The sequence below is a fragment of the Serinus canaria genome, chromosome 4, assembly GCF_022539315.1.
Source record: "Serinus canaria isolate serCan28SL12 chromosome 4, serCan2020, whole genome shotgun sequence".
Taxonomy (NCBI): domain Eukaryota; kingdom Metazoa; phylum Chordata; class Aves; order Passeriformes; family Fringillidae; genus Serinus; species Serinus canaria.
Genome location: NC_066317.1, coordinates 35,886,779 through 36,003,178, shown reverse-complemented (window position 1 = coordinate 36,003,178; position 116,400 = coordinate 35,886,779). Strand labels below are relative to the sequence as shown.

General features: G+C 37.3%; 3 protein-coding genes across 8 annotated transcripts; 2 read left to right on the top strand and 1 right to left on the bottom strand.

Annotated features, from left to right (window-relative positions):
- Positions 1 to 33,697: 33,697 nt before the first annotated feature.
- On the bottom strand, positions 33,698 to 46,511 carry CEP44 (centrosomal protein 44). 5 transcript variants are annotated; one of them, XM_030238806.2, is made up of 11 exons: positions 46,380 to 46,511; positions 44,690 to 44,832; positions 43,946 to 44,093; positions 42,848 to 42,994; positions 41,847 to 41,954; positions 40,257 to 40,400; positions 39,685 to 39,894; positions 36,964 to 37,033; positions 34,979 to 35,106; positions 34,689 to 34,726; positions 33,698 to 33,898 (listed from the first exon to the last, which is right to left on the bottom strand). In XM_030238806.2, the coding sequence occupies exons 2-11, from the start codon at positions 44,776 to 44,778 to the stop codon at positions 33,790 to 33,792; spliced, it is 1,191 nt and encodes a 396-aa protein (XP_030094666.1). In that variant the 5' UTR covers positions 44,779 to 44,832; positions 46,380 to 46,511; the 3' UTR covers positions 33,698 to 33,789. The 5 variants fall into 5 exon arrangements, with proteins under 5 accessions (XP_030094666.1, XP_030094667.1, XP_030094669.1 ...); XM_030238807.2 differs by having other exon boundaries at positions 44,690 to 44,797; positions 46,380 to 46,496; XM_030238809.2 differs by having other exon boundaries at positions 44,690 to 44,794; positions 46,380 to 46,490.
- FBXO8 (F-box protein 8) lies at positions 46,505 to 64,371 on the top strand. 2 transcript variants are annotated; one of them, XM_030238812.2, is made up of 6 exons: positions 46,505 to 46,732; positions 48,516 to 48,849; positions 50,999 to 51,125; positions 57,950 to 58,068; positions 59,517 to 59,713; positions 60,445 to 64,371. In XM_030238812.2, exons 2-6 carry the CDS (start codon positions 48,527 to 48,529, stop codon positions 60,630 to 60,632), a joined length of 954 nt encoding a protein of 317 aa, XP_030094672.1. In that variant the 5' UTR covers positions 46,505 to 46,732; positions 48,516 to 48,526; the 3' UTR covers positions 60,633 to 64,371. The 2 variants fall into 2 exon arrangements, with proteins under 2 accessions (XP_030094672.1, XP_030094671.1); XM_030238811.2 differs by having other exon boundaries at positions 46,590 to 46,732; positions 48,519 to 48,849.
- A 9,600-nt stretch (positions 64,372 to 73,971) lies between these two features.
- LOC127059576 (cbp/p300-interacting transactivator 4-like) lies at positions 73,972 to 101,324 on the top strand. The gene is made up of 3 exons (XM_050974071.1): positions 73,972 to 74,226; positions 74,288 to 74,488; positions 101,205 to 101,324. The coding sequence occupies exons 1-3, from the start codon at positions 73,972 to 73,974 to the stop codon at positions 101,322 to 101,324; spliced, it is 576 nt and encodes a 191-aa protein (XP_050830028.1).
- Positions 101,325 to 116,400: the final 15,076 nt, after the last annotated feature.

Below are 116,400 nucleotides of genomic sequence, written 5' to 3'. Positions count from 1 at the left end.
ATTGTTTTGAAATCACTGAAATTGAGACAGCAGAGTTTTTGTGTTCCATCCTCTTACAGGGTGAGGAAAGAAAAAAATTAGTAAAGAAGTTACATATCTGAAATGCATGCAACTTCTCCTGCACGTTTAATGAAGCTCTTTTCTGGCACACAGGCTTTTCATGTAGTCTCTTTGGATCTTTTCTCCATTAAAACTACAAGGAAGGCAGAGTGAAAGTATTTCCCCCTGATTTACGCAAACAGTGGATGTATGAGAGTACACAGGAATTGTCAAACTTCCATATCCTGTTTCTGATAGCAGTCACTATCACTGTCAGAAGAAGGCAGGCGCCGGTAACAAGATATCCCTATCAACATGGACAGCTGTTCCCACCCTCTGAAACTGGTTCATGTCTAGAAGATAACCAACATCAAAACAACTGTAAAAAAAATACAAATAGTCTTGTTACCTCTACAAAGCAGCAGCCTGTTCTTTAGTCCTTTGGCTTTGATGTTACATGAAAATTCTTGGCCTCCTAGTGTATTTCCAAGAGAACATCTCATTTCTCCATCACATCACAAGATCCCATCTCTTACTCAATTTTATTGCCTAACAATACAAGACCGTTCTTTTTCCCAGGCAGAAGACACACTTCTAGTGCAGTATTGCCAGTGGCAGCATACAGAAACAAATTTAACCAGGTTTCTACTCTACAATCACCCTCAAGATATACCAGTGATGTTCAAATTATGTATTTGGCAATGTATTTGGCCATCATAAAAATTCAGAATTTATTAGATATTATTACTCAACTTTCTATGGAAATGTGCTATCAATATCAAAGTAGATTCCCTCACACTCTCTACTTTATTATTGAACCTGTTGCTGCCTCCTAGCATCAGACAACACAACTTGGAAGTCATGGAGACCTTCCAAAAATGTATATAATTTTTAAGGCATGATGTGAAACCAACCAAAATAACAATTTAATTTTTTTTCCAGCCCTAGTATTCTTCTTACCTGTAAGAAGTCATGATGTCTTCAAAGTAATCTCAAATGTGATTTGAAAAAGAAAATTGGAAAAGAACCTTTTTCAATGTGAATGTTGAGCATTTCCACTCAGAAAACTGAAAAGAAAATTAAGCATTAAATAAATTTAAATAATTTTTATAATAACATGAATCTCTGTAAACTCGTAACTTTCTCCATCAAAAGCTTAAAAAATATTATTCATCAATATCTGATGTCAAGTGAATAAAATTTTATAGAATCATAATTTTCAAAAAAGGTTAGGAAAAGTTAGGGTGGAAAAGTGTTCTTGTATTGAGTGAGAAATAAGCAACCTAGTAGAAGGATTTAGGTGAAACTTTGGAGAGAGTTTTAATTTAGCAGTTCACCTTAATAGCAGGTTATGTTCCTCTTGTTGCTGGGTATTTTCATATCAGATGATTAGCACAGTAATATAGGATTTAATAATTAACTTTTCTCCTTATCATTTGCATCCAGTCCTTCTATGGCATTTCATAAAAAACTTAGACCCTGCTGGGTTAGATCATACAGCATATCTGCACACAGACAGGTTTCCAGGCAAGATTGTTTGTTCTACAAAAATCTACCATGTTGGGACTTCCACAACTCCTACCAAATGTCCCTTTCTTCATAGATTTCACTCTCGAGAAGATTTCATATATTCAAATCTGAGTTTTATTTTACAGACTCCATCCTGTTGTACTGGATTCCAGCTCAGTGGATTATACTAAATAATTCCTCATTGTTGCACCTGAAATAATAGTTTTGGGACAGAGATGCAGGCCATGTCACAGCTGAGTGTCAAAAAAAACAGAGATAGAAAAGAGAGAGGCCACCAAGTGCTCTAAAAGTGAAGGAAAATTTCCCACAGTTAGTGTGAGATACTCTGGGAACCAGCACAGCAATGCAAACTTCCAAAATAACTGACAATGCCAACTCTTCTGTTTAATAAATAATTAGTAACTGACTAATGTACTTTAAATTTCCAAACTAACAGCACTGTGAAGACTTATTTCACAACAGGAGGAGGGGGTGAATCACTTTTACATCCCTTTCACGTGGCAGTAGCATTTTATGCACAACTAGATGAAGAAAAATAGACCATATGAAAAGAATTTGAGCAGCACTGTTCAGTCTTACAGGATGCTGGCTGTCTACATTATTTTCTCTCTAAGTAGGTTGATTAACTCGGGATTCCCACAAAGGAGAGCCTTACTATGAATCACCTCAAGTCTGGCTTTCACAAGGCCACAGGAATGTTCCCACTCTGAAATGCACATTTAATTGGGAGGCATTAGTCTACAATTTAGAGTAAAAGAACACAATAGACTCCATCTGCCTGAGAGCTCAGTATTAAATTGTCTTGCAATTTTCTGATCCTTTCCCTGCCTTACCAGGAATCTGATATATCTTCAGCATAAAATACCTGGGTTCTCATTTCTCTCACCTGTTCTTCTTCTCCTTATTTCTCGCTCCATGTTCAACAATGTGAACTTTGTTGTGTGTATATAGATGTTGTTAATTATTGTCTGAGAACTATTTATCCAGAAATCCTAAAATGGTTACAGTTTTTCCCATTAAATTATTCAAGATGCAACCTTTCCACAAAGGCAGGTTTCCACCCCTACACAGAAGTGTAGTGGGACCTGGCAAACCCCGTTATTTCCAGAACATGAATGGGTTAAACTTTAATTTGTTATGATCATGGCCATTAGTGCAGAGTCATCCCACAATGAAAAGAAACACCACATTGCAACACAAAGGTCTCTGAACACACTGTACAATCATCACTGCATATCACGTCAATGCTAATTAAATAGAGTTGAGTTCTTTTGTAAGAAGGTATGGAGAAAGATGCCTCAACCTGGGAAAACTGTCTAGCTTCCCTGAGTAACAAAAACTTTTAGGAAGTATCTGATTTATATAATACTTGCCAGTTCTACCTGGGGAAAAGAGAAGTGTTACGTGTGTGCATTCCAATCTGAAAGGGAAACAAAGTTAATCTGCTTGTATGCCACTCAAGTAACATGTAATAACTAGATAGTGTGAGAAATAAAAATAAAGTACTTGTACAAAGTAGTTCATCCTCTAAGGTAGAAGGATTTCTACCTGTGCCTGTGGTGGATAGAAAGTCGCTAATATTGCATGTCAATACAACAATGCAACTCTCTTTTCTGAAGAGTTGTTAGACAGGACAAAACTATTGATTTCATAAAACATGCAGCGCAATAAAAAGGTAGTAATCACTCCACTGATCACACAAGCATTGTTTTACATTTCTTTTTAAAAAAATAATATTTACATGTTCTTAATTCCATCTGTCTTACAGATAATTGTACTGTGTTATCTTGCGGCAGCTACTCAAATGCTGTCTGAATATTTTCCGTGCAAACAGATTATTCATTGAAGCCAAGGAACACCCACTTTTGAATGGGTAAGAAGGGCAGATCAATAAACTCTTCACGTGCAGCACAATACTCTCAAGTCCATTAGGACAGAAATAGAACAGACCTTGACTCTGTGTAAGCACTGCTCAGCAATAATAAAAACAGCCCCGTGTTATCAACACTGTTTTGGTCACAAGTACTAAGCATAGCACTATGCAAGCTGCTGTGAACATTAACTTCATCCCAGCCAAAACCAGTACACTCACAAACATCAAGAAAGAAGTAATCACAACATATAAAAATTTTTAACAATATATAGGTCAAATATGCGACAGTCAGCTCAAATCCATTTATAAATAAGGTGGCTATAAGCCATGAAAAGGGAAAAAAATTTAAGAGGAGGGGTAGAGGCTCTGAAAACACTGTTTATTCAATGTTTTTCACTTAAAGAAAGTAAAACATCAAATTCTAAAGGCAAACCTGTACTTTGCAGTAATTTTTAATGAATTTTTCATGTGAAAACAGGCACATACAGACACAACCCAAACAGCTATCCCAAGGTTTTAAGTCAATCTTTTTTTTGAGAGAAGAGAACTAATGAACATTTAACAGCGCACATGTTGAATTTGAGATATTTGAGGGCTGAAAGAAACGACAAATTGCAAAATTATTTCTGAGTATTTTCACCTTTGTACAGGAGAATTTTGTTCAAGAAGACATGTAGGAAAACTTAGAAAAATTTGGACATTTTTGTGTGCGAATGGTACTCTCAAAGGAGGTACAAGGTCAGTGAGAAACCAATAATGCAGAAGAGGAATTGGAATGAAAATTATAGGGTTTTTTTCCTCTTGATTAAAAAAAACCAAAACCATAGCTTAAGAGCATGTATTGAAGATTAATTTTACAGACACTTAGATGACAGGAGTGTATTTTTGTTAAGGAAAGTGCCTGTTGTATCTTTTTTTTGTGCAGTAGGTATGGGACAACTTAAATGCCTGATACTAAAAAAAAAATCAATAAATAATTTTCAAAAAATCAAGGACATGAACTAGCATGGCCAGTAAAAGTATCATCTATGTTTTCTGTCCTGTTTCTGTTTCTAAAATAAAGATAAGTCATTAGTGGCCACCATGGTCTGAGGCACTGCACAGGCAACAAAAGCAGCAGTGGTACACTCATTAAATATAACAGGAAAAGATGACAGTGTGTGACACATCAGAAGAGCTCACACTCTGAGCAAGGCGTTGGGAGGAACGGAATTCCCGAGGGCAGAAAGCTCGGATCACACTGGATACCAATGGGAGTTTATCACTCTCCAGTGATACTCTCGAGTCTGACTCCAACCTGGGTCTTTCCTTTGACCAGACAGAACCAGTCCAAGCACTTGCAGTGACTAGAAAATGTAAATGCTCTCTTGCAAGTGGCAGAAAGCACAGCAGCAAGGAAGTCAGAGACATTGCATGACAGCTGTGAAAAGCAAGCAGCACACTGTTTTTCACCTGAAGCAAGCAAGCTCTCCATGAGCTGGGAGCACATGGTCAATAGTTGGGTACAGTTCTGAATTTTAGTGTGATGGCTTCAGGGAAGGATGGGGTTCAAAAGTGACTGTCACAACAAGGAAGTAGGGGGTTCAGAGTGACTGTCACAGAAGGCAGAGTAGCATGATGTCCCAATTAAAATAATCTGGCAGAGATGAAAGAGCAAGCACATCCACTCTATGGAGAACAAATTCATTCCACGGTCCAGCAAATCTACATCAGAGTGACTTTCATGTTGTCTGAGTCATTTGCCACTTTAAATACTATAAATTAATGTACCTGTTATTGATATGCACTTGGCATTCAGAAATTCGAGGAAATACCCAGCAAATCTCAAGTGCAAAAGATCAGCACTAAGGACTGTGATAAAAATCTGCTACAGCAGCAAAAACAGTGAGGAATTTTTGCTGTATCATGACAGTAGACAGTGCCAATATCTACAGCAGTGACAAATCAACATGCATAAGTCAGTGATTATAAAACTGCTGCTGGTATGACAGTCTCAGTTCCTCACATTGCTTCCTCAGTATCTACAGAGAGTGCTGGTATGCTGCAAACAAAACTGAAAATGTCTATTAATGTTTATTAGCAGCTTCTCTTTATTTCAAAGGATGAATCATCTCTTGGCTCCCTGAAACTCTGAGTTAATCTTAGCCACTCCTGCACTGACTCATACTCACTACTATTATTATTATTATTATTATTATTATTATTATTATTATTATTATTATTATTATTATTATTGGGAGTGCAGTGAGATATTCCAGTCCATATTACTACTGCCATAACATGTGTGATTCATCCCAAAGGGCATATTGCTAGTGAACACAGTATGATGCCAGGATGTACAGGAAAATGGAAAAGAAAAATCTGAAATACGAAATACATTTGTTAAAGGATTAACAATCAGACAAGACACTTGATAGCCTTCAACAATATATTGCTGTTGAGTCATTGAGATTGAATTAGAAAATATGGGTGCTACAAAGTTCTAAAGAAACAGGGAAGGAAATCATTCACTTGCAAGCAGGACGTCATCAGCCAGGAGCTTCCTCATTTGATCTCTTTCTTTAAGACAAACAAGGGGAAATGCACTGTGACCTTTAGAGATCATTTTCATCATTCTATTTTCTCCAGAATTTTGAAGGACCTATTCTAACTGTGTGCATACCTGGTAATAAAGAATGATGCTATGAGCCTACCCTACCATATATGAGAGGTGCTTATAAGATCCAGAGCAAGCCAAGACTGCCAGGGCTCCACAGAAGTCTTCACAACTCCAGAGCTACCTTACTAGCAACACATAAAATAAAAGGTGCTATTGCTTAGACCTATTAGTTAAACACCCATTGGTTTATGATTTCAGGAACCACAGAAGCAGAAAATGCAGTAGCATGATCCCTTAATGGACTGTTTAGCTTCAGGTTACAAATCTCCTGCTGTGACTCCCATCAAAGTACAGCACTCTCAACAGGTACAAAATATCCATAGCACGGATAACACAGCCACAACTCCCACCCAGCTCTAATGATTTCACAGTCTACTGCCTCTGCTCTAAACTAACATCCCACTCCTGCAGAGATGGTTTCTTGGGTTTGCTGATATTTTTTGTGTTGGGATTTTTTCTTTGTTTTGTTTGTTTGGTTTTTGATAATTCGAGTGCCATTTAAATTTCCTGTTCCTCACGCTAAATTTTACCACTAGAAAACTGAAAAGAGAATAATACATGGGTCCATCAATCCACAAGCAGGGGAAGCCATCTGAATTAAAACATACTCCTGAGCTTGCTTAGACTGCAATGCACAAACCCTTTGGAAGCCTTATTCTAATTGAAATGACCTGGATATGAAAAATAATTACATAAAATAACATAATTATATTCTATTGGACCTGGAGCTGGAAAGGATAAGAAAAAGTAAAGAAATAACTTATTCCTAATTCTGAAAAAAAAAAAAAAAGAAGATACTTTTCACTGCTTCTCCTTTAGTAGATGAAAAGTCAAAAATTTGCTAGTGAATTTAACATCAAGTGTGATTACCAGACCTGATGGTTTGCCTGCATTATATACATTCAACATTCACAAACACAACTATTGTAGAGGATGAATTTCTAGTAGCTATCCCTCTGCCCTCTCATGGTGAAAAGCAGACTTTATTTTACTCCAAGTAACTACTTTTATTAAGGTAGTTGTGCAAGGACCGTATGCATATTCTCTCACGCTCTAGATCACTCAATAATCATGGAATCATTTAGGTTGGGAAGGACCTTTAAGAGCATCTATTCCAATCTTTAACCCAGTGCTTCCAAGTCCACCACTAAGCCACGACCCTGAGCACCACATCTACATCTCTTTTAAATATCTCTGGCCATGGTGATTCAACCATTTCCCTGGGCAGCCTGTTCCAATGGTTTTGGTGAGGAAATTTTTCCTCATATCCAGCCTACACTTCCCCTGGCACAACCTGAGGTCATTTCCTCTTGTTCTATAGCTTGTTACCTGGGAGAAGAGAGTGATCCCCACCTGGCTACAGCCTTCCTTTGGGTAATTGAAGAGAGTGATGTATTTTTTCTCTACCCATACACCATGTCCCCTTTTCCAAAAGGCTCTCTAAGCCTCTCCTTACCATTTTGTTCCAGTGCCTACTTATTTAAACTATTCTGATGGCTCTTCCTTCTACTTACCATTGTTTAAAAGTGGTTTGTTTTTGTCCTTTGAAATTCATGTCATCAAAGCTCCTGGAGCTACTTGTCTGGGTTTTGTAATCCAAAATTCCTTTTACAAGTTCTTGTAAAGAACTGAAAAGATTCTTTCTTTAGAGCACACAGCTTTCCCCTTCAGATTTTTTCTCTCATCTGATGAAGCTTTTGTCATTTGAACAAATGAGAACCTTTGAAGATGAATGAGGTAAATCTGGATTTACTCAATTTATCTGCTCTACTAATCTTTAAATTTGAAAATAAAACACATTTCTTGTGTTTCCTTTATCTTTTCCATCTAACTGCACAAAGCCAATATAAACCTGTTCAGTCAAACTGAGCAAGGATTGAGGTGACCTTGACAATGGATCTGTAACAATTTATTTACATAGATAACAATGGTTTTACTGACAAGACATTCAATTTATGTGCAGTAATTCTCTGTAAGTGATAAAATACATCACTATCAGTGTTGGATGAGATATGAAACGACAGCTTTAAGTCTAATTAAAATTCAGTGGCCTATTTTAGCACACATAACTATGCAGGACTTGCACTTGAATGCTCTGTGAAGTACTGACACTGATGTGATGAAGTGGTGTGTTCTCAAACAGAGAAAACTGAGAATCAAGCAGGCTAGCATCGAGCTTGCCAAGAAATTGGCACTCTTTGTGACTCAGTTCCAGGTTGGGGCCTCATTGACCCAATAAGCTAAATGAGACAAATTGCTTTCAGGAATAAAAGTCTGTTCTGAAGGCAATCAAAAAAAGTAATTTCCCATTCAAAGTTTATATCAGCTCTTTCATCAAAATGCTGAGGAATAACTGAAAATCTCCTAGTATTAAACATTCATTCTCTCATCCTGACTTCTATGCACAATACTGAAACTCAACCCTTTCTGGGCCGTTTCTCTATGTAAACAGTTTGCTCTGAATAATAAATAATCCTCTCTCCAGCTTTCATATCATTTTTGAATATAAAAATCTTCTCTTTTTAAAGCTTTCACTGGGCAATGAAAGCTACCTCATTTTCCACAGTATTCCTCCAGTCTTAATTCAAATTTAATTTTTCCTGTATTTAATTTATAAATTTGAATTATTTTCACTGGCTCACTGACACTGGAATGCAAGGTATATGCTATCTATCATGCTTGATGTGTCATGTTTGGTTTGGCTAACAATTTTCACCAAGTAAACTCAGTGTGGGTTTCTTATCTTTACGTATCTTCGATTGTAAATTCCTCAGGGCAGTGAGTGAGACCTCAACACGGTACTGAAATCTGTTAAACAAACACCAGTACTTAACCTGTACAGTAAATTTCCATGACTTCACCGACAAACATATTACCAACTACTTTTCAGTACAATAACTGTCAGTCAACTAGTGAAATTCCTGAACATCAGAAGTTGATATCAATGAAAGAAGCATATTGAAACCGTATGATAACCTAGGTAACATAACACAGATCCTACTGGCCACAAAATAATAAACATTTTTGCACAAAATCACTGGTTGTTGGGATTAATCAAACATATTCCATCTTCCATATGCTGTCAAGTTGTTTTTTTCATCCTCACTACAGTTGTGGAGATATACAATACACAATCCATCTGTACTGCTAATCAGTAACATACCTGTATAAAGCACTAAAAGCCCCAACACTTCCCCGAAACCCACACAGATTTGATTGTGCCAGCCAGATAAGAAATAAGCCAAAAGGACAAAGATAAACTTGTTAGGCCTCCAAGACTGTAGAAGAGATTTTGTGCACAGCTACAACACAGCAAGGTACTGAACAGAGATAAACACCATCACATTTTACATGGTGATGAAAGATGGTTCCTTCTTACTGAAGAACCTCTCCATTTTTTCCACTTTCCCGTGGCTGTAATCAAATCAAGTTGTAGGAAGCCTAAGTCTTCACATTCTGGGTTTTCATTATTGCTACCCTCAACTTGGAGCAAACTTGGAGCTTAACAGCAAATTAATGGGATTTTAAAACACAATTGAGTTTGTCAGATTGCACTGTGTAGCAATCATCTGGTTTGAATCTGGTTTGAATGCAATACAGTCCTCAAAAAAAAAATCCAAGAAACTTTCTATCACTTCTACTTCCATGATAATTTTACAAAATGAAATCAAAAGAAACTGTTCCCTAGAGATTCAATACACTCTTAATGCCATGGTTTGACCTTTTTTCTTTTCCAGCCTTTTCAAGTACTTGGGAAAACAGGTGGGAGAAGCTTATTTTATTTAAATTCCAGAAAATTAAATAACTTAGATTTTACAAATCAGGTCACTTAACAGCAAATGCTTTGAGCATTTTGCACTGTGTGCAAAAGCCACCTGGAGCATTTATGAGCAAAAAAAAATTATTATACTGAATAGAGAAAGATCTCATCAAGTTTACTCCATGCATTTAGTGAAAAATACCAAAAAACCCCAAGCACCATGCAGAGAAGAGTTTCAAATCACAATTTCTATTATTTAAGAGCATCCTACCTTTTTTTTAAGCTTGCAACATAGATAGCAGTTAATACCAAGTAGAGGACTGAATGCATGATGAGACCTTTAAGAATTCACACACAGAGAAATGGGTATCCAAGGAAAGAACCACAGGTCTCCCCACAGAAATTCTGACCACACAATAATTCACAGAACTCTGTTTTCAAATATTTGGTGAAAGAAATACAGCCAAAAAGTAATATTAACTCTCCAGCTTACAAGATTCAACTTTATCAGATGTTTTCAATATATAATATGCTCATTTCTTAGAGTGGTTATGTTTTCTAACCACAAAGCAAACGGCAAGAAAACAGTTAAATGTATTTTAAATAAATTATACTAAAACCCAGTAGTAATGGAAGTTACTGAAATTCTGTATCACCCAGAATCTGAAACATGACTAATAACTACACTAATACAACATTTAGTAATTATTTTGTAGTCATAAATGGCTAATTTACCACTAATCCTCTCCTGGGTTTTTCAGAACTATTTCTCTTAACTCAGGAAAGTTTAAAAAAATGCACCTACACTGCCATCTTGTGGAAAGTATCCATTTTCTATTGATTAGCTTTCCTGAATAAAACACCCCCTCAAAAGGAAATTTCCTTTTCTTTTAGTACACTGCTCTTACCTATCAGACAGATAAACATTTTGGTTTTTTTAATAGGTCAGTATCAGTTTAACTTCAACTATTTTTTTTTATATAACATAAAAATGATGAGACAGATTATGCACCAAATTAGTACTTCAAAGATCAACTCAGATAAACAGCAACTCAGAGAGAAAAAAAATCATAGTACAGTGAATGCAGCTGTGACCAAATGGAATTGGTCCAGAATTCTCATTCTCCAGAACCATATTTGTAAAATCCCCCTTTCAAACATATCCTCTCACCTAAAATGTAAACAGCCCCTGCTCAGCATCTCAAATGATGTCCCCAATAACACCTGTACAACATTTCTCAGCCTTGGAGGAGCTGTCACTGAGCAGAATTCATGGTCAGAGTGAGAATAGCTCCCCTGCAAACATGAATGAAGCACTTCATCACCCTATACAGGTTAAAAGCCACTTCCATTCCACTGTAGGCTGTAAGAACCACAAGGCATGTATTTTTCACTCAGGGGTGGTAAATAAACATTAATCAGTTCCAAATGGTGTTATATCCATGTTCTCACCAAAGAACAACTTGCTAAATTTTTATTTTCTTTTTTTTTTTATATTGAGATTGATGATCTTGAAGGGTTCATCCATAAAAGTTTAAAAAAAGCAAAATACCATAACACAGGATACAAAAGTGTGCAGCATGAACACTAACTGCAGTGAAACTACAGCTGGGATCAAGTCTGAAGTTTTGCAAATGTGCTCTGATGCTTTTTTGGGGGGGGCTGTGAGTTTGATATATTTTAAAAATACATATTCCAGTCTTCCACATGTTTATCTGGACCTTCTCCATCTTCAAGCCATCTTCCTAAATATGCTCCCTTATCCCTCTCTACCACACTTCCACGGGCCACTATGAATATGTCTTGGTGTACATTATACTCTCCAAACAGCCATAAATAAATATATTGGCATTCTTGGGCTCATGAAATTATATATTGTTTTATTAAGAGAGTGTTCCTCCATTGTCCTCAGCAGGAAGACTATTGAATTCTAAGATCCTGAATGCCACAAAAGAGACAATTTTGGTCCTGCTTGCCCCCAAGACACAAACAAGCCAACTTTTGTCCATCATGTATGGGGAAGATTACTGCCCAAAGTGGGCTGGGAGACATGGAAGATGTTTTACCTGAGGGAAAATTGCAACAACCAATAAGACCCTCCTTAGTTATGATGAACCATAAGAGAGTCATTCAATAGGCCTGCCCAGACCAGGGATAATATTTCCTACAGGAAGAGCAAAGAGATCTTCTGTGTCAGTAAGCAGAAAGTTCAAGTATGTGGCATAACAATTACCTGCTATGACAAAGTATTTGACATTAACAGTGATAAAGAGACCTTAAAATCTTCATAAAATTCTGCCCACCTCAGTGTGGTAGACTTCAGAATGAGGAAAACAACAATAAATTTTCTGACTGAAAGCTGTCAAGGCTTTTCCAGTCAGAGTTGGATGTAAAATTTAAGTTAGAATCATCTTCATGACATATAGAAGGTCCACAGGCCTGGACAGAGGTGAAATTCCCAATCACAAAAATCCAGCTGTTTTTTATTTCAAACACACCTTTGGAAACCAAAAACAAAACCCAAGAAACACCCAAGTAGTTCTCTATACACAGTTGCTGGTTCAATAGGGAACTTCAATGAATTAATTTCTTTTGCAGCAGCTAAGCTGAGCTGGAGCTTGTCTTAGCAACAAGCAAAATTCTACCAAAAATTCCTGGTTTTATCCTGCAAATATAAGATCATCTTCTGCATAGCCTATTAAGATGGCCTGCCTGTTAAATTTGCAAGTCTGTTAAAATGGAGAAGTTGATGTGCTTTGAAACCAAAGGGAAAGGTAAAACCTCTGTTTCCAAAGACAAGAATTACATTACAGTTTTTAAAAACTATAAAGCTGCCTAATTTATTTTATTATAAGAAATAACTCCAAATGGTTTCTTATCTAAGGATGTGAATTATTCTGTGCACATCCTGGTCCTCTTCCCTCCTCTGTCCTCAGGCTCTTCTACAAAGGCAGCTGCAGCACCACATTCTGGCCCAAGTCAGAAATCCTCATCCCCTCTGCAGCAGTTCCAGTTGTGAGAAATAATAACGAAATCATAGGAAGGTTTTATGCAATATGTTTACTTATTTAAATTATTATTCATATTCATCATTCAATAAATGTTATTCCTATATTAATGATATGTGAATATTGTATAGCATGAAGTTACTTTTTCAGAGACACTTTGGGGAATGTACTGTCGCCCAAGATAGGTCAATACCCAAAACAGCCTGGGATTTTTGGCACAAGAGAAGAAAGTGAAAAGGAACTAGATTAGGGGTGAGTTTCAAGTGAAGATAGAATAAATCCAGGTAGAAATGGGAGAAATTCTGAACCCATCTTTTATTAAATTTCAGTAAATGGTAACAAGGATAAAAATAATTAATTAATAGAAACATCCATTCTTTTGAAACCATGTATACCCATAAATGTGCATCTGTTCATTTGGTCTAAGACCAAATACACTTTCTGTACCTTTACATGCCAGCTCTCTCTGTCTTGACCAATGTGTAGCATGCTTTAATAGTGTTCACAGAAAAAAAACCTTCATCAAATAATTTCCACTTCAAACTATATAAGTAAGAAACATATGTGCAGCATACCACCACAGAAAATGGTAGGTCTGCAAAACTGCAGCATCCCCCTGATGGCCATTTTTATTGTATAAGCCCAGTATTCATACATAAATATTTGAAGATCTATTTTTATTGCCTTAAAGCTGAACATCAGAAATCACTTTAATATTTTAGAGCCCTCAACTCAGTGTGTTTGAAAGGACCATGTCTCCATGAGCTGTTCAATAAGGATTTGATGTTAGTTCACAATTTCTCTGTATTATTTAAACATCCACCTTTAGGGGATTTTGTGCCCCTTTCCCCCAGAGTATACTTGCATAATTTCTCACAGATTCTTGGGAACTCATAAAAGTTTTATATATGCATTTCAAGATAAAAACCACTTTCAGGTAAGTGAAAGTAGTGCCAGCTCTGAAAAGCTGTAGACATTGAGAGCTAAGCATTTCTGGGCTGTTTAAGGGCCTTGATTTTGCATTTATTTATATATGTATCTCAGGAAAATTCCTACATGTTGCTTATATTAATGGAAAAATTATGCATTCAATATCTTCAGTGCTATACTCTTGGACATTGAACTGTTTTTCAGAATGCAGAAACCAGAAATCTTCTTTAAAAGATTTATTTTTTAAGCATTCCTCCTAAAAGTTGACTTTTTTTCTGAGGAGGTTGATAAATATATCTTGAGCCTTCCAATTCTCTTAAATGACTGTGGTGCCTTTTTAAAGGGAAATGGTACAGTTTATCCAGAGTCAGTGATTAGTGAACAATATCAGCCCAGACTTCAGTGGTGCAGTGCCAGGACTAATAACAGCAGTCATTTCTGCCTTTTCTGTGACTTCTAAATTAAAATTTTTTTATTGGAAATTTTCTCACAAAAAGTTTCATTTGTGCACATTAAAAAATGCTTAAAATGTTCAAAACACTTATCAGTAATATAATTAACTATACCCCACAATGTTAATTTATTTAGACACCATTCAAAAGACATAAGTATTTTGTGCTCATTAAATATTTAAAATAACCAGGACAAAAGTTTTTAGACTGAAGTGTTTATTCTTCAAATATATTATTCTTTATTCTTTCTACATATGCAAATTTATTTATCGGTTTATCTCTCCTCTTTACAGTACAGCCTGAAAAAATACAGATATCTGTGAAGGAAAAGAGAAGAAGAGACCAAGCAGCAGTGATAATTCTGAGTCACAATCAATACTCCTGTAAAAAGTTTTTCTTGTGCCTCTCTCCCTTTTGAATGTTGGTTAAAATTTTTTGAGGTGTCCAGAAAATGTGTCAATACACATTTATGTGTCTGTACCCCTAAAAGAAATTACAAACATTCACTGTCTTGCTAATGATCCTCTTTTGAGCCAAGCATATGCTCATGCAATAGTGATACATGTCAGACAAAAACATTGCATAAAAACAATAAACTAGTTGAATTAAGGATTGCACAAGAGCTCTGAAACTTTAAAGAAAATCCAACAAGTAATTTCCTGAAATAACAGGACTTTTAATTAATATACCCTTACATACCATTCACTTACTATGCAAGGAATGACCTATCTTAGAATTTCTTACACATAATAAAAGAAGGAGTTAAATCTGTTGAGTATTGGTACTTAAACACCCCTATAAACTTGTGCAAGGCTGAGACAGCTATAAAAACTCCGTTCATCACTAATAAATCACTCCCTTTCTTTATCTTAATAGCACCAGCATAAAACCAAATGATAACAGTTCCTGTCCAGATTTACAATGATGTAACTGAGGTCAGCACTTGGATCCATATGTTTTAGCGTGTGCTTATTTCTATGTATACTTTAAACTATCAACCACATGGACCTAAAGAGGCTGCAAACAAAAGAGAATAAAGTTCCATGTACAATTTGTCTGTATGCCCAATACAAAGCATCTGTGAACAAACAGAGGGAGAGGTCTCCCCATTTCAGAGCTCATTTAGAGTTTATATTTAAAGGCATATACTGAGCAGGGGGAAAAGAAGTGCAGAGCATAACACAAAATGACAAACTGACTTTCACAGCTGTCCTGCTCTGCCTCTGAACAGGCAAGCGACACTGGACTGCAAAACAAAGAGAGAAGTGTGATTTCAAGAGGTCTGTGGAACAGAAAGCAGAAGACCCTGTAGCTCAGTTCTAGAAAGAAAGTCAAACAGTCATATTGAACACAGATCAACTCACTAAACACCACAAAACACAAAACTCCTTTGAACATGCACCAATCAATTGCAGAAATGCCATTGTTTAATTTAGCTGGGGAAAAAAAAGCTGTAATTTTTTTTAGGAGCACTGCATTTCATTTCACATGGGATAATGGAAAGAGGAGAGAGAAAGGGAAGGAGACCAGAACGATTTTTCTCTGTACTCTCTGGTAGGGAACTGGGGATGTGTTCTCTGTGCTACCAACAGAGATGGTCAGGTCACACGTCCTCTATAAAGATATTTTTTTCTATAGCTTATTTCACACTCCTGCATTGTACTGCTGAGTACCACAGGACACATAAGCAGAATTTAAATGAAATCAAATTGACAACCTTTTAAGTGTTCTGGTTTAACACAAGAGAATTGTTCTGGTATGCCACCAAGAAGGTCCTTCTTCCATAACTTTACTGTACAACCACATTACTACAACCAGCAAATGGAGATAAGGTTCACAATGAAAAATGTGACTGACTGTATTACTACATATCAGCTGTTAGATTCTAAGCTTGTTTTAATAGCCTCTACTTTCTTTTTTTTTTTAAATCCAAAAAGAACGTAAGACAACAAAGCCTGGTGTGGAATCTGAAAACACTCCTGGAAGGAAAGGAATGCACAAGAAATTACAATTTCTGGAGTACTGATTTTGGATACAAATCAAAGTTTCTCAGCATCTTGTTTAAAGACATCTTGCCCAAAACTTTCTTCACACATCTAGAAAAAAAATCTACAAATACATCTTTCACGTGTGCATAGAGAACAGCAAACTTCAATTGCTTTCAAAAAAATTTTGAAGAAAGATAAATTTTCTTTTGCTCTCAAGTTTACACACAGAACCAAGGTATTTTCAATAGGTCTTGTATGTCTACCATGACTAGGCCACAGACTCCAAATACTGCATAAAATTGCCATATGGCAATTCCATATTTCTTCCCAAAATGCATTTTGTTTATAAAGAAAAATAGTCAAAAGATCTCCTAGCCCTCCAAGGGTGTCCTCACCAAGCTGACATACACCCTTCCACACCAGTTTCTCTAAAGCTGGAAGGATTCCAGAAAGTCTCCAAGGACAGATTTTAGAAGGAGGTCCTAGTTAAAATACTGGCAGCACATATATTTGTCTTTTTAATGGCCTCCACTTTACATTGTTTAGCACATTTAGCAGGATTTAAAGATGAATTTAATATACTCACAAACTTTCAGAAAAAGCCTGTGAGGTGGAGGGGGGAAAATGGTGAGAGATGAAACGTAGTCACTGCCAACAGGTCTTGAGCAAGCACTGCATGAGCAGGTGAAAAAAAATCTAGTGAGTATGAGGAGCTTGATGACAGCTCTGGGTCTGCTCCCCTTATTCAACTGTTTCCACTTATATACACTTCTGCATCTGTTATATATTATGGGGTGTTTTTATTAGCAGCTTTGGATCCTCTAAAGCAGGTGAGCATGTGTTCAAAAGACAACTGAAAAAAAAATAAGACATTAGAAAGAAAACATGAAACAGTTCAGAGAAAAGCAGAACAAAATGTGATCTTTGCAAATAAAGTCAACTTCATTGTAATTGTTTTTAGCCATCTGAATGGAGACAAAATTAGTAAATTTAAATTAAATCATGGAAAGCAGTTGATGCATATAATCTCTCTTGGCAAGGACTGCTCAAGAAGAACAGCAAATATACACACCACCTGCAAGCATCTATCATGAAATGATATTCCCTAAGCAATTTTCCCCATTTTCCCAACCTTCTTCTTTAAGTAATTATTTACAACTCACTTGCTAATCTTGCCTGTTTTCCTCTGTACTTATGTGTTGACAGAGGTCCCAAATCAGAAAAGCATTTGAGATCCAAGTGCATTGTGGCAGGGAGAAGAGTTCATTCCCCACAAAATGTCTTCCCTGAATATGAACTCTTTGGCCAAGGGTGATAAATTTATGTTTTTGTTTTAAACTGTTCTTGGAGGGAAACAAAAGAAAAAAGTAACCCACCGACTGCATCCAACGTACTTATCTCTTGGGTTACATGCAAACTGGGTTTTGTAGAAGTTGTTTGTTTGTTTGTTTGTTTGGGGTTTTTTATCTATCTTACCTATTTAATAACTTAATTGCTGGTTATGAAAATATGCAGCTTTACATTTGGGACTATATGCAAAGGTGTTGATTTTTTTTTTCTTTGTACTGCTGAGAGTGCATAATTCTGATAGGGATTGGGAAGCACTCCACAGTCCAATAAATTGTCATTTCACATCTAAAAAGTTTAGAGGTGCTGCAGAACTACTTAAGCACTTGACCAGCTCCTCCCTCAAAGGAATACAAACATCTGTATTAGAGTGTAGTTACATGATTCATTGTCTTGTCTTCAGACAGTAAAGCCAGTTTAAGATGTTCCCATGCATTTCCTCCCTGACCCCAGCCATTCCTTGCTTCCTTTAAGCTGCTCCCTGAAATAAACCAATAATAGAAAACTCTCACCAAAAAAAAAAAAAAAAAAAAAATCTTTGGTGGTTAGGTGTTTTACCTCCAGTTAAATGTCTCTCTCTATTTGTGATCACAAAAGAAAACACGAAGTTACAAGTACTTACTTACTATTGGAAGGAAGATATTTTTTTCTTAAAACACATGTGGTGATGACATCTATAAAGTAATCCAGAGGAAACTGTCTGGGCCACAATGACAAAAAAATCCATGAAATTCTGGTCTAGTCATCAGGAAGCTCTGAGAGAGACAGTTTACATTCCATTTGCTATTCCCAAGACTGCTCACCTTGTAGCTCTACATATAATGGAATAAGAAGTGAAAAGTTTTGTGAAGCAGGAAAAAAACCACCAAACCACATTTCTTATAAGAACTGCTCTACAGACTGGTGGTTAAGACAATTCCTGAAAGTAGAGACACATATTCTCATTCCCACCACTGAGAAAACTACTGCATGTCCTAAGCCATAACACAAAAGGCAAGTCCCAGAATCAGGACCATTTAAATTGCAAATGACCTCCAGGACCACCAAGTTTAACCTTCCACCAATCACCACCTTGTCAACTAGACTTGAGCACTAAGTGCCACATCCAGTTACTTGAACACTCACCACCACCCTGGTGGTGTTATGTTCCAACACCTAACAACCTTTTCCATGAAAAAAATTCCTTCTGATGCCTCACCCTCTGCTTATGCAGTTTGAGGTCATTTCCTCCTGTCCTGTCATGTTTCCTTGGGAGAAGAGGCCAACTCCCACCTGGCAACACCCTCCTTTCAGGGAGATGTAGAGAGCCACAAGGTCTCTCCTGAGCCTCCTTTTGTCCAGGCTAAACAACTTCACCTCCCTCAGCCAGTCCTTACAAGTCCTCCCAAGCCAGTCCTCCCTAACCCTAACCTTCAGCCAGTCCTTACAACACTTCTCCTCCAGCCCCTTCACCAGCTCCATTGCCCTTCTCTGGACACGCTCCAGGTCCCCAATGTCCCTTGTGTTGTGAGGGGACCAGAGCTGCACACAGTACATGAGCTGCAGCCTCACCCATCCTCCCCAGCACATGGGGACAATCCCTACCCAGGTCCTGCTGGCCACACTGCTGCTGATACAGGCCAGGATGCCATTGCCTTCTTGGCCACCTGGACACAGCTGGCTCATGTTCAGATGTTGCCAACCAGCACTTCCAGGTTCTTTTCCTCTGGGCAGCTCCTCAGCCAGTCTGCCCCAGCCTGTAGTGCTGCATGGGGTCATTGTGACCCGAGAGCAAAACCTGGCACTTGGCCTTGTAGAACTTCAAGCAACTGGCCTTGGCCCAGGACCCAGCCTGCTCAGATGCCGCTGAATAACCTGTCTGCCCCCTGGCAGATCAATATTCCCTCAGAAATCAGAGTCACCCAATCCCCTCTTCCACAGAGATACCAAACAGGACTGGCCTTGGGGGAGAACACCACTGGTGACTGCTTGAAAACTGGATGGAGCACCATTCACCACCACTCTCCTCCCTACCATCCAGCCAGTTTTTAACCCAGAGAACTGTGCATCTGTCCAGTCTGTGGTATGCCAGCTTTTTCCCAGCAGAAGGCTGTGGAAGACAATATCAAAGGCTTTGCTGAAGTCCAGGTAGACAGGATCCACAGCCTTCCCCCCATGTAATCCTGCCACCAGCCTTGCATGATCAGGGCAGTAAGTGGGCTCCAAGGACATCCATCAGACCAATCCCCAGGAAATACATGTAAATGAGCTGGTTGGTTTTGGATAATGACCATGTGAGAAGCTTCTCAGCACTGGTTAGAACTGGACAAAAAGAGATGTTCAAGTTTATCAAGCTCTAGATTATATGAATTTTTATTTTAGTATTTCTTTTGAATCCTGGTGGCTCTTAAGGGACAGTTTTTTAGGTGTCCTTATTTAAGTTGACCATCATTTTGTTCAAGCTACAGTCAGTGTAAAATTAAAAGTACAAACAATTACAGCATTATAATGTATACTATCAAATTAATTTTGCACTAACTGCATGCCAGCAGAAGTGCTAGCATGCAGCCAGTGCAAAAGTTTTCAAGTGAAATTAGAATTTTTTTTTCATTTTTTGTCACTTATTTGGCAAATTTACATATACCTCTGATTAAATTTAAATGGGTCAGATTTAACAACAACAGTTTGCCAGCTGCAGGATGTGGGGGAGCTAAAACATTCAAACTACTGACAGGTATTCAGTCTGTTTGGACAGATTGGGTCTAACCCAAATCAGAGCATGCAGACTGTCACCACCATAGGGTCACATTGCTGCACAGGAGTAAAACCTGTCCAGAGCACAAGGTAGGATAGGGGCAGAAAGAACACAGGCTGAGGAGACAAGATAATGTATGAATGAGTCATGGGGATTTAGGCAAGAAACGAAGAGTGTATAGTCTGTTTAGATAAGATTTGTCAACTTTTGTTAGGTCACCCTAATACCTGAAAAAATTTGCTTTTCTCCAGAACATATTTATTGGGGCAGACAAAAAATAATGCATCACAACACTGTCATAAAAATAAATGAAAATTCAAATACATAATTTTTCATTTATTTTGTGGTGATTTTTAACAGCAAAATTTTTATCATTTTCAAGGAAGTTACAAAAGCAACTTTTGCTGACTGTGTTAATAGAATTTGCTTGCCCCTTTTGTGCAACCATAATTCATCACCTTCATTTTGAGGTGCAAAACGTTTCACACAGCTGCAGAAATACTGGAAACACTTGTTGCTTTTAAGTTCCTGAAGGTATTTTAAACAAGTATATCTCAAAATCTCTTTTCATAGAGAAAAGATCTTGAATAAAAGAGATTATCCCAAGACGTTTCTGTTTCTTATTCAGAAAGTAACCCATCTCGCTTAGGCAAAATATTCAAATCCATGAATGGACACTCCTAAATGGTGCTGTGGTGATTAAATCTACATTCTGCTGCATAGAAAGACAAGCACTATATTCTTAACAGATGTAGTTTTGGAATGGTTTTATATTCTTGAGAGAAATTGCAGAGTGTGATTTATCACCCTGACTCAAGTGAAATGATACTGAATGGAGTGCTGTCAGTGATGAACAACAATTCCAGCTGATTGAAATTTTCTAAAGAAAGCAAAAGATGGTATCATTTCACTGTTTAACAGTCTGGGAAAGCAGGCTGGAGTGCTGAAACCTGCCAGAACTTCTATAACCCCTGGCCTTCTACTACCTACTTTAAGCAAGGGAGTTTGTAATTTTCATCAACTCTGAGAGAGGATTTAAATATGTGTACAACATTATGCAGACACAAATTTTCTAAATGATATAGCATTACTATACAGAAGCACTCAAAGCTAGATGATTTCAAATCCTTGCAGGTTGAAATCTAGATTTCTAACATACTGGGTCTGAATCTCTCTGGCACAAGAAAAAGCTAACCAAAGAGTAATTTTCAATGAGATAGTTCAATTGAGAAATGCATCAAAGTCTGTGATTGGTGTACATAACCTCTTGGGCTTTAAAATATTCACATGCTTATTCCAGTGAAATAACTGCTATGGGGACTTGAGGTCTTTTCATACCAGATGAGCAGCAGATAAAGAAGCAAATCTTGTTCACATTCCTATAATGTCTCCCAAAAGTTTTAAAACTTGACTACTTCTTAACTAAAGGAGAAAAAGTAATTTCCCAAGAACAAATATTTAAACTTATTGCCTCTCCCCCCTCATTTTTTTTTTTTTTTTACATTTTAACATTAATATTTGAGGGGGTTAAGTTCTAGTCAGCATTGCATTAACTGTGGCTCTAACAAGTGTTAATGCAGTTCCTGCCTTTCCTCTAAAGAGCTATAAAAACACAGTACTTTCAAAATTTAGGTAAAGACATAAATCTTGTTTCCAGGTGTTCCTGTATCACTCCATAATCTGAAATGAAACTAGTCTTGACCAACTCTGAATAAAGTTCGAATGCAGTACAGATTTGTACCAAGCTGACCTACCTGAAGAATGAGTATGTAAAACCAACCAAAACTTACTGACATATTTACTTTCTGGAAGGCATGTTAAATGAACTTTAATACCAGATTTGAAAATCCAGCTGTAAAATGGGTATGCAAACATGATTAATGAGTGCTGAACACCATCCAGATCACATACATGTAAGAACCACAGCAAGCAAGAAAAATTTCCACCCTTAAGTAACAATTCAATTTAAATTAGAATTGCAGTTACTCTTCCATTTTAAGCCAGTAGTTATTCCACAGTTGCCATATATCAGAAAAACCTGCTTTGTCAGAGAATAAAACAGTTTAGTACAACAAACATAAGCAACAACCTTTTCAAATATCATTTCTGAGTCCAGAGTGCACAACTTCTTCCTTGCCAAACCTAACACAAATCCTTCTGAGTCTGTACCCACTAATTATGTTTCTACTTTCAAGGAATTTCTGAATGTCTCCCCTACCCCCCAGCCACCACTACCACTCACTAGAAAATCCTCCCTCATTATCTTGACTGATTGCTTCAATTAGTGAGCAACTCAGTCACTTCCATTATGTTCTATGTTTCAATTCCTGGAAAGTAAACCTTCACTGATATACTTCAGGTTTACTTAATTAGAAGGAAAATTAACTTAAATGCTCTACAGACAGGGTGCTGGGTTGGACTGCCTGAACAGTGCTGATAAAGTGTTTGCCAAGACCTTCCTTGATCACAGATGGCTTTCTCTGGTTGACAAGAAGCTCAACATGACCCAGACACGTGCACTTGCCGCCCAGAAACCAAGCACAGCCTGGCTGCGTGAAAAGAACTGTGACCAGCAAGATGAGGGAGGGGACTGTGCCCCTCTGCTCTGCTATGGTGACACCCCACCTAGAATGCTACATCCAGCTATGGGATCCCAGAACAAGGACATGGGCCTGTTGGAGCAAGTACAGTGGAGATTACAAGGAGCACCTCTCCTATGGAGACAGGCTGAGAGAGTTAGGGTTGGTCAGCCCGGAGAAGAGGAGGCTCTGAGGAGACCTCCAAGCAGCCCTCCAGTACCTCAAGGGGGCCTGCAGGAGAGATGGAGAGGGACTTTTTACAAGGACATGTAGTGACAGGACAAGGTGGAATGGTTTCAAATTCAAAAAAGTTAGGTTTAGATTAGATATCAGGAAGAAATTCTTCACTCTGAGGGTGGTGAGACACTGGCACAAGTTTCCCAGAGAAGCTGTGGATGCCCCATCCCTGGAAGGTCAGGCTTGAGGGGGTTTTGAGCATCCTGGTCTAGAGGAAGGTGCCCCAGTCCATGGCAGGTGGGCTGGATCTTTAAGGTCCCTCAGGATTTCCATCTATATGGTTGAGAAATTAAGGATTCTCATTGTATATACTCACTTTTTAAAAAAATATCCTCCATTATGATACCATAAGAGAGATCCACTCCTTAAGTAATTGGCAATTTAAATTGTTCTCAAGAGTTTCTAGATGGTTCTTGAAACAAAGAAGCAAGGATCCCTACAAACAGGCTACAAGTGAAAACACAGGGCTTTTGCAATATACAAAACACATAAAATTCAAATTTGAAAAACAAAATGAACAACAGTGTAAAACATTTTTAGGTTCAGCAATAGTTTAAACTAGGTATTTACTTCAAAGCTTTTTAACAGTAGCACCACTTAAGAGAAGAGGAAAAAAAATGAGACAAAGATCATGTTTACTGTCGGACTTTTTTATTTCCCAAGACAACTCTAAGATTCATGTTACTCTCAGTAGAATATCAGTAATTGTAAGGTGATGTCCATCATGCTCTATAAACAACTGTTAATGGTCTTTCTTATGCTTTTTCCAAGTAAATGAACTATCCCATCTCAAGTCAAGAGCAGCAGTTAGATTCCCTGTTGAGGTGACAATGATTATCCACTGTTTTGTTAAAAACAGCCCTTCACCTTCCCCCTTTTGCTCTATTTGGAAATGCAATGTTAAGTCTTATTTCTTAGCTCTCAGCTTTCAGACAAACCTGAGCTTTGAAAAACTTCTAGAAGCACCTGAGTACTTAAAAAGGTTGCGAATCTAAACGAAATAAACCCACCCTGTGTCAAAGATTGAATTAGCAAACATGCACACTAAAGCAGAGGAAGAAGTCACAGGGAATATAATGGATAAATAGTGGAGTATTGACCATTTTAGAAAAGGAAGGAAGTAGGTTCTGCTGGCTTGTTATAGTACATAAGTATGGAAAGGAGATTAGAAAGCTTCTGCTTATCTAAGAATTATTAAATGCTTAATTGCTGTACAAGTGAAAGCTAGCACTTTAAATTTGAAGTTTTAAAGAAAGGCACAATACATTTAGATGCAGAATTTTTTTTTAATATGAAGAAAAACAGCAGGACCTAATGAAGAGGAGTTAATCAGACTGCATAAATTAGGTTGGACAGATTATTTCTATTGTCACAAGTGTGGCCTACCAATATATCAAAGAAGTGCTGAAGCTTTGTCTAAGCAAAAGCAGTTTGGACCAGGTGTCCCTCATTATGGGTTTCTAGCTTAGCTGAGGGTTAGACCTCAAGTCTCTGCTGACAGATGTTTGAGTAATATTTTATTTGGTTGCTTTGCAAGAAAGGGCTTAAATGATTGCCTTTGCTGACAGGAATCTTAACATTAACTGGAATTTGCAATGATACCTGTTTCTCACAGGTCACCTGATGCACCTTTAGCAATGTAAGGAGCTTTGAATCTTCCTCAATTTGATCAGAGGTTCCTGTGCAGCCCTAAGGGCTCAGGCAGACAAGTTGTTAAAGAAAGGGCCAGAAAGGGCCTCAGAAACCCAAAGAAAGAGGAAAAAAATTCATGAAATCTTTTATATGAAACAGACACCATGGTTAAGTGATCTGAGTGGTCAGTTTAAGGTGTTTATCTTTTTAATGGGAGTCTACATGTAAAATCATTACCTCCAAGTTAAAGTTGTTATTAAGCACCAAGTAATAAGTTATGTTACACTACTGACAGTATGAAATTCAATTCCCTTTGAAGGATGCTGCACTCAAAGTTGTGCTGCAATTATGTGATAACTATGCCCATTTCCTAGAATCCATCCATTTTTTTCTGTGACAAATGCCTAATTTTCTTCATGTCATATAAACATTAGGTATACAATACCCTCAAAGGACTCAAAAGGAGAAGCAGAACCCTTCTTCAACATCTTCATTTGAATGGGATTTTTAGGTGAGAACTTCTTTTTAATACTATGCTTCCAATATTCTCCATTACAGGTCACATTTCATATAGACCTAACATGCCAAAAAGAACCCATTGTTTCACCTAAGGAAGGGAAAAAATAAAAGGAAAAGATAAAACTGTTTTGTTTGGATAAATCAGGAGGAACAAGTAAAGAAAGAGAAATATAAGGATAAAGAAGTCAGTAATTTCAAAGAGGTTCAGATGATTCCTGAATTTGGGGACATTTTCTTTCAGACAATTCTCTGAAATTTCTAGAATGAAGTTTTGTTAAGGGTCAGACAACAAAAAGCTGAAGAAAACTTAAAAGAGGCTGTTAGGACAAAGATTTAATGTGTATTCCTCCTACTAGAAATATCAAATCCAAATCTAATAATAAATGTTCTGGAAAGGGGTGGTTATCTTGTGGTATGATCATTTTGGCTGATAATATTCAGGATGTTAAGATCAGAAATGATGAAAAAATATTTACTGAAAATACTGAGTGAAAAAGCAATTTGCTGAAACAGTTCAATGCTGACAAACATTAAACAAGATATATGACAAGTCTAATTTTGCAATGAGTTTTAAGTTAATGCTCCCTATGCAAAAATGAGACACTGGATGTACAGTATCTCACTGCACAGAGGCAAAATAGCCCCTTTGGAAAATATCAGAGACACTGCATTTTGCTTTGAAGAATCCAGGTTTCAAACAGAATACAGAAGACAGGAATGTATTTGTATGATTATACAGAATCTCAAGCTAACATCTACCTATCCAAATAACACTGGAAATCCTCAGGTTCCTTTCCTATTGACCTGTTTGTGTTCTGCAAACATTGTTTTCATCCTTGATGTTTGCTGTTCATGTATTTTGTTTCTATAATTTAACATCTTTATCTAAAGTTCAAATTTCTAAGTGATTGAGAAATTTTATGTGGGGAAAAAAAGGCTGATTGTTAGATTATTGGGAAGTTTGTTGTTTAATCTTTCTCAAACACAAGGACCTTGTGGAGCACCATTACTCCATTATTCAAAGTTGTTTTTATCTTCTCCATGACTCACAGAACTGCAGCTAATCCGTTTCCTGATAAGACAACATTGGCTACTGTTATCTGGAAAAAGCAGCAAATGTCAATCTCTAATGAAAAAAATGTAGCTTAAAGACTAAATTGTTTACATTATAATAGACAAGTCTGTCTACATTTTCCAGTAAAATACACCAAAATAGAAAATACATTTCCTACTTTACATGTTTTATTTAGGATCTCTTTGGTAAGAGTCAACTTTTAATTTTGTGCAACAACTAGCACTGGAGGAACAAAAAAGAATGACCCTTTACCAAACTGTCTGACTTAATGTTCAGATTTAAAAACATTTAACTCTTGGGAACAGTCCTTCAAAGGGCCAGGATGATGATCTTTGTGGGCCCCTTCCAACCTGGAATATTCTGTGATAATCTTTCCTTGAACTACAGGCTTACTTTACATGAAAACAGGATATTATTTCTCAAATCACTCCAAATAATACTTCAATTTTTAACAGGAAAGCATTGAGCCCATTTAAAAACAGAAATCTTGAGTTCAGGTTATCCTTACTTGATTTTACCATTTCTGTTAAAAACTAGTATTAATTATGTTTTGAATATTTTATTGATATTTATAAACATATCAGTCCCTTCAGTTCCCATAGGTAGACAGAAAAGCACACATACAACAGTCATGGTGGGATGCATGAGATAATTCAACTGCATAACACGAGCACCATTTACCTTCAGATCTCACATTCAGTTTGTGATGTATGTGCTGCTGTCCAAGATGTTAAGACTGGAGTCACCAAACCAGCCCGGTTATCAGCAAGAGCGCAGTTATTGCAACAGAGATTGGCGTGTTCTGACTCACAAACTTCCTGGGTCCTGCTGCCTCTGCTGACCCCAACATTAGCCCCAGCAACAAGTCAGGACCTGAGCTCCTCAAGTTACTGATAACTTAGGAATGCTCCCACTGGCTACAGTTAACAATTCTATTTACATGGCCTTAAGAGTGATTACCTGAGCTACCATATGCTTCTGAGTACAGAGGAGTTTTAAGTGTTCACATTAAACCTCACTCAGGTAGACAGAAAAAACCACACCAGTCATTCTTCGCTCTCCTCCCCCCAAACATTAAATATGTAAGCATAACATAAAAAAACACTTAGCATGTCTGATGGGACTCAAATGGTGATAAAAATGCAAGACACTGTAAATGAGGAGCTGAGTAATCAAGACAGCTTAACTTAGGCAGACATTTTAAAATTAGCTTCGTGCTAAAGTGTGCTACTGAGGTCAGTCAGCACAGGTCTCGAAGGTCTACTACCAAAAGCTCAAAAAACCTCCCTGACACCTGTGCAGTTTTAGATAACCTGTCAAATTTAGTTTTCACCTCTTATTTAAATAAAAATAAAAATCTGTGACTTGTACAAAATTCAAGGTACTGTCACATTCCACCTCCTTTTATTGATTAATTTATGAAATTATTTGCTAATGTTGCTGTCTATCCAGGTTCCAGTCAGGACAGGGTTAATTTTTTGCAGTAGCAGAGAGAGGGTGTGATTAGGACACAGAGGTTATTCTATATCACCTCACCTCATTCCTGAGGGCAGGGAAAGGGACACTCTTGTCCAGGAGTAGGAGTTCCTTCTAGGCTCAGTGAGTATTTTACATGGAATCACTCTCTCTTTTGAGCCCTTTGGTTATTAATCGTGTTGCTATTGCTGTTTTTCTGATCTCATTGTTGTTTCTAGTAAATTGTTCTTGTCCCAGTCATGATCTTTGCTTTTTTTGCCTCAAATTCTCAACTCCATCCCACCCAGCAGGAAAGGGGAGGGCAAAATGGGAAGAACGAGCAGCAGTGTGGTTTCGGAGTCTCAGTGGAGGCACTGAATTGGGGAATACCATACCTAAACCAGGACAGCCTTAATTGCTGCCCAGTGTAGGGCATGAAGAGCTGAGATAAAACAAATCTGTCCAGAGGAGGTTGGAAACAATTTTGATCTAAACATTTGTGTATTAGGTATGGAGCCACAGGTCCCAGGGTTGCTTGGTCTGTTCACATGGGTATGGTACCTAACCCTGTCGTATGCAGATGACCTCCATACTACAGTGCATTTTTCCTACTCATTTGAGCTGTTTTAATTTCAAATGGTTCTCGACATGAGGATACTTTTAATTAAATGCACCTCATTGGTATTTTGTGCTGCTTGGTTGTCACAACATTACATTCTGAAGGTAACTTTTAAAGCACGACTTATCCTGCTGATACCCAGTTTTGGATCATCCAGACCCTCTTCCTGCTTCCCTTGTAGATCCATTTCTATCTCCTCCAGAGGAATTTCCACAGACCTTACTTTAATAACCAGGAAAGTCCTCTGTATTCTGGGTTTTGATATTTCAAGGCTTCACCTCTATGAGGACTTCAGTTTACTGTTTACTCAAGACAACTTCTCTCCTGAAGCAAGAAGGGATTCACAGATAACTTATCTTTATGTCTTGCTAAGGTGAAACCACACCTGTACAGCAAAGCTCACAAACCTTACCAGAACACCTACAGATCATTGCTGCTGCTTGTACTAGAGCCATATTAACACATATTTATGTCAATCTTTAAAATGAGGGCAAAACCATCAGAAAACTCACTAAAAATCCAAACACTTGTCAAAGTCATTCCTGCAACAAAAATATTTCAAGTCAAGGCTGAAGCCTTTAAAACAACAATGAAATAACATTAATCTCAGTGCCTTCTCAATCACTAGAAAAATTACATTTTGTTCTTTCCAAGCTAAAGTAATGTAACTATTGTATCCCTCCCCTCAGTACATTTTATATCCAAGACAACTTATGGTCAGTGAATCAACACAGCCCAAGTCAGTTTTAAACAAAAATATTTACATTTTGAGTATGACATCCAACCACAAAATACTTAAAAGCAATATATTGTTTGCTGGTATATCTTCATGAAAAAGGCTATATAAAATAAAACGAATACAGAAATGTTCCAACAGCAATACAAGAAAAAACCTACAAAAAAAATTTGAGTCACTGATCTTAAATTGTTATATCTCAGCTTAAAATGGAACTTGATAAAGCATTCAGGCTAGTAATCTTCTACCATATCAGCACCTATTTTTCTGTAGTTGACACAAAAGCACAACTACTTGTACTGAAATTATCACAGCTGTCAACCACTTTAATAACTACAAGAAGCTGGACTTGAAGTTACCACTAATACATAAGCTCAAGTAAGTTCATGAACTTACCCTTAGTTCCTTCAATAGGTTCCAATGGGATGGTTTCAATTACAAGGAAAAAACAGACTACATTTTCTTCCATTGGCTTTTTTCCTAAGTAATTCTCAAAGTGGGCAAAAACAATGAACCAAACCACATCATACTCGAGAGAAAAACAAGGGGAATCTCTTCATTTTGCAGTCAGAGCAAGCAGGCAAAGAAATCACTATCAGTGTCTTATGCAATAATACAGGGACACAATCTATGCAATGCCAGACCACTAGTCAGGAAAGGCATAGTGCATTCTACTTGATCACCTATGGAGCAAATGAACACACACTGCTAGAAATTAATGAGAAGTCTTCCTGCATATTGAAATTTGCTTATATTGATAGCAATGAAATGCTTCAAAATCCATGAACTATATTGCCTAGTTTATCACTACAGTTAAACAAAGGTTGTAAAGAGAATATGCTTCTTATTTTTATAATACAGTGATTGCCTACGTGAAATATTTTAAATGTGTTACATATTCATACATATTTATTACACAACACAAAAGATTACAAAGAATATTCCCCAAGGATTGGGTCTGCATTTGCCTGTATATTTTATGGTCATTTTACACAGCAAAGAACAGGTTGAGTTTTTAAGGTATTTTTGAACATATGAAAAATATGCCTCTAAATCCAAGAGAACAGGCCAAGGAAAAAAAAGGAACAAAAACCAAAAATGCACATGTAATAAACAGAACTATTTCAGCTCCTGAGAACTGACCCAATTCCAAATTGCAGGTTTAGATTTCCTTTAATCCTGTTTTCCATGTTTTCTCAGACACATGTTTGCCCTTTCATTCAATCAATTCAAAAATACACTAAACAAGCTTTCATGAATATGCACACTGGGAGTTTGCATAGGAACTTCTTCACTTCTAGCACTCTGCAGACTCAGAGAAAGGTATCTTTCAGCAATAAAACACCAACTTGATCCATTTTCTCTCCTCTTGCACAGTTACTTGTTGACAGCATAGCAGGCTACTCCAACTGAAAGTTCAGGCACAAACATTTGGATGCAATGTTTTAACCTGATCACAGAGCTAATGTGAATGAGGAAAAAACCCCAAAAAACAAGACCACCCAAAAAATACAACTAATATCCCTCACTATTTATTTTCAGAAGGGTATATTTAAGTCACATCAGTTACAAAACACAGTTGATAACACAGACAGATGGGAATGATCAGCATTGGGAGGAAATCCCTTAAGCTGCCAAAAACTTCAGCTTTGTGAAACTATTCTCAGCATTCGTGGAAAGTATTCAAGGCTCTCTAACTCTTAATCCCAGCTCATATTTCAACATGCACTCAATGCAGTGCAGCAACACCAGGTAAGAGAACAGACACGCAAGTGTGAAAGTTTATGAAGACCTATCAGTATGTTTTAGAAATAGAATTTCACCTTTGATTAAAACACCCTGAGGCATAATATTCTTTGACATTGCTTATGCTAAAAATTTATCATTATAAACCTAACAATGGAAAAATTATATTTCTCTTGATTTTGAGTCTATTATCAAGTGATTTTGATTTATAGCATAAGTTTTCTTTAAAATAACTGCATAGGGAAAAGGGAGAGGAAAACCAACACACAATGCTCCATTAGAACATCAGTGCTCCACACTACCGCTAATTGTTGTGAACCTGTAACTAATGCAGTTTGCTCCTAGAGAGTAAAAAGCTTCACCTCTTCCAAATCAAGCATCTGCTCTAGATTGTCTAAACAGAATGAGTTTTGCAATGACTGATACAGCATTTTTCTATCAGATAAGGTCACATTGCCTAAACACAAATACTAACTTTACTACTTCTCATTAAATAAGCCATAGGATGCTCAGGGGAAGGAATATCACAGTTTTGGAAACACTTCTTTTCCTCATTTGGATCACTCAAGTTAAAAGTGTTTTAACCACTATCCTTGTATTGACTGTTCATCTGGCACAAGTGACAAGAGTGCATCATCCCCAGTATCTCCTACAAAGTCCACCACAAAGATCTCTAACACACAGAAATCTGCCTACAGATGAAAGAAGCAAAATACTATCATTAAACCATTTTTGCAAATATAATACTTTTCCTGAGGAAGCATAATTTGCTGTCTGAGGATTATAAATTATTTTCACCACACAGAGTTAAAAAAGACCCTAAAAAAATAAATAAATGGAAACTACATATGGCATGAAGTGTTTGAAAAGATAACTGTAAATAATTAACAAATAAATAATTTTAAAGTAGAATATATTACGACTGCAACTGTTTGCAATGATGCTAACATGTCAAAACTAGTAGTTGATAGAAAAAGGCTATTTCAAGCCCTGTTCACTAGTGACTGGTAAAGATTTTTAAGCATCAGTAATACAAAGTAACTAAATAATTTCCACAATCAGTAGCTTCTAATATACATTGATCATCTTACTTTCCCCTTTCTCCAGAAAAATTAACCTTTGCAAGACCATAATGCACTGCTCAAACTTCAGCTTGTCCGCATCCTTGATTTTAGCTTTTCAGTACTATATATGTTGCTGGAAGAAGTAAATAATTGAACAACTTGGGATTTTCAATTTTACAGCACTAAATAGAGATGATATTGAATTGCACACACAGAGAAAGAACTTTTTCTAACACTTGTTGCATTCCCCAGATGCATTCAATGATAAGTCTCTGTAATTTGAATCAAGTATATTAAGACTTCTCATTTTTGCCATGACTTCAATAAACTGCCATTCCTCTCTTTCCTGCCACAAACTTAAACAAATATCACAGAAAATATATATCTTACTGAACATAAAAGCATCTCTGACTTCAAGGCAAAGAGGAAAAATAGGAGAGAGATAATTCAAAATATTTGATCATAGCAACTTAAAGCAGACAGAAACATTAATTTTTACTTCTTTGATGACTTTATAAAGATTTCCACAAGATGGTGCTGTAGTCATATTTTAAGACATTAATTGTTCTTACATTTAGAAGGAAACCTCATTTCATTTCACTGTTAGAATAATGAACAGTGATTTGCAAGGCCTATTTTCAATTAAAGAGCAAAACACATTCCTATGATCCAATCTTTATAGGTTCTTTTAAACAACTGAAAAATTAAAGAAGTCACAGAAGTCTAAAAAACCCAGAACTAGTTTATATAACATAACAGATCACCATAAGCTCTTCTGTTTCTGTGTAAAATAAAGTTAATTTATATACAATAGGGTTATAGAAAAAAAATCATAATTATTGTTAAAACATAGAAATCACTTTTTAGAGCATGTTAAACAGCTGGTTTTGCCTTCATCTGCAAACTCAGCTCCCCCAAAAAATTCTAACTGGTCTGTAATAATAAACTCCAAAAATCTTTTAAAGTGAAGTATTAAAACAGAAAGGAATCTTGATATGATAGGCTACCAATTTCCAAAAAGTAATAAACAATTAAATTAATCTAATCAAGCCTCACACATCTTTGATTTGATCATATGTTTATGGAAGTCTTACATCTACTTATGTAAGAAATCTTAATATGGCTTCAAATAATGAAAATGTTGTGTTTCTTTGTATACTGACTGGTCTCCATCTGTGCTGCTGGTCTTAAAATGTGTTGGGTAAGAGCACTAAAACACTCAACACATCTCTTGCAGTCAAAGTCTGTGGACTGACTTGCACATTTTTGTGTTTAGGATCAAACTGACCCCCACTTTGTCAGTGTTAATGGAAGCCATAAAGTGTTGGTGCTCTCCAGCTCAGCATGAAAACTTACATTTAAAAATAAAAAAAAAAAAGAAACAGCAAAAAAAGGTACATATTTGAAACAGTGTATGTAAGTTTTTTATTAAGACTTATTCAAGAGTACAGATGGTAAGATGGTATGTAAGAATGCCTCTTGGGTGCAATATGCAAGTTCCAGCTGGAATGTTTCCAACAGGATGTAAACCACAGTCCTCAAGCCCACACTTTAAAAAACATATTACTTAGCACACTGCTAACAAATGTCAACACAAGAATACACTGCTGTAATGACTTCAATTTACAAAAGTGCAAGGAGAGGGAAAGAAGTTATTTGAACAGTCTTTAAAATCAAAAATTGTGGTTGTGGGGAGGGAAATCAATACACAGATGCATGAGCAAAATATTTATTCAAAGCAATAAAAGCACTGGTGATCATTACAAATTTGATATATTAAAAATTTAACGCTGTACAAACATACAAATTATTTCTGGTATCCGTAAGTCTGCAGAGACCAGGTCTGAAGACCTGTGCTTGCAGGTATTGCCAGAGGTGGGCTTGGTGTTTTGAACAATTTGAAGGTTTCTTCAATTCTGAAAAAAAAATTTAGTTTACATACACTTAATAAAATAGGGTACAAAATAACTGACTTGCTAACTTCCTAATTATCCAAAATACTAATAAGCAGCATGACCCCATACATTTTCTCTCATCCTTCCCTTTTCCCCCGCAGTTGGTTTCTATTTTAAATGCCTACCATATATCAATAAACCTCAAGTACACAAAAAAAAAAGTAACCCACACAATAAAATTAAAATTACAGAAAAGGCTAAATAAAGCTTTTTATAGGCCACACACTTACAGAAGAGAAACCTCTTGCTAGAGAAACATGGTAAAGCAACACATTTCTCTTCCAAGCATAATAAAAATATAACAAAAATTTTATTCTAGATCTCAGAATTAATATCAAATACATCTTAATATAGTTATTACAATGCCTAGGCTGAAATGAGTTTTACTTTTCCTTTAATAATAAAAAAGTTAAGATAACAGGTATTTTTCAGGAAGAAAAATTGCAAGCACCAGGGAATTTCAATCAGGAAATAAATAATATTCCTATTTCTTATCAACCAAATTCTAAAGCACTCTTAGTTAATACTACTAAGAGTGCTTTCTACTGCTTTTTAGAAACCAAAACAGTGACTCATCCCACAAATACAAAACTGTAAGTGGATTTATTATCCAGTAGAGCCATAAGGAAATGCCACACCTGATGTACAGACCTTTGAGGTTTGGAACACATATGTACATTCTCTGTGTGCCTTAGTCCAGCACAACTCCCTCCTGGGAAATAAATTCCTGCTGCCCTTTCCTATTACTTACATTTTACTTATCTTTTCCATTCTTTGTCTTATTGTCTCCTACAATTTAAAAGCAACATAGTTAGTGAACTCTTCAAAGCTTACATTCCTCAGATGGACTTTTAATTTAAATTCAGAGAAAATGTGACTTTAAGCACTGTTTACATATGAAAAGTATTTTTATGAGACAGACCTAGATGTAGTTTTGCATAGTTTCCTTGTTTTTCTATCAGTATATACAACTAAAACCAATGCTTACTTGTTCTCTTGACCTCAAAGGAAATCAACTGAGCATTCACCAGCTTTACTTACCTTTGAAATGTCTGACAGATCATGAGAATTAATGGTCATGTCTTTGGGAGACTGGTCTGTGGATAACAGTGAACTGCATCCAGACAACTGAAGATGACTCTCTGGCATATCCTCATTCCTCTCTGCATCTATAGAGAAACGCTCAGTTTTACGTCACCTTTGCCTTTTTGCTCTCTTTTGCAAGGTCAGCTATCAAATAACGTGATTTACAGTAGGCAATAACAGAAGAGAATGCATTGTTTAGAGAGGGGAAGGAAAAAGCTACTATGAGAGTCCAAAACAGGTTTCTCAGTTTTTTAAAACAAGTGCAATATGACACTATGTATAATATATATAAAATACAAAAAGCAAATTCTAAAGATTACTAAGATTATTTTCTCCTGATTAGAGTAAAACCAAAGCTTATGAACAGAGCCAAACATTTAATAGTAATTTCATATATTTTACATTATTTTTATTGTAAACTGCCTGCTCAAACATGTCTATAATTTGTGCTAAGTAACCTGCCTTATAAGTAGCAGAATTTTTGTCTTCTTTTTTCTTTTCCTTTTTCATTTGGAAGCTGTGATATTCTTTGTAATTTTACATTACTATTGTCAGGGAAGAGAATTTAGTATCTTGAAAAAACACATGTTCCCATACCCATTTTTAATAAAGTCACCATCTATACATCATACCTTTGGAACAAACACAGCTACACTATTTTGTATCTAAAATTCATAGTAAACTGTCTTTTAATAAAAATTTTTTATTTGGTACAGCTGTGATTTCTGAAGAGTACTACAACCAAAAAGAGCCAGAAAGGATCCCAAGTACTACACTCTCAGATAAAAGAGTTAAGACTGTCCTCATAACTTTTATGCTTAAAATTTCCTGAATTTTAGAAAAACAGGAATAACAAATTCAGAATCTGGGGAGTTTGAAAATTCTCTTTCAAAAACCCATCTGCCTGTTTACTTTCTACAAAGTCCTCCAGTGTCAGTAAGACACCACTAAACTTATCACAGGAAGTAAACATGTTGGAAGTTTTCTGAGTCCTGTAAAATGAAGGTCCCATTTCTGAGACTCCATGATAAAAACAAGCTTCAACATAACCAAGAACTGCCTTCCTAATTTCCATGGAAACTGGATTACTGAGACTCCTTTTTATTTACAATTCAAAAGCCCAACACTGGACAAAAAAGCCTTATATGTGACAATGGAAAATAGAATATCCTCCTTACCACTGGTGGTAGGAATGCCACAGCTGCCACAAGGGAAACAGGCCAAATCAAGGAAGAGAACAGAGGGAGCTAATAGAGCTAAAGGCTAAAGAGCTACCATTGAGGAAGACAGAAGAATTACTCATGGCCTGAGCAGTGCTTTTAACTTCTTTCCCACTAAGTCTGCTTTGTTTTCTTGTAGGTTATCAAAATTAAACGGAAGTTGGAAACAGAAAAAAAAGATTTTGACTTTCTCTTCAAAACAAAAAAGTTTATCAAAAATGCCAGTCAGACAGCTGCTAACTGCTTCAGAGATGAAATACAGAAAACATTTAGTAGTGAGTTGAAAACCAACAAAGATTATGAATCATGACTTGTCTGAGCCCCATTAAAGAAGAAAACAGCAACCTAAAAGTTATTAGTGGCAGCAAAAATAACTCCATTTGTGCTTGAGAACAGCACTTTTTTAGAACATGATGATAACTGCTTTGAAATCCAAATGACAGTATTATTATTAACAGCTTTAGTACAGAACCTTAATTTGCATCTTTGATATTTTTAGTAGCTATTTTAAACTATTACTTACTATGCAATAGCAACTAAATCATCTAAAGAATAAGTTAGAAACATGAAATGATGAGGAGGTAAACTTCTAATCTGCAGGATGGTTTTAAATTCAGAGGTCACTAAATTGTAGTTACCTACTTATATTATTTTAGTCAAGGTCAGCAAGAAATGTTTAGCATATTCACATTAATTAAAAGGAAAATCATTCATACTCACCAAGGGAAACTGGAATGCTACTAGAAGTTCTTTTTTGATTTATATTGCTGAAGTCTTTAGGAAAGTCTCTCTGAAATACAAGTTTACTACATTTTAGCCAAACACCTTGTTTAAATCATCTTCTGACTGAACAAAACTACATTTAAGTACCAGGTATGTGTGTACTTGCTTGCTACGCCATGCAGATGTGTCGGCACTGCACAAATATCTTCACAAGACTAAAAAAATTCAACATTTCCATAAATGCACTTCATCAATTTGACAGGTCTTTTTAAAATATCAATATTGCTGTTCATGATGAGGTCAAAATACAGTGCATATACTTATGAGTAGATTGGACAATCAGAATAATCTTAGCCTGTACTAATAATTTCATCTCAACATTGGTTGTCATTAGCTTAAAGTGCCTTCTTCTACTGCTGGTTGATATTCAAAAATATCCTAAAAAAATAGCCTATAGATTAACTGAAATTCATTGCACCTAAATGCTTAGAACCCAGAAGGCTATTTTAAGCTGGTTTCCCAGGCTCCTAAATGAGAGAGGGCTCTTTTAAGAAACATTCTCAGTTTAATTCAATGTAACTTTAAAAAGGTTGTTCATAAGCAAGGAAACAATAGTATTTTTGAGTTCAACTTTCTAAATTCAAAGTAAAAAAATGAAACACTCAAACAACATCTAGATTTTTTTTTTACCAATGAGTAAACATTATGATTTGATATCTCAGCCTTTAAAATATGTCACTTTATATACTGGAGTAAGTACATCAGCTAACAGGAGAATACTACACCCAAATAAATTAATGAAGGAGAAATAGTAGGTATTGTATGGGAAAACACTGGAAAAAAACCTGTAATAATGTCTATCTCTTAAAAAACACAAAAACAGAATCTGCAGAGACTTCATCTGTTCAATTCCTTTCATTGAAATGGACTTGGTAGCTTTCAGACTTTCCCAGAACTTAAATGCACAGCTGCTGCTACTTTGGCAACAGCAAAAGACAGAGCCTGCTATGTTGGCTAGATGCCAAAAATTCTCTGTAAAGTGCAAGAGTAGGAGAGGAGTAATTCTGAATTGTTTCTGTATGTGTGAAGCACAACTTGGATGTAATTTCATCAAACAAAAAAGCAGCAATTCTGTGGCCCAAAGGATTATTTCTTAGCAGTTTTTAAATGTCTACTGCAAAACAGTTAGCTTTGAAGACTATGCATAGATATATATACATATATATAGTCTTATATTTTTGTATATAGAATGCCATACAGAAATTATAACTGAACTTGTTTCTGCAGGTGAATTCTTTCAGTAACATGCAGTACAGAAATATAATTATCACTGGAAATCTGAGTACTTTTTGAGAGTATTTTCCAAATGCTATTCCAACCATATGAACAACTGCAATAAACATGTTAGTGAAGCAGTAATAAACCAAATTTACAAAAACAAAAGAACAAGTCTAGTCTGAAATGAGCTTTCCCACGTGCTACAGTAATTTCTTGAAAATAATACATTTGAAACAGGAGAAAAAGTGTCTGTGGCTGTACATCTGAAGGTCTCTTGAGACTGCTGCCAGAAAAAAAAAAATTATCATTGGTGGCATTACTTGGACAGATGTCTATTGATCCACAGGAATCTGATTTCAGATGGTAAAATCACATGAGCTACTATTGACCTAAAACTTTTTTTTTCCAAGTGATTGAGAATATCTATCCTTACTAACTGAGCTACAGCTTTTAGAAATAACATACTGATCAGTCTGAACACCTGTCTATTTCAAGACTTTGCATAACCACCATACTTGCAAGGCACACAGTAAAACATGTCTTGTATACTAGTATCAGCAACATTTTCAAATTTGTGGGGTCAGCAAAATGCACAGAGCTCCTGGTTGTGAATAAATTCAACAGTTTAACAGCTGCAAAGAAAAATACAACACCAATCAACTATTTTCCACAAGGATTTTCAACTTCTGGAAAGCATCTGACAGTGTCTGAAGGATACACGAGATGCATGAGAGAACAAAATTTTTGGATTACATTATTGATTTAACAAAGCGATGTTATGGTTCACTGCAACTCAAAATATTTACATGTGTGCATATATCAAAGTACATAATGTGCACACAAGGACCTTTCAACAGCATGAAAAATAACCCAGTCTTAATGCAACAGGAGCCTTTATTTGCTATGCCAAATGTAGCCACATCACAACTGTAGTCCTTTCACACATTCAAAAATGCAATGAACATCACTGACAAAAAATAGGAAGTGGGGGAAGAGAGTGGGAATAGGAGAAAAAACCCCATTGATTAGACCAGATATTTCAAGGACCCATAAATTACACATATGACTAAAATAAGAAATAACTTTTTGATTAACCCTGTATTTTCCACTGCGCATGCCATCCATTTTTGTCACCATCTGTTGTAGAGAATGACGACTCTATATTCAAACACTTTCTTCTGTAACTTTAGTAGTAAATAAAATGACACTGAATCATTACTAATGAGAACAGATGGCGAGCTTTGGTTCATAGAGTCTCGGAGAATAGAATTTAACAGTTAAGGAAAAAAACCCATCAACTTCATAAACAGCACTTGCATTCAGACTGTACCTTTAAAACCAGTGACAAAAACACATCAGGAGGCAGGGAGGGCAGAAACAGACCAACAAGATTATGTTTGGGCAATTTTTGTTATAGAATTAAAAGAGAACTTAACACACCTTTCTGGATTGTAACAACAATTCTGTTTCGAGAAGTAAAACTCGATTCAGTAAGTTATTCCAGTCCTTCTCATCTATGATCACCTTTCCTTGCAGTTTCTCCTCTAAAACTTGTAGCTTATCTTCCATCCAATCTAGCTTATGAAGCTTTTCCTGGAAATCTGAAAGCTGATTCTTTAAAAACTCAATTTGTGAATTTTCTTCTATGACCTGAAAATACCGATAAGAACACATCCTCAAATTTCAAAACAGAAACAATTCATTGCTTGATCAAATGGATTAGGTACAAATCTTCAAGTTCAGTAACCACATCCTGCTACATTAGAAAATTACTTTTCTTCCAGAATTATCAAAATATACCTACTCAGGGAACACATCTTCGAAAAGAAGCTGTTGACAGAACTGTGTCTTGAGAGACAGTACAATTTAACTGACTTTTCCTTCTTCCAATTTTTCCAATACATTTATTAAATATCCACTGCATGCTCCTGAAGTATAGATATAATGTAAAAACTTTTATCCCTTTAGACAAATCCCGTAATAAAAAGACATCTTAAAATAGAAGTTCTTACTTGTTCACATTTAACTTCCACAATATCATAATCTGGGCACAATTCTTCCTCAGTCCCTCCCTGTTCTGGAAGGGGTAGTGGACAAAGATCACCTCTAACTTCATTTCCCGAGTGCCGTTCGACTAGAGGCTTCTTTTGAGTATGCTAAAAAACAAACAAACAAACCCAACTAACTGCTGGTGTTATTCATAACAAGAATATTTCAATTCATTAGTCAAGTAGTAACACATAAGACCTATTATTTCAAAATTTACTTAAATCTAACTGGTTACAAAATACAGAAAGCAAGAGCAGGCAGTTTAATTTTTTTAAAAAATCATACAGACTTGAAAGTGCTGTAAAACAAACATGCATTGTATTTTACCACATATACCGTGTACCTTGTTTCCTTTCCATAAACAGTAATGAAGACATAAATGTCCTCTCTTAATTTAAAGGTTGTTAGATTTCTAAGTGTGGACTGGAAAATATGTTATTATCTACAGTGAAAATCATATGTATAGACAGTTTCAACACCAAAACCATGACTAAAACATTAGGAACAAAAAAGGCTTAACTAGGAAGATTAGAATTCTTCCTTTTTCTTGACAACTGTCAGCAAAATAGCTCTGTGAGATATACATTAGTTTCCTTTGAAGGCTTTCCTTAGAGAAAACAAAGGAAAAATTTTGCAATTCCTTCAAGGTGGATTAAATCTTATGATACTATCACAAAATGAAATACTTAAAGATTAAGAATGCACAATTACTAGTTCTGTGCAGCATCTTAACTAAAACATTGAGGAATCTGTACATGTTAAGCTGAAACTCTCCTCTACTATAGAATTCGTAAAACACATGTATCTATCCCATTCAGTGCTACTATTAAACAACTAGAAGAGAGAGAGAAGCCATTCCAAATACTTTCCTCAAAGTTTTTCTTGATAAAAGCAGTATTTTCCTTACAAGTAGAAACCACCAGCTATTAACAGGCAGTCATATTCCTAAAAGTTTTCTATAATTTTATTTTGTACCCTTTTAGCAGATAATATCAGGAAAGCTGCCTCCTTCACATGTCGAGTGTGGCATAATGTATAGACATTCTTACTTGATGCATAATCATTTCACCTTTGTAAAACCAAAGCCAAAAGGAATGCTACATTATGAAAACTTGCTGAACAGATTCAGAGAAAACACCAAACAGTGTTTTGAAAGCTGTGTTGAAAACACATGCAAGGCCAAGCACACTTCACTCTTCAAACACCATACAGCTTCTTTGTCCCATTGTATCTTTTTCCATTGAAAAAATACATCTTTGTCCCATTCCATCTTTTTCCCTTACACTTGATATAATTCAAATATAGCACAAACAACACTAGGTCATTACCAGCAAGACTTTGAGATCAACTATTCAAGAGAGGCAACATCCTCTGAATTTCAGTTATTAGTTCAGCCAACCACACTTTGGAGTAAAACAAACAAAAAACCACCAGCCCACATGAAAACTGGTTTGATTAAATATTAAAACCAAAACAAAAGCAAAAAATTCCAGCAAGAGCCTGACTTACAACAAACAAGATTAACCTTTAGACATAAAAAATTATTTTCATACCTGCTTGGAATTCACAGCACCACGACTTGGATCAGCAACACCTTTACCACAATTTGACCATACTTCATTTTTAAGAGGTCTGATTTTTTTTCTTGTTTGGGATTTAACCTCCAAAGTGAACAGAAGAAAACACAGGAAAATTTTCAGAATTCCACACCCCACTTTAACACCATTACTGACTGACAGGAATATTTCACGGCAGCCCCCCACAACCCATTTAAACCACTGTAGTACAATAATGTCTAAAAAAAAGACCCAAATTTATAGAGAACACGGATCCAGAAGTAAATGCCATACTTTTACACTCATTAATACCTAGGCTAGGTGGCATCAATAGATGTTTTTCTTTCAACTCTGGTGCAAGTTGTCTTGCATCTGGTGCAAGACAACTTGCACCAGAGTTGAAAGAAAAACAAATACAAAAAATGTAGTTATGTCTTCAAAACTGACAAACTAAGTACGCAGAAGTTCTGAAGACTAGTTAAATACTCAAAGGAAACAAAATACTGTGAAATATAAAGACTGGAAATTCCTTTCATTAAAGCAGAGACCAATATATCACACACACTGATAAAAAATAATGCCATTACAAGTATCACTGATGAAATAATCAGATTTGAGAAACAAATACAAGTGTCATTTTTGAATTGTTAAAGAAATTCAACATGAGAGATGATTTCATTTTGCCTTTAAATTTATCTGAGAAGTTTATTAATACACATGTTCACTGTATCAAGAAGTGTAAAAGAAAATATATAATCTACTGTAAAAACAACAATTAGATTTATCTTCATTCTAATTTTTTTATGCTACAAAGTATTGGCAGCTTCATGTCTTGAATGAAAGCATTCAAGCATCTTACAATGAGACTTCATCCTAACTTTCCATTATTTGGTCCATGAGCAATGCTGCATCTTCAAACAGAAGCTGAAGACCAATTTATCTGCAACATCAAACATGTCAAAAGAAACTTATAAAAAAGGCCACCATTTCATCAGTACCTTACTAGAGTTACTCAACTCCTTATGTTTCTTCACCACACAGTTGATAACATCACAAACAATTTGCATTTTCCTTTCCGCAAAGCCAACCTGAAGAAACTGCTCTTTTGTTAAAATCGGTTTATACTGAAATTGATCTCGAAGAAACTGCAACAAAATAAGAGTTTACTTCACTTTCAAACTCATCTCACAATTTGCTGCAGGAATGGCATCTCCATATTCTTATTTTACTACAGTCTTGTCTTTCATTCTGCACTTCAGCAGTTCAGCCTTTTCTCATTCAATTATTTTTATATAAATCAATAAATATATAGCTGTTTCTTTTAACTAGGTCTTAAAAATATCTCCTCTTTCATTCACATCACTCTTGTAAACTTCAACTCACAGTCTTAAGATTCAAGAAATAACCAACTATACAAATTAATACTAAAAAAACTTAAAACTAAGAGCTTTTAAAGTGAATTTACAGTAAAAAGTTATATTAATCCCAGAAAATACATGAGAGGGCTACTTAAGGCTCCCAAAGAAGTCTTTCCTCTCAGATGAAAAACTAGCCTGAATAAGCCACTATTATTCAATTCATCAATCCACCTTTCATAAAAACGTGTTTTTGTATATTTTAAGGATAGTTCAAAGTTATTTTCAATCAGTTAAGAATTTGATTCTGATTTATAAAAGGTTAACATTAACTTTATGTATTAAAATGGCATAGTGTTTCAAAATAGCTGTATTTTTAAACTGTGCTTATAATTTTTTGAGTTCCTTGTGATTTTTTTTTTTTGGTGGTTAAGATTTTTGCCAAGGTCACTTCTATAAATCTTTTTGTCCAATAAAAATTTCTGTGTTCTTCAAAACTAATATCTAACAATATTACCATTTCTGCAAATGTCTCAAAACTGAGATTTGGCTACAACCACCCACCCTTATTTTCATTAAAATCTAACAGTGACTTACTACTCATCTTAAATCCCAACAGAACTAAAATTCATGTTTGTTTCCAAAAGCTTTCACTTTGTAGTAAAGCTCATAGTAAATGTTTAATTTCTGTGAAGTTGTACACAAACCCCTGTTTCTTTAGCAAAGAACAAGAAGGGATACCTTATAAACAGCTTCAATAAAACGCAAGTCGCTCTTGGCTGTCAGTTCCACCTCACACTTAACCAAAAGCTCTGCTATACAAGTTGAAAAAGATGTAAAACAATAGCTGATGATGGGTAAAAACGCAGCTGGATCACCCTTTACTAACCTATAAAGAAACAACAGTATTTTACACAGCAGAAGGTAACAAAAGTTTTTCATTACATTAATTCCAACATTTAACTTGAAAGAAATAAATGCACAGCAGGTTCTATCTAAATATCTTTCATTCTAAGGTTTCATTGTCCAGGCATCTCTCATTCAGTCATCTTTGCTTTTATCTGTAAAATGGTAAAAAAAAATGTTTTTGAGATCAACATAGAATTTAAACACTGTCAAGTCTAAAGCCCACCAGCATTTCCAGCTCAACATTCAGACAATTTTTTTGTTTCTAATCTTTACAGGATGAAATTTCCTGAAGGAAGTTTTGCAAGCACTTCAGAAGAATCCGAAAGGTGAGATTAACTAAAATAAAGACAAGAAGGGCAGAAGAGGAGCAAGGCAGTAATACAGCCCAGGATTGCTCCAAGGATTGCTTAGAAGAGCAAAACTGCACACTTTTATATTCCAGTTCACACAGACCACACCCCCAGTTCCCAGTTATATTCTGCTTATCACTGGGTGCAATGCTAATCCTTATACATATCTTGTTAACACATCTTGCTGTCATCATGTATTAGCATAAGTTTGCACACTGCCACTTACACTGTATAATCCACATCTCGTGGATAATTTAACAAGCGAAGTCCTTGTTCTATTTTTCTTAAACTTCCATTTAGGTCTCCTGTTGCCATTATTCCAAACACTATTCTTCTTTCAGATTATGAAATAAACATAAAAAAGTGTGTCTGTTAAAAAGAATTATGTACACAAAAATTACAAAAAGCAATAATCACTTAAATTCAACTCTCTGCTAGAACCTGGGAAATAACTACCTGCCACTATCTTCACTAAATTTCTTTTCTTGCAACAAAACAAGTATTTTGAAGCCTACCAATGGAAGCAGTGAAGAGGCACAGTCACTCAGCTGATAAACGAAGCAATAGTCTCAAGAAACAGTTAAAACTTCCAGTTACAGTGGGCTGGGTTTGTTGTGGGTGTTTTTCTTCTTGTGCTTCTGCGATGTTTATTCAGCAATCCTCAAGATTAGGCTCTTCCCATGTGTTCTACCCTTGCTAAAAGGATTTTCTTCCTACATAATCATGAGGTTCCTTTATTTTAATCATTAGGTTCTGGGTTATTAGTTGCACTAAACATAAGTACACAATACTTTTCAAAGCTTGAAAGAATTTAACCAAGTATTTGGAAATTGAGGCAGCTATTCTTCGTGCACTATATTAAAATGTGATCCCTTCTACAGTTTTGCAAATATAACTAGCTAGCAAGACAAATCTCAAAGAATACGACATAAAACTGAAGCTCTAATCTGCAACGCAAATATTCACAGAAGACACTCTTATATAGGCTGTTTCCCAAAAGTATCAACAATCCTTTCTTTTTACACCAGGCCTCTGGATGTAAAAACTGGTAACTACTGTCACTACAAAATAGCCTAAGAGATCATAAAAGTTACAGTCAAGTTGGTAGCAAATCTTGGGAAGGTGAACCCAGTGAGATACACAAAATGAGATACACAGCTTTCGTCTGTAGAAATCTGTAAAATTTACAGACCACTGGCTATGAAGAATAAAAGCGAGTATAACAAAGTTTCAAGGTATGATAATATAGAGCTTTGAGGAAGTGGCTCAAAGAACAGCTGTCAAAAATGTGTATGATAGATATTCAAAGGATCAATGTAAAAAACTAAAGCAAAAGACCAAAACAAACAAGCAAAAACTAAAAAAAACGATCCCATGCAAGTTACCAAGTATGTTAACACTGTAAACGCTGTCTTTGAATTGCCCAACAATTAGACTTTTGATTTTTTCCAGCCGAATCCAGACTCTCCAGTTGCACAGGACGGGGAGCTGGGGGAAATCGCACCATTAACGCAGAGCTGCAAAAACATCACCGACAAATACGGGACTTCTCCGCCGTGCCAGCTGCGACACCCTTCGCGCAGAGGCCACTTGCACACCAGCGAGCGGCACAAGGGACTGCGCGTCCTCGGCTGGTCGCCCTGGGCACCAGCGGAAAAACAACGCGTCCTAGCCAGGACACGGCAAGGCGGGCTGCGGTCCCGGAACCAGCACCTTGCGTCAAACTCGCCAGAGTGGGACCGGGGCCACTAACCTAACCCTAACCCTAACCCCACCCGCCTTTCCTCGCCCCTACAAAAGCGGAGACCAGGCCCTCCCCAGAGCTCGCCGTCTCCGCAGAGAGGGAGAGCCCCGGGCCAGGAGGCGGCCCAGGCGGCGGGGACAGACCCCGCCCCGAGAGCGATGCTGACGCTCACCCGCGCGGCGGGAGCGCCGCCGTTCCCCAGCAGCGTGGCGGGCCCCGCGGCCGTTCCCGGAGGCGGCGGGCGCAGACCGAATCTGCCGCCGCCGAACCCGACCGGCACTTCCGCTCCCCGCGCGCCCCTCCCTGTGGACGTCACTTCCAGCAACAACAGCAGACGTCAGAGCTGCCCGGGCAGGAGTCAGGGCGGCGGCGGCGGCGGGCTCGGACTGCCTGCCGAGGCTCCTTCCCTGGGCCTGTACGCCTCTCCCTGCCGCCAGGCCCGTGCAGCCCCTCCCGCCCGGCGCGGCCCTCGCACGCAGGCGGGCCGGGCTCGTCGCGGCGGCGGTTGGAGCGGAGCTGGCACAGGTAGGGCCCGCGGGGGCCCCTCGGCGGCGCGGACGGGCGGGCGGCGCGGCCAATCGGCAGCGGGGGCTCCGGGAGCGGCCCAATGGGGCCGGGGGGCGGCACCCGCCGGGCCGCGACCGCCGGTGCCGCGAGCGGGGCGGCCGTGCCCGGGCAGGGTCCCGGTGCCGCTTTGCGCAAGGACCAGCGGCTCAGGCGGCGGCTCGGCTGCGGAGCTTCTCGGGGCACGGTGCGGCCTTGGGCGGCTTCGGGCCTCGGCTCCCTGGGGCGGCTCTGGGCCTGCGGGACGGGCTGTGTCTCCGCCCGCCAGCCTGGTTGCCCGGAGTCGGGATTGTAGGGTTTTCACGTTCTGGGGGAAACCAGCAGTCCTCGGTTGCAATGCAGCTGCTATGAAGGAAGCTTTAGCTTCGATGGGCTTGCGTCGAAGGATGGAACGTTTTCCTGTTGGGATAGTCGTGGCTGCAAATCAGCAACTGTAGGGCTCAGTTACTATGAAGTGAAGAGTGTTTATATCTAGAGTGCATGTTGGTTTTTATTTAATCAAGTAGAATCCAATACTGATGCAGCATTAATCTAGATTACTTTTAGCATCCTATCATGCTTGTCAACACTCCAAAAGAATTTATTATGCAGTAAGTAGCAAAGTAACATGAGGAAGACGCAATTAGAATTTAAATCAGACTTTGATAGATAGCAGACAGAGCTAGAGAAGATCAGCGATTTATAAACAAGCTCGATGTTATTTTTACTGTGGTAGCTACTCTTGATAGCCAAGCTATCAAGTGGTTTAAATTACTAGATAAGATTACATTATTAGAAGTTTGTTAACATGCATTTAAATGGTCTGAATCTGAAGATTGGAAATACAGGTTGAAAATTATTTCAAAATATAGTCTTTGACATCATTACTTAAAAGGCTCCGTAACAATAGGTTTGCTCATCTTTTATTATGAAAGCATTCATCCTGGATTATTACAATGCTGAAAGTAATTACATGATTGGGAAAATTATATGTGTTCTAACAAATGACATATAAGCTGCTGAATAGCAACACAAATAGTAGAGCTTGTGGATTTTCAGCAGCTGGTTCTAGACTGGTTTAAATTGTGTCTCATTTTGTTTCTTCTGTGAAATTTCCTCAGTTCGTCCTTGAAATGGCAAATATGTTTTTAATTTTTTTTTATTACAAAAAGGCTTTTTATACTATTTCTGCAGTGATATTCTCTGTATAAGTACGTGAGTATCTTATTATCAAGGCTCTATGTTATGCTACTAAGTAAGAAAGCTTGAAAAGAGACTTATTCTCTTGTTTCTGAGCACTCAAAATCCTTACTGCATTATCACTGAAGTCATTAAGCTTTGTTTCTGTGTCAGTCACTGTGTTATCCAATTGTTGTCTCTAAAGAGTCCTTCATTGACTCTAGAATGAATTTTCTTTTTATGAAATTTTGAAGGAAGTTCGAAGATTCCAAATGTTCTGAAGCCTAAGGTTTCTTAACTTGCATGAGACATGGATAATATTTGGTACTCTTTGAAGAAGCTTATTGTTAATTTTGTAGCTATTCAAGCATGGAAACTTTTGAAAAAAATCTAGGTGTTTTAAGTAGGTTTTGTTTTCAGTATTTTTTCAGTTGCCCTATAAAGACCAATTACCTGGTCAACATAACTTTGCCAGTACTCACTTTCTGCCTATTCAGATCAGTCCCAAAATTTGACTCATGTGCTAAGTCTGTCTTACAAATGTTTACAAATAGCTGTCAACATCTAATTTGGATTTTATGTCCAGCAGGCTCGCAGATGGGTCAGGGACTCTGGAGAATTGCTAGGAACCAGCAATTGCAAGGATACAGTGGACAAAGCTATCTTACCAGGGAGCATGGTAGGAGGATACCTGCTAACAATGTTTCCAATACAAGCCACCGCAAACAAGCTCAAGGAGGCATTGACATCTACCACCTGCTGAAGACAAGAAAATCTAAAGAACAAGAAGGATTCATTAACTTGGAAATGTTGCCACCAGAGCTCAGTTTTACCATTTTGTCATACTTGAATGCAACTGATCTCTGTCTAGCATCATGTGTCTGGCAGGATCTTGCTAATGATGAGCTCCTCTGGCAAGGGTAAGCACAAAAAGAGAAATATCACCTGGACATAGTAAAAAAAATTAGATTTTAAATTTGCCTCAGTAAGTGCTTTTTGCCTTTCTATCCTAGCAAAGGTTTCCTAAGTTAAATGAGATTTATATAGAGGAAACAGATATAGTTTAAAAATGTGTTATTCTGGATTTCTAATTAGCATGGGGTATTACTGGAGGTTGCTACATACACAAGTGTGCTTGGCACAAGTATACACGTGTATTATTAAATACCTGGTGCTTGAGATAGCATGACTTGTCTTCACTTTTGTATTATCTCGAAGCACATCTCAGGTGTTTGTATCATTACTTCTCTGAACAGTTGTCTAGCTTAAGCAAGCAAACCTATTCAGCCAGACTTCCAGAGGAAGAGAAGTGAGAACTCATCTACTACACTTGAAGCAAATTAAGTGTATCTTTTTTGGAAGATGGCTCTGGAGGGAGGAAAGAAAAGTTTTTTTTCTCAAGTGAAATCTCTTCAGCCTAACATTTGAAACACATTTATGTATAATATATGCAGAATTTGTATGTTTGGGAAATAAATAAAGGAACATTTTTAAGATAAAGTAGTGTAACATCAAAATGTCATTAACGTATTCTTTGGTATTTTATGTTTTACAGCACTAGGAAGCACTCATGAAATCATACTTATCTTTAGAGTAGATGGTTAGCAGAACTTGTAACTTCTTTCACAACATTTTCTTCTCCCTTAACAGACAGTATTACTACTGTAGCAGTTGGGTTGCTGTTCAGGTTGTTTATTTACCTTTCATTATGCTCCACATCTCTTCCTCCCCTCATGTGTTTCCTTGCCTGGCAAGGAATTAAGCAGCTTCCCTTCCTATCATGCTTTTGAACCTAGCAAAAGGATGATGCAGTGTAACTTCTTAGTCACAATTGTTCTGCTGTTGGGAACTATTCTATTGCCAGGAAAGAGGAATTCTAGTGAAGGATACCAGTAAGCTTCTAAGTTTATCAATGTGCATTGTACTGTGCTCAGTTCTTAATATCAAACCCAACCTAAATACAAATAAATCCCCCAGACCAAAGCTTGAAGATAGTAGAGCTTCTTAATTACATGCCGTATATATTCTTAACATGTGGGATGGAAATACATATTTTCCTTGAAGTTCATTCTAGGAAACAACTCAACTATTTTTTGTGAAGTCTTCCCAAATAATACTCACATTCATACCACATTTCTTTTGGTAATGAAAATGCATCCTGATTTAGCAATAAATAAAAATTACAATTTGCATAATCTCTATAAAAATCTTCAGTATTCCACATGTATAAGGGTGTGTTTTAGCTTTGGCAAGTACTGTGGTTGCAGTTCCAAACTCAGTCCAAATAAGACCCAGGTTCCAGATTTGAAAATAGAATCTTTGCCATGTCTCCAGTGACTACCTGGGTCCTAAACATTGTTCCTAATTAGTTACAGGGCAGGTTTGTTGAAGCAGAACTACCAGTTCAATAAGGAATCTAGAGTGTGTAGAACGGGAATTGCAGATGGTACCATCAAAGAAACTGAGATGAGGGACAGAAACTGATGAAACTGATATGGAGTCAGGGTGGAATAAAAAGGAAAGAAGGTCAAAAGTTATAGAAGATAAAGGGGGATGGGACTGGATCTAGTCATTAGGACTGGCCAATTAGGACAAGAGGAAGAAGAGTTGGGTGAAGAAGGAAGATGAGGAAAGTGCTGAATTAATGGCATAATTGTGTGCAGATACAGTGTCCAATTCACTGCACAACTGGGGCACAGGAAAAGAAACGGAATGTTTTAATCTGTCATAGTACCCCAGGAGAACAACTTGTTGCTGTTCGCCAGTGTTGAGGTTCTAGGAGTGCCAGAGGTGTCTGCTGTCTGGTTGTCATTATGATGCCACCTACTGGGATATGTTTTGATGTTGCATTCAAATACACCAAAACCTCTATGAGAAGAAAATGTTAATCATATAATTGAAGATTTTAGAAAAACATGGCAAAAAGACTAAATAACTATTACAACAACCTACTTCTGACTTTTCCTATAGCTCGAGTATTAGCTTTGCAGTGTTGATTACATTTTGCTTCTGTAAAATCCATGAAATTTGGAAAGGAATTTTTATAATAGATTAATTCTATTTTCATAGGTTGTGCAAATCCACTTGGGGTCACTGTTCTATATACAATAAGAATCCGCCTCTAGGATTTTCTTTTAGAAAATTGTATATGCAGCTAGATGAGGGCAGTCTCACCTTTAATGCCAACCCTGATGAGGTAAGTGAACTGTTGCTGACAGTAATAAAAGTTACAATAATTGTGATTGTTTTTTAATAATTATAGCCATATAAAAACAAAGTTTTAATCAGTGTTTGTTTTACTGTAGGGGTGGCTAATACTGAGCTACAGCAGTATTCTGGTGGTTTTTTTGAGTATTGTACCTGTGTACATCATTTACATGACTTGCCTCTTAAGTGCTCTGTACACTTCTGTGGATGCCAGAAATTCATAACCACGTATTAACTTAGAAACGAGGCAGATATCCTAACTGAAGAGACAGTGGTGAATTGGAAGAGCATAGCAATGAGCTGACATAAATAAAAACGTTAAAATGCAGAGTTTGAGTTTGGTTCACTTTAGACAAAGCAGGATGAGGTATAAAGTCTGATTACTTCTATTGCAATCACGTTTTCTTGTAGGAGATTTTCACCTATTCCCACTATCAAGGAGCAAATCTTGAAATATGAAAAAGATCTAGTGCTGAACTATCTTGAAGATCAGTTTGATTTAGTTTCTGTAGGTGTTTGTTGTGCATAATCTTTTCTTATAGAACAGCATAAATTTATTTTCAAAAAAAAACCATCCCTTGTCAGACTGAAAGGTTTCCATTTTTAAGTTCATGTAACTAACTGGAAAAGTCAGTTTCTGCTTTCAGTCTATCACCTTTCAAAGAAGAAAACAGTTTGAGAGTAGACAGCTTTTGCCTGGGAGATAGACAGTTAATGCCCAATTGGCAGAGAGAGTCTTTTGTGTAGAAAACCAGACTCCTGTTTCATGTTTCCTTGGAAAAGAGTGTACACAGTACTGAACAAAAATGCTGTCAACTTCCTGCATATAGTTACACATATACGTGGAAGTAGTAATTGAATAAATCCCAAGTAGAAAAAGGATTGAGATATGAAAAGAAACACTTCTAGAAGCAAATTTCACTCAACTGATATGATACAGAACGTGTGAACTTGTGACCATGGGGGAAAATAAATAAAGCAGTTCTGTGAATCATTGCAATAATGTAATTTTGTTTAAGTTCTTGCTTTATCTCATATTCTGCTTGATTTAGAGACCATTATTTTTATCAGTCACAAATAGAGTATTTTGTAATTTTTCTGGTAGAACTCTGCCTTGAACTCTGATGCACAGCATCAAGACATCATCACCTGGCCACTTGAGTGATTAGTATTGTTTTTCTGCAGAATTCTCACAAATTTAGTAATAAATGTGAAAGCTTTCAAAAAAGATGCAATATTTAGGTAACTTACATGTTTTCAGTAATACATTCAGTATATTACCAGTAGCATTGTACGTCCAAATTTTTCTTTGTATTTCAACTTTTTAACACAGTTTTTTAACCTAACTATCTCTGTTTATAATGTGCCATTATATTTCAACCTAATTTAAAGTAATCTTGGTATCTTTAAAGTATTTGGAGCCTTCAGAAAAGGCACTTAATAGATGATTCATTATTTTTAAAGGCAATTTAAATCTGCAAATTAGAGCTAACTTACGGCATACATAAATTAGGTATTAACTTTATTTTGCTACTCTTGCTTCTTCATTGTGGTTATATTTTACAATAGAAGTACAAATACTCTGCTTCAATGAGAGATGAGAACCTCAGGGTATCTCCTAAGGGCTCTGTTCCTCTCTCCCTCTGGAGCACCGTAGCCTGGTAGGAATCATTCAGGGCCTGCGTTTCAGGAGAATTCACAAATACTGTTGCTTTTAGTGTTTACAACTGTGATATTGGCAGAATTATTATTATTATAAGGACACTGTGACTGGAACGAATGATATGACATTCCACTATTACAAATTGTGTCTCCGAATTTCCTGCCAAACTCTGCTTTACATTTGATAACAGACCTGATCAAATTACTATAAAAATAGGAATACTTACAGCCACAGGAGCAAGATTCTCCAAAGGACACCGCCCATGTCATGAAAATGGGTAACCAGGCTCCACAGCAACAGCTCCAGAGCTAGCGGTGGCTCACGGGGTAGGGAAGAGCATCTGCACACTTTGTGGTAGGATTCTCTGGTTAGCCATTGTTGTGTGCATGGTGTTGTGATATCTGCTGTAATTTAACGTGTTGATTGTGTGCATGAGCTTGCATAATTCATAGCAGGTGCTCACATTCTGCTAAAAGGATGTGCATAAACTCATGACATGTAATCTGAAAAAAAAAAAAAACTCCAGTGCATGTTTGGGTTGGGTTTTTTGTTTTGTTTTGGTTTTGTTCTTTTGGTTTTGGGTTTGGGATTTTTTTGTTGGTTGGTTTTGTTGGGCTTTTTTCACATGGCACCACCATTATAGTCAATATTTTGGAATCTGGTTTTTGTTTTTTCTTTGGAGAAAGGGGATAGTTTAGTGTTAGTATTAGCACTTGAATATAAATATGGTGTTTAATCTGCCTACCTGATTTCTGCTATATTTTATTTTAAAGAGTGTATGGTGTATGTGAAATGTTTCTCATGCAGTGCTCATTTCATCTTGTGTGCTTATGACTAGGAATTTGTAAGCAACCAGAAGTTATTTCCCATTGTTTTATATCCAGTTTCTAACTCCCTACAAAATATTTTGTCAATGCTATGTAGCTAAAATTGAAACTGAAGGTGCAAACAAGAATCTTTTGGTCAGCAAAGATCTATTTTTTTGTTTCATCATTAATGGTTCTAGCTGATCTATTAAATAGCATTTATTTTTATGTACCTTGTGGAATCTGTACTATACCAAAACTGTCTTTAGTGAGGTCAGGATTTCCTTTGCATAGCATAATAATGAAGTACAGTAACACAGTGCTTACTCTAAACCTGTCTTTCCACTATTCTGGTTGTCTCATTCTGCAAGCTGCCCTTAGTTTTTGACTAAGTGAGGCTAGGTTTTTCTGACCTTTTCCTGGTTATAAATTGTTAGCCACTTGTGTAAAGCTATCTCACCTGACTTTTAATTATAGATAGTCTGTAGATGATGGATTGTTTGCTGTGCTGTATTTCTAAGCAAGGTTTTTGAAACTTACCCTATTTCATAGTGATCTACTAAGCAAGCCAGTTTTGAGATGATTTATCAGTCTGAAGAATATTATAAGTACATGTATGTTGTTGAGGAAAGAAATTCTTTTATCTGACTTACCAAAAAAAGTTGGAAAGGAACATTGAGCTGAAACCTTTTGATATTTCTACATTAAAATCAGAATGGTTTAATCTTGTAAATTATTAGTTATAGATTCTGTGTAACGTGAAGAATATTTCCGCAATCTATTTGCAATTTCTGCTATCCTGTTTGAATCACTGAGACTGTATTTTAAAGGCATACAGTGAGAGACACTGTTTGAAATGTATCTTACATATTGTGTCCACATTTGTCACCAAATGACTTGATTCATAACTTAGTAAAACAGTCATGAAAATTTGTATTATACAGTATCTCATCAATACTCTGCATTGTTCCAGAAGATGCACCATTAGAAACCATTAGATATATTAAGGTAGTGTACTTCCCTAGAAAAATGGGAACAATGATACCATATGTGTCTAATTATTATTTATTAATAATGTTAGTGTTACCTAGAATCACCAGCAGAAGTTGAGACCCTACTATACTGGATACTGATTCCAAAATTTCTGTGCCATTAACTTAGAATATGTCTGGTTTGTTTTGTATGCATATCTAAATAGAGGCCTCAAAGGCAACTACAAAAGTTTTAATGTTGACTGCTGTACTGAAGTGCTCTGAAAGTACTCTTAGCAAAGAAGACAGTCAATGCAGAAATGGAATCAACACTGAAAAGGAAAAGTTTTCCATTTTAGAGATCCTGTATGGATATAAACAAATCCAAAGACTATTGGAAACAGGTGGAAAACAAGCAAGGAGTGTCAGTGCTGTAATAGAATTGGCTGGCAAAACAAGCATTGTGTGTGAGGGGAAAAAAACAACTGTAAAAAATAGCATACTGAAATATAACAAATGGCTTTTGTTGTTACTGTTAGTCTATATTTAAAGTTGTTGTTTGCATGTGTAATTTAAATCAACACTTCCATACATTAATATTTTATCCAGAGCTGTCTGAAATTCAGAGATAACATGCTTGCCACGGAGGGGGGGTTTAAGGCATCCTTCCTAATTCTCTAATGCTAAGAATATTACCTGAATTGGAATTTTTAAAATTCCAATTCAATCCTCTGAATTGGAATTTTTAAAAAAAATACTGTATATGTTTATTCTGCAATGTTTCCCAAGTGTTAAAAAGGCCTCTTCCGAGCTGATAGATCATGGCACAGAATAGCCTACCTGACTGCAGTCAAATGTTTCCTAAGAGAATCAGCAGCTGACTGATAAATAATCCTAGCATAGGTTTTAATAGTGTGTAGGGCTACCTACTTCAGCTAGTATATATGCCACAAGTGACCATTTTAGCTACCAAACATGATTTATTGGAAGCAAGGGTTCTGAGAGGTTTTCAAGGTAGTATTTATGGTGTTATGAAAAACAGATTCAATGACATGCTGTAAATCTTGTAAATAAATTTCATTTGCTGTGAGACAAAATTTAAGAACTTAAAAGAGAAATCAGGCTTCTGCTGTTGCAAAGTATTTTTGATAGCTTAGGATGAAATAAAAAGCAACTAAAAATCATGGCATGTGGTGAACTATATTTTATTTATACCCTGTTTACTTGTGAAGGAGCGGAGGAAAATGCATTCACAGGGAAAGATATTGTCTAGCATTACATGTGGTAGGGGAGAGGAATTAGTGAGAGAGACTAATAATGCAAAGACTTTGTAGCCTGACTTGTAGTCAGATGGATATCCTACATTTAGTTGCGAGTTAGTGCATGAGAAAGAAACTGCAGCATTTACTGTCTCAGAGAAAGAAACCCACTACCTTAAAGAAGGTGTTGTTGTCATCCTGCCTCTGCTATGTCATGTTAGGCATTTTCTGGATGTGTTGCAGAAGTGTTTATTAATTGCAGCAGGAATGCTATTCAAGACATCCCCACCAGGCTTCAGTTTGTATTACCTTAAACTAATGCTTCTTACTGAAGCAAACACATAAATCTCATTAACTTGGGATATATGTAAAGGAGATATTCTGCTGCTCATCTTACATAAATTGCCCAAATCCTTGTTGCTATCTCCCATTTCTAATTTCTTATTTAGCTCTGGCTCAAGAAAGTACTTAATATCATGTATGGACAAACTTAAATATGATCTAATTTGGACTAATTTTGGACTGAAATGCAAGCTGATAAAGCAACACATATTACATTGTCATCTAAGTATGGATTTTTCTTAAAACTGGGGCATAGCACTACTAGCTTTTTTGGTTTATCTATCTAAAAACCTTTACATTTTTATTTATTTTTATAAACCATTTTTTTTAAAAAATAAATGTATCTTGATTAACTGCTGTTTTCTATAAATATATAAGCAAAACTATGGACTGGTAAAAATAGCTAGTTAATACTACACGTGTTTTTTGGCTTCTAATTTGTGTTCTTAAACATATATTCTAACTATTTTCCTGCTTTATGCAACTAAGACTTTGCTTTACTAAGACACTTCACAAAATGTTCCAAACCTGCACTCAGCTCTTTATTTCTTTTTCACACAAAATTCAAGAGCACTGGGAAGTTTAGTTTATACACTGAATGACAGGTTGCCCTTACAGCTTTGTAGCTGTAATGTAAACTTAGAGGGCAGACTTAAAAAATATTGTGAAGTTTGATATCAGAAGATTAATGAAAAAAATATTTCAGACGTATTTTAAGGGTGATTTAGGTTGTGGCCTTGGTACATTATTCTATGCAGAAATGCACTGTCCTACTTATTTTACATTTCATCCTTCTGCTGTAGTCAAGATCTATTGTACTTAAGTGTTGCAACACTTCTTGGTAACAAATGCTGAGAACTGCTCCCAGCCCCTGCGAAACTGAATCAGAAGAACTTGGTTAGTTATTCTCAGGTTTAGATTTTTGCTGCTGAAAAGTGTGAACATTTTTTAAATCCATTAGTTGGGGTTTGATTTCTGAGATTGTAAGGAAAATAGTTTTATGCTTTGGGATATTTCAATGACCAGAGAGAATCCAGAATATCACTAAAATACTTTAAATTTGCTGTGTTTATTCTATAAGAAATGTGTGTTTGGTCAAAGTGTAAAATTCTGGAAATCATTAGTATAAATTATATGCAATTCTGTATTTTTAAACCATTTTTATGTTAGGTATAGTGTTCTTATTTTTGTGTATGCATATTTGTATATGTTGATACTTACCTATGCTTTGAAATCAGCGTGCTTGTGTTTATTTGCATTATTACACATTTAAACAAATGCATTCAATGCATCTATTTGAATGTGATACATTGTATACATGTGAGAACATTACTGTTTTAATGAAAGATTTTGAAGACTAAACACATTATGGCTAAGATTTTCTTATTTGCAAAAGTTATTAAGTTTCTGGTTATGGTCCCTGCAACATTTTAAATACTATTACAATAGTATGAAAAGCAAAATACTGATATGCACTGTAAAGATATTATTAAAGAACCATCATGCTCATTGTGGAGTTCATAATTTAAAATTTTCTACTATGACTATATGTAAAATCTCAACCATAACATTAAATTGTTTCTTTGCATTTGATTTATAATTTTAGAGTGTATTATGCATGTTGAAATGTGATTTAGAGGAGGAGGAATCAATCTGAAAAAACAAACCAGTTAATTTGTAGGATTACAGTCCTACATTGTAAAGTACAGTACTTGTTCCTAAATACATTATGAAGATTAAACATATTTATATGTACATTTATTTTATCTCAGGGTGTCAACTACTTTATGTCCAAAGGCATACTAGATGATTCACCGAAAGAAATAGCTAAGTTTATCTTTTGCACAAGAACACTGAATTGGAAGAAGCTGAGAATCTACCTTGATGAAAGGTAATTAAAATTTCTCTTAAGACATTTTCTATTGATTTTCAATGTTCAGCCCCATTTAACAATATTTTGAATGTAGCGATGCCACTTCAATGATGTAAAAAGGCAAAAAAATGCAGCTAGGTAATGGTTCTTCTAAATCTGAACAATTACTTCATTCAAGTATTTATATGACTGTAGCACTTAATAAGAATCCTCAAAAATATCATCTATCAATGATAAATCTCATATCTTCACAAAATCTTATATGGTTATTTCGCTGCTTTTTTTGACTTGACAAGTTTTGTTCCCTTTCTTGTGGGTTTTATTCAGAAAAGTATCACTTTACTAAGAGTTGATAGCTTTTTAACTAATGTTGAATCATCTGACCATTAATTGGTTGTCTGATAGTTCTTGATTGGAAGTTGCATACACCTCCTGACAGGGAAGGGAGCAGCCTCTTGGAGACATCAGGAGCTGCAGAAGGGAGCTCTCTCCCTGCTGTAGCCTGGTGTTCTGTCTCCACAGTGCTTACTCCTGCCATCAGGTTGGGGGAGAGCAGTACCATGAAGGAGAATAGGAACTGCACCTGAATAGGAAGAGCAGAGGGCCAACAGCACTTCAGCAGGAATCCTCTCCTGCTTCTCATCTTCAGCCTGTGCTACTAAAGGAATAAAAAGAATCTGTAATGTTATCACCACTGGCAGTCCTGTGCAGTAAAACTTCAGATTTATAAATCTTTTAGACAATAACAAAAATACAAAACCATTTAACGGATGAGATTGCTAGTTAATGTTAATGACTCCTACTGCCATTTATCTTCCTTTCATAAACAGAGTATGATCAGACACTAAAAATAAAAACTACTTTTTTAAATGTTGAAACTCACAAGCAAGGTTAAAATCAGGTTAAACAGGAAAATATTCTTAGGTTCACTTCAAATTTGCTTCCAAATTTTTTTTCTACTGTCTTTTGCACATCTGGTAATAGAGGTGTGGTCAGAATCATTTATATGTGTATGTGTTCAGTGCAAAACACTTGGGAACATCACATTCTGATGGACTCCCATGAGCAAATTTTGCCAGATGAAGCCTGGTTTTAACAAGACAATCCTGTAACAGCTTTTACTTAGACATCAAAATGTGTGGCACTCATCAATCTATTCCCTTTACTGTCTTTTTAAATGGTTTGCCACAGATTAAAGGAATCAAAGCCTCTGTGTAGACCTTGATTGAATATACATAAAACCTTTGAGTTCTGATTCATGTATGTTTTTGCAGTATTTGGCTGCAAATAGGCAAAGAACATGTGTTTATGTTATCTTTGGGCTGTTAGTGATAATTTTGCCTTTTAGCAAAAACAAAAGCTCATGCTATTCTAAAGCTTTAATTTTTACTTTTAACATCTACACATTTTCATATTGAAACAGTTAAAAGAAACTTTTCTAATGATACGGGTTTTCGTTCTTCCAGGAGAGATGTTTTGGATGACCTTGTGACGCTGCACAACTTCAGAAATCAGTTCTTGCCAAATGCACTGAGAGAGTTCTTCAGACACATTCACGCTCCTGAGGAGCGTGGGGAGTACCTTGAAACTCTCATAACAAAGTTCTCTCACAGATTCTGTGCTTGTAATCCTGATTTGATGAGAGAGCTTGGCCTTAGCCCTGGTAAGCAAAAATGAGCTGTGGATCAGTCTTTATACTTCTGGATGATGCTGCTGTTTTTGATAGTTTTAAAAGCAGCACCTAAACATGTATATCTGAAAGTACAAAGTTACTCAATTGGAAAAAAAGCCCAAAAAACACAGATTCTTTTTTTAGCTGATTAGTTGGGTTTATTTCCATGGTATCTTTCTTCCATTTTTTTCTTCCACTTTGAGCTTTTTTCTTTTCTGAGGTTACTCTTGCTGAGTCTTACACGCTTAACATTTTACCTTGTGGATAGTCTCACAGAAATGGAAGGGAATATAGGGCCACATTCAAGTTAACAAGCATTTCTAATTGGTTGGAGGAGGCAGTTTTCAGCAGTGGAACTGCTTACATATTTAAAAGATAAGCTTTTGCAGGATGTTGGCTTTAGTTTATACAAACTTCAAGAATCTGTTTAAATGAAAATGTTTTTAAAATGTTTTAAAGCCCTTAGTGGCTTTTAGATTATGTAGAAATATTAAGAGATTTGTAAATTCTCATTTGGCAGTGTGCTGAAATTATTACTTTGAAAGTTGCTGTATTAAATTTTATTTCCATGGATACCCTTCTGAGTAGTTGTATATATATGTGTATGTATATATATGTAAAATTATGAGCCTAGATGATAATGACCATAAGTTTCTTAGGGAAAAATACTTTTAATGATCACAGTTTCTTTTTTAAACTTTTTTTTATTCTCTCTTGTCTAGATGCAGTTTATGTACTGTGTTACTCTTTGATTCTCCTTTCGATTGATCTAACAAGCCCTCACGTGAAGAACAAAATGTCAAAGAGGGAATTCATCCGGAACACGCGACGAGCTGCACAGAATATTAGTGAAGATTTTGTAGGGCACCTTTATGACAACATCTACCTTATTGGCCACGTGGCTGCCTAAAAGCACAATTTGCTAGCACTTAAAATTTGTAATTTTCAAAAACTACATCAATTCAAGATATTAATTATTTTGTAGAGATGGGGGTTATTTTAGTGCTGGTCATTCTAACCTCTGTATGCAATCAAAGTTTGTGTGTGTAAGTGTGTGTATGTGTAAACTACCTTTTCTATCTATTAACTGTGGGAACAGAAGGACTTGTTTTTCATAATTTTTATTTTAGTTTTGCACAAAACAATGCCATTAGTCTGACACGGCCATTTATGAATGTTAAACTGACATTACAGTCTAAGCTGAAAAAGTGGTGAATTTGTGCATTAGATCTGCTTGAAACTTTAATAAGTTCATTCTTTTTAGAATACCATGTAATGTGTATATATTTAACTAAAGAGATTTATAATCATAATTATTTTATTGTAAAGTATTTTAACTAAAATTTCTCCTTTTATCTCTTAAATTAGTGTTGGACTTTTCGTTTGCATTTTTTTACAATGCTAACTACCTCAGATACTTAAGTTAGAGGAACATTGATCTGAATACTACAATAAAGTTTATTCTAGGAGATGATAGAACACTTGTAAAATATCTAAGCTGATGTTTTATACTGTATTTATTAACTTGAATTAGCATGTTGCCAATCTGCTATTCACCCAACTTTAAAGATTACAGGCTCTATTTTAGATGAACCCTGATGCCATAAAGGGTTATCCAGGGGAAATCATGCAGTGTACAGAGAGGTTTACATCATTTACATACACAACCTATTTTGCAGATGCTGGTTTTTGGGAAACAGGACAACTACAATCACCTGTTCAACACAGTAAGCAAGAAAAATCTGAACAGGGAAAGTGGTAGGAGTGAGTAACATGTTGCTGCTTTCAACTGGTTCCCTCAGTCTAGAAGTGTCAATGATAGAAATGCCTTGGCAAATGTATACCAGATGACTCGTTGCTAAAGCTGTTAAAAACTGACAGTGCAAGATTAGAGCAGTGGCTGTCAAGGATTGGAGAACTGTTTCAGAGTCAGATACTGAATTACTTTCTAAGTTGGTCATGTAGCTAGATTTTAAACAGCTCTACATTTGTGGAAATACTTCAAAAATTACTTGTTCAGGTTGTGTCTTGACATTTCCTGAAGTGTGAAGAATATTAGCAGTGGAACTGCTGTGCATGTGCAGGAATTGACTAAGGATTTGCCTAGTTTTGTTCAGACAACTCTAGGAGCAGTTGATATAACATGTAGTTGAAGTAAGAGCTGTTCCTGATTATGTTTGTTTACATAATATTCAGCTATCAGTAGCATCTGGATACATCATGGTAACAAGTATCTTTCATCTTTTTCCCTACCTTATCATGAGGTGATGTGGGAAGTTATTCTTAATCTGTAAAACAGAACTAATCTGAATTTTTATGTAGAAAGCCTATTGCAGAGCCAAGAATTTAATTCAGGAGTGACCCCTCACAGCCATGCCCTTTGCCTATGCTGCTGCTTTCTGTTTAGCACCTAGGGAGTGTTACCTTTGTTTTAGATGTGAGGACAGTCCATACAAGGGCTACATAAATGATGGGAAGAAAAAGATGTAGCTATTACTATTTCAAGTGTTTATAGCTCTGCTCCACAAACCAAAATGCATGCAAAAAAAGTACTTTTTTATTGCATTAACTTTTAGCAAGTGTAAATGCCATTGCATTTATGTAGCATACACAGCCAAAGCCAGGAGCCAGCAGTATTGTGGCCCATCACTATTGTGCCCTGTGTTACAGGCAGGTTTACAGTATCACCTGCCTTGCTCAGGATAACTACTCCTCACCCAGTGTTGCAGAAAGTCCAAGGATGCGTTCTGCAGTGGTCACTTAATCTCAAACACAAAATAAGAGTGTATAGTACAGTGTTAAGGCACAGGTGTCTGCTACTGTACTACAGAAAAAAAAATTTGAAAGCTTTTAATGTAATTTGTAAGACCAGTTATAAAGGACAAGTGCCTCTGGGCTATTTAAAGTGATTTGAAGTGGAGACAGCAGAATATAGTTTCCTAAGAAACACTCCTCAAAGGTTACACATTTTAAAAGAAGAATTCAGTGAATTTTGAAATTAGAACTTTTCTTGTTAGAAAATATTATCTTCTCAAACCACAAATGCAGAACGAGGTTTAATTCTCTTCTGGCATATGCTTAGCTTGACATTAGCGATACTGGTTTTGATTTTGCACTAGTAAGAAAGTATGAATTGTTAATCTGCATTTCTCCTAATTTCCTGTTACCCTGATGCAGTACAAAACCTGCAGGCAGACAGAACGTGTTTTTTCTGGAATAGATGAGTACATCTATTAGCACGGTCTAGAAAACTTCTAGGCCACTGTAGCAGCCAAGAAGATAAATTAGAAACAGAATGATACAATTCAAGTTTCCATAAGACAAGGCTAGGGTAAAAGAAAACGAAACCCTAATGACATGCAGATAACAGCATCTGCTCTTCACAACAAGATTTTGAGCAGTGTTAGAGGATTAGCACCCAATTCATGCTCTACAGTATGTTACTAAATCAGAGTGGAACAGAAAATAGCAAACACAACATGCCAAGTGCAAATTCCCTCAGAGGCAATCACGAAGCAACTAATTAATACAGACATTACTTCTGTCTTTTTTCTTTTTCCAGTTTGAGTCTAAGTCTAAAGTGGCTGAGAAGTAATGTTTTGCATTTTAGCAATTAGATTTTTCATGAAGTTAAGCAATTTTCTGTCTTAAAAAGAGAAAAAAAGTTTTAATCACTCTTAAAAAGTGAAAAAAATTGTCTTGGTTGTCCTCCAAAAGCTCTTTAAAAAACAAAGTTTTTTGCAGTGTTTTCTTCAATGCACTTGGTGTCTCCACACACATTTTAAAATAATGATGCTTCATTGATCCATGTGTCACTAAATGATGTGATGTGGAAATAGGTCCTTGATCAAGCACTTCAGAAGACTTGGGCAGAGGATCTCAAGCTCAACTATGTGAGCATGATCATGCTTATAACTGTCTAGTGTTTCTCAAGCTATTGCTATTCCACCACTGCATGTCCTTTGAATTTTGGCCATGTGGTGTTGCCTTAACTCTTACCTGTATGCACTGTACACAGCACTGAAGGAAGAAGTGAGCCTGAAGCCCATCCCTCTGCAAACACTCACTGTTCTGTCCTAAAGGACACTAGAATTTTTCTGAATGGCCATTTCTGAAAGTTTGGTAACTTCAGTATACACAGATGTGACAGAAGGAAAACTTTTCTGTTTGTGTTGGGAAAATGAGTGTACCTGTGTTCATGTAAAGTGTCACACAAATGCAGCTCATATTTGCTTATTATAAAGTCTGAGGCTCTCATTGCATTTATTGAGGAAATATGGCATATATTAGATATTCACATAGTTTAGCTATAGACAGCATCTGATATTATCTGTTTTCTCAAACTCTATTTCTGTCTAGAATACTTTCCATCCAAACTCTAAACAACACATTTATTCAGTTTTGACTTTCTAAAATAAATCAAAGCTGCTGCAACATATATCAACCCAAACAAGTTTGAGACATGTTTGTCAATTTTGAAGCAAGTGAGAAATTTGCATTCAGGAAAAAGAATTCAGTTTGTTCTCCTTAACCTTTCCCTTCCACCCCCCACGCTGGAAAAAGAAAAAATGTAAACAGTTTCAAAATACAGCTTTAAGAAAATAAACTGACTAGCTGGGCAAATAAATGTTATTATTTCTTCTTCAGTATTCTGCAGTTTATTAATGTTCCTAACATAAACAAGTTTATCAACAAAGAATTGCTCTTTTTCAGTGTGGTAATACCTTTGTTCTCTGTGTAAGGATGTCATTGTGCAATCTGATACTGTTTATAGCTCTGTTTTTAGGAAACAGGTATTATTTTAAGCACTTAAACAAAATTGAGGTATACCTCCTTGATTATGTTAAAATGTCAAAATAATAATAAGTATTTGGGAAAGTCAGACTTACTTGCCCTCTATTGAATTAGGGTTTTTTTCCTTTTAAAATATTTCATGGTTGTATTCAAACTAATAAACATTGAGGCTGATAACTTGTTCTCTACCATTGTAAAATCTCCCACTCTAAGCTCAAAAGCACTATTAAAGTGGGCAAAGAACAGATTCCTGTGTCTCACATCAGCATGTTATGGTTTTATTTTGCCTTGAAAGAGAAATGCAGACTTTTATAATCTGAATTTATTAGTGATTTTAGTAAGATAAAATTTTATGTGATAATCTAATATTATTTATGAGATGTTTAAAGTTCAGACTTGCCATGTGTAATTAAATCATAATCAAATAGCTAGGAGTATTTACAGAAGTGTGTCTGTAAAAAACCTAAAAGAGATCACATTGCTTCTTTATCACCTCAGTGTTTCTACTGATAATAATGTTAGTAGATTTGCGGTTTTCCTTTCTTATTCATATAAATATTCTTAGACAAAATATTTAAATGGAGTACTTCCATTTCCTATGTGAAATTTACTTGCAAAAACAAACTTTCTGTACTTAAAATATTAGAAAAGCAAAAAAACTTCAATTCGATGAAAGAAAAAAGAAGCTCTTAATTTTCAGTTGTGTGGTTCACTCATAGACCATAATAGAGAAAAGAAGCAAAAAGCACTTTTCTGATTCTGAGCATCAAAAAAATGCATTTTTTAAGCTTAAGAGTAGTGTATGTGTACCTAACAGAAATCAAGCATGTTTTTGTGAAAGCAGTGTGGTCAGGATACCAGTTATTTTCTGAGAGAGTATTCATTTGTAAAAGTTAGCTTTCTTCTTGGCAGTGTTGGAGTGGAATGTTGGATTTAATTTAAAATGATTAATGAGATTTTGTCAGACTCCCTGCCTTTACCACCGCTGCAGTTTGTCAGCACAACAACCTGGGAAACCCGGACGCCACTCTGTCGCCCAAAACTGCTTTCCAGGAAAAAATAAACCCGAGTAACTAGTGCCAGGTACGTGTCAATGGTATTGTCTTTCAGCTGTTGAAAGTTTAACTCTAAGCTGGGACATTTACACATTCTGAGGAAGTGAACCTCATTTGTTATTTCAATAGTCTGTTTTTGACAGTGGATACCAGTGTGAACTTTAATTTTTAGAGCAAGCATAGCCATTTTTTTAACCGTATGGAAAATCCTATAATCCGTGCAGAAGAGAAAGACTTTAAAAAGGAAAAATATGTATCAAAGCTTATTTAGCTAAGTTTTTCCAGAGAAAGACCATCTATTCAATCTGAATATTGTATTCTGTTAAGAGGAACTCATCCTTTGAGCACTATGCATGCCAGTAGCTTGCTGAGTGGCAAGGAACGTTCTGTTGGACTTGAGACAGATGCATCAGTGTGTATGCCAAGAGCCAAAATCCAACAAGTTTGCAATACTTCTCATATATGACCATAACATAAGCAAATGAGTAATTCTTTTGAAATCTAAGGTTGATATTGAAAATTATTTACAATTTGTCCTCTTTTGCTTTCCTTGTAGAAGTTTGTTCTGTTGGTCTACAGATTGAGCATTTTGTTTTCTTACATGAAATACTCAGAAAGATTATTTCAATTTCAAAAGCAGCTTTCCCCTTCTGAGAAAACATGCCTGCCTGTGCTGTGCAAGTCCTCCTGCAGTCACATAGTGCTGTGTCAAAAAACTGACCTTGAATTCACTCCTGTGGACCACTTTTATACACCAGTTCCATCCATTAACTCAGCAGGCAAAAAATCCTGCAGCCTTCACAGAGATGTAGGTGTTGAAAAGGAGTTTGTACTCCTCTGCTGCACCAGGCAGGTCATACTCCTTTGAGGGACATGATGGCACATGTATTCTTTGCATTACTTTTATCTTAGCTGTTTTCATATGTTTAAAAAATATTTTCACAACTGCAGTTTCCCTGTCTTCATATCCAGAATTCAGGCTAATTGTCATGATTTCTTGTTGCACAACTGAACTGAAATGTATTTTTCTAACTGGAGAACCTCTTGAGTTTACTTGCCTTTTGCAGCATTAATCACCTGCTGATTAATGACAAAACAAACGAAAATCACAGGAGTTCTTTACAAGTGCTAAAGAAGTGCATCTCTCAGCATGCTTCTTAGTAACAATCAAGGTGCTGTATTTTTTCACATTAAATGTAACTTCTTGTTTCTATATTCCACATAGGAATTTATATCAGTAAAAGTATTTATTACTGCTCCACACTGTCTGAAGTCTGACAGTGCCATTTCTGATTTGTACTAGCAAAAGCTGACTTTTTTGGGGTTTTTTTCCCATGGAGTATCAGAAAAAAATTAAAGTAAATACTCAACGTTCATCTATTACTGCAAAAATACAATAACAAATGCTTGAATTTTTTTTGCATGTAAATAAGTTTTAGATATGTAATAAAATACAGAAGTCACATGATTAATAATCAGCTTTTGATAAATTCTTTTTCAACTTTTTAAAGTAAAATATGATCTCCCTTTCTTGGCATTGTCTTCACAATGTGTATAGTGCTGCATAACATATCCTGAAAATCACAGCACTTAAAGGGCAAATTTGAAGATCTAAATGGAACATAGACATTATTCTGGCTTCCTATGTAAGATAGATTTTATTTAAAATCATAAAGACTCTGAAATGTATTGAAAATTAAATTAGTCATATTTAATAATATTAAGTTAAATTGTCAGTCGTAAGTCAAGATGTATAGCCTATGTCTAAAGACTCAAATTAGTAAAACAAAAAAAAAGCAAAGGAAATTTTCTGTGATGAGACTTCATTAAAGCTAAAATTTTGGTGGTTTTAGTGTAGATCAAGACAAAAGTTTTGAAGAGGTGAGATTGGTGGTCTCTGTAAGAGGATACCAGGTTCCAGATGTAGTCATACCTCATCCTCCCTCTTTCCTGCAGTACCATAACAGCTTTTCTGCCCAGCCCAACACATCCATGCTCCTCCACAGCTGTCCACAGGAAAACAGAGCAGTCTTTCTTTGCAATCAATACCTCTTCCACCCAAATTAGTAAACAGCATGTAATCTGGTTATTTTTAAAATATAAAGTGTTCTCTGTAATTTCTTCACAGTGGTTAAATAACAGAGACAAGAGAAATTAGCAGTTAAGAGGTATTCTCAGTGAGTATCAGTATTTTCTAAGTGCAGGCAGTTCTATTATACAAAAGCAATAGAAAAGGAAGCCCATGCTGCAAAGTGGACAGTTTAATGTCACTAGCTTCAATCTGTTCCAAAACCATACACTAATTCATTTCATGCTAATTAATGATCTTAAGTCTGTTTTAGAAGTTGTTCACCATGAATTTGAACTAAGAAGAATTTTACCCAGGATATGAAATAATGCTTAGAGAAGCTAATCTGCATTTTCCTTGCCACACACCTAAGTTATACCCTAGTAAAGTTGTTGCCCTGCCTCTGTCAAAAGCAAACTGGTAACTCAGGGGAGGAGATTCAGGATGTGATTGCATTGGAAGAAGTAAAGGTTTAGGAATATCTTAAATGACACCTCCTAACAGAGCCATGGTTAACTCACTGTGTAAGGTAATAGAGGTCACTGTGTTACCAGCTGAAACAGCAGTATTCTCACATCTTCTTGGATAAAGTATTCTCAATAAAGAAGAGGAGCCAAAACAAGTCTGAGACTTTGGAGGCTTCATGCTTACTACAAGCAGTGCTATTACTACCATTACTTCTTTCAAGTTATACTTCATACAAAAATCATTTAACTCAGAGCAAAGAGAATTAGTCAAATTCAATTATTATGATGCAAAGGAGATCTGCAAAATAAATAGCAGAGACCCACCTGTACAGGTGCAGCAGTATATTGGTGTAAAGGAAAGGGTGTCTCAGTTTTAGTATGTAACTATATATATAATATTATAATTTTCTCAAGCAGTGATTCAAACATCCATTTGGCTTCACCCCCTTTGTTGCCAGGCCTCAGTACATAGTGGTATCACATAATGGAGCACAGGAGAATTTGTGTGTTACTAGGCTGATGAGGAAACCTGTCTGCTGTGGCAGGCACTTCTCACAAACAGCCTTTGGGGAATCAGTAACATTGTAAAACCTTCTGGGAAGATATTTGTCACTTGCCATATTACAAAGTTTAGAAGGAATACTCAAAGGCAGAGGGAAGCCAGGTTATGGTGTGGAAGGGGTGAGGTGTTGATACTTTCAATACATATGGTGTATTTCTGTGCCCCTTTCTTCCCTTTTCACTTTCTTCATTTCCAGAGAAGATTGCTTATATTAGTCTTAACAATCATTTAACCTGGAATACAAAAAAAGCCCCAGCAAAACAAACTGAATCTTTGAGGGTAAAAAAAGTGCGTGAGCTTTCACAGTCTTTCCACAACATTAAAATAACATCAAAATTATTAAATATTTACAGAGTCTTCAGATACTACTTTAATTTTTATTTTTTATATGGTATTTTAACTGGAGATTGTCTGTTAATACATTTATTGCTCATTGTGTCAGTATAACACAACACAAATCAAGGCAAGATTCGGAGAAAGGCCTCCATAATATATTGCTATAAAAAAATAATGCATTGTATCTACAAGAATAAAGCTGTAATTGATGAAGCATTCACTTATATGGTGATAAGCATAAATTATTATATAAAAATGAAACTGCCTTTAAACAAGTACATGATCCACCCATTTTAAACACAAGTCCTTAAAAAGGGAAGGTCTTAGATGTAAACCCAATCCCTGTTGTTCTGACCATACACATCTTTAAGCACATTAAGTTTCTGAGAAGGCAGTGACACAATTTTGCAACTATTTATATCAGCTTGGAAGGTCATCACCAAAACCCACTCTCCTGACCTGAGTGGTTTTTGGCTTATGCTCCTTATAGGATTTGTTTTGACAGATAACAGCCACAGAGTGAAATGACCAAGTACCAAGTTTATTCTGGATGCAAAAAAACTTACACAACAAATGCAGTAATTTCAAAAAAATAAAATTGTTCCTGACAATAGTGCCATTGAGGCAATGCTGTCACAATGTCTTTCCTGAGCAAAGTCAATACTCTGGTCCTCAATTTTACCATCTTGTTTGGCAGGTTTTACCTGCTGGGAAAAGCCCCTCTTGATGCTTTCTCCTAGAGCTAAGCTTCTGCTCTCTGAGCATCATTGCCCAGGCTTTCCTCAATGCTCACTAGGCAGAAGAAGGAGCCACAGTTTTGGATCATAGCATCATGAGAACAACACTCAGTTTCTGCAGTACCAACCAGTCCTCTATTTCAGTGGAACTCCTAATTTACACCAGCACAGAATATGTCCTTCTCTTGTAAGTCCAGAAAGTTGATTATCTTTCTCCTACCTTCATGTGCAACTATTCTTTCTGCAGTTCAAACCTGTTGCACCCTCCATTTTATGGGTTCCTGGTTCACACGTGTCCTTTTGCAAGAAAAATACTCAGTGTCAGAAAGAGAAAGCACAAACTCCATGCTGTGCAGAGCTCTAATTATCAAAAAACATTTTTAAAAACAGAACAAAACAACACAGTGCATTTGCATGGACCTATCCCTAGATAGAAAATATGTTTCAAATTAAGACTAGAAATGACTGCAACATAAGGAATACTTTGCTGACTACAAAATCTGGTAAACTCATGTCTTTTACAGATATATCTATTGCATTGTATTTCAAAGTGGTCAGGTTTCATGTTTTCAGCCACATATTCTTGAAATTCTCTCTCTGACTGTAAGCGTAATATTTTATGTTTTTTATAAATCTTTGACTTGCTTAGACACTTTTTTCTTTCTGTTTTCCAATATTTCTCTTGCTGGTATTAAAACATACAATGTAACATAACTTTCTAACAATACCTTCTACTTTTCCACTGTGATTTCCTGACTTGTCAGAATCTTTCTAGATACTGTTTCCCTTAGGCTTATAGAAAAAAAATTGTAACTACTCCAAAATTGACAGGGTTTATACGTATATATTTATGCCTTGTATATATCCTAGGCTCCTGGTCTGCTTGCTTGCAGCATGATTGATTGACTGTGTCCTGAAAGTTGTTTATGAAAACCGGCAGGCCCCGTATTTGTACAGATCTGCAAACGCCCCAAGAAAACCCAGCGCCCCGGTGATCTCTTTGTTGGCTCTATTCCTGCAGCCTCAGACAGCAGTACTGTCACGGCGGTGCTTATAACTAATGCCGCCAGCGAGCTGCCCTTCCTCCTCCTCCTCCTCCTCCTCCTCCTCCTCCTCCTCCTGGCCTCGGGCTGCAGCTGAGCCCCTGCAGCCGGAGGGCTCTGCACGGTCGCCGGCCGCGGATGGCGGCAAAGCGGAGCGGCCCCTGGGGATTGCCAGGGCGACCCGGGAAAATTAATCAGCTTGTCCTTGCTTAGGCTCCGAGGAGGAGGGAGGATGGCGTGGGGTGGGAGTGAGCTGGGTTTTGTTTTTTCTTCTCCTGTTTCAGGAGGGTCCCCTGTTCCCCTAGAGCGACAAACGGGTCGCTTCACAGCCGCGTCACCTGGAGCAAAAATAAAATGATGACAAGTAAGTGGCCCGCGGGTTAAAGAGGCTTAGTCCAATGCTTTATTTATGTTAGAGCCCCGCCCCGCCCTGCCCCGCCCGTCTCCACCTGCCAGGCCCAGGGCCAGGAGGATCCCTGCCCTGCCCCCCATCCGGGGGTCTTTTCCATGTGGATCCCATTATCATCATTTGCTCCGAATATAAGGGGGATTAAGGCGATTAGAATGAAAATAATTAAATGATTTTTCAATTCACCCCTTCATGCAAAGGGAAAGAGAGAGAGAAAGAGAGAAGGGAATCTCTCTGGAGAAACAGAGATAGGGGCTGTGATTCTCTTTGGAAAGGGGTGACTTTTAAAGGAACCGAAGGAAAGGGGGGAGCCCTCGCAACTGTCAAGTGTTTTCCAAACACTAGATTAATGCTGGCCAGACCTTTGTTGCAACGCGGCTCTACTGTTTTCAGATAGGTTTTCCAAATTTTAATTGTCAAATCCCAGCACTGAATAATGAAATCAAAATAAAACCAAAAACTTTTCGGACACTTTGGGGTTTTGTTGTTATTTTGTAGGTAGGAAGGTGAAAAAATCTTTTGGGGGTGGAGTAGTTTATTGCTTTGTTGGCTTTGTTGTTTGTTTGGGGTTTTTTTCCTGTTACAAGAGAAATTCCTCTATTTCATCATTTGGAATACAGCCATAATTCTGATGAAAGGATCTAAACATTTAAAAATAGCAGACGGCTTTCAATCTGATAAAGGGATAATCGTTTTGTCAGCTTCTCTTCTTTTTCAATGAAAGTGCTCTAACAGAACTGCTTATATCCATACCCACACGGTCACACTTTGTGTTCATTTAGGTATCTTTAAATCCGTACCTCAGTATTTATTGTTTTCGTTTGCACGGATGTTAAATCCGTGTCCTAGAAAAGGCAAAAATTCAAAGATAATTAGCTACAAGTGCCTTTGCTTTCTTCTCTTTCCCTCTTCCCCCCGCCCCCCAAGGTAACCTTAACATTCCAGAGTATATTACAATACAGTTGTCCACCTGGGGAAATTCGTGTGAGATATTTTCAAAGACAAAAGGAGACCTTCCCAAGGACAGCAAGGACAGTGGAAGTTGCTCTGATGGTCGCACCGTCCGATGTTGCCAGCTGTGCCTCGGTGCTTGCCCGCCCTGCCGCGGGGCTGGCAGGGAGGCAGGACCGGGACTGCCTCGCCACGAAACCCCCGCTGCCTTTGCCCGGAGAGGCAAACTCACTGCAACCAGTCTACTAACTTCAAATGGGCAGAGACGGCGACATAACACATCCCTTCACAGCTTACAAGGAACTAAATTAAAATTTAACCCCTCTGAAAGGACAGCTGCTGATGGGGGAGGAAAGCGAGCCGGAGATATGCAGAAAATGCGAAGTTTACAGCCCTAATGCCTCTGGTACCTGAAGGCACAGCGCCGGAGTGGGAAATTCCTTTTACTAATTACTTGACAACAAGCAGATCAAAAAGAAAATCTTGTAGGAAGGGCTTCAGGATCTGCAGGAGAGAATAACATTCCTGTGCTCCTTGCATACCCGAAAATCCTAACATAAATATTGTGGATGCTCTGCTCTCACCGGCATTAAACACGTCTACCCACAGGCAACGCTGCGGTTTGGTTTTAAAGGTTCTTCTACATCTGGAAAATTGCTCAGCGGGGTGCTGTTATTTTTTAGAATAGTAGATCTTTTAGGGTAACATTTAAGTATAGATGTTTCTTTGAATCAACGAGGAGGAGAAATCCCTCTTGCTGTCAAAAGTTAATTTTCAGCTATTAGAGAAGTTTGTAACTTCAAATATTTTTCTTTCCTCTATAAAAGTTATTGGCCTGCTTTCATGGTTACTAAAAAATTTATCCGTGAGATCGAAGGCTGAAATCCGGCATTCATTTGGCACTAACTCCTTTAGTAAATACTTGTTCCGACCGCGCAGCGCCCTTTGCCCGCTGGGTCTCGCCGCCAGCCCGGCAGTGTAATTCCTACCCGCCGACGCGCTCCTTAATGCCAAACCTGCGGCTGCGAGGCGCTTCCCAGTTAGCAATAAAACCTTTACTGCGGCTCGCCTCGAAGCGTCTTTAGAGAGCGCGCTTGTAGGCACCCGGTGCCTGAGCGCCGCTCCGCCTAATGCCTCCCTTCCTGATCGCATTACCGCCCGCTCCCCCGGTACTATTTATGGGCAATAAAAGCTCCCAGGCCCCGGCCGGGCCGGGCTCTCCTCCGGTCAGGACGCAGAGCAGGTGACCGAACTCGCGGTTTTTCTTTTTCCCAGCTTCAATGCCGAACAGAAAATTCCTCGAACTTCCTCCATTTCGTTTCTTCCCCATGTCACGCGTGGAGCTTCGGAGCGGACGCGGAGTGCCCGCGGTGGCCGGCAGCAAAGGGAGCGCGGGGCCGGGCAGAGCCGACCAGAAGGAGTTCGGGAGGCGGAGGGGCCGCCGGCGAGAGCGAGCAGCACCGGGCGCTCCGCGTCCCAACGCGCTGGTCCCCCGCCGGCGGGGCGCGTCCCCCGCGGGACTCACAGCTGGCGGGGACACACAGCTGGCGAGGACAGGGTGGCGGCGCTCCCCGGGATGCCAATGGCCGCCTCCGCACACCAGGTTCCGTGCCGTTCAGGAAACCACGAGAGGAGGGAAAAGGGAGAGGATGAAAAAATATACTTTTTTTTTTTTTTTTTTTTTTTTTTTTTGTTTAAATCACAAACGAACACACACTGAAAAACTCCCACACAAAACAAACCAGTCCAAACAAAAAGTTCCAAACAACAGCAATACAACCATCAGAGACCAAATCTCATTTACCTTTCGCGGCCGGGAAGGTTGCTATGGTCCTCCCTTCTGGCGGATGGGGTCTCCTCGGAGATCCGTGCACCCTGCGGCGGCCCCCGCACACGCTCCCCGGGCTGGGGCTCGGCCTGCAGCCGGGCCGGGCCCCCCCGCCCCCGCCATATAAGGCGCTCCGGGAAAGCCCCGCAGAACCCGCCGGTGCCAAGCGCTGTCCCCGACACTTCGTGTCACCCAACCCCGCCTCAGCTCCTCTAACACGGGGAAACCCTCCTTGTGCAGCTCTGGGGGGTTTGGTGTGTTTTCTGTTGTTGGGGTTTTTTTGTTGGTGGCTTTTCCCCCTGGGGGTATGTACAGAGGCTGAGCTCCGCCAGCCCCTCCCAGCCAGCGGGGGCTCCTCGGGCACCCCCGGAGCCGCGGGAGCCCCCGCACTGCCGAGGCCGGGGTCAGGCTCGGCCGGAGCGGCGGGGTGGCCCAGACGCGTCTGTCCGCTGGGTGTACGAGTCAGGCTGGATGGAGTCCTCCCTCACACGGACATTTGATTTAAATCTGCCTCCGGCAAAATGCAAAAAAATAACTTAATAAGGAGGAAGGCGGGGGCGGGAGAGGGGGAAATCAAAAGAACACCCAATCCCAAAGCTGACAGGAGCCAAGACACCAAATACATGTAGGGACGGGAGAAAGAGTAAAAGTAAATAAATCTCGGTTACCTAATTGAAAGGCAGAAGCGAGCCCTTTGTGTACACAGGACTTCAGGGAGAGGAAAGCCAGAGCACGGGGAAAGCGGGGGGAGCTCAGGGGCTCCCCTTGGTCCTGCCCGCGGGAGATTTCCCTTCGCCCGGCTGTCTCCCCCATCCAAAGAGAGACAGACAGAAATAGGAAAAAAAGTGTTGGGAGAAGCCCAGTAACTGGGGCGAAGGCTGAGCGGCGCGGAGAGCTGTCCCTCTGCGGGGAGGGAATCAGACTTCGCTGTGCCCCTGGGGAGGAGAGGGAGCGGGAACGGGACGCTCCTGCAGAGCCAGGGGCAGACGGGCAGCAAAACTGGAACAGCGCAAACCAACCTGGTGAAAAGATAAAGCACTTTTGGAGTTTTTCTTTTTAAATGAGGTGACTTGGCTTCTCTGCATAGAAGCCAAAGGATCAAACAGGGTTTCCAAAACCAGTTATATTTAATTATTTGTGGACAAAGCTGAAACTTTGTTAAACCAACCTAATCTGATAACTGACTGGAAAAAAAAACTCAAAACTTTTTGGTGTCTTACGTACAACCACAAGTTTTCTCCTTGCATTTACAATGCCCAATAATTCCCCAAATGTAGAGGATAATGAATATGATCAAATCCTTTCCTTAGAACCATGAATTTATTCACAGTGCACTTGTCTGAGGAATTTAGCTCTCCAGGGAGTGCATAATACCAAAGGATGCTCTGGACACAGGCTTTTGTAAACACATTGAAATCAATCTTACTCCTTCTGTTAATCCCTAATTCACCCACAGTAATAACAACTGTGATTAACAGCTCCAATTTTCTATCTCCAGTGTTCTCCAAATAAAAATATACTGATGATCTGCAGTTTGCAGTTTTCACTGTTACTACCATATGCAGAGGATCTCTCAACATTTCTTTTCTCAAACATGATCTTTTAGGTACTCCTCTCCCTGTTATCAAGGGGAGCCTTTCCCCACCAATCCCAAACTTGTTTGCAAGAATTCAGCCTGTTCTTAAGTCAGCCTCTTCCTGGACAATGCTTCCAGCATCATTTTCATAAAAAACATCAGGCTGGTAACTCCATAGACAGTACAACCTGTTCCATTCATCTGTTTCAGTAAAGAAAAAAAGCAGTCTGTTAAAGGATCCTGAAACTAAATGTACACATATGCATTTTTCTAACAAATATCAGTGCTTTTTCTGATACCTCCCTCGTACATCGTAGATGCAGTTGGAAGTGTCTTTCTCAACGGGTGTGGAATATTCTTGATGTGCAGGGGCATAACTGGGCTGAAAATGGCCTGTTTAGTGTCATCAGTGCTATCTAGAGCCATGCCTACACTGCTAATCAGATGGTGCAACTGCAGAAAAGCAGTGGCCTCTAGCTTACTCTAGGCCATTACAACTGTGTCTGAAGAAATCCTTCAGAAAAATAACTATCACCTTCATCTAGTCATAATTTCCTATCATCTTAATTTTCCAGCTACCAGAAACAGTATTTTGAAAATGCAATGTTCATGTAGAAATATGAAGCTGATAAAATAATAACTTAAAAAGGTAATTCCGTTTTAAAAAGATGTCCCCCCTGTCATGAGATCTGGAACTGAAAATATTTAAGGTGACTGTTTCAAGAATTTAAAAAAATATTCTTCTTACTCAATTTCTCATATTCCTACTTTCAATTTTAAAGTTTGGATTTAATTTTTAGTCAATTTATAAGGTCTAGTTATGGAAATGTTATCAGACTATTTGATGCACAGACAGCTATAGCCTACAAGAGATCCCGCTGGTGATTTCCAGTCCTCCTCAGGGAGCACAGCAGCAGTTTTCAGTAGTTAGCAACATTAATCAGCAGTCTACATCCCACAGTTTAAAGCAGTGAATAGGTAAGGTAAACACATATAAATCCTCATGTCTTAGAGAGAAACCTTGCATTAGTCTGTCATATGCAAGGGCAAGAAAAAGAAGGGGAAGAAGGACTTTTGAGGCTCTATTGACAATATGGAAAGTTTCCACTCTAGTCCTAGCACTAGGTGAAAGAGTGGCTGAAGCACTGACTGCTGTGAGTCAGAATTAGCTCTTTGGGCAACTGAAAAGGGCAAGGTCAGCAGAACATCCACAGCAGAAATTTTATCCCTAAGAAGAAGTAGAGGGAGAAGTGGCTACTTGTAGGTAATTGTAGTGTCAGTCTGGCTATCCAAAATCTTTATGTTTTCCTCCTATTTTTCTGGGAGGTCAATCAGATTTGCCTTTTGTCATAGCCCCAGGTGGTCCCTCACTGCTCTGTGTGCTGCAATGACAAATCTGGACATGGGACACTGCAGGAGGTTTCCTGAAAAGTCAGGAGTGGGTTTTACTGCTGATTTATCAAGGTATCTGATCTGCTGCCTCACCTTCTGAGTTGGTACCATTGTGATTTCTTTTCTTGCATCTGCACTACTGAAATACACAGAGAAAGAGGGATTTGAGAATTATCATTGTAATGTCAAGACATTCATTGTTCTCATCTCTTGGAAGTCAGCAAACCTCTTGATTTGATACAGCACTTACTACCTAGATAGTGGAAGGCTGATTCCTAAAATGGTTACGTAGGAATTTGCAAAATAAAAAGCAGCCCTGCCCTCCAAGTTTACACTGGCCAGAGGATTGCGTTTTATCATCCAACTTCATCCCCAATTGCTTTCTGCTCTGAGGGGCAGGCACTGGCATTTCTTAGGCAAACTGAGTCCCCATCTCATTGCCTGATGTTGTGGTGCTGACAAAACCAGGGGCAGCTACTCCGTGTTGCAGCATGCAAACTGGAAAAAAGCAGAGTAACAGTGAGGCTGTGTGTGCCAGAGAAGGACTGAGGTGCTCTCTGAGTGTGGAGCTGTGTGAAAGCTTGGGCAGCACTGGCAGCAGCTGGACAAGCAATTGTGGCCCTACATTTGGAAAGAAAAGGCAGAGTGTTAGATAGATGGCAACCAGAAGAACTGAGATCTAAACAAAAATCTTAAACAAAACAACAAAACCAAACCAAACCATATTTGGGCAAGAAACCTTTTGGAGTAACACAGTTTTCATTAAGAGGTATTAAAAAAAAAAAAAAGAAGTTGCCTGTGGTGTCTCTTGCTTTTCCAAATGGCACATTTTACCAGATACCTGCAACAAAAATACCATAAAAAATTACCTACCTTATTCAGAAAGCCACTAAGGGGAAAAAAAAAAGCTTTCTTCAAGGGGAGTTTGATGTGCTGTTTAGCCTGCTCTGTCATTTTTCTTGTCTCTCTTCATAATCTCTATGCAACCCAGAAACAGCCAGTAAAAAAGGGAGACCCTCTGCTTGTTTAATTACTTCCTGAAAATTTGACAACTACTACTTCGGTCTCATTGGATAATCTACTTTTAAATTACCTAGTCTTTCAAAGACAGCATAATTTGAGTACATTTACTTCCCTAGCTATACATCATGCCTATCAAAATTAAATGCTTCCAACATACCAATGCAGTGTTTTAACATTTCACTTCTGTAATACATTTAACAGTAAATTTAACTTTTTAACAGATTTTCATAGCTTTAGCAGTAAAGCACAACTAGAAGCAGATTATTTTTTTTCTTATGACAAAGTAAAATTATGTAAAAAATTATAGCAGTTTATAAAATGCAAAACTTGGTATCAAAATTTGTGGTAATTAAAAGGTCTTTCTTTATTCCTTCTTAAGACAAAACCTATTTTATTAGTACAACGAATTTCTGAACAAAATTTGAACTCAGGCAAAACTCAGTGAGTTTGCATTTTTGCTCTATGTACAATCAAAATTATAAATGCTATCTCAAAAGAATTCATATGATTTTCCTCTGACTTTTTTTAAGACTAAACTGTTCAATGTTCTCCTTCAGCAGGCTATTCAACTGCCATTTTAACTGGTGAATATATAGCTTTTTAGAAATTTCTGGTTTTCTGTGATCTGTACGATTATTTCTACCTCTTAATCAGAAAACCAAAAATGACCTTAACAACACGTATTGATCATCACCAAAACATGCAATGAGCACGAATTGGGACTGTGGGCTCTGTGGGCTGTGTGTGTTTTCCAAAGCTGAAAGCCTACCCCACACAGTCCTGGGATTCCTCCCGTAGAGAAACGGGAAGTGAAAAGCAGTCACAGAAACAGACCTCTCCCCCAGATATTAGCATCTCTTTTGAGCATTCCTCTCTCAGGAAACTCTGAATTTGAGGTTGTTTTTTTCTTTTCTTTTGTTTGTCTGCAGTGACACGTGTCAATAAGCCCTGTTTTTAAACGAGAGCTGTTTTAATTGCAGGAGTGCATGCAGATCTGGTGGTGGATCCTCTTGGCATAGGCACCACATGTGTGTGCATGCATGCAAGCCAAAAGACTGTCTACAGCACATGTGCAGGTCAATCCAACATGAGCAAAACCAAAAGCAAAGGAGGTAAAGAAACAGCACACAAAAAAAAGGAAAAAGAAAGAACCCCCCCCTTGCTTCTAAATCATCACAAAGACTGCAATATCCTGTTATCTGTTGTAGTAAATTCATATACAAAAATAAAGAAACAAATGTTGCCCTTCTGTGAAGGGAGATAATAAAAGATTGATTCTTCAAAAAGGAAAAAAAAATCCGAACAGAGGAGGGAAGAAATACGGTGTTTTAAACAATACTCAAGAAAAGCACAGACTGAGTGACATAACATTTAAGCAGCCCAAACCTCTTGATATTGTCTGTTGAAGTTGTCTTATGGAGTAAACATTATAGACATGAGAGGAAAGACAAGTAAAGCCACTGTATATCTGGTTGCCACTAACCTGTTTCTAAACCATGCCACTGACCTAGTGAAGATAAGATTTCTATGGTGATCCTAATTTATTTTTTCCTACTACAGAGCTAAAAGGGAGTAAAACCCACCAAATTAATATGCTTTTTTGTGGAGTCCATACCAAATGTATTTTATCTTAAAGAAAGACTATTGCTTACCAAGGATTAGTCTTGATTTAAAATATCTATCCTGAATGGCTCCTTAATTCTGTTATTATGGTTACATAATTGTAATTAGATAGATATAAGAAAGGCAAAAATGTCAAGTTATAACATTAAATGATGATAAAACAACGACACCACTTCAGACACCAATATTTATTAGTTTAATGTCAAGGAATTAAAATCAGCTACCAACCTGTTTCTACAGTTCTGGTTTCTGATTTTGTTGATCTACCAGCTCAAGTTCTCTCTCATATCCTAAAAACATTTACATGTTCAGGAAATATTAAAAAATTACAAATCTTATAAAAACTCATGAAACTTTCACTGAAATACTATATAAAATAAGAAGTAGTATGCACAAATTTTTTCTCTATTCTAGGATCACAGCAAAACGTGCAAAGTTATACACAAAAAAAATTATAGGCACTATTTACAGAACTCACAAGAATAATCTTTGGAAAGAGGAATATTTGGAGACAGGAATATTTGGAAAGAATGACAGCAATCAACCATGAATAGATCAAGAAATTTTAAAAGTTAAGGCTGCTGCACAAAATCATTAGAGATATATGCCTGTGGCTGAACTCTCAGGATCTTATTTAGCCCCTAGCTGAAGTCTGGCCAACAGGTCCCAGTAATGTTAGTGGAAGGTGTCCTGCACATTTGGAAACTGCAATCCTTATTGAATTGCCTAGCTAAGGTGTTTGGTTAGGCAGAGGACACACTGAAGGCAGGGAGTGGCCCTCCAAATCCTAACATTTGCATGTACACTTTAGGTGTAGTTGGTCTGCTCCCGTGCATAGCTGATGCTATTTTTTCTGTGGGTAGCACATTAACATTTTTTACTCTGATATGTTGCTCAATGGCACAAACAGATTGGCTCTGCCTCCAAACATTTTATTATTTTTGTTTTATTTTAAAGTCTTGATCAATCTAAGTTGATACATTAAAAACCACAAACAAAACCAGGATCGTTTATTTGAATGTCGGAGGTTTTGATTGTAGCCAGTTGATTTTGCATAACCACTGTCATACTTAGAAAATAAACTTCAAATTTCTGTGAAAATAAAAATCAGGCTTTTTATTTATTTAGAAAATTATTTTACTTACTATCCCAAGTTTGCAAATTATTTAAGGTCAGAACAGTCACAATAGAATTAAATCACTCTTTTGAATGAAGCCATACTCATCCAATGATTTATAAAAACGGATTAGATCTTAAAAATCAATCATTATAAATGAAAGAATTCCAGGCAACATCCCACCTGGAATTAATATCTAATTAAGTCCTAAAATCTCTAAAGGAAAAAATAAAACTTCTTTGTGACTTATGCACTGTACTTGGCATTTTCAACTTTTCTTATATAGAAGCTCTTATATGGTAACTGTCACTCAATATCTATACTTTGTTTCAGTATCAGCTTTCAAATTCATGTTACACTGGATGTTCCTTTAAAATAGTAACTATCCATTCCTAAACTTCTGGTCCATCCTAAAAAGCTTGTACTAAAATTGATTTTCCTGTAGAAGTTTGATCCAGAAATTCTCATAAATACCTGAAAAGATAAGTTGTTCTGATAGTGGTTTACAGTATAAAGAAATAAGAAGTGGACATTTCCTTTCTTGTTTTTTGTATGATCTTGATATTTTTCTTGAAGTATGAGAATGCTACTTGCTATCCTCTCCTTAAACCACATTTCTCTAATGGGGCATTGCAGGGCTGCTGCAAGACGGCCTCGTTCCCAACATAAAAACAACTTTCTCTGTTTGAAATCTGTCCTTGCTTTGTGCACACTCCTCAGGGCAAGACCCAGGTGTGACGCCTCGCTTTCGTGAAATACATTTCCCAATTACCATGACAGAGTCAACATTTTGTAAATAAAGTACATTTGTAAGAGATATAAAGTCTCTCTAGAGGTAGGGTGCCATGAAAGTAGAAACAACACAGTTACTTTAGTCAGAAAACCATTTCTTTATCCTTAGAAAAATAAAATAAAATAAAATAACTTTATAAATAAATGTAATAAGCTCTGTCCAATATGGGGTGATTCTTTGACAATCTGCAATAAAAATACCATCGGGCGAGGTTCCTCTTCCCCTTAAACAATTTCTTTTTACTTATTTATTTTTGATTTTGAGAAAGGGTAAGAATTATTTTTTTAAACAACTGCCTGCAGATTAAAATTAGCACTGTACATTTCAATTATTATCAATTCATCAGGGAGCCAAAAGAATTGGAATCTTTTTAATTAAAATATTTTTATCAGATAACCTAAGCCTCTACAGCCATATATTTGATTTTAATTAAAAAAAAATTCTGCTTGTGATCATTGTTCAGAATTAATATACCAAATAAAATATGGGAAGAAAAGAGGCAAAGGGAGGTTATATAGTGTTACCTGATAAAAGGAGACAGTAATATTTAAAATGAGGTAAGTGTTACACCGATTTATGATGTATTTTATCTTCTAGAGAAACCCTAGTTTATCGTAGTGTCGTTCAGTTCGAAACGTCAGCTGTATATCTTCCTGCTTTTGAATGTAACTCTAGGTTGAAAGGAAAAGGTTTGCAGGGATGTGATGTATAAGCAGATCAAAAGCTTGGCATTTTTTCTGGGATAATTCACTTTGATATTGAAACATTTTTGTTGTCATAAATACATAAATATTATAAATATCTTATAAATATCTTGAAAGAGTATTAATTAATAACACTTAACATGCCTCTCATCTTCATGGTGCTGTACAAACACCTATTAATCAGAAAGGATGAAAATGTTCTTATTGTTTTGGTTCCCACTCAAATTATCCTGTAAACATCCTCATCCCTAACCCAGTAAGCACCAGGATTTGTATTTTTTTCTTTGTTTCAAAACCAAAAGGAAATATCTTCATTCATACTCTGCTTTCCTTTGTATCCATAACATATCTATATCAGGAGCCTTGCCAGTACCAAAAAAAAAGAAAAAAAAATCTAGCTTGGAAGATAACAGGGTGAAGCAAATCAGCCTCTAAATCCCACACTTAATCTAATCACTGAAAAGCAAGGTAGCAGCCCAGCACCAGGCTGAGCTGGGTGTCACAGCTGGGGAGCACAGAACCCAGAGGGGAAAGCAGAGGTGGCACTTGGCATCAGCTCCATGCTGGGCACAAGATGAAAATGCTTTGGCTTTTAAGGGCACTGGTGAATGTTGCGTTAACAGATTTTTTAAACTAAATGTATATGTTACCCAGGATTCAAGAGTTGCTGTGACTGAAGGAGGAAATATGTCACCAACCTGCAGATGAGCAGGATTCAGCTTTTTTCAAGGTAGCAGTTCCTGCCTTCCTTTGGCTTCCAAACACCAAAGAAGCAGTGAGATGTCAGTTTTTGGTAAATGCTCACTAAACACACTGTTGGTTCTCATCTCCTAGGATTATACCAGTTGATCACTTACCATTCAAAATCACAAAAAGCATAGATTTCTGGTCCTATTGCTTGGAGGCATTTATCCATTCCATTTCTCTGTGCATAGCCATATATCCAATGCAGACTACATTTCAATTTTTTTCATAGATTTAGTTGTATACACACTCTTTGAAGAAATTAACTGAGGGAAAAAAGATGGTCTTCACTTGTACTGTCAGTGAGTTACTTTGCTTTTTGTAAGCTAAGCCAGTCCCCCTGAGGACCATTGTTTATTTCCATTTACAGAAATTTGTAGGAGTATATATAGTGTAGCCTAAGGATTATAGCAGCCTGACACAATTGGCAGCACAATTTATTAAAAAGTGCCAGCCTGAAGTCTCATGATCTTCCACTTTTCATCTTTAGGAGACATCTTTTGGTCTTGTTTGGAGTATATTTATTCATTATACTGTTAATTTTTTAGCTCTCATAGCTTGTTCCCAGAGTAAATGAGATAATAGTTATTTTAATCTATAAGCCATTAACATATTTGCCTCATGAGACTCCAGGGTCTGGGCTGTGCATTTTAGTGTTAACATCTCGGATGTAACTACAAGAAAATAAATCATTGTTAAACCAGAAGGATTTGGTTTATTTTCACTCTTAAAAGACCAAAACCAAAACCAAGCAAACAAAAAAGTCAAACACACAAAAAGAATCCACAGAAACACCACCATCAACAAAAAAATTTCCACCACAGATTTTTTCAACTAAGGAAAAGAAGAAACTTGCATAAATCTGCCAGGGACTCAGCTCACAATTTAAGCTCATCCTGGTGGATAAGGAATTAATAAATAACTGTTGAGCACTCATATACATTCTGGGGATTTAAATTAACGGAATTTTGACAGCGGGGTTTTATTTATGCATATGCAATCCCTTAGCTTCTCATTACATCAACTTGTTGGATCCATTGGGCCCATTCCAAACCAGTCAAATGCAAAAGGAGGGTCTCCTAGTCAGATTAGGGCGTTTTGGGTTTGGCCTGTTGAAGAAAACAGATCTTGAAGACATTTTCAGACTTTCTCTTGGACAGGCTCAGATACCTTGGGAGTTTGGAACAAATTTATAGATGCCACTTAAGGCTTTAATTTTTGTCTTTTAGTCTTCCACTGAATGCCTTTCAGGTTATGATCTGAATCATTTAGCACACACCCAGGCAGAGGCACATGCATGGATACACACAAACATGAAGAGAGTGAAGACTTATGTAGAAAATTAAGCATTTGCTTCTCTGATTCCATATCATGATTCTGACAAGAAAAAAATATCTACTTTCTTTCAAAGCTTCCCAGGACAAAAAACATTCTTGAAAGATCCAAATCAGAGCAGTGACCAAGTTCGTTACTGATCTAACAATGAAACAGAGGGCATGCCTTGAATCTCCCTTCAGTGGTCCGTGTTAGAGAAGAATTTCTTTGTCTTCTGTTCACTAAGTTTCTATCAAGCCAAAAATATATATAGAAATTGTCAACACTCAATGTTTCACTAGCAACAATTTACAGTTTCTCAAAAACATTTTAAACCAATTAAACAATAAAATATGTGTTTGCACAGGAGCCAAATTACTGTATCTTTCTTTTCTTCTTTCAGAAAAACCATTATGCTTTTCTGAAACACTGTGCTGCCCTGGTGAAAAAAGAGAACAAATACCTTAACAAGATCTCACTTTTCCCGTGTTCACTCTTTTAGCAAACTGACCCTGGAATTTTGGCAGCTGAGGTATAAGGAAAGGAAGCTTGCAGACAAACCCCTCTTTTGCCAATAGGAGTTGGGTGGAAGACAAATTTGCAGGCCAAATTGGTCCTTCATAATTGCCTGGTGTGTACAAATTATAAGGGACTCCAGCATGCACATCAAAAGACACCATGAATCACCAGGGACAAGGATAATTTACCCCTGAAACAAATCTGAAAGGAGAGTTTTGACTGACTTTTACATTTTACCATAACACACTCTTTCCCTTGTGTTTTTTACTATTCATTTATTCACAGCATCCTCCAAACCAAAAACCCCACAAGCCTCAGACGTTCAGCACTACAGTAGCTGTTGTCAGCCCCAACACTCTATCACCTGTGCTTTACAGGAGGTGAACCTGGAGCACAGGGTTTGCCATTTACCACAGTCAAAGGAGCAAGTAAGAGACCTAAAAATAAAGCTTCCTCTCGAGCCTCCTGTAACCAGCTGCCAGGGCTCTAGGTGCAGATCTATATTTTTCCAGTTACAGAGTGTGCCCTTAGAATCAGAGGGCAGCAAAGAGCCTTTCTCATTTAAATCCACTGCAATTCCAAGAAAGAGAATCTTTGACTTGTTTGCTATGCTTCCCTTGACATAGTGCCTCCAGGGCAATGTTCAAAATGACCTTACAAAACAGTTTACATTCATAATCCATCACTGCAGAGGGAAATCAAAACAACAGACTCTTTCCCGCTTCATTATGAAGGGCTGCTCTTGTTCTATGTCGTGTCCTTGGGAAAGAACCAGTTGGATTACAACTATGAAAAACACAGAACACCCCCATCCCCAAAAAATAACCCTTGTACAATGTGCATTTGCAAATTAACCACACCTTGGCAATGCGCATTTACAAAGTAGTTGCAAAAATCAAGTGGCTGAAAAATTAATAAAGAACTTTTCTTCAAAACTTAAAGGCCCTTTAATGCTTATTGGGTGACTAATCTTACTGAAACACCTCAAGTATCATTTTAGGAGATTCTAAATATTAATGTATGCACACATTATGCTGGTTTTGTATGCAAAAATTACATTTTTTTAGCAAAGGCTGCATTTTATACAGATTTTTTTTTCCCTTCCAAATTCTTTCTTCACCTCTCAATATAATATTTCAGAATCTTGCAAAACAATGTTGTTACTTACCAGAACAGAAGAAATCTCACCATCTCTTAACTTGAGGCTGACAATGAAAGCCCCCTTCATTTTACTTGTCACTCCAATTAAAAAAAAAAAAACATTCTTACCTCAAAAAGTGAGTGAATAAACAAACATGACACAGCAGGTTTCTAGATAAGAACTCAATGAATTGATAAAAACCTTGAATTCTGTAGTATTTTTACTATCACCAGATCTAAAACAATTTTGCTAAACAGCTCCCCTTCTTTGGTAAGGGAAACAAGGATGGAAGCTGTACAATAACCTTCAGTGCTTCTTGATAAATAGCAAAATAGCTCAGTGGAAATGTTCAACTTCTCTATGATTAAAAAACAAACCTTTAATGTAGTTTTTTGTTTACTGTGTCATAAGTGCAGCGTTGGAAGTTGTTGCCAAAGAATCATTGGAACAGGCATCACTAAGGCAGTGTCAGCCAGCCAGCTCTTTGAAAATGATTCAGTTCCCCTAGTCTTATGACTAAAATAATATGCAGTGGCTCCAGCCTGAAGCCTGGTTAATACATCTGTCCAGAACACATAATTACTTGGTCATAACATTCCCCCGGCCACCAGCCAACAAACCAATCAGCATTTCTTCTTAACTCACTAGAATTTTTGCTGTGTCAAACTGTTTGATCTCTAGGTAGTAAAAATGCAAAAAATGGAAGGACACTGCACTGGAAGGTTTTAATTTAACATAGTTTCTCATGGAAATTAAATCTGAAAAGAAACATGTTTTTGTTGACATTGCTAAAGTTGAGATTTTTTACTCTGCTTCAGGAATGATATTGACATATTTATCTTGCAGCTTTTTTCTTATCTCCTCACCAGCTAAGATTCTGAAATGTAATCTCCCTTTCATTAATTACTTTCACAAAACCCCTCATGTTTATGAGAAAGTTAAATGATACCAGCAAATTTAACAGACCACTGTGTGTGCAGCTATCAAGGTATCAGCTATGCTTGGTTGTGTACACTGTGCATGGAAATGAAACAGAAAGAGGTGAAAAAGTCTGTCTTTACACAGATATTACTATCCACAATTCTCTAAACTATATTTGTAAGTGCATATGCTTAACTTTCTGAAGCTTGATTTTGTAAACCCTGATTATTTTGTAAACTCCTGAGGTACTTTGTACCTAGAAAAGCTTTATATTTACTGCACCAGGACATAGGATCAGAACAGTAGTGTTATACTTGCTTCCTATATCATGTGTCAAAACCACAGTCAGGAAAGCACTCCATGCACATTTCAGAGTAATTCAATCTTTTCTCTATTCAGACACGGTATTTCTAAACTAACAAAATAAAATTGCTTAATTTCCTACTGTGAATAACTTAGGCATCACACTCAAACATGCAACCTTAAAGAAACTGCAGAATTTCCAAGCTGACACTATATTTATTGGCTTAAGTGCTGTAGTTTCACACAGTATCCTCTTTCTATCAGTGTCTCTAGACAAAGAAACATCTTTACCTCATGACCAACACCGAGACTTAAAGGCAGTACAAGAATACAAATAAAGAACTTAATAAATTTCTGTTATAGGTTTTCTCTCCCTAGGTCACAGAAGGAGGAAGGACTGGGAGAATCCCTCTTTCAAAAGGAGCTAGGGTGTGGTTGGAGTTGATTTTCAGAGAAACACAGTCGCTTTCCTGTCACAGTTGCTTTGCTGTTTATTTCCTATTAGTATCAAATCTCAGATTCAGCATCTTGTCTGTGCAAAAGTGGAATTTAAAACACCCAAACAGCATATCCTGAATTCTTGACGTAGTACAATACAGTGATAGTTAAATATTTCAAGGGTCTATACATATTTTTTCTGAGAGTGTTTATAGTAGTATCATGCATTTCAACATTAATAAAGATTGTGTGCATTTAGATGAAGAGAATCTGTGACAGAACTGGAAAATGTTTAATTATAACCAAAAGATGCCAAGGAATGATGGGGTTCTTACCGTGTGTATCAGCTTCTGCTTGAAACCACCCTTACTTTCCTGAGTCTAAACTTTCAAACTATTATGGATAAAGGCAAAACAAACTCTTCCCAACATTTTGAGCAAAATGGGAAAATCCTTTATAAATTTGATGCTCCAGAGGATACTTAGAAAATATAAAGGCTGGTGCCTTAATTTTAGAAATGCCACAATGGTACTGCCTAAATTCATGTGATCTACCCACACCAGTTGCCTTTTCATGCAAGTGCACTTTTATCCGGCTTTAATTCTATGATCCTGCATCAGATTTTCAAGAGGATTCCTATGTTATTTGGTGAAATCATGATACTGCATTTTTAATGTCTTCTGCATTTATTGTATCTTTAACCATTACACAGAGACATGTTATCCAGCCTTGCTTTAAATACAAAGCTATGAACTTCATGTATGTATATCCACTTCCACCTTCCCCCCTTACACCCAGCTTAACAGAGTACTTTGCAGATTTCTTTTCATGCTACCTTACTATTAAGAAACAAGAAATGACTGGAGGTTTTTATCCTCATAGAGAAACAAAAAATTTATCAGAAGTCATAAATTTGTAAGACAATCTTCACACACATAGCAGTGTGAAAAGTTTGACTATGCACAGAGGTTTTCCATGTCAGCACTGAACAGTTTCAGCAGTAGTATTGAAGGCTCAACAGCCCTGGAAAACTGGCCACAGTTCTTTCATATTAGTTAAACTAAGAAATTATGAAAATAAAGTCAATATCTGAATGACAATATTAATATTTTTATGCTTTGCTCTTTCCCTCATCTACACAAGTGAAAACACACGAAAATTCTTGTGTGTCCCCTAAATATGCCTTGGCCCCTTTTACACACAAAATGTCTAGATACAATTTTTTTTCCTGAAATGTTTGTTGCTCCTCACAGCATCACAAAATTTCAATAAATCCCACCTTGCTAAAACACCTATCAAAGGTGCACAGGGACAGAGGTACCCATTACCCTCACCCTAGTAGTGAGGAGAGGCACCTGGAATGCAAATTCCCCTCTGGACACGCCTTTCTATCAGTTGTGCAGCTCAAAGCTAACATAAGTGAGGTAAGGTGAAGGTAACATTGTCTCAGCTCAGGTAACTTCAAATGCAAGAGGTAATTTCCATCCTGATGGGGAGGTGGGGTGCATGCAGACAGACACCTCACAGGATGCTCTGCTGAAGCACAACAACCACAGCAATATCCAATCTCTCTCTTTCCTCTGCTGCCACTCTTTGCAAAGGCAATATTTATCCTTCTACTCAGAGATGAAAATGAAAGCTGATGTGTGACAAAATGTACAGTATGATGCAAAGCATTTCATGTCATAGCAAAAACAGCTTCAAGCCAGCATGCCAATGATGATATCATTCATGGACAGCAGTTAATTTGGAAAGTGGAAGGGAGAAGCCAATATCTTTAGTGTGATGTGATTTTTGTACTGAAAAGCCCTCACATAAATGCACACGTGCACAGGAATGGAATTGAAAGAACTTAGTTTGGGGACTGAACACTAGAAAATGTGCAGTTGAGAACCACTTTCCATTGGTTGGTAGATGAGATAATAGTCTTTATTTTTTGTTATTTAACATCTAATAACATTTCCTGACTTTTGCAGTCTCAAAGAGCAAGCTTGATACTATGAGTGCTTCTTATCCTCCTGGGATATGCATCTTTTCCAAAACATTTATCATGGTGTGCTCTGCCTAAAAAGAAAAATCTTACATTACTGTTGAATACACCTTTGACTGAATCCAGGCTACAAGTGAATAAGTAACTATGTATTCTGGATGAACTCTAAAGGGCTTCTTACAGCTCTGTATTCATCCCTTCATCAAGACAATCCACTGTACTTCAGGCAGTACACATATATTGCAGTCTGTGTATATAGATGCTGTATATATTACTGCTTCCTTAAAATAACAAGCAGAGTCATGAGAAAATATAAAGAATAAAGATGAAAGACATAACTGCTTAGTTTAGAAATTAAACATAAATTAAGGTGGAAGAAATTCTTATTATTTACTTAGGGCCTGATCCAAAGCTCTTTAAAGTCAGTGGAAGGAACATCTACTGAACAAGGATTTAAAATGTGACGCTACAGTCAAATGCCTTGAAAAAATGTCTGGGAAAGCAACACCACAAAAAAAGCCTTCTTAGAAGTGGGGAGGGAGAGAGCTTCCTGGATTATCTTACACCATTTTTACCTGTGGGACAGTCTTGATCTCAGCTTACAAGGACATGCATTGCTTTATTCCATCTGTGCAAGAATGAAGCATGCTGAAACTTTGTGGCACTGGATCAAGTGTAAGAAAGGGCTAGAGCAGGAAATAGAATGCCTTGGGTAATAGTCACATGAGAACTGCAGCTAGAGGAGGACACCTCAAAGTCTGTCACCTCTAGTGAGGTAGAGGCACAGCCTCAGCCCATTCTGCAGCTCAGGGCAGCAATCCATGCTCCACAGGTTTGGGAGCACCGCTGGCACACTGCATGTGTCAGGAGGCCCATGCTGCTGGAACCGGTGGAGATCAAAGAAATTAGCAACCAAAGAAAAGTCACTGCTTCTCAGGATTTCCAGCAGCCCCTCCATTGCTATCTAACATTTCCACTAATACTAAACAGTGCATCCAAAGTGCAGGATGAGACTTTTGAGTTTGGTTTTTCCTCCCAATGCAATTTGGTTTTCTGGCTTTTGCTTTTCTGTCTTTCTGCTAGTATGTTTGTCCTTTGAGAATTTTAAATAACTCTCTCCACTAACAAGTCCATCCATTATTCTGACTGCTTATTAAGTTATCATTAAATTTAGCACACTACACGACTGACATTCAGAAATTATTTTATGAGCACAGACACCATGGAGCACCCACACAGAAAACCCCATAGACATTTTAATATGCTGGAAAGTGTAGAGCATTCCATTTGAATTCCAGGACAGAGAAAATGTGTGTTGAATGTGTGTAACACACTTGAAAATATGTCTCCAAGAATGCACAAAACTATAGGATGGGGATAGGTTTTCACATACTTTTTACTATTCCACATTTACAAAAGTGTGAAAGTCAGAGCTGAATAGTCTTTAAAAATTCCCTCAAAGCTTTATTCTCATTCACTATTACATTATTTTCTTCATGACTCTTGCAGTCCATAGCAATCAAACTAATATAACTTACACTTCAGTGAGACCTTCTATAGCATGTATCCTACAATTCCATCAACAGAAAGTATGATAAAAATAGTAGTAGAGAGACCGTGGATTGAAGAAGTCTGGTTCTGGATAATTGTCAGAGAATCACAGAATTAAATAATTAATAAAATCTACTTTATTTTGTAAAATTATGATACTAAACTTTTCCTGCTCTGTTTTGGTTGTAAGTCATCCAAGGAAAGAATGAAGAAGGAATTTAGTGTTTGCTTGTAAAATCACTGGAAACAGAAACCTGAGCCAACTGAAGTCTAACAGTAAAGAAATTTACTCACCACCACATTGCTACTGTTTAATTGTTTATTACTTTGAAAATGTACTCCCAATAGTACCATTAAAATCTGGTTCTAGGCCAACCCAGGCACATAAGGTAGAGCTGGAAAAGATCCAGTTAGTTTACAGCATCACGTTTTGCAGTGTCAAAGCAGCAAAAATTTCCTTTAGATTCAAGGACCTCATAATACCTTGTTTAAATTAAACGCTGAAAATATAAACAGACTTAGATAATTTTTCTCTTTTCTTTTTTGGTTGGACTCATGATAGTGGAAACAGCTTCCAATATATGGATAAAACTAAACAGACACAGTGATATTATTCTGGGAAAACAAGCTCTTACCTTCAAGATCCTGTGCCCACCCTGCTGAGTCAGTAGAGAAGTTCAGCTGATTAAACTTCAGCAACCAAATTTCAAGAAAAACTTCCAAAAAAATGTCATCAATGCAAAACAGGTGTGGGGAAACCAACATTCACATAAAGAGCAATTTTCACAGGAAATGTAGGCTGTTTGACTGCCAATTCTATTTATGGCATCTGCAGGTTTCTCCCTGTTCCATTCATACTAGAAGTACCAGGATTAGTGTTTGGTTGCCCAAATCAACTCCATGTCTTTTTGGAATGTTGTGAAACAGTCTCCTAGGAGACAGCTGTGACATTTCCCTCAGCTCTTGATCTCATAATTCTAGTTACAAACAGAGACAATGTTCCTTGGCTCTGGTAACAATTTCTTCCCCAAAATGTTGGTATTAGCACCTCCACCATTTTCACCACACTGCATCAGAGCATGGGGGCTTGTACACTGTGTGAGGAAAGCAAGCCATTCTTTGAACATCCATTTTGCTCCCAAGTTTAAAATTGTGTTAAGGAGTTCTTTGTGTAACATCATGTTCTGCAGTGTATTTCATTCAACATATGGGCTGGCAGACATTCCTCAATACTTTTCATCGAGCTATGGCTTCAGTTGTTCTCACAGAGCTTCTCTATTCAGCTTCTAAATCTTCCCATCCGCCCTAGGAAAGAAATCCCAACACAACACCGAAATAAAGCCACAACCACTCTGCAGGATGATTGCTCTCCTTCCTGAGCCACTGTCACACAGCTGAGAGGTTGGCCAGTGCCCTCCTGGGAGGGGGCAGTGCCATCCCTTAGAGGTGATTCTGCATGGAAAGCTGGGCCAGAGGAGCTCCCCCAGACTCCCAGGGCATTGCACAGGGAGGAGCAGGAGCAGTGCTGCCCACAGCCATGCTCTGCCCTTAGCAGTGGTCACCACTTGCATTTCACCCAGCACCATCAGTGTCTGCGGTGAGCAGAGGCTCTGAGGTGAGCCTGGTCTCTGTGTCCCTCACCATGGCATTATACAGCCTTATCCTAAGCAGTGAGACTGTTTCTATCCTATGGCTTAAACTGGACACTGCACTCCTCCTCTCTGCTTGTTAGCCTGTGCCCTAGTGTGCAGTCTGTGAGGAGAAACAAACTGCATTCTTTTGTGGAGGGATTGCACTTTTTTCTAATAACTGCTATACTACAGGACAATGTTATATTAATTTTTAGGCCATATTTTATTTTGTGAAAGAATTTGACATTTTTCTTATAGGCATTACTAGACACATGGCTGTATATGAATGGGATGTAAATACACACAATTGTTTCACCCATTTTTTTAAACCATAATTTTCTGAATGATCTCAAACTGCTTTCCAAACTGATCTATGAATAACATGGCTTACCTGCCATAACCACAGAAGAAACTCCTGTACCACAGAATGGACTAGCACAGCTTTCGTTTCCTGGTAAAGTGTGTTTGTTCTGTACTATCAACAAAATATTTTATTTCACAATACAGCACTCTTAAGAATACATTAGCAAAGACACAATCTCTGTCTTCCAGCCAAAAAGCCCTTCAAGCCATTTGGAAGGTAATATTGTATTTTCCCCTGGTTAATACAGGATTTAGGGAGAGTGTTATTCAAAAGATATCAAGCAGGAACAAATGTCCCTGTCTTCAAGCCCCAGGAAATCATGATGGCATTAAGAGAAATTTAACATTTCAAAATGCTCTTATAAAAATGTACTTAGAATGATAAGTATGGAGAAACCATTCAGAACAGAACACAAAAAAGGGACTGACAGAAGGAGTCTACACAGCGTCTGCTGACTTTACAGAAAACCAAGCTGAAGATTCAGGAATAAGGAAGGCCAAAAGAATCACAGTATATGGTGGAATAACAAACATTGCAATACTTTCTGGATGCTGGGTGTTGTCACTTTAAAGCAAAAATGATTTAATTTTATTTGACTGGATAAAGCAACTATCTTTGCAGAGATGTACCCTCATTTTTATTCATGTTTCAAACACACAGATCAAAAATCACAGTCATACTACTCATGCACAGAGCAGTAAAACTTCCCCAGAAAGTTACACAGACTCATTAACAAACACATCCCACAGCTGCCTTTTTCTGTCCCAAATGGCTTCTGTCCTGCTGCAAATGTTTAAATCTGTGCTAGAGGGGGCAAAGGAATCACCCAGTGCTGATGTGGAGTCTTAAAATTCTTGTTTTCTTTCCTACCTTGCATAAGCATAGAGGTCAGAGTCTGAATTGGCCAGCAACATAGGGGTTTAGGGCTCTATTTTAGCACACCATCAAATAATTTCGAATGAAAAAAAAAAAAAAAAGTACAATATCAGCTGCTCTTATAATAATCTCATTTCCTGGTTGACAGGTATTGGAAAAAATCCCCCATAAAATAAGATTCCATACTGCTTCTGTGTCATGCATAATGCTCCATATCAGAATACGATCCTGTAAAGAGCAAAGATCAAAACCAGCAACTTTCTTTGGATTCAGTGGGGAAAGCCACCATACTTTATAGATCCCAAAAAAGCAAAATGTTGAAACAGAGTGCTTACCTACAAGCATGTGGTGTTACAGGTCCGGTGACATGCTGAAAGGTCAGTGCATGCTTGTGCACTCACTTGTGTCAATCTTTGAGTTTCTACTCACATGATAACTGGCACAAAAGCGACTTCAAAATTGTGATGGATTTTATTTTTATTTAGACATGATCCCCATATTTTCCTGTTGTTCTTATTTAGAAGCTACACCTCTGTTGCTTCTGTGTGCATAGCATAAATCAAAGATGCCAAATGGAGGCTGAAATGACACAATTGAGTGCTGAAAAATGCATTCTAATATTTAGTCCTGCAAGATTTTGTTCCATCCAGTTTCATCCACAAAGCAACCAATGTCATGAGTTTAGGAAGTGATTGAAGTTACATGTGAGCTCAGGGCAATTGTGGTCTAAGGGGAAACACAATTTTCTGCCACCACATCCCTTCTACGGAATGCACATTTATCATCTGCCTTCCCCTTGAGATGCATTGTGTCTTTGAAAACAGAGGAAAGTGCATTTATTATTGTTGCTGTAAATAGCCTCAGCCATTCTCTTCGCTGTTCCTTAGCAATGAATCCTATTTGGATACTAAATTTAAGCAAACTTGTTAAGGGAAGAAGAGCAGAGTACAGCAGAAAAAGCAGAAAGTGCCAAGTTGGAGGAAAACAATTTGAAATTATCTTTCTAGCTTAACTCAGAAAACCAGAAACATAGTTTAGATCTGAATTTTCCTAACAGTATTAAGCAAAGATAAAGAATTCCAAACAAAGCCACAGAATATTAGAGACAGACTTTCTAAGATGCTTCCAAAGAAGCATTTGCTAAGCTCATACACACACTTCTTGCCTAAAAGCTCTCATGTTTACACAGATCATGACAGTGCACACTCCACACATAACAGGAGCTAATTTTTCATTTTAATCTGCCAACACACAAGATAGAACTCCAAAATGACAAGTTCATGTGGGGTTTTCAGTTGGTTATTTTTTTTTGGTTTGCTTTTGGATGGGTATTTTTTGGTTGTTTTCTTTGTCGTTGTTGTGTTTTGGGTTTTTATTTTGTTTTGGTTTTGGGGTTTTTTGGGTTTTTTGTAAGAAAAGAAGATGTATCATTTAACCAAGTATTTCTCACATGAAGAAAAGAAGACCACAAGAAAGAGTTGGCCAGGGAGGTAAATAAGGCTTTTTCAGATTCATTAAAGTCAGGCACAGTTCACCCAAGGTCTTAATGCCAAAGTGGTGTTCTAGAATAAGTATGATCAGAGGACAACAGAAAAACATGATTTCAAGGATGTAAATAGAAATTAAACCCTGAATATGCTATTTTATGAAAGAGCTCATCATATTATTTTAAAAGTTGGGTTCATAAATTGATTTTAATATCAGAATTTACTATGGGAATTAGAATTATGATTGAAGAGTTTTAAAGGAAATACGCTGTGATTCTATGAGGAAAAAAACATAAAATTTGCTCCATCTTCTTGCTTGCATGGTGGGGTTTCAAGTAGAAAAAAGAGGAAGATCTTCCTCTTCATCTTCCTATTTTTCAGTAAATATGCAGTTTGGCCAATTGATCAAATAAATCTTTTTTTTTACTGTAAATAGAAACTTATCTCTAGTCAAGACAGTCTCTCCCCTTTTTTTTGGTCCTCCTTCAAGTTCTTTTTTTAGTCTCCAGAGATTAGGACTGGTTTCAGTCCGATCTTCTGAGAATCCTTTCATGTTGCTCATATTTGTATGCAGTAATTACATAAAGATTTTCTCAACCCTTACCCACTGATACCTAAGAAGAATTAAGAGCAGCTTTTCCATGATGGAGTCCAGTCAGCTGGTCCTGCAGACCACTTTCTAAAGTTTTTTAACCTTGTGTCATTCAGACTCCCCTCTCCAAACAGATTCATTTCAGTAAGTGGCTCATTAGCATCACACAGGAGAAGAATCCTTACTTTTTTTTCCTTTTAAAACCACCATGTCCTTAACTATCTATCTCTGGTGTTTGTACTGATATTACAGCCACTTCAGTAAATTGAAGCTCTTCCACAGATCTCTACTCCAAATCAGCGCCAGCCTCAATTCTTTGGCTGAGGCAAATGCCAGACGTTGTTTATACAGTGGTAATCAACATGGTAAATTTAGAATATACCAGAATAAATTATGATAAATTTGCTGCCTCAGGATAAAGATAACATACGGGTAGAGTCAGTGGTTATCTCTTCAAAAAAGGGGAAATTGATGAACAGACATTTTTTTTTTCCTTCCAGGCTATCAGAATAAATGTTTTTTTTCCCCTCTGGGATTTGTAGAAAAAGAAGATGGGACATGTGGATCTCATGAACTCTGATGCTAAATACAGCTACAACTTTTGAAAGACTCTCTTCCCTATATTTCAAGTTGAACTCCATGTTCGTTCCTTACCATTAAGAGTTGCTTTCTTCCTTTCTTTTTTTACCCCTGTCATCTCTCCAGAGGTCAGGAAATGAACTGTGTGTCATCAGAGAGCAAAGCAGTACAGAACCCAGGGGGCCTGATAGCATGGGGGCTTTTTTTCCCCCACCTCAGCAGCCTGACTTGCTGCTCCCAGAGTGGGTTTCAGAATCATCAACTAGTGAAAAATCAGTGGTGGTGTTGGTTAGGGGCATTTTTGGTGAGAGGTATTTTTTTCACCTAAGAAAATATAATTTTTTTAAAAAATCCATAACACATCCCTTCACTCACTGTGGGATTTCACTTTCCTGCTAAAACTTCATGCTTGAGAGCTTTTTTTAGCAGAGTTTATTTACCTGGAGAGGAGTTTTCAGAAAATATGTATTCCAAAGGCAAACTATCTTCAGAATAGACTGACATCTCTCTCTCTGTCAAATACTTGTAGGGGGCCCAAAATTTGTAGAAGCAAAAAAACATTCTTGTGCCTAGCATGTAACTTTGGCAAATCACCTGGGTAATGAAGGCAATTAGGATCTCACTAAATCCTGATCTACTTGCAAAGCATGGCAATGCTCTCACAGATATTAGCTGTCTGTAGCAGGACATTTGTGTAAGTAAAACACTGCAGCTAGAGTTCACACACAGAGAGTGCACAGTCAGCCTTTTGTTAAACCAGCAGGCAGAGATGCATTTCTTCAGCTTCATTTTCCACTTCTGCATTTCGGCTCCAGCTCTGCCTTTCAACTTCACCAAATTTTAAGTATGTGTTTAAGTCCAACAGGTTTTCATAGGATTTAAAGCCATGCTTTGCCTCACTAAGGAGGAAGGGGGTTACTCACCTGCCTACTCAGATTATGCACTTCACTGATGGGAGACTTCATGTCCTTTTACATCAGCACTGAGAGAAGGTGTGGTGGCGGAGGCCTGAAGACTGATAACAATTGTTTGTCCATTTCCTGGGTCACAGTGAGGACAATGAGCAGATTTCATGATGGTGAGGCAGCAGATTTTGCTCTTCATCTTCCTCTTGATATCTCTTGTGAGCAGGGCTATCCCAGGCAGAGCCCAAATGAACTGCAGAAAGTGTTCTCCCAGAGCTACCTAGGAGATAAGCTACACACTGCCATTTGGTAGCACAGGCATCTTAGAAGCTGCTGCAGTACTAATTTTAACTTCCAAAATGATGGAAGAGAAGAAAAATTCCATGATCATGTCTATTTTTGTGAAGTAAAATTGTCTTTCTCATTTTCTAGAATATCCTAAACCATTAAGAAAATATTTGCAGCACACAGCAAGGTATGGTTACTGTGGAAGGGGTGTCTGGTGAGGACCAGCAGAGGACACAACTCCTGAACTTGGCTGGGCTCACCCCGGAGGGCTGTGGTGCTGAGTATCTATACCCACTGCAACCCAGAGCCTCACAAAAACCCATCATCAATCACTGAGCCTGTTGGAGAGCAGCTAGGAGCACTTACTTCTCAGTATCTCAGACTTTTCAGTCTTTTCCCACATGCCTCATTCTCCTTTTTGCTCACTCTCTGCAGACACACAAAACATCCTAACATTTCAGAAAGATATTTACAATCTCAGGCATCCAAGTGACCAGAGTTTCCCTGTGACCTTCTCACCCCATCAGTGAGCTGTCGAGCTTTTCTAGGTTATGTCCCTACAGAAATTTTTCTTAGGCTTCTGTGGCTTAAACAGAGCCATTCCAATGCTTGCACATGGAAAGTTTACATTTGTCTGGAGTGTGACTGCTCTGTGGGAGCAGGATACCAGTTACCTGCCACAAGGACCTGGAAAGCACAGTTTAATCTGGCAGCACAGAGGGAAACATAACACATGACTGAGCTGTAACAATAACTTCACATTTCCATTGATTCCTGCCTTTAACCAGGGAAACTGTTCAGTTGGCTGCCACCTCTCCTAAAACTAAGGTATTTTTACTTTTCACCATATTGAAGCACAACAGATGAGTTTTCTTTTTCTTGTTTTAATTGAGAAAAAAGACCCTAGTGTTTGGAACCTATGTTTCCCATTAGAAAAATAAAATAATCAGAAACCTTCCCCAAAAAATAGTCAACCAACCAAACAAAAAGCCCAGAGTTTAAATTTACTCAGAAAAGTAACTGAAATATGATACAAACAAACCACTTAGAGAGTCTACTTCAAAGATGGTTATTGCATTAGCATAATCAGGACATTCAGGAGAAAAAAAAGTCTCTAGAGTGATTAAAAAAAAAAAAAGTAAAAATCTGATATTAAATGTATTTTCTTACTAAATTGTATTGGAGTGATGGACTTTGAAACACTTGAAGAAATAATGCAAGAGAACGCTGAAAATTTTCCCTGTGAACCGTGAATTTTGACAACATTTTCCTTGTTTAAATGTTTATATAAATACCCATATATCTAGGTAGATAGAACAATTGCATTTAAGTAAGAAACCTGAAAGTGCAAACCACTGATGGCTCTTACTGGCTCTACTTTCCCTGAGGAATTGCTGGAGATGATACTCTTCCTGGGGACACCAGCTTAGCTCCTGTCCTGCAGCTGCCAAGCCAGCATGGGTGCAGGATTGGCAGATAGCCCTGCAATAGTCCCTGAAGTGTGCTGTCTCTTCCATCAGCTGTGCTCATTTTTTAGGGTAGAATCATTGCAATTGCTCATTCTGCAATTAGGAGTTTCAGCGTGAATAAGCCATACTCAGTTTGAAGAATGACCACTCACACTGGTTTCCTGTTCTATTTTACTGCTTGAAACGTGGCAGTGACTCAAAGTCTAAACCCAGCACGGGGCCTCCTTGACTTAGCTGAGGTAGATCCTCTTGTGGGAGGACAGGCTGAACCTCCAAGAAGTTTCAGTCTTTCAGAGGGATTTGCAGAGACAAAAGCCAGGTAAGTGCTTTGCTCTTCCTAAATACCCTCCACAAACAAGCACAAGACAGGGAATGCAGGTGCCCAGTGCAGCAGGCTGTTTTATAGGTGGGCAACTGAGGCAGAAGAGTGTTTTAAAAGTACCTCTTAAATTTAAAGGTGTTGAAAATCTGAGGCTAAGTGAACTGGTCACGGTTACAGAGGAAGGCTGAGCCTGAGTGTGAAAATTAATGCTTGTCTCCAAGTTCCATGTCAGGCTCCTTGCAGTCCTGTTCCCAGCCAATTTGTGCATTAAAGATATTCAGAAAAGCCTCCATTTGTAGGAAGTCAAAGTTTGAGATGGGCAGTTCTTGTGGCTGAAAGACATACCAAGTCCAGGGGAATGGATCATTCACCAGAAAAGAGAGAGTTAGCTGCATATTCATGGAGCAAAAATAGAATATATATATATATATATATATATTTATATCAAAGCCTTCACACTTTTTTCCATTCTGTAGTTTGCTCCATACTTTTAAAATGTGTTTAAACTGAGTGACCACGTATGCAAAGGAAAACTTTACAAGCAGATAAGTCTTCTAGAGCTGAGTGTCTGCCAAGGCAAAAGTGTGTGGTTTATTTTAAAAGGAGGAGTGGTTATCACTCAGAACACACTATTTCTGTTGAAGCAGTGAAGACAAAAATTAATCCCTACGATTTTTATTTGTCATTAAAATAGAACTTTCAAGAAATAAAATCACATTTATTTTTAGTCTATCCTGAAATAAAAAAAAAATTGCAAATTTTTATAGAGGAAAGTTTTTAATACAAGAGGAAGTATATTTTGAAAAACTGTTTCATGGAGAAGTGAAACTGATATAAGGAGCTCTTATATACAGGTGTTATGTATTATAATCGACATTACAGTACTGTACTATCCACATGAGACCAGGTACAATGAAAAGCTTCTGGACTTTATTCAGGTTTGTGGCTTTCAATCTAATTTAATTTACAGCAAGTCTTACGTCCATAGACATGAGTACCTCCACTGGCTTCAGGGAAACCACAGACTTTATGGTGGCATAAGTATGAGGTATTAAGACTCTTACTCATTTCTATTTTAACTCTCAGATGTCAGCATGCAAGGGTGAAAGCCCATAAAATTTTTTATATTTACCATTATCAACAAAAAGTAAAGGAAACTGAAGACTTTATGTTTCTTACAGCTTATCTCAACATACCCTGCCATGACCAACATGGAGTTCTATTTCTTTATAGAAGAGTATAAGTAGGCTTTGCTCCAGAGATAAAAATGTATCAATTCAACAGAAATCAGCAAGACCTTCAGGAGAATAAAGCTCAGGCAAGACAGAATCAAATCAAATCAAATCAAATCAAATCAAATCTATATAATCTGTTTCAAACAACAGCAACAACAAAAAGCACACTTGTATAAACTTCTCTTTTTCAAAGTAGCTCTCATTACTGAGTTACTGTATGGTTCCTAATTTATGTCAGCTGGGGGATATCTTAGTTACTCAAAGAACTTTTTCTTTTTTGTCCATATAATGAGGACGTTTAAATTCAAGCTTTTCTTTTTGTTATGTCTAAAAAGTTTAAAGAACTGCCCCTCTCTCTCCTGTCAGCTAAGGAGAGCGTTTGCTCCGGGCAGCCGAGGAGCTTTCGGGAGCCCGGGCCGGCGCACCGAGCAGGGGAAGGGCTCCGGAGCCGCTAGGTGGCAATAGAAACCCCTCAAATCAACCACTCGCAGTTTTTGGGCCATCCGAGAGCTGTTAATTGCAGCTGAGAAAGTGTCGACTCGAAAAGAAGCAAACAAAATTTCATACTCGTCGTTAAACCCCCCCGCTACGATTTCAGTACAATTTTCTGTGGGATTAGTAGGAAATAAGTGATTTATCCCTGTATTATGTTAATTTCTCCTACTTATCTTCATATTTTCTCCCAAGATCATTATTTAACGTGTCATGCAGTAATAGAAATGTTTTCAATTATGATTTCAGCATTACTGAAAAGTTTGTGATAATTTCAGTTGTGCTTAGTAAATTTTTCACTCTGCCATCACTATATAAGTCAGATGGCTGAAAATATTATTTTCTCAACTTGAAAAGTATTAAGGGGCTTAAGCTACTATTGGCTTATCTTCTGAATGTATCACATACTTTTTTTTCCTCAAGTTCAAAAATCTTGGTGATCTTTACAGGGAAATTAAGCAGAAAATTATCCTTCAAATTACTTCTGAAGTTACATTTCAAAAAGTATCTTAAGATACCATTGTTTCAAATTCAGCGCAAAAGTGTGTCTGTGCTGCAAAGTTCTCACTACTATGCTAAAAATGTCATGCTAGTGATTCTCAAACCTTATGAGTTAGCAAAACTAAAAGTCACATCTTAATACTCATGCACATTATATCAGAATTAGGATTGCAGAGACCAGACTGCAAAAAAATATGTGTCCATGAATTTGGCGTTAGATTTTTCATGTTGGAAGCCTAGATTTTTCAATTTTAGCATCACATCAGTGTTGCTCTTGTATATAATTTTCAATATTTGTTTCTGTATGGACAACAAAACCTCCTGCAGTGAACTCCTCTTTGCCATTGTCACAGTGGTTCAACTGAGCACTGAAGCTGATACCCCAAAGCACCAGGGCTGCAGGGGCAGGACCAGCTCTGCTTTCTGTTCCATGGTGGCCACCAGTGCTCTTGATTTAACCTTCTTTTTCCTCCTCCCTGTTTCAAGAGGTGGGGGGGAATCTTTATGTGTAGTGCCACAAGACACAAAAAGAAATTTAGAGGGAGCTGATTTGATTTCTGTCCCTCCAAGCCCCTGTGCTCCCCAGCTCTCACCCTTTCTCCTCTGCTGCTTCTCCCTTCGCTTTGCAGCCGTGGGACCTTGGGGTTGTGTTGTTTGTTAACATCCCTGGATGCCAGCATTTCTCCAGGGGATTGCCACAGGGGGAGGGAAAGGGTAATAAAACTAAAATTCAGCTTGAATTAAATTCTAAAGGAAAAGAGCTGAAAAGTAACTGTTCTTTAGGTACTCTGCTGCTGGAGGGTTTTCTTAAATGAGTCCTAACAGACACAACAAATTATCTCTGAGAAAATAAATGCACTGTGGAAAAACCCAGCCTGCCAGGAAGAATTCTCATAATTTCTTACAGAACAAGTTCATCAGAGCACAAATCCAAACACCCCAGTCAGGGAAAATGATGTGACAAACTCAGGTGTCAATTGTGCCAAAATTTCACACACTAAATTAATCTCTAAAGGAAATAAAGGAAAATAAATTATCAGCTATTGAAAAAATTGAGTCCAAATATGGATTTTGAAAGCTCAGCCTGTGTTCTGTTTACAATGCCATTTATTTTCATAGAAATACATAATTTTCATTAATATTTTTGCCTACAGCTTTGGAATACTGAGAAACCATATTAAACTCTTAGTAAAATAGAAAAATATTCATAGATCTGCACTTGAAAACTGTCTGACATCTGCAGACGTTCCTTTAAAAATATGACTGAGAGCACATTTGATGAAAATCTGGTTTAAAATTTGAAACCATTATTTTCCTTCCTCCAAGTGGTACAGTCATTCACTTTTTATTCTTTACCAGAACAGTTAATTCTAGTGAGGATCTGAGAGTGACACAATTGATTCATACTTTATTTACCTAACAAAAATAGGAAAAAGGATGCAGTAAATATAGGTGTATCATTTTGTTTCCAAATGTTTAAAGTCTGAAGTGTTCAGGGTGGAAATAATTTTTCTTATAATTTTCTACATTTAGTATTAATAAACAGAATGCAAGAAGATCTTTTAAATATCCTCCCTGCCACCTCTATTTTTGTTTAGTTCCCCTGGTTGCTCAGGTTTTGTGGTTATGGAAATACACATCATCTAGGGATGCTGGTTCTAACCAAGGCAAAAAATTACTCATTAAAGTTACCGTACAAGTGATGAATATAATAATAAATTGAATGCTAGAAATGTTGTATTACTGATAGGTTATCGAGACAAAGAGTAGCAAAACCCCATGAAACCAATATTTTCTCAGATTTGCATCAATCAGGTTAAAAATACAGATATCTGACAAGTGGATGACAAGCCACACAAGGAGCTCTTGTAGACAAGAACTCATTGAAGTCTACAAACAAGCTTGTAAATTCACTTGAAGTGTCACCTATAAACAGCCTTTGTTCAGCCCATGATCCTCTCCTCTGTCTGGGAGCACAAAGTAACTGACCCTAAGGAAAGGAAGTTTCTGGTTCTTAAACTGAGATCAGCCAACATATTATTAAAAATGTCTTACAATTATGCCCAATCCACAACTCAAAGAAAGAAAGGAGCAGGATACTGCTGACCTTTTATAGTAGCATCTCTTTTCAAAATGTAGAGCCTATTATCTCGTTTGCTGCATTCACTTTGTTCTCTACCAGAGGCCTCAGAGAAATTGGGGTAGGGGGAAATAAATTCAAGTAGTTCTTCATTTTTTAATCACTGTCCCAGTAGGAATTAATTCTTCCTCAGACCTGGCAGGAAAAAAGCAATGGCAGGAAACAGAGCAAGAAAGAGGGAAGCAGAAGGAGCAGCTGTTCTCCAACCATAATGCAAAGATGTTCCCTCTCTGTGACAAGGAGTGATCTCAGGTGAGGAAGCACCTTCCTTCCACAGGTAGGGATGGTGAATGGGTGCTTGAATAGCCCCTCGTGAGCAGGAGGTTTTGTCACAGTGTTTGCAGATCCAGCACGTCATCCAACATCCAATGTTTTCAATTTTTAGCCAGGTTATGGCATTTTCTGCTCTCCCAAATGGTGAGGAGCTTTCTATTTTGTGGGAGACTTCTGTATATGTTTGCTTGCTGATAAAGAAAAGCTTAGAAAACCTTTTGCTAAAGTGAAGTAGCTCGCAGGAGAGAGGCTAGAGAAGGATACTGAAATCTGAGCTCTGACAGCTCAGTAGAGCAAGATCTCCAGTCTGTAGGTTTTGATACCACAAGCTGAGGGAGTTTCAGAGGCAACTGCCTCACCTACACACCTACTTCTCTGCTTGGAAGCCAACCTTCCTCAGCAGAGCCCACCTTCTCCACTGCTGCAGCTCACAGCCCACTGTGTCAATTAAAACTAAGAGCAGGCTGGTGGCCAGCTCCAGCCTGGAGCTCCACACACCTCTGGAGTTTGGCTAGCAGCACTATGGATTTCATAGGACTCTCTGGTGTGCCCTTCTCTTTCTGACAGAAAAAATTAAATTTAGAAAACTCTTTGCTTTAAGAGGATTTTAAAGGTTTAGGTTTCTTTTCATTTGAGTCTGAAAGTTGTCATAAAAGGGAGATGTGTTCTGGAAGGAGGGGGGTACAGGTGGTTTTCACCCAGTTCCTTCAGAGCATTTTGCTTAATGCCCTCCAACCCTGCTTTTGCATCTCTTGAAGTCATTCTTGGAATAATATCCAGGCTGCTCCTAAAAGGGTTTGTTACTTTCTTCTTTGCACTCAGTATAAAACAAAATGCACTTAACATTTTATTCTATTTTAAAGTTTATTAATTTATTAATTTATTTCTCACCCAGCAAATATTCAGAACATTTCTCCAGATATCTGTTCAATCTTTCATTCTGTTTTCATTCTGTTTTCATTCTGTTCTTCAGGGCTGGCCCAAATAAAGCATGCTTTTTCTTGAATGATATGACCTTTAATTCCCACTTCTTCTCAAACACATTTTTTTTTCTGCTTTGATTTATGTGAAAAGCAATGGAAGGACAGCTTCCAAAAAATTATCCAAAACCTATTGTAAATAAAGATTATTTTCAGCTAAAGAGCTTGAGTGCATTCTTTACATTGTCATTCCTATCTAATGCAGTTCTTTAAATAGAATGGCACAGTTGCAATAGAAAAAACAACTAAAACATGTTTTTGGTTTTCTGTTTATTTTGGAGTGAGCAAGACTTGGGAATTTATAGAAGTTCAGATATGACAAAAAGGTTGTTTACCTGTGGAGGAAAGGAGACATTTAGAAACAGTTCATCATCAGTTTCAGGTGACTATTTTAGCTATTGTGGAAAAGCTAAAATCCCACATATACAGCATTCTTATAATTTGCTTTTGATGATCTCTCCATTAAGAATGGTTTCACATATTGGTAGACTGTATTTCCTGAAAAATACTTTTGGATCAAATTTTGCAGGGGAGAAAATGTTAAAGTACACCCTTGTCTAATACAGACACTTTCCTTTGTCTGGCTTTTCATAGTTCTTCTGACGGATTTTGGCCTGATATCCCTCCACATACGAGTCTTGCATTTTGCATCCTCACAGTCTTTGGTGCAGTCATGCCTGATTTACATCACTTGAGACCAAAGGTGGATACCTGGGTAAAATCCAGACCATGTGGAAGCCAGCAGCAAAGCTTCCACTGACTCTGTCGGGGTTAAAATTTCATCGTTCTCTGTTTAAACAAAGGCTGTCCCCTCCTCCAGCTACCCCTCATACCCCAGAGAAGCTTTAGCACGGGATCATCAGTTTCACAACCGTTTCACAAACTGAAATAATCTGAAGTATTTAAAAAGTGTAGAGATGGAAGGCAAATTATTTAAAGATACACCAAGTAAGTATGGGCTGAACTTTAGAAAGGTAGCATTTATAGGCTGGCTGTATGGAAAAACATCCTGAGTGTGCATTAATCAATCCTCAACAGGAATATGAAACAAGGCCAACACTTTCAGGCTCATATGCCTAAAGTTCAAGTCTAAAACCACATTTAGGAATTTGGGTTTGAAACTACCTGGCTTGAAAACTGTGGTTCTAATCTGAATTTCTGTCTTCATGTTTTCCAGTGTACTTCACAAGCTAAAGAAAATTACCAATTTGACTGAACTCTTTACATTACTATTTCAAAATAAATGCTGTAAGAGAACTCACATGATTTAACAGGACTTTCTCAGAAAATTGAATAACCACAGCTGATTCTCCAAACAACAGGCATGCACCAGACTTAGGAACATAGATCACTGCTGGGAAAATATTGCAGGGAAGCGGGAATAAAGGAGAACTATATTGTCATTAAAGTTTTACTTTTAATCTTAGCTATATAAAGAAACACAGAACTTGAAAGCATTGTGGTACTTTTCTGGAATTATGTGTCCTGATTCTTGAGAATAAATACTATTTTATATCTCCTTTAAAAATATATATTAAACATATTGTCATAATACCCTATATTAAAGACATTTCCCATTTTAATAATAAAAATAACTCATAATAGTTTGAAAGTTGCAAGATGTTACCATCAGATGGGAAGCAGTTTAAAAGACAAGTGCTAAAAATAACCTTTAAAATACTGTGTACATTGATGTTTCAAAGATGAGTGTAAGTTACACTTGGCAAGGGTGTTGGATCCTTTCATACACTGGATATGTTTAGCTTTGGTATTTTCTTAACAAATGGTTAGTATTGGGCCCTATGTCCCTGGAGGAAAGACATCAACCTACAGTGACATGTTTCTATACAAACATACTCAAACCAAGGTCATCACTCACCTTCCTAAACCCTCAGTAACATAGGCCAACAACTTAATTTACAGAGAGAAGCTGTATGAAGTGTGGGACTAGCGGATCCCAGGGTCCGATCAAGGTCTGCCACTGAATTAAGGGAACAGATGGAGTGGCTCAAGCTGGATGAGAATTTTTTTTCCCTACTTCACCCATATATTTCCACATCCATCCCTAACTTATGCTTAACCCTTTCTCATCTGGGGAAGTACATTAGCTGAAAGACAGCAACATCAATTCACTTTGCTTCCACACAAGACCTGACGCTGTCTCTAAGTTGGTGCCCAGATACAGCAATGAATTCAAGCAACTTCATGAAAGTTTGAGACTCTGACCTCCCCATTATAATTTGCAGAGTAGCTTCCTATAAGCAAACCTGCCTGCTCAGAGTCTCTTAATCAGATCTTAAAAAGAGCAACAAGATGCAAACCAGATACAGTTTAGCCATGATTTAGATTCCTCCCTTTTCCTTATTTGTATCTGTCAGGTATATATTTGAGTTTCTAAACTATGTGATACTGCATGCTGGCGTACGTTGGTCACTACTTGAAAGTGAAACTATCAATCTGAATTCTTTTAAGTTTTCCAATTTTTCAAAATTATAGCTACTGACAAAGCAAGACCGGAAATACATAAACTACTAAAACTGCATTTCTTCTGTCCAACTGTAGCTAACACAAGTGTCTCTTCCCACAAGAAAGAAATTAATTTACTCAGTGATTAAAAATACACAAAATTGAAGGTTGTCCTTCTACAATTGAATTTAACCTTTACTATTAGATTGAACTGAAAATCAAAGTTGCAATTTGCCTGTTCAATAAGGATCAGTTTTCAAGGTGGGTCAGTGAGTTTTATACTCTAACACTGAGCACAGAAATCTCAGCAGTTTCACTAGATATAACAGGAATAAATTTAAATTTACACTTTGGGTATTTTGCTTGATCTTGGTATTCAGCATGCCATAGCTTCTCTGAAGAGGGTGATATTATTTGCTCAGAAAATATCAGTGATATATAAAAACTCCTTTTGTCTTCTGGCAAGAGGCTGCAGTCTTTCACAGCATCAAAGAGAATTCTGGAAAACAGAATTCTGTAAATAAGCAGGTAAATATGGGCCAGTTGCTACCTTCTTGCATATGTGCCCTTTCACAGGAAAGCCTGGTGGTATAGACTTACAGTGTCTGATTGCACAGGAAAGGAGGGGTTGCCATGTCTTTCTTTTATTCCTGTAACATCTGCTACTGGTCATTGTTACAGGCACGGGCTTAGATCTAATCCAGAATGGCTATTCCTATGCCCTATAACTGCCTTCATACATGAAAGCCATAGCCTTTCCCTCATCATTACTGTTAATTGTGGACACCATTTAACATTTTTATATCATATAGGATAAAGTTATCTGAGAACTAGAACATACTGGTGGAAATTGTTGGAAATTAATTTTGGAATATTTAGTCAGTCTGATGTGCTTTACAAAGGGACATAACCCTTCAGTTCTGTCAAATTGCTAATTGTCTCAAATTGCTTTGTAGAATTACTCAGTTGTGAACATTTGTTGAGAAATCAGAATCCTGTCTATCTAGTACACATTATGGAAGATTAGTAATTTTCACTGGCAATTGTCAGATAATCCCCTCTTAATTTAGTCAATATTTCCACTAGTAAGGAGTTGTTTACCTCTCAGGAACCGTACTTCTTTGAAATGTGTTATGCACATGTAGTCCGTTCTTGGACTGTACGTGCTCCCTGTGCCTGAGCTAGCCATGAGCACACACACAATAAAAATGGACTCCATGTGGACAACTACTCAGTGAAGAGAAAAAGCTATTTAGGTAGTAAAGTCAAGGAGCAAAAAATTGGGAAGTGCCAAATTTACTGTTGTCTGCAGCGGTGACCTCGGTGGAGAAACGCATTATTTACTGTCACAGTGCAAGAAGTTCAATTCCCTTTCCCAAGTAAAGGAACAACCTCTATCTTCTAAATGTCTTCTTGCCAAGTGCTGAAAATACATGTGGCTCAGACAGTGCCAGGAGCAGCGTTTTGAAATTACTATTGCAAACTCAAAGGAAATAGCTTGTATCCTGTGGGGGCAGGGGATAAAACCCCTGGAGTAACTTTCACTCCCCCTCTATAATTTATGTTGCCTTGATTTGCATTCTGTTGTTTTTCAAATGCATAAGATTCATTTTATATGGCTTTTCCTTCCTCGCATCCTGCTCACTAGCTTGATGATCTGGTGCATTCTCATCCACTGAAAAATAGGTTCTCTGGCAGGACAGTAACAGGCCCCTCTTTATTCAATATAATACTCTTGCTCTGCTCTACTGAGAGAAGCCCTTCTCTAGATAGGAGGCAGTTTTTCCACACATGGAATGTTTCCTTCTGCTCCGTGTTACTAGGATTTTCCCCTCTTGATCTTTAATCTTATTTTTTTGCCAAAAATTTACCCAGTTTTTACTGAATTAATATCCCCATCTCCCTTCGCTTAGCTGGTTGCCTCTACTGCTTGCTAGCTAAAATTTAATTTAGTTGCCTTTCCTTCTTCCTTTATTCCCATGCCTGGCTTCTTGGAAGTCTAATATTCTTTATGACAGCACCTACAAAAAGAAGCTAGGATGCATTTCCCATTTTCTCCCTGTTCACCATGTGATAAACACAGAGTGGAACAAAGTCAGTGGTAGCATCTGCCTTGCTATACTGGGTTCTAGTTTTCTGACAAACTTCCTCATCTTCAATTATTTTTATCATGAAATAGAATATTCATATATAGACAGAAATAACAGTCAGACTCATTTTAGAGTAGAATATTCTGAATTTGGTCATAAGGGTATCAAGAACAAACGTTCATTGTGTGTCTTGAGTATTTAAAGACAGAATGATGCTTAAGGCAAAATGGTGATTTATCATAAAAATGTAAATAATCTGAACTTTTGTTTTTCATAATTTATTTTCCTGGCTTGAGAAAAGTGTCCGAACAAACAGATAGGAATTATTGTCATTCTGAGTAGACACAACAGTCCCAATCCCTTGCATGTGCTCTCTTTGTGTAACTGGTGACATCCACTGGCACAGAAATTCCCATGCAGAGGCCTGTGATTCATGTTCAGCTAAGGTGGATGCTTGAAAATGCCACGCAGTGTCACCAAGTGCACTTGAACCAAGGGCATGTAAGAAAAGCTACAGCTCAGGATGAGATGTTAGCTCATCCTGTCCAACTATATCACTCTTAGTTTGGAAGGCACTGCATTTCACTCTGCTTCTTCTGAGTGCAGTGCAACTTGAATTAAAGCAGCTAATGTTTTTAATTGGGATACAGCCCCCCAAAAAGTTGACTGGTCTTGGCTTAAGCACAGCAAGAAAATAAACAAGTGCAGAAGGTACCAGTTCATTTGATAGATTTTTCTACTGGTCCCTCTTAGAAGCTGGGCCTCATTTTTAATTTAAATTTGTCTCACTTGTGCTTAAACTTCCTTAAATTAATTTTGCCTTTCTGTAATATGTGAAGTATTAAAAGCACTGTTTTCCCACTGTGAAGGAACTAGTGTCAGACAATCACTTTGCCTGCCAATATTTTTGTTGGGTTTTTTTTAATAATGCAGATTGGATATTTTAAGTTTCTCATTGTGAGACATATTCTTTGGAATACTTTAATATTTTAATTTTCAATATCTTTTTTTTAAGTGGAAATTTGGACTCATTTCAGTTTTCCATGATCAATATTGTCTCTACATATGAAAAAATTGAATAGTTCATTTCATCACAATGTTGATCTCAGAATATTCTTTTGTGTACTCATTTTGACTCCCAAATCTTTTTTGGGAACCACTGCTTTTCAGTACATAATGTCCTGTTATGGAAATATGGCTAGTTGCTAGACTTTTCTTTTAAATTTTGCACATTCCAGTGCATTTGTATTGTGCAAGAAAAACAGCTTATAGGGAGTTGTTTAGCAACCATGCAAAAATATCTCCAGCATGGATCAAGAGAAGGGATTTTTTTTCCCCTCTGTAATTTAGGGCCTTTACTTAATTATTTAACAACTATCTGGCCATCAACTTTTAATTGGGCAATAAAAGGCCTTTGTTGTCACCTTGTGAGACTGTCAGTGGATGAAATAGGGTTTTTAACTCTGAGATTAAAAAAAAGGAAGAAGAAAGCAGACCTAGACAATCTTATACTACTCCAGTGACTATTGCTTTTCATGGAAAATTCACCAGAAGACACAACTAAGATCGAGAGACACTGGATTTTTTTGAAATTGTCATATTTCAAAATTGTCATATTGAGTGCTCTTGGGGATAGGCAAACAACCAAAGGGTCCAGTCCCAGGGCAGTGTGAGTTCTCAGCTAGTACTGGAATCCAACTAACCAAGGGAGCAATGTTTTTCCCTAGTTATGGCTTTAAAGTACATTTATCATGCAGCTTATACTCTGGCAGAGAACCCATTCCTAATCTGTTTTAAAACAAATAGATTGTGTACAGCTGTCCCTATATCCAAGGCAAAATGATGATTTAATGTTGATTAAGAGAGAAGGCCTTTGAAGTGAGTGAGGCAGGAGCCCGTAGTATGTCTCTAGTGATCATTATCAGTCTTTCCCTGAAGGGTGACTTGGTGCCAAAAGCGCTTTCCCCAAACTGACTGAGGTGGATTCAGGAGCAAATGCTTTGTAAATTTAAAAAGACCTTCTCATTTGCAGGCCTCTGATGTCTTATTCCTTTAGCTGTATTAATGCCTGAGAATAAGCAGATGCAGTCCTTTTCACCAGTTAACTACAAAAAGGGGCAAGGTCCACTGCTCCACGGCTCTGTGGGCATCACCGGAGGAGCAGCCGAGCATGGATCCTGCAGTAAAATCAAAGAAAAGTTGCTGGGTTTGTCTGCTTTCTTTTTTTATTATTTTTTTTTCCCACATGAAGAGCTGCTTTAGCAAAAGAAAAAACATTTGGGTTTAGCTTTTTACAGCTAAAAGCTTTTGTGACTAATTGTAAAAAGCATACAAAAAGCGCTCAGGTTCTTTCTCTCTGGCTTTGTCTCACATTGCTGGCCAAGCACCAGCCACAGCACGTGTGAGTACATGGGCCTACACCCAAAAAGTGTGCATTATACACACACACACACTCAGGCTCACCTTGCCATCTGAAATGAAACCACTGGCAGGTCATTCATACTTGCATCGTATTCATCTGCTCATCTGTCTGTGATTTGGCTGAAAAATTCACAGCACCAGGGACAGAAAAGAGCAATCCTGTGTTGTTTCGTGCTAACAGCTGTAAAAAATGTAATTCTCATATAGCTCAAGGGATGAAGGCGAGAAAAAAGAGACAAGAGAGAAACTGTCTCCTTGATGGACAATTACAATTTTTAATCATTTAGAAAAATGCTGATTTTTTTCTCATAAAAAAAGGAGGGGAAAAGAATCAATAATTAACTCCAAGTCATGGGAGTTTAGAGTTTTACAAAACCAGAAAGCCATCCTTGCCTGTTTATTTCTTAGCATTCCATAAATAGTCAGCATGTATGCTCTGCCTGAACTGTGCTTACCATCAAAGACTTCATAGCCACTATTTATAGCATCCCCATTACTAACATTCTTTCTCAAATATCATGGTACTAGGTAAAAGCAAAAATATGATTTCAAGCATACAGTGCTCTTCTGTAAGTATAACCAAGGCACTTTTTTCCCACTGCCTAGAAAGAACATTTTGCTATTGACTTCAGGGGAAGGGTGGGGAAGGAAACCAATCCTTTGATGGAGAAAAGTTTTGTATAATTGTCTGTAATTTAAAAATTATGTAAATGTTTTACTGTGACAGCTGCCAGATTGACAATTCTGGGAATTTAAGTTGAGGGCAATAGCATGGGTTTCTCAACATTGCTCCATTATTGTGTTGCAAATCATGCCAGGAGGGAGATATGTCTTAAATATACATAACCAAGTGCAGAAGAGAACTTCTAGACCCATATTGTAAAATCTTAATTCTTCCTCAACCTCCTCCCTCCCAAATAACCAAAACCAGACAATTTTTTGGCTGAAAATATTTTGTTTAGGGGCATTTTCATGAAAAGTTAAATCGATAAACCATAGAAAAATATTTTATATTAAATTTTCAGCTATCCACATTTTATTCAAAGCTTTTCTACAAAATCTATAGACATAAAATTTAAGCTCGTTTTATCTCTTCTCTTTTTAATGTGATTGATTTTTTGGCTTTAGCTCCTAATATGTAGCAAAAAACATCAAAACATGCACTTTAATATTATTTTCACATTGCTTTTCAGAGCAACAATTTTGTTGATGTCTGGCTATTCCATGGCTGGGTAAAGAGAGACATGGATAATACCACATCAAAATCTCTTTAGTGACAATCTCCTGTCAAACCTACAATTGTGAATTTGACAGCTAAAAGTTTCAGTGGAAACAGAATTGCAAGGAAAGGTCAGATCATTCTGCAAGCCTGTTTAATCCTTGACCTTGCTAAAACTGATGAAGGTGGCAATTAATCCCAATTATTGAGTTGGGTTTTGTGCAGTGTACAATATAAAATTTATTTAATGGATTTTGTCTGATAAATTAGGCCTAGATTTAGTTGCTGACTGATTAGCCAGTGTCTCTAGCAAGGTGCCCTTATTAGATTTAGTAAAGGGAATTATCTGGTTTAAATACAGATCCTTCTGGTTATGGAGTGACAGTCTGTAAACATGCCAGTCAAAAGTGGGGTTTTTTCCTGAATCTTTTCTCACCAAAATATCAGGACTTCTTTAACAATTCAGTGAGAATGTTGGTTTTGACATTTTCCATTGCTTGCATGTTTCTGTTTTGTTCCAGAGGGCAATAAAAATGAATGACCTGCAGGTTTGAGGTTTGTTTCTTTTCAAAAAAAAGTGACACTCTGCAAAAAATCCACAATTTTGGAAAAAATAATTTAAAAATATGTAAGAGCCCCATAACAATTTAGCTTTTCTACTTTACCGATTTCTAGTAATTAAAGACATAGAAAATCTGTGAAGTTATTGTTTCACCATTAAACATAACAAAGTATCTTATGTAGGTCTAAGGTATAACTGGCAAAACTTAACAGAAAGACCTCAAACAAAAATGTTTCAAGACATAAAAATGGGAAACCTTCAAACCTTGTGCAGTTCTGCCAAAAAGCCCTGACTGTGCAAAAACTGCTTTTGCCATTTACTCCTTGATCAGTTCTCCAGCAGTGGTGGGACCACTTATCACAGTAGTATACACAATTCTTAGATGTTTAGTGGAATGGACCTTAATGTCCAGACATTTTTCTAAATCTATGTTCAGACTCCCTTTGTAACTCTTATGTATAATTAATTGATTTTAGTCTATTATTTTCTTTTCATGTCCGTGGCTGAGGAGCTTCTCATCCTCAAATTTCACATTTCTCAGCTTGTTTAAAAAATTCTTTTTTTATGTGTCATAGTCATTTAGTATTTTAACTGTCTAAGTCAGTTTTGGGCTAAAAATTGGTCCCATATTAAATCTACATGGTATGCAAATTAAAAATAGTTATTTACAGAGTAGAACCTAGCAACAGTAAGAACAGCATAATCACACAGGGTAAAACCCCATTTATCTTATTTAAATACAGCTTAAAAAGACAATTTATTCATGCTTGAAGTAAGAATTGGCAACTTTGGTGTCTAAGAAAAATACCTGAACAGATCATCATAAATGGCACAAATGACAGCTCTGTGCTTTAAGCCTTCTGTTACTGCACTGTCTCCTCTGATGTTAGACTGAGGTGATCTAATTTTTGCAATCCAAAAAATATGATAATGTTTTTCCATGCACAACTGAAAGAGAAACTCACTTTTCTAAATAGTATGGTTTTAAGATCTCAGTAACCAACATTTGAAAGAATACAATTAATTAGATCTACTTATGGAAAAAATATGCGATCCATTCTTTGGTAAATTATTGGCCAGCATAAAAAGGCTGACAACAGGGTCCCTCATAACCAGAGAATCAACTAATACTGAATTAATTAAAAATTAGTAGAGTGTGGAAAACTCTGTGACCTTCACCAGAAACTTCAGTTTCTTTCAGGGAAGAATGACACTGAGGATATCAGGCATGAATTTACAGCACAAATAGAAATTTTTATGAATCCTAAATAATTAGAATGAATGTGGGACCACCATCAACAAAAACCCAAAAGCATACATGACTGTACAGAGTACATGACTGTACTCTGACTTGCAAAAACTACATAAAGCAATCACAAATTAAATGCCAGATGATTGTGTAACTCTCTTGAGAAAGGTGGAGTGTAGAATTTCATGCAGAATGGTCCTTGTCCCATTGTCTAAGTGATTTTTATCTCCATCTTCTCTTTTTCTCCCTTTTGCTATTTATAGTGTCCCAACAATACATCTCATTAACAGAATTTCAGTGATGACTTTGTTGCTAAGTAGAAAATCACCTAAAATATCTTGAGATATTATTCTATTAATTTCTTTCACTATATCTGTGGTATTCAGAATTCTACCAATAAATCTGGAAAAATAAGCTGAAGTACATTGGTTACGAACCAGTTAAAAAAAATGAGCCAAAAATAACATCTGCACCAGCAAATCTGCACTGCTTAGCATACGGTTTTAATTTTAAAATATTTACTCCTAAATTTTGAGAGCTGTGAGAGCTTTTAGATGTGTGCTTCTCATTAAAAAGATGCTGGCAGATAGTGTAGGCCAAATATTGGCTTCGGAGGAAGAAAGGTTTAGAGGAGACCTAATATTAAACCACATTTAGCCATGGATTTTTTAGGCAGAAGTCTTCACTGAGTCCTACGAAAATTCACTTCAATAAATTTATGTTAATAACTGAAGCTCTTTCATTTTTGTCAGATTAATGTTTAACTATGGTATTAGCTGTTATTTGAATATCATCTGGTAATTAACTAGAGCTAGACCAGTTTAGGGTCTAGTTTAATCTGTTGTTAGATATTTTAAAAAAGTCCTTTAAATGCAGCATTAGGTATTTGAGTTTTTGGCTACTAATTCTGGCAAATAAGACTGATTCTCAATTTCCTTGACTGTGCCCAGCCTTTCTAGAGAGGTAGTTATTTCTAGAGGTCCCAGACATAAGAAGCAGCACAGTTCACTGTGAAGTGAAGGGGAACAGCAGTCAGACAGTCTGTCCACACCAGGGGTAGGGCAGGGACATCAAGTGTGAATGTGCAGCTGCACAGCTATTTGCATCTCTTAGTGCAAAGCCAAAACCAGGACCCTTT

What these genes read in the sequence shown, in the direction of transcription:
- CEP44 (XM_030238806.2), bottom strand. Translation starts at nt 44,778, where the DNA reads ATGGCAACAGGAGACCTAAATGGAAGTTTAAGAAAAATAGAACAAGGA. An exon ending in CGAGATGTGGATTATACAGT is followed by an intron (nt 44,094 to 44,689) that starts GTAAGTGGCAGT and finishes GTTTCTTTATAG; the next exon opens with GTTAGTAAAGGGTGATCCAG. An exon ending in GTGCTGTGAATTCCAAGCAG is followed by an intron (nt 40,401 to 41,846) that starts GTATGAAAATAA and finishes TTTGTTTTTTAG; the next exon opens with CATACTCAAAAGAAGCCTCT.
- LOC127059576 (XM_050974071.1), top strand. Translation starts at nt 73,972, where the DNA reads ATGGTCCTCCCTTCTGGCGGATGGGGTCTCCTCGGAGATCCGTGCACC. An exon ending in GTGCAGCTCTGGGGGGTTTG is followed by an intron (nt 74,227 to 74,287) that starts GTGTGTTTTCTG and finishes GGGTATGTACAG; the next exon opens with AGGCTGAGCTCCGCCAGCCC. An exon ending in TTGATTTAAATCTGCCTCCG is followed by an intron (nt 74,489 to 101,204) that starts GCAAAATGCAAA and finishes ATGTCTAAAAAG; the next exon opens with TTTAAAGAACTGCCCCTCTC.
- FBXO8 (XM_030238812.2), top strand. Translation starts at nt 48,527, where the DNA reads ATGGGTCAGGGACTCTGGAGAATTGCTAGGAACCAGCAATTGCAAGGA. An exon ending in GATGAGCTCCTCTGGCAAGG is followed by an intron (nt 48,850 to 50,998) that starts GTAAGCACAAAA and finishes CTATTTTCATAG; the next exon opens with GTTGTGCAAATCCACTTGGG. An exon ending in AGAGCTTGGCCTTAGCCCTG is followed by an intron (nt 59,714 to 60,444) that starts GTAAGCAAAAAT and finishes TCTCTTGTCTAG; the next exon opens with ATGCAGTTTATGTACTGTGT.